Below are 121896 nucleotides of genomic sequence, written 5' to 3'. Positions count from 1 at the left end.
ACAAATGTGTTGTTCTGCCCCTGAACAAGGCAGTTAACCCACTGTTCCTAGGCCATCATTGAAAATAAGAATCTGTTCTTAACTGACTTGCGTAGTTAAATAAAGGTTAAAAAAAAGTTGAAAGATCTATGACAGTTTATTACAGTTCTCAGATGAATGTGTGGCTGATCATTTTGTGAAGTCATGCATTTAATGACATCACTCTGTGTTCCACATTTGTTCGATGATGGCTCCTGATTTAGAGCAATTTACAGCCAATCAGTACAATGCCATTCAAAGTGAAAAGCTTTGCAGGTTCATTTCTCCTGAACATAGTCCAGTCAAACCATTTCCATTTCACATTCTCTACACACAATTGCTCCACAGTGACAGTAAGCAGTGAGGTGAAGTGTATATGATAGTTCAATAACAACAGACTTTTCTACAGTACAAATGATCTTGTCACACCAGAATTACACCACATCTCAACTGCAAACGAGAATGATTTTGGAACTGGGCACTGAACTTGTTTTCATGATAGTATGGCGCCCTCTACTGTTATATGTGATATAACAAAAGCGCATTGAATTAAAAAAAAAAAAATTGGACATCCTTTGTGTTTTGTGATCTTTTATTATTCCCATTTAATGCTTCTTGTTTGCTTTTACTTCTTTTCATTTTACAATTTTACTGTAAATGATTTTAAATGCACTTTAAAGTTTGATTTCACTTTTAATTTGACCATCTTTCTGTACTAACTACAGGTGAAAGATCTGATTTGGAATGCAAATAGAGCATTTATCACCACAAAAATGACCAGCCTTTTGTCATGACGTGGCCCTTTCTGGGTATAGATCGTGGCATCCCCCTCTCTATCTCCTACACCCAGGTTCTGTTATCTCAGGTCGTGCATTTCTGGAGGAGACTCTCTTCCTTTGGGAATGCAGAAAGAGAGCCACATAGAGAGTGTCGTGGAAATTTCCTCTATTTACCAAATCATGAGAGCAAACCACACACAAGTCAGAGTTAGTTATCAAAGTCCATCTTTAATTACATGAGCTCTATTACAACCCTGTGACTCTCAGATTAATTCAGTGTCTAAAAAGGAATTCTCTGAGAGTCCCTTCCACATTGCAACTGAGATCCTTTAATAGCAAAAAACACATAGTCAGACAGCATAGACATAATAAATCGTTCAGCTTTGTCTCCTAAACTATGTTATTTTCTCAAACTCAGAACCATAAACCAATCCTCCATGTCAACAGGCATATGTCAAATCCATCCTATCTTGACAAGATCACAGAGACACACTGACTGGCACACAGACATTGTGGAGCCAAGAGATACACGCTTGACCTCTCCCCTCTCTCCGGCCCAAGCAACTTAGTCTTGACATAGAACAGATACTGCAACCCCGCCACAGTATTATACAAACCCATTCTGATGAGAAGTAACTTACAAACATATGATGAACACTAAAACATCTTACCTATGTTACCAACCAATTCTGATTATTCCCCAACAAGAGAACAAAGGATTTCAACATGGCGAACTCCTAAATTCCCAAAATGGGAATTTGATACAAAAGGTCCACTTGTGAGAAGGTGGGAATGGTTCGTGGACACTTAAGGGACGAGTGTGTTTCATTTGGTGACCTCAGAGAGGACAGGAAACACACATAACTATATCTCTGAATGTGTACATTTCTCAATTATGGGGTTTGCATCTAATTCTTGTATAAAATGAATGAGTAAAGATTAAACTATTTGTGAAATGATATAAGGTTTCCTTTAAAGTTTAACTAAGTCATTGGCCCTCCCCCATGAGCACAGACATGATCTGGCGTCGTGGAACAGTCCTTTTCTACTGTTACGAATAAAACCACCTCCTGAGGAAATCCTCTTCAGACCACAAAAACAGTACAAGCTAAGGTTGTAATGGTTGTTGAATGCCTAACCATACCACATGGAGCATTGGCTACACGGCTGGAAATGGTTAAACCATGAGACTATCGATTCCTACAGAATAAGGACAAATCTTAGATAATAATTACTAGTCTGCAGCTAGAAATTATGTCAACCTGGGATGCGAAGATAGACAACCACCGAAACACCTATTCTATGAGAACATTTCTAAATGGTACTTTGAAGTAACCATTCTAACCAGGAAATACTTTGATCTTCAGGGAAGCAGAGAGAGCGACGATGATGAACTGACTCCAACAGACGGACCAACAGAAATCACGACGACACACTGGGCGTAAATATAAATTGATTGCAATTATTCCCGAATGAGTGAGCGTTCATGTGCAAAGGATTAGCATTTCAATTAATATAATTATCAACTGTGTAGTGATTCCTTTTTGTCTTTCCGGCCTGTTCTCAGTCCACACCCACTTCCCTTTGTCCACCAAGCCGTCATATCAGCTAGCCCACTAGGGAGCCTCCCCTATCATTTCCTTGTAACCATAACTGTTGTTTGTTTATGCGTTTCTGTGATTATTTAGTTGGTAAATAAATTATTAAGACAATTGGTGTATGGATGATTCATAGTAAAGGTTGGGTTCGTGCAGATAACCAACAGTTTGGAATGAGACTAACGTGAGTTAAAGAATAATTCATTAATTAGAAGACTAATTGATCAGATATTAAAATATCTGAAGAGTTATATTAGGAAAATTATAACTTGGTAACCTGAAGATATTCCTTGGTGCCCCGACTTCCTAGTTAATTACATTTACATGATTAGTTTAATCATGTAATAATAATTACAGAGAATTGATTTGATAAAATAAGTCTTCACTTTAATGGATGCCAAAGACAAAACACTTTCTTTGAAGGAAAGAAGTTCCAGTAAGGGACGGTAAAACAATAAGGATCTGTTGGTAATGACATAAAATGGAAAATCAATCAATGAATCGTATTGACAGCAATCACTTTTTTTCCCTCTCCACTACATTTTGAGAGTAACAGAATGTTCAGTTCACTTAATTGGCCTTTGTGGGTGTTTGACTCACATTTCTTAGAAATGAAATCAACTGTTGTCAACTATGTGTCCTAAAGACTAGTCTCTCATGACAGACGTTAACGTAGGTGTAACTCAAATATAAAGTTGAATAAAAACACATGGCTGACTGTTTGCTATGATGCTGCAATCAAGAGACAGTTCAGACCTCTTGAGATGGCTCACCTCGTGATTGACAGGAGGACTATCCTTCAACCACTCCCCTGTCAGGAGGGCAGAAAAAGGAACACAGACACCTTACTGTTATAGGATCTGGCCTGCACATGATGCACAGCACTCTGGGCCAGGCCGGGACGCTGCAAGACATGCGGTTCAGCTCGGGATCCGACACAACCTTCTGAGATGAGCCTGGACAGTCAACCTCCCTCAGGATCATCAGAGGGGTTTCTGGGGTCGACACACAGCATGGACTCCCAGAGGAATTTAGCCTTGCACCGGTCAGCAGTTCCTGCACGGTGAGTGACTTTGAATTCGGAACCAAGAGATGGAGCTGTAGCCGGGTTGTTACCATTGGAGACTTGAGCAGTATGCTACTGTTACTAGAGACTGAGTTGCATCCGGTGGTAACCTCAGATCCAAGAAAATGCATTGTCTGTCACAAGAGACTATTCCTATGGATTCCTGAAAAGTGAGGAGAGTATTTGGAGATTACAAACTAGGCCTAGTTGAATTTACACTACTTCTAAATAAACGGACATCTTGAATTGAAAGGCTGTGAGAAATCTTTTTTTTTACATTTTCGAACTGCTTTTAGGCATAAGCGACAGAAGCTGTAAGTTCAACACTTGGTTGTGCAGCAGCAGTTTTTCCTGTTTTGTCAGTCACTGACAGTCACGCAACAGTGCTTTCAGAAAGTATTCACACCACATGTTGTTGCGGTGTGAACAAACTACTGTACAATTCCTAAGCTATCATTCATTACATTAACACGTAGACCTAGTTCCATCTCAGTGATGCTTTGACCTGCTTGCTTTGACTCTTAAAAGGATCACTTTCCCCCAAAAAATCATGGTTTTTGAGTATAAGTCCGCTGTTGATATGGTCCCAAAAATGTAACATGTCAGCAGGAAGGTTTTTATGATAGAGCTTTTTTGAGTAAAAAAAAAGTAAAAAAGCAACCAACAAATTGAGTAAAAAGCAAAAAATTGGAGATGCAACATTCACCATATTATTGTCCATGGAAGAATGGGCCACAGAGGTCATCCTCAGTGTGGAACCCTTACAGTCACTACACTGACATAGGGAGAATTTGAATTGCATTTCCTTGATTCCTTGCATCCTCTTGTTGCCTCCTTAAAAACCATTGGATGAGATCAGAAAGGAGGGACCTCCCTTCTGATCTTTCAAACCCCAAAAGGAGGCCGAAGGACACAAGGAAAGGCAATTGAGATTCTCATTGTGTGACATTTAGTAAATTGGTCTCCTTCAGAGTGGCAGGTGCATGCAACCCTGGAGGTCAGGTGCTTGAAATGGGTCATCAATATGTCAGCAGCACCCCCTGCTGGCATAGATATGTGGCTGTGTCACTTCATTGTCGGTTCTCTCCGAGAAGCTTTCAGTCTAAAACTGGCTGGCATCTGAAATTCTTTCACAGATAATGAAAGCATTGCATAATTCATCTTATTCTTAAGATGAAAAGGGGTTAGGCTATTTGTGACAGCCTTCCAGAATAGAGAGACACAACTGTCCAATATGACAGTGCTTCTACACCTGCATTGGTTGCTGTTTGGGGTTTTAGGCTGGGTTTCTGTACAGCACTTTGAGATATCAGCTGATGTACGAAGGGCTATATAAATAAATTTGATTTGATAGGTCTCCCAAGAGGGCGATATTCAAAAAAACATTTTAGACTAGTACGTCGACCTTTGTCTTCTGTCAGATTTAACAGTATTATGATACAACCAATGTAGAAATGATATACAAACAAGTGATTTCACTTCCTTTTTAAGACACATCTTTACATTTCAAACATACAGTCACATAACTCCTTCCATGCCCAGAATCTCTGTTAAGGCATTACTCTTTTTTGGTGGATGTAATGAATGGCAAACATAACTTTAAAAAAATAACAATAAAAAGTGTCTGTCACATAGCAATATGGTGAACACTGGGGGCGTGCCAAATTTGAAATATTGGGCAAGTTTGTTTTGCATCTCCCAGTGACTTGGGAGGGTGGAGATTTCACTGTAGGACCAATGGAATCGTCTAAAATAGACAAAACTTTGCCCATCCGGGGTACCAGGAGATGCATGTGAACTCAGCCCATTGATGAAAATGTACCCACATCCACACATTCTGAATTGGTCCTTGGCACAGTTAGCAACCCTAACGTTTAAGGGTTTTGGTTAAAGGCTAATATGTCCCTCCTCTGTGTTTCAAGGACAATTTTTCACTCCATAGTGAATGAACAGTAATGTTGCATATCAAACATTTTATTCTGCAATAATAACATAAAACTTCCTGGAATAGTACAAACATTCAAAAAGGACTTTGTTTTGATCCATAATTCTTAAAGTGCAAAGCAATGCTTCCACAGGAAAAAATACAATACTTTTTGAAAATACCATTAACGCATTGCCAAGCAGTGACTGCATTGCAGTATGTGAGCAATAAAAGCTGGGGAGTGTTCATTAGGCACTGAAGGGAAGAAAATGACAGGGAAGGACAACTAGAGTTGTTCAATAAGAAACACTCATTTTTTTTTTTTTGTTTTAAAACTTTTTTCCATTGCGTGCCCTAATGAACACAACCTTAGTAACACCTCACATTACAGTAGCCTCAGATCAGTCTAACTTCAGTAGAGTAACTGAAGTACCTGATACATTCAGCTATTCACGCTTTAGCCAAGTTATTATTCAGAAAAGATAGACAGTACTATGCCTACAAGTTTGCACAGGCCTACTGACCAGACGGACCAGTCACTTGACAGCAGACGACCAATCTCAACTCCAGGACCTGGATTCACAAAACACTTCTAAAGTCTCTTTATCTGAAGATACTGCAATGTATTTGGTGAGTGACAGGACAGGTCAGATGGACAGGTCAGTATCTGGAGTGTCTGACATAGCTCGGGGACTGGTAGGACTGATGGCACCACACTCCTCAGGGATACTGTGGGAGGAGTCCCCGTTCACACTGGCATTGAGACACAGCACAGCAGTGCCTGTATGGATGAGACAAAATGGAGACCAGGCTCATTTTCAGCAGGAGAATACAGGAGAAAGTATTTTGAAATGGAGGTGCCTCATCATACATGAACTTGTCCAATTAGAACCCAAAGTGTTTAGGTGCGTTGTGCCCTCCCCTACCACACACGATGAATGCGCAAGTACAGATACTGGGGTGCAAAGGAGCAAAAAGAAATAGCAGTATGGGGAAGCGGTAGTTGGATGGGCTATTTACAGATGGGCTATGTACAAGTGCAGTGATCTGTGAGCTGTGAGCTGCTCTGACAGCTGGTGCTTAAAGTTCGTGAGGGAGATATGAGTCTCCATCTTCAGTGATTTTTGCAATTCATTCCAGTCATTGGCAGCAGAGAACTGGAAGGAAAGGGGGCCAAAAGAGGAATTGGCTTTGGGGGTGACCAGTGAAATATATCTGCTGGGGCGCTTGCTACTGGTGGGTGCTGTATGGTGATCAGTGAGCTGAGATAAGGCGGGGCTTTACCTAGCAAAGACTTGTTGATGACCTGGAGCCAGTGGGTTTGGTGACAAATATGAACCGAGGGCCAGCCAACGATAGCATACAGGTCGGTAATATATGGGGCTTTGGTGACAAAACGGATGGCACTGTGATAGACTGCATCCAATTTCCTGAGTAGAGTGTTGGAGGCTATTTTATAAATGACATCTCCGAAGTCAAGGATCGGCAGGATAGTCAGTTTTACGAGGGTATGTTTGGCAGCATGAGTGAAGGATGCTTTGTTGCGAAATAGGAAGCCGATTCTAGATTTAATTTTGGATTGGAGATGCTTAATGTGAGTCTAGAAGGAGAGTTTACAGTCTAACCAGACACCTAGGTATTTGTATTTGTCCACATATTCTAAGTCAGAACCGTCCAGAGTAGTGATGCTGGACGGGCGGGCAAGTGCGGGCAGCGATCGGTTGAAGAGCATGCATTTAGTTTTACTTGTATTTAGGAGCAGTTGGAGGCCACGGAAGGAGAGTTGGATGGCATTGAAGCTCGTCTGGAGGTTAGTTAACACAGTGTCCAAAGAAGGGTCAGAAGTATACAGAATGGTGTCGTAAAGCGTAGAGGTGGATCAAGGAATCCCCTGCAGCAAGAGCGACATCATTGATATATACAGAAAAAAGGGTCAGCCTGAGAATTGAACCATGTGATACCCCCATAGACACTACCACACCGTGCTTCTACAACTGCATTTCTTTCTGTTTGGAGTTTTAGGCTGGGTTTCTGTACAGCACTTTGATATATCAGCTGATGTAAGAAGGGCTATATAAATAAATTTGATACCAGAGGTCTGGACAACAGGTCCTCTGATTTGACATGTTGAACTCTATCTGAGAAGTAGTTGGTGAACTAGGCGAGGCAGTCATTTGAGAAACCAAGGCTGTTGAGTCTGCCGATAAGAATGTGGTGATTGACAGAGTCGAATGCCTTGGCCAGGTCGATGAATACAGCTGCACAGTATTGTCTCTTATCGATGGCGGATTTGATATCGTTTAGGACCTTGAGCGAGGCTGAGGTGCACCCATGACCAGCTCGGAAACCAGATTGCATAGCAGAGAAGGTACGGTGGGATTCGAAATGGTCGGTGATCTGTTTGTTAACTTGGCTTTCGAAGACCTTAGAAAGGCAGGGTAGGAATATGAATAAATAAAATGAAAACACATGGAAGATGTCTTGTATGTGAATTCACAAACGTAGAGTCTGAGAAGTGACATAATTTGGTAATTACTGTAATGTTTGAGGGGAGCAGTGTGCGTGTATGTGTTTGTTCGTTCATTCCTCTTACGGTCCATCTCGTAAACACAGCTGTCACTGTGAGCCTCTGTGTCCGAACAAGTCCGTGTCCTCCTCTGGGTTGACCTTTGACCTGATAACACACCCTCCTTTGGCGGGAGACCAGACCTGGAAATGACAACGGCTTCACTTAGAAACACAGCTCCAGGGTGAATTATCCCCTAGATACAGATCTAGGATCAGCTTCCCCAACCCTAACCATTAGTGGGGGAAATATAAAACTGTCCCAAGATCAGCGTCTAAGGGCAAATTCACTCTACACCTAGAAGCACACTGGTAATGACAAGGACCTTTGTAGTAGAACCAGTGGAATGTTTTCTGTACGCAATAATACCTGTCGAAGTTGTACGTGCCCGGGTAACTTATGGACCGCTTCATCTGCAAATGAAAAAAGGAAATGGACACCGTTAGTGCCTGTGCCTATCACTGAATATCAAGGACTTTAAAACGACAAAATATGATTCCTATATTGAGCCTATTCACAGCAGCATAAAAGCGAACATCCGTAATTGTGGTATATTCCAAAACAGGTGTATAAAAAGTAAGTAGCATAGGAAACTAAAACACAGTCTCTGTTCAAGTCTACAGAAGCCAGAGGCAAAAAATTAAATAAAATGTACACTCTTGGAATTCTCACTAGAACGACTTAGTATCTTGTTCAAACAAATTTTAGTATCTTTTTCAAACAATTGACATTCAACATTTGTCATTCAAACGGTAGTACCTATTTAAAAACAAATTAGTATAAGTAGTTTCATCCACTTATCTTGTTTGAATGGCAATTGTTATTTTGTCTAACTAGACCTCATTTGTTATGTAGCTTGTCAGACCATGTAATGGTTGTTGCAGCCATTCCATCCATTGATATGATTATTAATTGACAGTTCTTTGATCGTGCAGGGCTGCTTTTGAATGCCAGAGCATGTAAGTAGGCCGCAGAGCGAAATTTGAGCAGATTTTTAAAAAATTGTCGGCCTTCTCTCCCACTCCAATGTCACTCTGGTACTGCTCAGCCACAAGCTCTGGGCATGCCCCGCCAAGCATGTTTTGTTTCCTTTATCACTATTTAGGCCTATTCGGTTGTAATCATTTAGCCTACTCCACGCACCTTAGTCTATATCTAGTTTATATTCTACTTTCTAACTGTAGGAAATGTAATTTCAATTTTGAAGGACTTCAAATGTATTAACATATGTTTTAGGTAGGCAATACAGACTACTGTCAAATGTTTTTCTTGGAATAGAAACACCATAACATAAATCCATTTAATTAAGCTAAAATATCAGAAATAAATAGTAAATAAAAGGCCACTATGAGCTTCTTTTCATAAATAATCATCTCAAACTGCCACTGTCAATTGATTTGCGCGCAGCAACAAGCACCAACAAGCTTCACATGTGCAATGAGTGTGGGAAATGTGCACGACAAATATATTATAATTATTATAAAAGACAGAAAAATACACATGTAAAAGCTTAATTACATAAAGGAATATTAGTGAGAATATAGACAAGAGAAAGTAATATATTTGAAAAGCCTCAAATTGAAAAAAAATGCATTGATAAAGCCGCCACCGTGTGTGGATGCTGTTTTATTATATTTAAGTAGGGACCGGCACAGAGTTCAGCAGGACCGTGTCAAAAGGCTGCATCGTCGTAGGCCTACACTTCACCATTGCTAGAGGGAATACAGAGCCGTCCTTGACTGTGAGCTAGGATTAAATGTTGAATTAAATGTGTGCGACACTACACGTAAACAACGGTTTTCCAGCAATAGAATCAATGTAGGGAGGTAACGTGATAAGGAAATTGCTTAGACTGCATTTACCGGTAGGACTAGTTATCTTACGCGCTCTGGCAGAGAAATAGCCTGTGAGTTCTTTAACAGTAGCCTAAAGTAAAGTATCCATCACCAACAAATTCATGAATTCCCGAGATAATAGGCTGGTTTATGCTGCGAACAACATGCTTTAAATCAGCCTACCAGAATCACCTACAAAAACAGGTTTGTGATAGGCCTTTAATTGAATTGTTCTAGCCCACAGTTTATAATAACAGGAAAAAAAATCACTGGACTAAAATGAAGCAAAAGTAAACTTATGACATTTAATTTAATCTTTAAAGTGTTGGCTAATGGTTTACTGAAACATAAGGAAGCTATCTGATTTTCAATAGCACCGATGACAATAACCTATTAACTTGATGGAAAGGCAAAAAATATATATTGATTTGAAAGCATCCTTGAGAAGGAGCACTTGAGAGGGAGAACCATGTGTAATGGATGGAGTGTTGCTAAATAAATCCTTGCATTGCAGGGATCCACTTGATTTTTGAATGACTACCTCATCTATGTACCTCACACATACAGATAATTGTCCCACAGTCGAGCAGTGAATTTCAAACACAGTTTCAACCACAAAGACCAGGGAGGTTTTCCTATGCCTCGCAAAGAAGTGTACCTATTGGTAGATGGATTAAAAAAATAACAAAAAAACAGACATTGAATATCCCTTTGAGCATGGTGAAGTTATTAATTACACTTTGGATGGTGCATCAACACACACAGTCACTACAAACATACAGGCGTCCTTCCTGACTTAGTTGTCAGGGATTTCAGCACAAGGCCAATGGGGACTTTAAGACAGTTACAGAGTTTAATGGCTGTGATAGGAGAAAACTGAGGATCAATCAACAACATTGTAGTTACTCCACAATACTAACCTAATTGACAAAGTGAAAAGGAAGCCTGGACAGAATAAAAATATTCCAAAACATGCATCCTGTTTGCACTAAAGTAATAATGCAAAAAATGCAAAAAAGCAATTCCATTTTTTTCTGATTACAAAGTGTTATTTTTGGGGCAAATCCAATTCAACACATTACTGAGTACCGCTCTCCATATGTGCAAGCATAGTGGTGGCTGCATCATGTTATGGGTATGCTTGTAATCATTAAGGACTGGGGATTTTTTCAGGATAAAAATAAACAGAATGGAGCTAAGCACAGGCAAAATCCTAGAGGAAAACCTGGTTCAGTCTGCTTTCCACTAGACACTGGGAGATTAATTCAACTTTCAGCAGGACAATAACCTAAAACACAAGACCAAATCTACACTGGAGTTGTTAACCATGTTCATGAGTGGCCGAGTTACAGTTTTAACTTAAATCTGCTTGAAAATCTATTGGCAAGACCTCAAAATGGTTGTCTAGCAATGATCAACAACCAATTTGACAGCATTTGAAGAATTTAGAAAAGAATAACGAGCAAATATTGCACAATCCAGGTGAGGAAAGCTCTTCGAGACTTACCCAAAAAGACTCACATCTGTAATTGCTCCCAAAGGTGATTCTAACATGTATTAAGTCAGGAGGTTGAATACTTATCTAATCAAGATATTCGTGTTTCAATTATGAATCATTTTTTACAAATGTTATAATTTTTCTTCCACTTTGACTTTACAAAGTATTTTGTGTAGACCGTTCCCATTTTAATCCCACTTTGTAACACAACAAAATGTTGAAAAAGTCAAGGGGTGTAAATACTGTATTGTAATTAACAGTATTTTAGGGAGTGACAGTAACAGTATTTTAGGGAGTGCAGATTACCAGCGTAGAGCTGTTTTTACACAATAATCTGTGTTCTCTTTTGGTGATATCCCATTGCGCATGCCCTTGGTGAGTGTGTTAGATTACAGCCAAACTTTGTTTTGTCGAGTTAGTAGTGAGTCTCTTATAGAACTTGGATAATTAAGTTGCCTGAGTAATTCAGTTTTATAGACAGGATATTCTTGTACTGTAAAAGCACCTCCCTTGTCCACTGGGTGGAAGATTATAGAGGTGTCATTCGGCGGGTAAAGTGGGGAATATGAAATGCAAATCTTTGAAATTGTTGCATGTTGAGTTTATATTCTTGTTTAGCATACATAGGGGACTGTATAGCTGTGCTTTGGATCAAGTCAAGCAAGGATGCAGCAGATAAGAAGAGATAAGAGACAAAAAGAGATAAGACATCTGGGTAGTGTTCATTAGGCACCAAATGGGAGAAAACGGATTGAAACGGAGTGACAACCTGTAATTTTCCAATACGGAATCCTCATTTTGCAATATGTTTTAAAACGTTGTCTGTTGCATGCCCTAATGAACACCCCTGTGATGAAGCTGTACAGAGTATGGTGAAGTTGCCCCTAGACATTGATCATGGGTGAAGTTTTGCATTTGCCCCACCAATTGGATTGGGGAGGGAAATCTGATCCAAGATCTGTACCTAGGGGAAACTTCACTCCGGAGCGAGACAGTACATTGAATACCATCCTACCCGGGCCATCTGTATTGGGGACGGAGAAACAGGGGACATCATCATGTCATCTGGAGGGTTCAACAGCACCATGTCTGTCTTGAACTTGGAGTTGGCCATCTTCATACATTCTTCCAGTGTTTTGATGAAGGTGTTACACGTGGCACTCAGTAAAGAGGAGGCCTCATTCAGAGTCTGGAGCAACAAAGAAAAGACAAGGAGAGGCGAATCAGTCAACTACAATTGGAGATAGGGCACGGACGAAAATACAATTCATAAATATACACAATATTAAGCCTAATATATTACTACATGTGCCTCAGGCTTTCTTTAGGTGGTGTGAAGAAACTACTCCTTAAATTGGCAACACAATTTGTTACTAAAAAGTGCTTGAAGAGTTTACAATGCTCCAAACTACAACCATTTAGTCACATTTCAAGACCCTTTGACTTGGTTGTGAAGGTTACATTTTTAAAATTGGACATACCGGTGAGAGTTGCACATTTTACCTGGTCACCTCAATCAAAACTTCACGATGTTTTGGGTGGATAAACCCATGCTTTTGTCAAACAGTAAAGTGCATTATCCTCATGATTCCTGTAATGAAATTGTCTGGCCTGCCACTGTGCCTGTTTTGACAGGGCCGGCTGATGCAATGAGTCTCTCACACCCTCTTCTCCCCCCCTCGTGCACCCCGAAAAATGCATTATGATTGTATAACATTTAAAAAATGCAATAGCGGGGGTAAAACAACTTTGGAAGCAAGCCGCTGTCCATGCAAAAAAGAGAGGAGGAACTCGGCTTTCTGAAGGTATACTTTTTATTTCTCAACTCTCAAAATTTAACTCAAAGCACACAGTTTTACAATCAAGATGTCTGATATGGCTTTGAAATACGGAGCACGCGAACTGCATATCGGCCATCACAAGTGCACTAGGCCTCATTGGCAACATTTAATATACTGTTAGATTAATACATGGCAACACTAGCAGTAGGTGTTATATTTTTAGTCAGCAACCTAGCTAATGTGTTTGAAATGTTCACTTCCTTAGGTGGTGAATTAGTACCAATTGAATTCTGGAGTCCTATTTTGACATTAAAACATAACAATAATAATTATCAACCCCAAATTCATGACAATCGCTGGATTATGTTACATATGAAAAATATATTGAATTACGCATTCCTGCTTGGACATGTTATATGTAACAACGTATTTATTGAATACTATAACAGTGCATTACACTAGCATTGTACATCTAAATTACTTTCTATTGCGTGACCCCGCAAAAATGTTGTGGTGCGACCAAATTGCTGCTAGTGCCACCAACTGAAAAAGTTACTGGCTCCAGTGCCACCAGGGGGAAATGTTAGTCCGGAGCTCTGGTTTAACATAATTAACTTAATTTCTGTACTCATCAAAACAAATATATATTTTTGTTGACTGTTTTTAATTCCTAACCCTGGGCTTCCAGACACACCACACCAAACACACACGATGAGTGCCTTGCTCAAGGGCACAACTGCAGTACCAGCTTGCAACAAATATTTTCTTGCCAGCCCAGGGATTCACACCGGCAACCGTCCAGATCTTGGCCTGTCGCTCTGATCTTGAGTACAGTGGCACTACCATGACTTAATTTGGCGTAGATGAAGAGTAAAAGAGCAAATAGGGAAAGGTGGATACCTAGTCAGTTGTACAGGGAGGGGAAAAAAATGTATTTGATCTGCTGCTGATTTTGTACGTTTGCCCACTGACAAAGAAATGATCAGTCTATAATTTTAATGGTAGGTTTATTTGAACAGTGAGAGACAGAATAACATGAAAAAAACACATGTCAAAAATTGTATAAATGGATTTGCATTTTAATGAGGAAAATAAGTATTTGACCCCCTCTCAATCAGAAAAACTTCTGCCTCCCAGGTGTCTTTTATACAGGTAACGAGCTGAGATTAGGAGCACACTCTTAAAGGGAGTGCTCCTAATCGCAGCTTGTTACCTGTATAAAAGACAGCTGTCCACAGAAGCAATCAATCAATCAGATTCCAAACTCTCCACCATGGCCAAGACCAAAGAGCTCTCCAAGGATGTCAGGGACAAGATTGTAGACCTACACCTGGCTGGAATGGGCTACAAGTCCATCGCCAAGCAGCTTGGTGAGAAGGAGACAACAGTTGGTGCGATTATTCGCAAATGGAAGAAACACAAAAGAACTGTCAATTTCCCTCGGCCTGGGGCTCCATGCAAGATCTCACCTCGTGGAGTTGCAATGATCATGAGAATGGTGAGGAATCAGCCCAGAACTACACGGGAGGATATTGTCAATGATCTCAAGACAGCTGGGACCATAGTCACCAAGAAAACAATTGGTAACACACTACGCCGTGAAGGACTGAAATCCTGCAGCGCCCGCAAGGTCCCCCTGCTCAAGAAAGCACATATACATGCCCATCTGAAGTTAGCCAATAAACATCTGAATGACTCAGAGGACAACTGGGTGAAAGTGTTGTGGTCAGATGAGACCAAAATGGAGCTCTTTGGCATCAACTCAACTCGCCGTGTTTGGAGGAGGAGGAATGCTGCCTATGACCCCAAGAACACCATCTCCACCGTCAAACATGGAGGTGTAAACATTATGCTTTGTGGGTGTTTTTCTGCTAAGGGGACAGGACAACTTCACCACATCAAAGGGACGATGGACGGGGCCATGTACCGTTGGGTGAGAATCTCCTTCCCTCAGCCAGGGCATTGAAAATGGGTCGTGGATGGGTATTCCAGCATGACAATGACCCAAAACACACGCCCAGGGCAACAAAGGAGTGGCTCAAGAAGAAGCACATTAAGGTCCTGGAGTGGCCTAGCCAGTCTCCAGAACTTAATCCCATAGAAAATCTGTGGGGGAGCTGAAGGTTCCAGTCGCCAAACGTCAGCCTTGAAACCTTAATGACTTGGAGAAGATCTGCAAAGAGGAGTGTGACAAAATCCCTCCTGAGATGTGTGCAAACCTGGTGGCCAACTACAAGAAACGTCTGACCTCTGTGATTGCCAACAAGGGTTTTGCCACCAAGGACTAAGTCATGTTTTGCATAGGGATCAAATACTTATTTCCCTCATTAAAATGCAAATGAATTTCTAACATTTTTGACATGCGTTTTTCTGGATTTTTTTTGTTGTTATTCTGTCTCTCACTGTTCAAATAAACCTACCATTAAAGTTATAGACTGATCATTTCTTTGTTAGTGGGCAAACGTACAACATCAGCAGGGGATCAAATACTTTTTTCCTTCACTGTATAACTGAATGCATTCAACTGAGATGTGTCTTTCACATTTAACCCAACCCCTCTGAATCAGAGAGGTGTGGGGGGGCTGCCATAATCAACATCCACGTCTTCGGCGCCTGGGGAACGGTGGGTTAACTGCCTTGTTCAGGGGCAGAAAGACAGATTTTTTACCTCGTCAGCTCAGGGATTCGATCTAACAACCTTTCAGTTACTGGCCCAATACTCTAACCACTAGGCTACCTGCCGCCACGCTGGCGATTCCTGACAGCCAACACTTGGGCTGCATCCCTATGTCACCCTATTCCATACAGTGCAATACTTTTGACCGGGGTCCATGGGTCTCCGGGCAAATGAAGTGCAGTATGTAGGGAAAAGGGTGCCATTTGGGACACAGCCTAGCTAAAACCTTGCAGGTATAGTTACCTCCGAGCTGGAATTGGAGTGGTCTCTTTCCTGGTCCTCCTGGCCCACAGACTCCTGTATCGTGTGGACCTGCTGCATTAGCAAGTCACAGTAGAGACGCAGCTCGGACATCTTTGTTTTCAGAGATTCTGTCGTCTCTGTTATTTCTTCCAATAAAAAAAACAGAACACTTATGTTAGTGAGAGGACCTTTAAAGGTAAGGTACTGTAACTCTAGCCTGGTCAGTGGTCCTAGATCTGTTGGTGCTCTTCAGTTTCCCCCTAGGGTTTTTTTCCAGCAGCGTCAGAGTTAGCGGTGAGGGGGTCTCCCTTCAGGGGAGATGGGGTCTTTCTTGGGCATACATCTATACATCTCCATATGTTTTTTTACCATTGCAGCCACGATTGCGATATGCTTGAAGGGGAAACACTGCTATTTCCAAATTAATTTCCGTCATTTGGCATCACAATTCCATAAGGAGTAGTCAGCAAGAGAGCATAAATAGACTGGCATCCAGGCAAAGGTAACACATGATCACTCATCTAAGGGTGTTTTTAGTTCGGTTCCCTTTTTAAGGGCATTGTGAACATAAAGCTCCCCAGGTTCGCTTGTCATTATTCGCTTGTCATTATTCCCGCACCACACAGACTACTGCAACACTGTTTCCCCTGCCCCTCACATTGGTGCCACAAAACAGAGATGATGATGTGAAAGTTCGTGGGTAAAACGTGTGCCGTTATTGGATATTGATTAGCGATTTTCAAGGATGGAGAGAAATTCCCAAATATGTGTAGAGATTTGTACTGGCACGATAATATGTTATTTGTTTGCAATATGTGATATACTCCAATGTAGATTTGGCCATGTGTTTTAGGTTATTGTTCTGCTGAAAGTAAAATTAATTTAAGCAATTATTTTACTAATGAACTTATTTAGGCTTGCCATACCAAAGGGGTTGAATACTTACTGACTCAAGACATTTCATTTTTAATTCATTTGTAAACATTTCAGAAAAACATAATTCCACTTAGACATTATTGGGTATTGTTTGTAGGCCAGCGAGAGAGAAATTCAGGTTTACCCTGGGAGCTTGAGTGTGCGGCTCTCTTTATCGATTTTTATAGCCTACAAATTAAGGATGTAATACAACAAAACATGTAAAAAGTCAAGGGGTGTGAATACTTTCTGAAGGCACTGTACATGAATGATCCCAATTCAAGTTCAAAGACGGCGGCAATTAGAAAAAAAATGAAAAAGTAGATTGTGCTGATTTATAGGTACATTGATTGAACCGTATCACGTCATAGATTAAAACGTCTGTGGATAGTGCCCAAACAAACACGTCATATCTGAATTCCTCCATCTTTATGCACCTTCGCCATTACAGCATTATTTAATCTGCAGTATTCTTCTGCTATTTATTCTGTTACCAATAATATTTACATGCTAATATGTTCTGATTAGAATTGTCTCGTCTTTTAACTAAATGCAATCTATTAGCTTCCAAAATCTTAGTTTGAAGTTTTATTAGTTATATTTATGGGATACACACGATATACATCGTCCAACAAAATGCTTACTTGCAGGTTCCTTCTCGACAATGCAACAATAAGAAAAGTAAATGGCTCAGTAGAATAGAATAAACATTTTAGCATAGGTATAATTCAGGAAGGGACAATTTATAGTCTAATATTTACACGTGTATTGTGGAAGGGGGGGGGGGCAGTGTATAATCTGATCAGTATAATAAGAGCCTGGTAGCAGCAGTTGTGAAGTGTGTGTAGCATGAAAGTAAACTTAGCAAAAAAAAAGAAACGTCCTCTCACTGTCAACTGCGTTCATTTTCAGCAAACTTACCATGTGTAAATATTCGTACGAACATAAGATTCAACAACTGACATAAACAGATCAAGTTCCACAGACATGTGACAAACAGAAATAGAATAGTGTCACTGAACAAAAGGGGGCTCAAAATCAAAAGTAACAGTCAGTATCTTGTGTGGCCACCAGCTGCATTGGGTACTGCAGTGCATCTCCTCCTCATGGACTGCACCAGATTTGCCAGTTCTTGCTGTGAGATTTTACCCCACTCTTCCACCACGGCACCTGCAAGCTCCCTGACATTTCTGGGGGGAATGGCCCAAGCCCTCACCCTCCGATCCAACAGGTCCTGTTGAGATTGCCTGCAATGACAACAAGCTCTGTCCATTGATGCTGTGACACACTGCCCCAGACACCCTCCACCTCCAAATCGATCCCGCTCCAGTGTACAGGCCTCGGTGTAACGCTCATTCTTTTGACGATAAACGCAAATCCAACCATTACCCCCTGGTGAGACAAAACGACGACTCTTCAGTGAAGAGCAGTTTTTGCCAGTCCTGTCTGGTCCAGCGACGGTGGGTTTGTGTCCATAGGTGACATTGTTGCCGGTGATACCTGGTGAGGACCTGCCTTACAACAGGCCTACAAGCCCTCAGTCCAGCTTCTCTCTATTGCGTACAGTCTGAGCACTGATGGAGAGATTGTGCGTTCCTGGTGTAACTCGGGCAGTTGTTGTTGTTGCCATCCTGTAAGTGTCCCGCAGGTGTGATGTTCAGATGTACCAATCCTGTGCAGGTGTTGTTACATGTGGTCTGCCACTACGAGGACGATCAGATGTCCGTCCTGTCTCCCTGTAGCGCTGTCTTAGGCCTCTCACAGTACAGACATTGCAATTTATTGCCCTGGCCACATCTGCAGTGCTAATGCCTCCTTGCAGCATGCCTAAGGCACGTTCACGCAGATGAGCAGGCACCCTGGGCATCTTTCTTTTGGTGTTTTTCAGAGTCAGTAGAAAGGCCTCTTTAGTGTCCTAAGTTTTCATAACTGTAACCTTAATTGCCTACCGTCTGTAAGCTGTTAGTGTTTTAACGACCGTTCCACAGGTGCATATGTTCATTAATTGTTTATGGTGCATTGAACAAGCATGGGAAACAGTGTCTAAACCCTTTACAATGAAGATCTGTGAAGTTATTTGGATTTTTACAAATTATCTTTGAAAGACAGGATCCTGAAAAAGGGACATTTATTTTTTTTAGCTGAGTTTATATGCATAAGTGAGTTTGTGTGTGCTAAGGTGCAGAGAATCAGAGCAGGTGGTCTGTCCAGTTCAAGTGTTCAGCAGTCTGATGGCTTGTAGTCAGAAATTGTCTGTTGAGCCTGTTGGTATCCGACTTCATGCTCCATTCCCTCCCTTACCGTAGGGCAGACGGTAACAGCTTGTGGCTGGGGTGTGTGGGGTCCTTGACTATGGGGTCCTTCCTCAGGCAACATTTTGAGTAGATGTCCAGGATGGGTGGGAGTACGGTCACAGTGATGTATTGGGCCATCTTCACCACCTGCTAGAGGGCATTGTGGTCGTGGGCGGAGCAATTAACGTACCAGGCCGTGATGCAACTGGTCAGGACACTCTCGAAACGGTAAAAGCCCTGACCTCAATCCCATAAAAAATGTGTGGGAAGATCTGAAAAAGCATGTGCGAGCAAGGAGGCCTACAAACCTGAATCAGTTACATCTGCTCTGTCAGGAGGAATGGGCCAAAATTCACCCAATTTATTATGGGAAGCTAGTGGAAGGCTACACAAAACGTTTGACCCAAATTAAACAATTTAAAGGCAATGCTACCAAATACTAATTGAGTGTTGGTAAACTTCTGACCGACTGGGAATGTGTTGAAAGAAATAAAAGCTGAAATAAATCACTCTACTATTATTCTGACATTTAACATTCTTAAAATAAAGTGGTGATCCTAACTGATCTAAGACAGGCCATTTTTACTAGGATTAAATGTCAGGAATTGTGAAAAACTGAGTTTAAATGTATTTGGCTAAGGTGTATGTAAACTTCCGACATCAACTCTACCTCCTTCCTATAGGCTGACTCGTCGTTGTTGGTTAAAAGGCCTACAACCTTGGTGTCGTCAGCAAACTTGATCATGCAGTTGGTGTTGTGCAAAGCCACACAGTCGTGGGTGAATGGGAAGTACAGCAGAGGACTGAAGAGGGGCACCTGTTTTAAGAGTCAGTGTAGGGTAGGTGTTGTTGCCAATCCTCACAGCCTGTGGTCTGGCCATCAGGACGTCTAGGATCCAGTTGCAGAGAGTGGTGTTCAGACCCAGGGCTCTAAGTTTGGTGTTGAGCTTGGAGGAAACAATATTGTTGAATGCTGAACTGTAGTCAATGAAGAGCATTCTCACATAGGTTTTTCTCGTCTTGCCGTGTGAACAGCGATGGAAATAGCATTTTCCGTGGATCTGTTGGAGTGGGTCCAGTGTGCCTGGCATGATGGCCTTGATGTGGGCCATGAACAGCCTCTCAAAGAACTTCATGATGACAGAGGTTAGCGTGACGATAGTCATTTGGGCACGTCACCTTGTTTTTTTAGGGCACTGGGACCATGGTGAGCTCCTTAAAGCAGGAGGGGACTACATTCTGGGACAGGTTAAAGATGTCAGACAAGATGCCCGCCTGCGGGTCAGCACACACTCAGAGAACAGGACCAGAGATACCATCTGCGCTGACAGCTTTGTGAGTATTCACTATTTTGAGAGTTTTCTTCACATCAGCCTTGGATTGCGAAAGCACCTGGTCGTCCGGAGCAGCGAGAGTCTTCCTGGATTGCGGTCTCGAAGCGAGCAGAGAATGTGTTCAGCTCATCTGGGAGGGAGGCTTTAGTGGGCACTGTACAGCTGGATTTGCTGCAGTCGTCTGTGATAGTCTGTAATGCGTCGCGAGTCTGAGTTGTCGAAAATGAATTCATGTTCGAGTCTGTATTGTCTTTTTGCATCCCTCGTACCTGTAAGTATGTATATCACACTATCCGATAACCCGATCTGATGGAACTGCTTGTCCTGCACTTTGTAAAAACCCAAAATGCTATGAGTGAATGTTTGAAAAATATCCTGGTTCCTTTCTTAACATAGGAATGGAATGCAAAGAGGACTCGGACCATAAAATAGATGAACTGGAGTTGAGTCCTCAATCAAAGGCAAGGGCAGTGTGAATACAAAGAGAACGGAGTTATTTAGCTTCTTTTTTCTTTTCTTTTTTACCCCAAAGTTCACTTTAAAGAGGACTGGTTATTTTAAAGAGGACAATGTGTGAAAACACCCTAAAGGATAGGCCTATACAGTACATGTTCAATTAGGACACTGAATGACAACGCAATGAGGGTCAATGTGAGAGGGAGACAAGCACAAGGGAGATTAATGACGAACAAAGAAAACACTGCTGGGTCAGTACCTTTTTCTTTATTGGCCCTCGTGTCAGCAAGGCCAGCTTTGGAACTTCCAAGTGCCACAAGCCACTTCTGTCGTTCAGCAGCATTGACAGCTTTGACGTAAAAATGCTGCTCTCCTGGTATGATCAGTTCCAGTCTGTTATTGTCGGTGGGGTGAACTAATGAAAAATATGTCAACACAACACAACCCTTCAGCACAAGAATCAACCATAAATTGAGATTTCAATAGCAAATACTTCCTGTACTGAGATTAGAGGGGTTTGACTGTCAATCTGGGATTTAAAACAACAATGAAGCAGAAACCCTGCCAATGTTTGGGAAAACAGCTGAGGGATGGGAGTTGAGAAATGTAACCACTATCAAATTCATAGGGTGAGTGGCACAATATAGGCCTTTCAGAAACAAATCATACCTTTGATTTCACAGACGGACATCTTAATACTTCCTTTGCTCCCTTTGCAGACATCATCTTGAGAATCATAGTAGGAAATGATTCCATCGTCTAAAACAAACCAGCGTGGCTGCCACCCTGTAATCATTTCAGATAAGCTAGGTTAGTTCTTCTTGCACTGACAACTTCTGTTTTTACAGGTTGGTTCTTCCTGTGCAGACAATTGATGAATCAAGCTAGCTAGATATCAACACAACCAACCAGTATTACCAAGAACACATAGCGAAACACTCTCTTCCAGGTAGCCTAAACTCAACTCCACAATTTACGATGGAGTTGAGCGGTGACTAGTGTGAGAAGGGGGCAATTGCTACCTGCAATTTGGGGCAGAATTGCACGTGGGCATTCTTGCATAAGCAGGAATCCCTCATTATACTTATATTGGTCCATTTTAAGCTAGAATTCCAGTACACAAGCGGGAGGTGGGGGCGCTCCAGTACAGTAGGTGGCAATAATGCACCATAACGATGGATGCCAACTGACGATAAACTCCACAGAAGAAAAGACGGGGTGACAACGGTCGCTAGCTATGGTAAATAGTGTCCTTCACTCCCGCCTGTCGTGCAATGTTTTCCTGCAGTTCTGTTAACAAGGGCAGTTCTTCGGCAGGCATTTAGGACAATAGGTGCTAGCTAGCTAGCTAGTTAGCAAGCTAGGACTCCAGTACATAGCAAGCAGCAGGCGGGATAGGTAGCTAGCTAGCACACCGGTAGACAGTATCCCTCACCCCTGCCTGTCAGGCACTGCTTTTCCGCAGTTCTGTTAACGATGGTGAGGCCAGGTGTTTGGCAAGAGGGAGCAAAAGACACTGTGTGCTAGCTAGTTAACTGGGTCATTCCTACATTGCGGTGCCTGTTCTGTCGCCAGGAAATATCAGTTCTTATTTAGTTTAAAATGTGAATCCAAAAAACTTTGAATATGAGATCAGGTGTCCTTTACCTTAAAAACACCAAAATATGGCTATTGAAAGGGCATTTTATGCATTTTGAATATTTTTTCTGTGGATTTGGGTGTTTTTGCCATGTACCCAGGTGTTATTCATCAACTTCTAATAGAACTATAAGCCATAACCCCCCCCCCCTCCAAAGAAAATGTGTTCATTATTTTATAGTCCTAGTTAATAAAATCTCTCATGTTTTTTTCATGATTATTGTATTTATTTTTTATTGCATTTAAAATGTTCTGTGTCCTTGATATCACTTTCCACCTTGTTAGAGTGTCGTAATTCTCCTTTAAAGCTGTAATATGTAACTGTTTGGGTGACCTGACCAAATTCACATAGAAATATGAGTTATAGAGATGTAATTGTCATAGAAAGCAAGTCTATGTGCACTATTTCTATTCTTCCCATTCTTAAATTTAGTTTTACCCTCGGTTTTGTACACCAGCTTCAAACAGCTGAAAATACAATGTTTTTGGTTGTGGAAAATATTTTCGCAACAGTTTAGATGGTACAATGATTCTCTACAACAACCTTGCTTATTTTGTCACTTGAACTGAAAATAGCCCATTCTATTAGAATTTTAGCAACCAGAAAATGACAGAGCGATTTCTGCATAGCACATCTTTAGACTTGCTTTCAATGACAATGTCATATCCATAACACCTATTTCTATGTTCATGTTGTTGTTTGGTGGGAAAACAATGGTGCGAAGCTAAATAAATATAAAACACTCGGTTTGATTTATTTTCCTATGTTTCATGACACTTGTCTGTCTCACACATGCATTTCCACCCTATTAGGCATAATTAGAGAAGATTTAACACATTTTCTAAATGTTAAAATACATTTCATATAGAAGTTCAAAACCTGTTAAAATGTTTACCATTATGCTAGTTTAATCTCAATCACCCACAGAGTTACGGCGAATTAAGGCTACACATTTCCACCCTGTTAGGTTCTACCTTGCCTAAATATCACTGTTTCCATGGTTAATTACAAATATCAGTCTGAAAGCCGCTGTAAAAAAAGAGGCAATGGTCTCTACAAGGCAGAATGTTAAATAAAATGACATTTACCCTTACTTTACTGGTTGTATTGGTTCTTTTGGCGGTAGGAGGTGGAGATGGGGTATCCACAGGAAAGTGTTGTTTACCCCACTTTTTGTGGCGCCGGTGGGTTCTGTCGCTTGTGTTTTTAATCTGTTGACGCATTGCACGTGATGCTCAATATGTAAAAAATAGCCGAACATAACCGAATGTAGTAGACCGAAGCCCATTTCCTCACAATCAGCTGGAAGTGTTTGCCGTTCGGTTAGGCTCGGACATATTGTGTAAGTGTTTGTCACATGCGAATTGCATCAGTATTGAAAATAAAAAACAGAAATACAAACGATAAACATACCAGCATAGGCCTACTTAATGTCTGGTTGATAACACTACTCTGTGAATTTTTTGTCTCACATTCCTATCTGCAAAAGGACTAACCACACGGACAACCGGTGAAGTATTTTATTCAGTCTCAGAGGTCGTGAAAGGAAACCTTCCTGGTCCAAACGCTAATTTCTGTCTAGGGTCTTTAGGCTAGGTTCCACCCTGTTATTATTATGCAATAACTATGGGATTATGCACCTAAAATAGATCAAGTGCCTTAGTTTGACCAATATGTCTTTCTGAAAGTCAAAGATGTCCTTTTTCTGAATAAAAATATTTGTTTTGTATTCTAAAGTTATGAGGTCCAAAAGGTACTGTAATGTAGGAATGACCCAGCTAGGAGGACTCCGATACACAGCAGGCCGGAGGTAGGGTGACACCGATAGATATCTAGAACACTGGGACAGTGTTCTTCACCCCAAAACACTTTGATAATACTTGTATTTCCCTTTTGACAACATTTTAATCGCATAGACAATCAGGGGAAATCCAGAATATCAAAAGTGTCACAGAAGCATGAAGATGGCGTGCTCGGGGGGCCGTTCATGCAGGAACCAATGGACGCTCAAGGGGGGGAGGAGGTGGGTTAACGCCCACATGCAGGGATGCCCCGAATGGCAGGTCGCAATCATACACAATTGACTAGTGTGGGCAGACTGGAACATCAACGTCACATAAAAAAACGACTGATTTCAGCACCCAAAGAACAGCCCGCAATTACACCCGACATTGGTAATTGTATTTGACAGCTCCAGTCCGCCCACAAGCACAGGTCCTTCGTAAATCGTTGAGTTTAGTCGGTTAGTGCAGAGTTAGCTAACTTACATAAGTGTAGGTTGTAAGTTAGTAAGCATCTTATAAGTTAGTTACCTTACACATATATCAAATGACACAGCAAGGGCTGTGAAGGGCAGACAAGCAGGGGTAGGTTGTGTATCTAAGCTAACGTTAGCTTAGCTAAATGTAATGTCAATGTGACAGCTATGCTAACGAGATAGTCAAGCTAGCTAGCTAAACTATGGACCAAACACATTAAATGCATAACGTTACCTGTCATATAATTTGTCCACTTATAGAGAACTCCTTCCATAATGAGCTTGCAGAAATACCACACGATCCACGTCCCCAAAAATCTCGTCACTAGTTAATACTGATATCGTACCAAAGCTAGTAAGCAATTTAGCTTGTCAACTTCATGATGCTAGCTAGCTAAAACCAAACTAAAGATGTATGTTAACCTCAAAGTATATAGTGCCATGTGAATGACTATGCGTCAGCCAACAACACAGTGTGAATTCCGTTCATGTTGTTATCTTGTTGTAATTGAACTGGCGTTGAATAAACAATTGCCAGCGGATTGCTTCTTAGGTAGCTAGCTAGCTATATTTGTAAACAAAAATAACGTCACGTCCGTTTTGAGACTTCAAAATACAAGCTCCCGTTTTATTTAGATGCTTTCTTTACAAGCACAACGTTACACCTCATAATTATCCTACATGGAAGAGAGAAATAGTAATAGCGTCTTTTTGTATGTTTTTTTAATGAACTACGAAAATAAGTTATGTTCTAAACACACGTTTAGATCTTATACGTTTTCTTCTATGCGTTCATTTTCACTTTTTGTGAATTTTGATGAATTTATGTAATAAAAAAAAGCACAAAGGCTTATTCATAAAGGTAATGTTAACTGACTAATATTATCTCATACAACAAAAAGTATAACATCTCATAAACTTGTGTCAAACTCAGACCTAATTTTCGGCATTTATTCCAAAGGGATGGTTGAACAAACCAGAGGTAACTCATTTCCGGGTTCTAGGACTACAAACTGGCGAGCTCTATAATCGCTGTGATTTCATGCCCCCTGCTTTTGGTGAGATGGGGTAACTGGCAGTTAATCCAAGAAAGAAGACAAGTAGGCTACCAGTCCATTGCAATAAAAACGATTTATTTTAGCTTCCCCTGTAAACTAAAGTGCACTTTAAAATGCTCAATAATATTTATCCATCCAGTTAATTTCTAAGGCTTCGTTTCAACCTTGGCCAAAACTGCGGACCATGCATATTCTTCTCCTGTACCTTCACCCAAACATGCTGGACTGCTCTTCAAGACTGGTTTGCGCTTTATTTTTCAAGATATTATATCATATACTGTATATGGTGCTATTATAAAATATTCAAATTCGGAATTTCTAACCAATATAATAAATATTGGCGATTTTTATCGACAAAGTGACATTTACGAAGACTAACCCCAACTCTGTTTTCCAACATGAATTCCACATTTATACGGAATCCCTTAAATTGCTGAAGAACAAAAAAGTATGTAAACTTCAGACAACTGTTATGGATGCAAATCCGATTTTATGAGAACCCCTGCTACAGTATGTATTGTTGTCGTACTCTTTAATTTTTTATTTAATTTTATGTATCCTATTATTTTCATTGTAAATCCTGCGCAGGCCTTTGTTCGTATGATATTGTGAAACTATTGTGCCTATTGTTGTAAATGTAATTATTGTGAATATTTTTTTCTTCTTCTTAAAACTTCTCATTTGATTAGAAGACATTACAATTTTACATAAAATAATAATGTTCACAGTTATTGTTTAAATCATCAAATGTAATTATGATTCATAAAAATGAAATATAATAATAACATTTTTTTTGACATAATAAATTACCAGACAGTTATTTGGACTGATTGAAACTAACATCAAAATGTTAATTTCAAGGTCCCTAAAGAAATAAAATAACTTACTACAACAAATTTGAACAGAAAGTTAGCAAAAATAGATACTATTTTGCTACTAAATTCCTGACATTTAATCGTAGTAAAAATGTATCGTCTTAGGTCAGTTAGGATCACCACTTTATTTTAAGAATGTAAAATGCCAGAATAATAGTAGAGAGTGATTTATTTAAGCTTGTATTTCTTTCATCACACTCCCAGTGGGTCAGAATTTGACATACACTCAATTAGTATTTGGTAGCATTGCCTTTAAATTGTTTAACTTGGGTCAAATGTTTCAGGTAGCCTTCTACAAGCTTCCCACAATAAGTTGTGTGAATATTGGCCCATTCCTCCTGACAGAGCTGGTGTAACTGAGTCAGGTTTTTAGGCCTCCTTGCTCGCACACGCTTTTTCAGTTCTGCCCACACATTTTCTATGGAATTGAGGTCAGGGCTTTGTGATGGCCACTCCAATACCTTGACTTTGTTGTCCTTAAGCCATTTTTCCACAACTTTGGAAGTATGCTTGGGGTCATTGTCCATTTGGAAGACCCACTTGCAACCAAGCTTTAACTGATGTCTTGAGATGTTGCTTCAATATTTCCACATCATTTTCTATCCTCGTGATGCCATCTATTTTGTGAAGTGCACCAGTCCCTCCTGCAGCAAAGCACCCCCACAACATTATGCTGCCACCCCCGTGCTTCACTGTTGGGAGGGTGTTCTTCTGCTTGCAAGCATCCCCCTTTTTCCTCCAAACATAACAATGGTCATTATGGCCAAACAATTATATTTTTGTTTCATCAGACCAGAGGATATTTCTCCAAAAAGTATGATCTTTGTCCCCATGTGTAGTTGCAAACCGTAGTCTGGCTTTTTAATGGTGGTTTAGGAGCAGTGGCTTCTTCCTTGCTGAGTGGCCTTTCAGGTTATGTCGATATAGGACTCGTTTTACTGTGGATATAGACACTTTTGTACCTGTTTCCTCCAGCATCTTCACAAGGTCCTTTGCTGTTGTTCTGGGATTGATTTGCACTTTTCTCACCAAAGTACGTTCATCTCTAGGAGACAGAAGACGTCTCCTTCCTGAGCGGTATGACGGCTGCGTGGTCGCATGGTGTTTATACTTGCGTACTATTGTTTGTACAGATGAACTTGGTACCTTCAGGCATTTGGAAATTGCTCCCAAGGATGAACCAGACTTGTGGAGGTCTACAATTTATGTTTTGAGGTCTTGGCTGATTTCTTTTTCCCATGATGTCAAGCACAGAGGCACTGAGTTTAAAGGTAGGCCTTGAAAGACATCCACAGGTACACCTCCAATTGTCTCGAATGACGTCAATTAGCCTATCAGAAGCTTCTAAAGCCATGACATCGTTTTCTGGAATTTTCAAAGCTGTTTAATTGCACAGTCAACTTAGTGTATGTAAACTTCTGACCCACTGGAATTGTGATACAGTGAATAATATGTGAAATGATCTGTCTGTAAACAATTGTTGGAAAAATTACATGTGTCATGCACAAAGTATATGTACTAACCGACTTGCCAAAGCTATAGTTTGTTAACATGAAATTAGTTGAAAAACGAGTTTTAATGACTCCAGCCTAAGTGTATGTAAACTTCAGACTTCAACTGTTGTAAACAGTGAGTAGCAGCAGGGTAAAAACAAACGGGGGGTGTCAATGCAAATATTTGATTAATTGTTCAGCAGTCTTATGGCTTGGGGGTAGAAGATGTTAAAGAGGCTTTTGGACCTAGACTTGGCGCTCCGGTACCGCTTGCCGTGCGGTAGCAGAGTGAACAGTCTATGACTTGGATGATTGGAGTCTGATATTTTTGGGTCTTCCTCTTACACCACCTAGGATGTAGGTCCTGGATGGCAGGAAGCTTGGCCCCAGTGATGTACTGGGATATTTTTTATTTTATTTTTTTATTTCACCTTTATTTAACCAGGTAGGCTAGTTGAGAACAAGTTCTCATTTGCAACTGCGACCTGGCCAAGATAAAGCGTAGCAATTCGACACATACAACAACACAGAGTTACACATGGAATAAACAAAACATACAGTCAATAATACAGTAGAACAAAAGAAAACAAAAAGTCTATATATAGTGAGTGCAAATGAGGTAAGTTGAGGAAATAAATAGGCCATGGTGGCGAAGTAATTACTATATAGCAAATAAACACTGGAATGGTAGATCGGCAGAAGATGAATGTGCAAGTAGAGATACTGGGGTGCAAAGGAGCAAAATAAATAAATACCAGTATGGAGATGAGGTAGGTAGATAGATGGGCTGTTTACAGATGGGCTATGTACAGGTGCAGTGATCTCTAAGCTGCTCTGACAGCTGGTGCTTAAAGCTAGTGAGGGAGATGTGAGTCTCCAGCTTCGAAGATTTTTGCAATTCGTTCCAGTCATGGGCAGCAGAGAACTGGAAGGAAAGACGACCAAAGGAGGAATTGGCTTTGGGGGTGACCCGTGAGATATACCTGCTGGAGCGCGTGCTATGAGTGGGTGCTGCTATGGTGACCAGTGAGCTGAGATAAGGCGGGGCTTTACCTAGCAGAGACTTGTAGATAACCTGTAGCCAGTGGGTTTGGCGACGAGTATGAAGCGAGGGCCAACCAACGAGAGCGTACAGGTCGCAATGGTGGGTAGTATGTGGGGCTTTGGTGACAAAACGGATGGCAATGTGATAGACTGCATCCAGTTTGTTGAGTAGCGTGTTGGAGGCTATTTTATAGATGACATCACCGAAGTCGAGGATCAGTAGGATGGTCAGTTTTACAAGGGTATGTTTGGCAGCATGAGTGAAGGATGCTTTGTTGCGATATAGGAGGCCGATTCTAGATTTAATATTGGATTTGAGATATTTAATGTGAGTCTGGAAGTAGAGTTTACAGTCTAACCAGACACCCAGGTATTTGTAGTTGTCCACGTATTCTAAGTCAGAGCCGTCCAGAGTAGTGATGATGGACGGGCGAGCAGGTGCGGGCAGTGATCGATTGAATAGCATACATTTAGTTTTACTTGCGTTTAAGAGCAGTTTGAGACCATGGAAGGAGAGTTGTATGGCATTGAAGCTCGTCTGGAGGTTAGTTAACACAGTGTCCAAGGAGGGGCCAGATGTATACAGAATGGTGTCGTCTGCGTAGAGGTGGATCAGAGAATCACCAGCAGCAAGAGCAACATAATTGATATATACAGAAAAGAGAGTCGGCCCGAGAATTGAACCCTTGTGGCACACCCATAGAGACTGTCAGAGGTCCGGACAACGGGTCCTCCGATTTGACACACTGAACTCTATCAGAGAAGTAGTTGGTAAACCAGTGTCGTGGTAACATTTAGGTAACATTTATAAATAAGATGTTTTATTCATTTTATAGCATGCTTATGTGGAAAAAGTTACTTGGGCCCAGAGAGGGGAGAGGTCTGGTTAGTCTTATCTGTGAATGAGTCATATGTAAACGTATCTTTTAAATCATGTGAAGGGATGATTGAGGGGGAACCAATTATCTCTTGGCTCCACAATGTCTGTGTGCCAGTCACTGTCTCTCTGTGATCTTGTCCAGGAGGGGGTGTATTTAATATATGCCATTGGAAGAGGTAGTGTTTTTGGTTCTGATTGGTACCAAGAGCGAGATAAGAACATAGTTTAGGAGACCAAAGCTGAACGATAATTTATAGCCAATGCTGTCTGGCTATGTGTGTCTTTGCTATAAAGGATCTCAGTTGCAATGTGTAAGCACTCTCAGAGAATTCATTTATAGACACTGAATTGATCTGAGAGTCACAGGGTTGTGATGGAGCTCATATAATTAAATATGGACTTTATGATAACTCTGTCTTGTGTGTGGTTTGCTTTCTTGTGATTTGGTAATACAGGAAATTTCCACTACACCAGGCGAGGCAATCATTTGAGAAACCAAGGCTGTCGAGTCTGCCAATAAGAATGTTGTGATTGACAGAGTCGAAAGCCTTGGCCAGGTCGATGAATACGGCTGCACAGTAATGTCTCTTATCGATGGTGGTTATGATGTCGTTTAGAACCTTGAGTGTGGCTGAGGTGCACCCATGACCAGCTCTGAAACCAGATTGCATAGCGGAGAAGGTATGGTGGGATTCGAAATGGTCAGTAATCTGTTTGTTAACTTGGCTTTCGAAGACCTTAGAAAGACAGGGTAAGATATATGTCTGTAGCAGTTTGGGTCTAGAGTGTCACCCCCTTTGAAGAGGGGGATTACCGCGGCAGCTTTCCAATCTTTGGGAATCTCAGACGATACGAAAGAGAGGTTGAACAGGCTAGTAATAGGGGTTGCAACAATTTTGGCAGATCATTTTAGAAAGAGAGGGGCCAGATTGTCTAGCCCGGTTGATTTGTAGGGGTCCAGATTTTGCAGCTCTTTCAGAACATCAGCTATCTGGATTTGGGTAAAGGAGAAATGGTGGGGGCTTTGGCGGGTTGCTGTGGAGGGTGCCGGGCAGTTGACCGGGGTAGGGGTAGCCATGTGGAAAGCATGGCCAGCCGTAGAGAAATGCTTATTGAAATTCTCAATTATAGTGGATTTATCGGTGTTGACAGTGTTTCCTAGCCTCAGAGCAGTGGGCAGCTGGGAGGAGGTGCTCTTATTCTCCATGAACTTTACAGTGTCCCCAAACCTTTTTGAGTTAGGACTACAGGATGCAAATTTCTGTTTGAAAAAGCTTGCCTTAGCTTTTCTAACTGCCTGTGTATATTTGTTCCCAACTTCCCTGAAAAGTTGCATATCACGGGGGCTATTCGATGCTAATGCAGAACCCCACAGGATGTTTTTGTGCTGGTCAAGGGTGGAGTGAACCAAGGACTGTATCTATTCCTAGTTCTATTTTTTTGAGAGGGGCATGCTTATTTAAGTTTGTGAGGAAGGCACTTTTAAAGAATAGCCAGGCATCATCTACTGACGGGATGAGGTCAATATCATTCCAGGATACCTGGGCCAGGTCAATTAGAAAGGCCTGCTCGCAGAAGTGTTTCAGGGAGCGTTTGACAGTGATGAGGGGTGGCCGTTTGGTCGCAGACCCATTACGGATGCAGGCAATGAGGCAGTGATCCCTGAGATCTTGATTGAAAACAGCATTTGGAGGTGCATTTGGAGGGCGTGTTAGTTAGGATGACATCTATGAGGGTGCCCGTGTTTACTGATTTGGGGTTGTACCTGGTAGGTTCATTGATAATTTGTGTGAGATTGAGGGCATCAAGCTTGGATTGTAGGTTGGCTGGGGTGTTAAGCATGTCCCAGTTTAGGTCACCTAGTAGCACGAGCTCAGAGGATAGATGGGGGGCAATCAATTCACATATGGTATCGAGGGCACAGCTGGGGCAGAGGGAGGTCTATAGCAAGCGGCAACAGTGAGAGACTTGCTTCTGGAAAGGTGAATTTTTAGAAGTAGAAGCTCAAATTGTTTGGGTACAGACTTAGATAGTAATACAGAACTCTGCAGGCTATCTTTGCAGTAGATTGCAACACCTCCCTCTTTGGCAGTTCTATCTTGGCGGAAAACGTTATAGTTAGCGATGGAGATTTCAGGGTTTTTGGTGGTTTTCCTAAGCCAGGATTCAGACACGGCTAAGACATCTGGGTTGGCAGAGTGTGCTAAAGCAGTGAGTAAAACAAACTTAGCAAGCAGTTAGCAGACCGGGCAGGCAAGCTAGCAGTTAGCAGACCGGGTTAGCAAGCAGATAGCAGGGACTAGCAAGTTAGCCTTTGGGGGACGTCGCAATGGGGGTAAGTCTGTTTTTGCCTCTTCGTGCTGTGACGTCGATAGACAAGTCGTGGAATTAGTAGGGTTCCAAGTAGCTCTAGGTATCTAGCAGGCCTAGCTGGTTAGCAGAATGGGTCTTCAGCTGGCGTCGCGCCTGAGGGGCCTGTTGGAGTCCTTGGGCAGATTATGTCGGTATTCCAGTCGTAGGGGATCTGCCAGGTTCCGTGCCCCATACCAGCTATAGAAGGGTTCCGGATATTGTAGCCCAGTAATATGCTTCGGTGGTATTACAGGAGCCCTGGCTGAGCTAGCTTCAAGCTAATCGGTGCTTGCTCTGGGATGGAAACGCTAGCCAGGAGTAGTCATCCGGGATTGCGGTTAGCTAGTTGTGAAGATCCAGATGAAAATGTTCAGTTTGCGGTAGGAATCCGGGCATAAAAATAATAGGTCCGTTATGCTCTGGTTAGAGTCACGTTGTTCGAACTGGCGAGAGCTTTCCGAGCTGAAGGTTAGCTGATGACCGCTGGCAATGGTTTGCTGACTGATAGCTGGTAGTTAGCTGGCTAGCTTCAGTTGAGGGATTCCAGATCCGAAGTAAATATAAATACTTTTGGGAAAAAAGCAGATCCACGCCACATTGGCTGAGGCGGGTTGCAGGAGAGTATTTAGAAGTTGAGGTTTAGCAAAATATTTTAAAAGATGTGCGAAGAAAAAGATGTAAAACGATATATACAAGGGACGACAGGACAAAGATGTCTGACTGCTACGCCATCTTGGATCAATACGCACTACCCTTTGTAGCGTCTAACGGTCGGATGACCAGCTGGTGCCATACTAGGTGGTAATGCAACATGTCAGGATGCTCTCGATGGTGCAGCTGATGAACTTTTAAAAAAAATGTACATTTTACCCCGTTTTCTCCCCAATTTTGTGGTATCCAATTGTTTAGTAGCGACTATCTTGTCTCATCGCTACAACTCCCGTACGTGCTCGGGAGAGATAAAGGTTGAAAGTAATGCGTCCTCCGACACACAACCCAACCAAGCCGCACTGCTTCTTAACACAGGGCGCATCCAACCCGGAAGCAAGCCGCATCAATGTGTCGGAGGAAACACTGTGCACCTGGCAACCTTGGTTAGCGTGCACTGCGCCCTGCCCGCCACAGGAGTCGCTGGTGCGCGATGAGACAAGGATATCCCTACCGGCCATCCCCTCCCTAACCCAGGCAACGCTAGGCCAATTGTGCGTCGCCCCACGGAACTCCTGGTCGCGGCCGGTTACGACAGAGCCTGGGTGCAAACCCAGAGTCTCTGGTGGCACAGCTGGCGCTGCAGTACAGCGCCCTTAACCACTGCGCCACCTGGGAGGCCGCTGATGAACTTTTTGAGGATCTGGGGACCCATGCCAAATCTTTTTAGTCTCCTGAGGGAGAAAAGGTGTTGTCGTACCATCTTCACAACATTCTTGGTGAGTTTGGACCATGATAGTTTGTTGATGATGTCGACATTAAGGAACTTGAAACTCTCGACCGCTCCACTACAGCCCTGTCGATGTGAATGAAGGGCATGTTCGGCCTTCCTTTTCCTGTAGTCCATGATCATCTCCTTTGTCTTACTCACGTTGAGGGAGAGGTTGTTGTCCTGGCACCACACAGCCAGGTCTCTGATCTCCTCCCTATAGGCTGTCTCATCATTGTTGTAGGCCTGAGGAGGCACCCCCGTGTTGAGGATCAGCGTGGCAGATGTGTTGTTGCCTACCCTTACCACCTGGGGGGAGTCCCGTAAGGAAGTCCAGGATTCAGTTGCAGAGGGAGGTGTTTAGTCCCAGGGTCCTTAGCTTAGTGATGAGCTTTGTGGGCACTATGGTGTTGAACGCTGAGCTGTAGTCAAAGAACAGCATTGTCACATAGGTGTTCCTTTTGTCCAGGTGGGAAAGAACAGTGTAGAGTGCGATTGAGATTGTGCCATCTGTGGATCTATTGGTGCGGTATACAAATTGGAGTAGTTCTAGGGTTTCCGGGATGATGGTGTTGATGTGAGCCTTGTCTAGCCTTTCAAAACACTTCATGCCTACGGGGCGGTAGTTATTTAGGCAGGTTACATTCGCTTTCTTGGGCACAGGGACTATGGTGGTCTGCTTGAAACAGGTAGGTATTACAGACTCGGTCAGGGATTGAAAATGTCAGTGAAGACACTTGCCAGTTGGTCCGCCATGCTCTGAGTACACATACTGATAATCCTTCTGGCCCCGCGGCCTTGTGAATGTTGACCTGTTTAATGGTCTTGCTCACATCGGCTACGGAGAGCGTGATTACATAGTCATCTGGCACAGTTGGTGCTGTCATGCATGCTTCAGTGTTGCTTGCCTCGAAGCAAGCATAAAAGTAGCTCGCAGATGGGTTTTCCTTTGTAGTCTGTAATAGTTTTCATAGCGGGATTTCTTATAAGTGTCCGGATTAGTGTCCCTCTCCTTGAAAGCAGCAGCTCTAGCCTTTAGCTTGGTGCGATTTTGCCTGTAATTCATTGCTTCTGGTTGGGATATGTACGTGCGGTCACTGTGGGGACGACGTCGTCGATGCACTTATTGATGTAGCCGGTGACTGAGTTGGTATACTCCTCAATGCCATTGGATGAATCCCGGAACTTATTCCAGTCTGTGCTAGCAAAGCAGTACTGTAGCGTAGCATCTGTGTCATCTGACCACTTCCATATTGAGCGAGTCACTCGTACTTCCTGCTTTAGTTTTTGCTTGTAAGCAGGAATCAGGAGGATTCGGCGTGCAAGGCAGAGCTTTGTATGCGTCTCTGTGTGTGGAGTAAAGGTGGTCAACTTTGTTCCCCTCTGGTTGCTCATGACATGCTAGTAGAAATTTGGTAAAACAGATTTAATGATGCAGTCAACTCCATGCTTGAAAATATGAAGAGTGGTACTCAGTGATGTGTTGTGTTTACACATTTTTTTGCAGTTTTACTTTTAGTGTCTTACTGCAAACAGGATGTATATTTTGGAATATTTTAATTCTGCACAGACTTCAGTCTTTTCATTCTGTCATTTAGGTTAGAATTGTGGAGGGACTACAATGTTGTTGATTCATTCTCAGTTTTCTCCTATCACAGCCATTGAACTATTTTAAAGTCACCATTGGCCACATGGATTCCCTGAGCTGTTTCCTTCCTCTCTGGCGACTGAGTAAGTAAGGATGCCTGTATCTTTGTAGTGACTGGGTGTATGGATACACCATCCAAAGTGTAATTATTAATTTCATTTTTACACATCTACCAATAGGTGCTATTCTTTGCAAGGCACTGGAAAGCCTCCCTGGTCTTTCTGTTTTTATTTTATTTTTTACCCATCTACCAATAGGTGCCCTTCTTTGCGAGGCCTTGACAAAACTTCTTCTTGGTGTTTGTGGTTCAATCTGTGTTTGAAATTCACTGCTCGACTGAGGGACATTACAGATGTGTGGGATACAGAGATAAGGTAGTCGTTCAAAAATCATGTTAACCACTATTATTGCACACAGAGTGAGTCCATGCAACTTATTATATGACTCGTTAAGCATATTTTTTACTCCTGAAGTTATTTAGGCTTTCCATAAGAATGGGTTGAATACTTATTGATTCAAGACATTTCAGCTTCTCATTTTTTATTAATTTGTAAAAAATCTTTTTACAAAAACATAAATCCACGTTGATATTATGAGCTATTGTGTAGCCCAAAATCTAACCCTAATTCTCAATTTGATCAAATTTAAAATTCAGGCTTCAACACAACTAAATGTGGAAAAAGTCAAGGGTTGTGGATACTCTCTAAAGACACTGCATAGCCTGATTCAACAAAGGGACAGAAGAAGCAGTAGCAATGAAGTAGAAAATGGAGGGAGGAGGCTCGCGGACTGGTCATACCTCAGGAAGTGTCTGTGGATGGTGGTTGGAAGAGTGCGCTTGTTTGAAATGGAAAAGCTTCTCGGTAGCTATTGACAAAGAAGAACATCAAGACAAAGTAGCTGCTTTAGAAGTGGGAAGCACTGTTGAGCGTTACATCCTGAGGGGTTTGTGCTGATTGAGATTGTGACAGCCGGTTAAATGATGTCCCTTGAGCGGGCAAGAACAAGATGTCAGGAGAAGTGCAGTATTATCATAAGTAGATGTATACTTGGAATACGGAGGAGGAATGGAGGGAAAAAGAGGCAAAGGAGTTCGAAGAGAGAGAGGGAGGAAGAGGTTGAGCCTGAGTAGGTTAAACATGGTGGGGAAAAGGAGATTATTTGTTAAAGAAGAATGATAGAAAGTGTAAGCAGAGTCGGCTGTACGTCAGATCGAAGACAGGAGGAGAAATGGAAGTGAACGAGGGAAAAGTATTGGGAGGTGGTAGGTCTGGTGAAGTTCTCAGAGCCCAGGATAAAGTTGAGTCTTTGACAGTAGGAGTGAAAAGTGGACCCTTGCCTTTTGGCTGATCCATTTGTGGTTTCAGGGTGGGTGAAAACAGAGGTGGGTGCTGTGGAATCGGTGAAGGTAACCAGAAGTGGCCTTGTGATAATTGCTTGGGTTTCTGCTTGTCAGAGGAAGCAGGTGCTCCGTGTTAAACGAATGGGGACAAGAGATGTGAATTATTTTGCTCTCAAGGAAATGGTGCCATTGAGAGGAGTCTTTACTGGGGTAGCGGTAAATGTGAAAGTTGACCAACGGAAGGGGAAGATTAATGGTGTTTGTGATGCTCGTCCTTTGGTGCGATGCAGACAGGGTGGCGTGAGTGGTGAAACGGAAGAGTTGTTGTCTGTCCTTTTGCGTTTTGATGTTGACACTGCCTAACAAAGTGCTGTTAGGATAATAAATTATCCCGTATGAGCTTTGTGCCAAATACATTAAGTTGTTATAGGTGTCAAGCTTATGGGCATGTTGCAGCGGTGTGTAGGAGGGAGGTTCCTAGGTGTGAGAAATGTGCAGAAGGGCATGAGAGAAAGGAATGTGTAGCATTGGGGAAAATAGTGGTATGTGTTAATTGTAGGGGTGCCCATGGGGCTGTGGATCAGAAATGTCCGATGAAAGAGCGGCAGATTGAGGTTTCCAGGGTTAGAGTAGTGCAGAAGTTGTTGTATGCTGAAGCAATGAAGAAAGTATAGGAAGATGGATCAAGGAGGAGGGATCCTGAGAGGAGTGGTGTGAATAGTACATCTGTACAAGGATAGGCCAACAAGTGATATGTTTCAGTAAGATTGGATTTTTAGCATTTATAGCAATGGTTATCAACTGTACTGCAGGGATAGAATGTAAGTCGCAGAAAATTGAGGTTGTGGTGGCAGCTGCAGAGAGGTATTTGGATGTGCAAGACTGGACTTCAGAAGAGTTACAGGGTATGTTAAGTGGTGGTATCCCATCCTTTCAGGCTGTTGGCCTGAGGTAGGACTAAATTGATTTAAACAGTTGAGTAGGATGGCGAGTTTTTAGTGAGTGTAGGGTTAGATGGTAGGGTATTTATTTATTTATTCTTATTTATTTATTTTTTAATTCTCAAGCAAAGTCTAAGGGAGTTATATTCCAGTCTAGTAGGTGGCGGTAATGCAACATTTATTGGATGCCAACCGCCGTTAAACCTCATCGACAAAGAAGAAGATTTAACAAAGGACTCCATGACGGGTTTTGATAGAACCAAGCAGCCAAGAAAAAAAAAACAGTCCGTGTTTTGCGATTCGCGCCAAGTTGAAAGCGCGAGCTCTCATCTCTTCCTTTCCTTTGTGTATGTTCCTGTAGGGGCGTGCGAAGCGGGTTAAATTCTTGGCGACTAAGGCAACTTGATACGGCTACTTTTCTCCCAAACATCTGTACACACCGTATCGCAACCATGTCCGTCAGCGTAGAGTCTGGATTTTCAAACGACGAGGTACTGAACATTCGTTACCCTCTCCACCGGGCGTGCAGGGATGGAGACGTTGTTGCTTTGTGTTCGCTTCTTCAGTGCACCACAAACCAAGCAGACCTCATCACGGAAGACTCCGTCTATGGCTGGAGTCCCATTCATTGGGCAGCACATTTTGGAAAGGTAGCTTGCAAACATTCTAAAACCAATAGAGAGATTATTCATATTGTCACATTGTTAGCAGGCGTAAATCTAGCAAGAAATGCTATTATCATTTTCGAAAGAACTGACATAGTTAGATTTTCCGATTTGTGATACTAATCCGATACAAATATACGTACCATTTATTTAAGTATCAATGTATCTAAAACGTTACAATGTAGCAAGCTGTCTAGCTGAACAGCGATTTACGTCATTTGTCTCAACACTCATAAGAATGTTTAAAAATATTTTCTAATTGTTAGGTGTTTGTTCATCTCCATAATGTGAAATCAAATGTTATCACCTAATGTCGTGAAACGTGCGTGCGTTCACAACTGAAAGCAAAGATTGTGTGAATGTACAGCTATGTAATATCGACATTGATTGTCCTAATAGTGCATTCGGGATGCTGTTGAAGCCTAGTTGTCAGTATTTCAGTTGGGCCATAGCGCTAACGTTAGTCTTCCCGAGAAAGTAGCTAGTCTTCCCTTCCTGTCATTTTATTTCAGGAAATGTCCAATATTTTATAAAGCACTGCATCGTTTTCTATTGGCTGTGCATGGGCCAATGGCAAACAACCCGCCAACAATATCTACAGTTGAAACAACTTGCACGTACCTGCTCTGCATACTGTGCTGTGCTCATGGAACAAACCATTTTCTCAAAAGTCTTGCATGACTGTGGCATTGCTTTATTCAAACTTTGTTTTACGTAACCCCCCCCCCCCCCAAAAAAAAATATATATATTTCAAACTTTTGACTTGTTTAATTGAAATGTACTGACAGGCTCCCAACTGAGAGCACTGGTACTCACAACTTTAAGAAGTTAAGAACGCAACATTACATTTAGGAGCACCAGAATTGTTTTATTTGTATCGGTTGAGATATAGCCTATATGAATTCTAGCTACTTCTGAAGCACATGCTGTGCCCAAGAAAAACAATATTTAACTGTGTAAAAGCTACAATTTTTAAAAATTAAACAGTAATGTGTAAAATGAGGTTTCAACATGTAAAATCAAAATTTTTCTATTGCAATACATTCTAGAACATTTACACGGTGTCTTTAAGAAGTCAAGTTTCTGATGACAACATGCTAGAGAACTGTCATTCATATATTGCTATGATCATAGATCTCCTGAAGAAGCTTTTCCTTTCTTTTTGTGCCCCCAAATGTAGGGATATACTGGTAATGTTACCAGGTTGTTAACTAGCTAATGAGGTCACAAACATGACTGAACAATGTGTAAAACAAATGGTTAAACTTGCCCGCAATTAGCTTTAGAACAACCTGTGACATGGTTTATGAATAAAGGGGTTTGTTTTTCTGGCCGGGTTACCCCAGTGGGAAGAATTTGAGCCGGGTGTAATGTGATTGCATTTGTTTTAGAACCGGGCTGCCTCCTGGGGGTGAGCCAGGTGCCACGCTCTGGCCTATGGTGTCTGCTCAAAACTCTGCTCAAAACAAAAGGGAATAATTACAGTGGTTTAAAAATACTTAAATTATACTTAAGTAGTTTTTTTGGGTATTTGTACTCTACTATTTATATTTGACAACTTACTTCTACATTCCTAAAGAAAATAATGTGTTTTACTCCATACATTTTCCCTGACACCCAAAAGTACTCATTACATTTTGAATGCTTAGCAGGACATGAATGTTCTTATTTGTTAAACTTATCTATAGATCATCCCTGGTCTAACCTACTGAATCTGATCTGGCGGACTCACTAAACACACATGCTTAGTTTGTAAATTATGTTGGCGTGTGCCCCTGGCTATCGGCAAAAAAATCTAATTAAGGTGCCGTCTGGATTGCTTAATATGAGGAACTTTAAATGTTATACTTTTACTTCTGACAAAGTATATTTTCACAATTACATTTAGACTTTTACTCAAGTAGTATTTTACTGGGTGACATAATTGAGCAATTTTCTAATTAAGTTCTCTTTACTTTTACTCAACTATGACGATTGGGTGCTTTTTCCACCACTGCATAATTAAGTGATGAGTAGGATTCTGTTTTCAAATGGAAAAGTGATTAATTTTGAAAAAAACGCTTTTTCGGCCATGCCAATGATAACTAGTTTTGAAGTTTCAAACATTTATTTAATGGACAATAGATGCATGTTTGTGGACGATGCACCATGCTGCCTTGTTGACAACATGACCGAGCGGTGCAGATTTCTGTTTGATTTGTGAATGGCGCTCCTCCCTCCCTGCTTTCGCTCAGTGGCGTGACGGGCCATTGCTTGGTTTAACCTGGGCCAGTGTAATAGAGCTCCCTCTATAAAATACATGCCCACAATCCTCGACAGGAAGAAAAAAACATTGCGCTAGTGATATGGGTCAGATCTTTTTAAAGAGATGGTTCGGGATTTTGGCAAGGAGGGCCTTTATCTACTTTCCCAGAGTCAGATGAACTTGTGGCTACCATTTTTATGTCTGTTTCCAGTATGAAGGAAGGTAGAGGTCGTTTTGTGAGCATTGGCTAGCGTTAGCATTGGCTAGTGCAATGACTGGAAGTCTATCTGCTAGCATGCAAAACTACCTCTAACTTCCTTCATACTGGACATAGAGACAAAAATGGTATCCACAAGGTCATCGGACTCTAAGGAAGTAAAGGGCCTAATTGCCAAAATCCTCGAAGTACAGTGCCTTGGGAAAGTATTCAGACCCCTTGACTTTTTCCACATTTTATTATGTTAGCCTTATTCTAAAATTGATTAAATTGAGTTTTTCATTCTACACAATGCCCCATAATGACAAAGCGAAAACAGATAAAAAAATACGTTTTCCCAATCTATTAAACATAAACATAAATACCTTACATAACTATTCCGACCCTTTGCTAGGACACTCGAAATTGAGCTCAGGTGCATACTGTTTCCCCTGATCATCCTTGATTTTTCTACAACTTGATTGGAGTCCACCTGTGCTAAATTCAATTAATTGGACATGATTTGGACAGGCACACACCTGTCTATATAAGGTCCCACAGTTGACAGTGCACGTCAGAGCAAAAACCAAGCCATAAGGTCGAAGGAATTGTCTGTTGAGCTCAGAGACAGGATTGTGTCAAGGCACAGATCTGGGGAAGGGTACCAAAACTTTTCTGCAGCATTGAAGGTCTCCAAGAATACAGTGGCCTCCATCATTCTTAAATGGAAGAAGTTTGGAAACACCAAGACTCTTCCTAGAGAAGGCCGCCCGGCCAAACTGAGCAATCGGAGGAGGGCTTTGCTCAGGGAGGTGACTAAGAACCCGATGGTCACTGACAGAGCTCCAGAGTTCTTCTGTGGAGATGGTTGTCCTTCTGGAAGGTTCTCATCTCTGCAGCACTCCACCAATCAGGCCTTTATGGTAGAGTGGCCAGAAGGAAGCCACTCCTCAGTAAAAGGCACATGACAGCCCGCTTGGAGTTTGCCAAAAGGAACCTAAAGACACTCAGACCATGAGAAACATGATTATCTGGTGTGATGAAACCAAGATTGATCTCTTTGGCCTGAATGCCAAGTGTCACAGCTGGAGGAAACCTGGCACAATCCCTACAGTGAAGCATGGTCGTGGCAGCATCATGCTGTCGTGTTGTTTTTTACCGGCAGGGAATGGGAGACTAGTCAGGATCAAGTGAAAGCTGAACAGAGCAATGTACAGAGAGATCCTTGATGAAAACCTGCTCCAGAGTGAAGGTTCATCTTCCAACAGAACTACGACCCTAAGCACACAGCCAAGACAACGCAGGAGTGGCTTTGGGACACGTCTCTGAATGTCCTTGAGTGCCCCAGCCGGAGCCCGGACTTGAATCCAATTGAACATCTCTGGAGAGACTTGAAAATAGCTGTGCAGCGACGCTTCCCATCCAAACTGACAGAGTTTGAGAGGATCTGCAGAGAAGAATGGGAGAAACTCTCCAAATACAGGTGTGCCAAGCTTGTGGCGTCATACCCAAGAAGACTCGAGGCTGTAATTGCTGCCAAAGGTGCTTCAAAGTACTGAACACTTACATAAATGTGAGGTTTCGGTTTTTTATTTTAATAAATTAGCAAACATTTCGAAAAACTGGTTTTACCTCGTCATTATGGGGTGTTGTGTGTCGATTGATAGAACAATTTAATACATTTTAGAATAAGGCTGTAACAGAATGTGGAAAAAGTCAAGGGATCTGAATTCTTTCCGAATACATTATGTGCATTTTGTCGCATATGCGACCAAATTGGTCACACTAGAGCTCTGTGTGTGTCACTGGCAAGGTTACCCTGAGTGAGGTGGTTTGGAGAAAGTTCCACAGATGTTGGAGAAGGAACAGGAGGAAAGGAATGAGGCAGTTATTAGTTACTATTGTGCCCAAACCCGAAACAACAACATTAAACAGCAGCGTTCTTTGCCCCATGTCCACAGCATGGCCATCCGGACTATCATATCTGCATTCTATCTTAATCATATTGTCACTTCTCAATCTAGAGATGCACATTTGACAGGAGGGAGAGAGATTGTTTAGTTAAGCCAATCAGGCATACACATTTTGAACAGCTGCTTGGATCATGTTTTTAAACTACATGAACTGTATTTACTAAGCCCTGTCTTGAAGTGGGACTTCAGTACAATATCAACTATGACTCATGGCCTGGTCTTTGTTGCAGAGCTATTAGGCTACAGGTCCTCCCAGACAACATTATTTGATATGGTGGGGTTAAAGTGTCTTTGTTTGCCAGGAAAACTGCAGTGTGTCCCGCCAAAACTGCTTAGGCTGGGTGTGCCCACTCTTCCCACGCAGAGGCTGGCCTGAACATAAGTCAGTGGGAGTGACTGCAGTTGAAGCCCCTATACTGTGACCATATATGGGCTTAGGTGTCCTCTTCTGTACAGGAAGCTCAATACAGGGGGAAAAAAGGACACCAACCAGATTAGGGTTGGGATAATGCCAGTATCGCGATACTCATTACTATCGCGGCAAGGAAACAAAACACGTAGTGTATTGAACTGCTTTAGGAAAACAGCACCAATGTTGGAAACAAACAATTTATGTTGTCATCCAGAGTCACATTTTCTAAGCTATAGCACACTATTTGACACAGCAGTTTTTTAAAGGACTGAATCAATCAAATGTATTTATAAAGCCCTTCTTACATCAGCTGATGTCACAAAGTGCTGTACAGAAACCCAGCCTAAAACCCCAAACAGCAAGCAATGCAGGTGTAAAAGCATGGAAGAGTTTGCTCTTCGTGTTTTCATTTTTTGGCATGAAAACAATATTGCGATACTGGTATTGTCCAGGCCCTAATAAAGATGCCACTGGTTGGTTAGTGTGCCTTTGGGGTTTACCTCAAACAAACACACTTTCCTTGCTGTGGTTTGGTTTCTGTAATGACATAGAGCTTTGAATACAACAGTCTGTAGTGATAATCTCACTGTGATTTGCGTAATGGCTGTGTGTCTTGTCAATCATTAACTCTGCTCTCAACAGAAAAGCTTTTGTGATTGGTTGTTGACTCACTCTCACTTTCTTTACAGTTGGAGTGTGTAATGTGCCTGGTGCAGGTGGGCTGCAAGGTGAACGCCATGACGACGAGGTTTGCCCAGACGCCCGCACACATTGCTGCTTTTGGAGGCCACCCAGAGTGTGTGCTGTGGCTGTTGCAGGCAGGGGCCGACATCAACAGACAGGTGGGTCTCAGTCTTACAGGTTACAAGACAATGGCACTTATGACTGGATAGACCAAATAACAAGACAGACTACAAGTACTTTCCCTGTTTGCAAAAGTGAGTCAAACCTATGTTGTCTATCTTTTCCATGCGGCCCACGTAGGCCAGAATTATCCTACTATCTAGGGATCAGGCTTTCTGGGAGACAGAGCTATAGTTCATGCTGTGTGTCGGTTTATCTGAGACTGTCTCTTCACGTCACACCAGACTGTTTGACTAGAGACTATGTATGGCCTCTGAGTCACAGCATAGAGCCAACAGGCAGGCAGCCGTGTCATGACCACAGCTTAAATAGGGTCTGCCCCGGCCTGCCAGTGCTACTGTTTGTCTGTGACTACCTTTTTTTTAAAAGCACCTAAAGGAAGCAGCCAGGGAAGCTCTGCTCGGGAATTCAGATTAGGAGGTCATGATTGCATAACACTCTACTGCTTCATCCTTTCCACCTGGCTCTCTCCACTGTGACATTTAGAGGTTTTATGGGTCAAGTTCAGCAGTCTGATCCAATGTAATGGGGGTAAGTAGGAGAAGATTGTGATGCCTCAGAGCTATGGGGGAGCATCGCTACACTGGCCTGCAACAAACATACACACAAATAAATAGTAGGGATGTACATCGTTCCCTTTTAAGACTATTTGATACGCTTCTGGATACATGGCTCCGAAACAATTCAGGAACGGTAAGTTTTAGTTTGAAACGATTCGGTACGATTCCGTTTACTGCGATATGATTCGATGCACTAATATTTGTTACATAAACGCATTCATTTTCCATTCGATGTATACTGAATATACCAAACATTAGGAAAACCTTCCTACTATTGAGTTGTGCACCCTCCCCCCTCTCTTTGCCCTCAGAACAGCCTCAACACGTCAGGGCATCGACTCTACAGGGTGTCGAAAGCTGGCCCATGTTGTCTCCAAAGCTTCCCACAGTTGTGTCAAGTTGGCTGGATGTCCTTTGGGAGGTGGACCATTTTTGATACACACAGGAACCTGTTGAGTGTGAAAAACCCAGCAAGTGAATCCTGTCCTAGTTATGAAATGATCAACTTTACCCTGTGTATCTAAAAATGACCATGGCAACACAACCCAGCACAGAAGTGGCACAAAGACAATCATTGAGCAATACGGGGTGCCAAATTCATGCAGCTAAATACACCCTGATTGTTTAAAGCAAAACTACCAGAACTATTGGTGAACCTATAAAACAATATAACAATGAAAATAAAATAAAAACTATTGTAAGCCCCCCTGTTCAGCAGGTATAGCCAGCTGAGAGTTGTCTCCAGTAGCTTACTTTTATTATGCTAAAACAATTTCACAGCGCATAGACAACAACCACCTAGCAAATTACATAGGGTGTCACTCAACTAATAAAGCCTAATATCTAGCCATTTTTGTGTTTGAATGTTGAAGGTGCCACCCAGATGTGCAAGATCAGGAACAGGCCATGTACTTCACATTGGTTAGCTCGCTAAGCTGGGCACAGTTTGACTAGGCTAATGATATTCCCTGGGGTTGTTCGGTATGCAAAATGACTTGTAGATCAATGACTGTTAACACAGTAACATGCTTAGTTTGGCACTGAAGGTGGAAAACGCATCAGTTGTCACAAAAGATTAGGTATTTACGGAAGGTAGAAAAAGTAATGAGCAACAGTTGTTGATTTTTGGACCACCGCAAGCTTAATTTGGATCAGTTTGGGGTCCGCCCGAACCATGCAATCATATCTTAAACATTTGAATCGGGGACAGATGCATATCAGTGAATGTTACATCCCTAATACATTCACACAGTGCCCCTTATCCCTTCACCACCCTTAACTGTTCACTAACAGTGAAATTGTGCAGCCTGACTTACATTCAGGCTGCTTGGAGCAGAACGGGATGGTAGCTGGAGGGCGGATTTGCTGGCTAGAGTGCAATGTGTCAGTTCTCCTTGGCTCGAGGGGGTGCCGGAGAGCTGGGTGAGGAGTTCAGCGGCTGTCTCCAGTGCCCACTGTCTCTGTTGGCAGCAGACACCTTTTCACAGCCTCTCTCTGTGATTAGTCTCTCTGGAGGACTGTTGCTGCTGTGCTCAACTGTTGGAGCATGCCACACAGATAATGGCCCCTTTCAGCAGACACTTAGAGCCTTATTTATGAGTGGCCAATATCAACATAAGCGGCAGGTGGTTAATAGCCTAGTGGTTAAGAGCGTTGGTCGCTGGTTTGAATCCCTGAGCCGACGAGGTGAAAAATCTGTGAATGTGCCCTTGAACAAGGTACTTAATCCTAATTCCCTCCTGTAAGTCGTCTGCTAAATTACTAAAATGTAATAACAATGCCTTGTATATTGATATTGCAAGCAATAATGTTTTTCCATTCTCCCCATTATACTGGTTGAGCATGATTATGATCCTCTATCACTTTGTATAGTGATATGTTTTTGCCTTGTCTTGTTCCAGGACTATGTAGGTGAGACCCCTATCCACAAGGCAGCCCGGGCTGGTAGTATGGAGTGTGTCAACGCCCTCTTGATACAGGGTGCTAAACCGGAGTAAGTCCCCCACTTCACTGTGCCCGTTTACACCAAACTGTACCACACAATACTTTGTTACCACAGCAACAACATTATTGTTGAAAGGGGAACTCCACCAGATGGCCTCCATTCTGCCCCCCCCCCCCCCCCCCCCCCAATTTAGCTGCGTGAATTTGGCACCCCATATTGCTCAATGATTGTCTTTGTGCCACTTCTGTGCTGGGTTGTGTTGTAGAAAATGTTTGTGCCAGTAGGGTGTCTTTACAAGCATGCTTGCTCAAACAAATTATTTTCTGAACCAAATCAGTACAAACATGGCAGAAACTAATGATAAATCTGGTCATTTCTGAGTGACCTACTTCTCTTTTTGAATGTAATCACTAATTGACACAATTGTCACAGCGCAGGTGCCAGATGGCTCTGTAATGAAAGGCCTGAACAGGCTGATGATTCGTTCGGGGTGCTTCTGCAGCAAATGGAGCTTTGTAAGGATTTGGCTGTTAGGCTGCTCCATAAGCTCATTTGCATTTCGGTGGGTGACATCCAAATCCTCTGTGTCCATAAGGTGACTCATGATAAAGCCCCTTTCCCGAGGGGTTGATGAGGAAGTTGTTTCTGTGTGATTTATTGAAAAACAGCTTAGTTGGTGATGGCAGTGCCAATTAGTCAGTTCCCAACCTTCTCAGGAATACTCTCCCTCGCTGCACTGTATCATTACCATGTGCCATCCACTTCAACCACTCCAAATTATGGTCTTGAATTAAAATCTGCCACCACAACCACACTCATACTTATTGTAGTTGACTTTTTGTCCCAGTTGTCTACTGCCGTTTGTGCGATACAAATGGCATTTGGAGAATGTTTGTTGGTGGCGTTCCTCATCAATAAGTATGCTGCTGTAGTGGTTATTTCAATGTTTTCGTTTCATTGTCTTTTATAACTCGGTAATGTTAAATAATGTAAGGTTATGCTAACTGAATGCCTTTAAAATGTCTGATGTAAATATATACTAGAAATATACTATTTAGAGTTAATGTACTTCTCTTAGCAGGGCATAGGGCAAATGCACATTTCCTTCTGGCTTATACGGAGTCTGGATTTCTCTCTCTCCTTGCTAGTGCCATCTAATAATTATCTCACCATGTGAGGGATGTGACAACAGAACTATAGCATATACAGTGCCTTGCGAAAGTATTCGGCCCCCTTGAACTTTGCGACCTTTTGCCACATTTCAGGCTTCAAACATAAAGATATAAAACTGTATTTTTTTGTGAAGAATCAACAACAAGTGGGACACAATCATGAAGTGGAACGACATTTATTGGATATTTCAAAAATTTTTAACAAATCAACAACTGAAAAATTGGGCGTGCAAAATAATTCAGCCCCTTTACTTTCAATGCAGCAAACTCTCTCCAGAAGTTCAGTGAGGATCTCTGAAGGATCCAATGTTGACCTAAATGACTAATGATGATAAATACGATCCACCTGTGTGTAATCAAGTCTCCGTATAAATGCACCTGCACTGTAATAGTCTCAGAGGTCCGTTAAAAGCGCAGAGAGCTTGATGAAGAACAAGGAACACACCAGGCAGGTCCGAGATACTGTTGTGAAGAAGTTTAAAGCCGCATTTGGATACAAAAAGATTTCCCAAGCTTTAAACATCTCAAGGAGCACTGTGCAAGCGATAATATTGAAATGGAAGGAGTATCAGACCACTGCAAATCTACCAAGACCTGGCCGTCCCTCAACTTTCAGCCCATACAAGGAGAAGACTGATCAGAGATGCAGCCAAGAGGCCCATGATCACTCTGGATGAACTGCAGAGATCTACAGCTGAGGTGGGAGACTCTGTCCATAGGACAACAATCAGTCGTATATTGCACAAATCTGGCCTTTATGGAAGAGTGGCAAGAAGAAAGCCATTTCTTAAAGATATCCATAAAAAGTGTTGTTTAAAGTTTGCCACAAGCCACCTGGGAGACACACCAAACATGTGGAAGAAGGTGCTCTGGTCAGATGAAACCAAAATTGAACTTTTTGGCAACAATGCAAAACGTTATGTTTGGCGTAAAAGCAACACAGCTCATCACCCTGAACACACCATCCCCACTGTTAAACATGGTGGTGGCAGCATCATGGTTTGGGCCTGCTTTTCTTCATCAGGGGCAGGGAAGATGGTTAAAATTGATGGGAAGATGGATGGAGCCAAATACAGGACCATTCTGGAAGAAAACCTGATGGAGTCTGCAAAAGACCTGAGACTGGGACGGAGATTTGTCTTCCAACAAGACAATGATCCAAAACATAAAGCAAAATCTACAATGGAATGGTTCAAAAATAAACATATCCAGGTGTTAGAATGGCCAAGTCAAAGTCCAGACCTGAATCCAATCGAGAATCTGTGGAAAGAACTGAAAACTGCTGTTCACAAATGCTCTCTATCCAACCTCACTGAGCTCGAGCTGTTTTGCATGGAGGAATGGGAAAAAATTTCAGTCTCTCGATGTGCAAAACTGATGGAGACATACCCCAAGCGACTTACAGCTGTAATCGCAGCAAAAGGTGGCGCTACAAAGTATTAACTTAAGGGGGCTGAATAATTTTGCACGCCCAATTTTTCAGTTTTTGATTTGTTAAAAAAGTTTGAAATATCCAATAAATGTCGTTCGACTTCATGATTGTGTCCCACTTGTTGTTGATTCTTCACAAAAAAATACAGTTTTATATCTTTATGTTTCAAGCCTGAAATGTGGCAAAAGGTCGCAAAGTTCAAGGGGGCCGAATACTTTCGCATGGCACTGTATGTAGTGTTACGGAACTACAGTGGTATGTGATATCTTAACTTAACCTCGGCCTAACGCCTCGATCACACCAATCGCGTCAGTGCATTTTGGTACACCAGAAGTACATGAATTTCCAATGGAACGCTGCGTTTGCCTTGCAGCGTTGCAGTGCGTTCTGTATGGTTCCAATGTATGTGTCAAACTGTATCCGGAGACGGCTTGACAGAAATGGTAGTAGAAGGTGAATGTTGAAATGTACATGTTTACTTTGGCGTCTTTTGAATATATTCAGTTGTCATGTTGAGTTTTTTTAATCTGCTTTAAACTGCATCTTATCGGATACTTTTCATTAGTGTAGACGCACAAACTTGTAGCTGGCGCACACAGTTAGGCCCTGTACTAATTTAGTATGTTTGCTGGTATTAAGGAATGCAGTGTTAAGACGGGCATACCCCACCTTAAGTGTTGAGTATTCTGTAAGCTTGATAACAAGCATTGTACCTGGACACCTCGCCTAATTGATTTGACCACATTTACTGTCAAGTTTCACAGTCAAGCCCGTTAGTCACAATGACGATTTCACTTCCTTGTCATGTTTTTGTCACAATTTCATAAATCTCCACAAGGATTATTTAATCATGAAAGAATTGAAAATGAGGAAATGTGCATTTGGTCCATGTTTCCTTCCAAAACTATCAATAAAAAATGATTTGTAAGAAATGTGGTACAAGTCATAATATAACTCTTAGTAGTCTGCATCTGTGTATATTTATAGCATTATGTATTGCCCATGCTTTTTCATGCCTTTGACAGCTACCTACTAAGATCTAGTATATTAGTCCTTATGTTAGTGAAAAGTTTAGGTAAAATGTATAGTGACTAGTAAAGTGAAGGAAGCTCATGTTGTAGACTATTTTAATTCGCAGTCACTCAAGAAGATGACATCTGAGACTGACATTATCATTAGTTTGAGATATTTTCAACCATTTTGAAAATTAAACATCCATGGTAATTCATTTAAAGTAACTTGAATTGGCACAATACGAGAACCTTAAATCCAATATTTATTCTACATCCACCAATTTAGAATATAAGATAAGAACTCACCATTTCTATGGCTTTCAAAAGCCTGGCAAACCTAAATTTAATTTCTGTAGCAGGGATTGGTTCTAATTTTAATGGCCAATGCTTCTGTATTGACTTCCCCAAGCCAATTGAGTCAAAATACTGGATTAGCGGCTTCCATGAAAAACAGACTATTCAACTGTTTATACCTCAGAGTTGATATTGCCTCCTACTTTGGCACAATAAGAGTTGAGGTTTTAAATAATGTCTCTCAAAAGTGTGTCCTTCCTCACCACACTCAATCAGGACTGTAGTGTCTTACGAAAGATGGAAGCTTTTGATTTCTCTTGAATCCCTTATCATGACTTCAAAAATAACACGTACCAACCAAAGCCTGGAGATTAAGGCAGATTTTTACTTGTTCACAATTCATTCCACGTTGTGTCCATGGAGAGACCGTTTATATTGATCTTATTGGACATCTTTCCAAATCGTGGGTTTAATGTTGAACTTTATAAGGAGCTTTTTTGTGGTAGGATGACTCTGTCCTAGACCACATGATTACTCAGTTTTTCTCTTAAAATAAATTCGTAATTCCAAATAGAACATTCTGAGCAGAACAAACCTTTACATTCCTTACCCAAATTACGCCATTACATTTTTTTATAACACCCTCCTCAACCATACCTGAAAACAACATTGCTTGAACAACTATACATCTTGAAGATATCATTATCAATAAAACATCACATTAAGGTGCAGAGGATTAGATTTGCCTGCTGGCGGGAAAGGAGACTCCAAGCTCTGCCAAAACCATTGACAGCTGTGTGACGTTTTCAAGGGATTGTTAAATAAATGTGAACTATTTGGTTGTAATATCATCACCTCTTGATGAACATAGTCAGATCTACAAATTTCTGATTATTCCGTGCAAAACAATTGCTCACATTTAGCTACATCATAGTTGTACAGAAAGTAATGGCATGCTTTAAAAGATCAGTAAACATCAATTTATCATGTCCAAATATTGTTTGATTTGCTTGCAATCTATAGTGATGATGACAGTCGTCCGACTGACAACTTCACTAAGATGAGGACTTGCCAATGTCAAGCTCTTTGCAAAGCCTAATCTTTGTTAAAGCAAGCTAAATGACAGGTTGCTTAGCTAGCTACATGCCAAATGGATAGGCTACCCTTGCGAATCTGAAAATACATCATCAATTGATGTTTACTGATCATGAAAAGCATGCAGTTACTTGCTGTATAACTCTGATGGAGCTAAATGTGAGCAATTGTTTTGCATGGAATAATCAAAGGCCTCTACATTGTTCCAAATTCTTGCATGTACTTTTCCGAAATCAAGTTATCTACATGCCAGTGCCTTGATCACCGGGCTGTAGGTAGCCTAGCTGTTAGAGCGTTGGGCCAGTAACCGAAAAGGTTGCTAGTTCAATTCCCGAGCCGACAAGGTGAAACATATCGACGTGTCCTTGAGCAAGACACTCAGCCCTAATTGCTCCAGGGTTACAGTTGATAATGGCTGACTCTGGCTGTGACGTTATTCTCCAAGGTTGGACATGGAGCAGTAGTTTTTTTGGTCATTTCTTATCAACTTATTAACAATCCTCCAAGTGCCATAGTTACTAGATTTTGACCAGACTTTTTAACTTCCATGTCTTTGCAAAAATGACTCATTAATTTAAAGATACATTTTCAAGAGAAACCAAATGCATAGTCCCGAAAATGTATACATATACAATTAAGTGACTGCTATATTATTATATTTTTCTACATCATGAGCTTTCAGGTTCCTGAATTTAGTGGGAAAGTCAGTGAAGGGGTGAAAATATAGAGAGTTTGTTAGGACAGCAGTTCCGGCGTGGGTTTAGGATGCCTACTTATTACAGCATAACTGATTCATTAATGTTTCCATGTTTTATGTAGGATTGTTTCACTGTTTTGAATGTTAATATATTTGATTTAGATCTTTTTGAAATCATTTGCTAAATGGCCATCTAAGAATTGATTGCCAAAAAATTGTACTGTCACTAAAAAACAAATCCCCTGCACGTTTCGATGTTTTGCAGCTATTGAATTTGAACTTGAATTTCTCAACTAATCCCAGAAAGGGGGAGCATTCCAAATAGGCACTGCAGAATCTGCCACAAGTGCTACAGCGAACATCTTACAGTTGTGGCATTGAGTGTTCTCACTATCGCTTGGTTTCTACACACTGGCAAACTGTCAAGGTATTTCTTGCAGTGATTGGTTTTAATGCTAGGATAGCAGTCATGATAGCCATGTCTAGACCTGCATGTTTAGTTTACCTAATTGTTAATCTAATTTTTTTCAGATACTTGCTAACTAACCATAGGATTATTGGTCAAGCTCAGGATTTACAAATCAGAAATAGTGCAGAATGCAGTCCAATTGAGTCATTAGTATGCATTTAGCAACTTTTGTTACAGGTCTTACTCTCAATGCCAGACAAGAGAAGTAAGCCTAATTTAATACCCAATCTTGAAAGGGTATAAATCCCATAGAGCCAATCAATGTCATTAGAAAAAGATCAATCTTTGTTTATAAGAAGCCTGATAAGCATCTTGTTCATTTTATAATCAGACTAAATGACAACAGTAGCCACTGGCATACATACAATGTGTACCAGGCCCAAGTCCATCATAGGATATTGCATATACAGACTTCTCTATTAATAGCAAACACTGTTGCTATAATGGTCTGTTTTCATGGACCCCTGGTATCCGGATGTTAGTGGTGCAAGGCAAAACAGTAGTCCTATTCTTTCCGCGCTGAAAGAAAGTCCAAACAAACATGATTACTGAGGGGGTTTTTTTTTTGTTTTTTTTTGACAAAGACAAAATGGTGCTTTCCTAACTGATTTTTATTAGGATCTATGGATTTGGTTACAACCCACCTCCATTCAACTGAACGCAAATAGGTGAACTGATTGGAAAATAGATGAGCAGACCATTCAAAGGTGATGGGTTAGGGTTCTTCCTTGCAGGTTGCCTGGCATTGAGAGCGACTCTCCAGGTGACTCCCCAATACTAAGTCATGTCTGTTATTAGACAGTTAAAAAAAGAAAATCTGATCATGTTTGGAAACATTTTATTTGTCTATAGTGGATAGCTGGGGTATACTGGGGAAATAGCTGTATGCAAATCTGTTCGTTTAATTTGTAATGTGATATGATTGTGCACTTGAAATTCTAACTTACAACTAATTGCATTTTGCTGTTTATATTACTACATTATTTGAGCTTGTTATACAAGTGATGAGGAATAAAGTAGAGCTTAGGCCTATGTTGCATTTGTCTGAATTCATAAATGATCAATCTCCATAAGTAGTAGTAATGATCAAATTAATGTCAAAGGACCTGTAGGGCCTATTTCAACGAACATTGGTCAGCGCACTAATACAAGATTATCTCCTGCACAGCTGATCTCAATTACAACCAACATTGGCCACCGATTTTACTACTCCCTAAGGTTTCCGATGCTCCTGATAGGTCATTATTTCGTTGATGGGTGGGAATAGAGAACCTGGACAACAAAGGAGCAGCTAAATCACTAGTTTATTCTTGTTGGTTTTTCGTTGCAATCAAGCTCATTTTTGCACGCATGTGCAGTGTGCTTGTAATCGTCCTGTAGTATAGTTTTGAGAAGAGAGAAAAACACGCTAACACAGGGCTCAATGTAAAGTCCCTCGTCTTTGTTGCAATGCACCCAAAATTCTGTTTCGACATTAATATAGGCTGCCATAATGAGCAACCCTGTACAATTGACTGGTGCTGCAGTGTTGGGAGACCGTTTTATTAACATTCCCTAATTTCAATGTAATTTCAGAAGCTATCGCCAGCAGGAGAATTTCCCTGACAGAACCAATGTTCTGCCCACAGCCCTCTGAGTGTCAAACCTTCTGATGCCAAACAAGTTTGATATTTACCACCTGTGGAAAATACAGTGCATTCTGAAAGTATTCAGACCCCTTGACTTTCCCCGCATTTTGTTATGTTACATCCTTATTCTAAAATGGATGAAAATATATCAATCTACACACAGTACACCATAATGACAAAGCAAAAATAGGTTTATAGACATTTTTGCAAATGTATTAAAAATAAACTGATTACATTTACATAAGAATTCTGACCCTTTACACAGTACTTTGTTGAAGCACCTTTTGCAGCGATTACAGCCTCGAGTCATCTTGGGTATGATGCTGCAAGCTTGGCACAACTGTATTTGGGGAGTTTCTCCCATTCTTCTCTGCAGATTCTCTCAAGCTCTGTCCGGTTGGATGGGGAGCGTCGCTGCACATCTATTTTCAGGTCTCTCCAGAGATGATAGATCGAGTTCAAGTTTGGGCTCTGGCTGGGCCACTCTAGGACATTCAGAGACTTGTCACGAACCCACTGCTGCATTCTCTTGGCTGTCTGCTTAAGGTCGTTGTCCTGTTGGAAGGTGCACCTTCGCCCCAGTCTGAGGTACTGAGCACTCTAGAGCAGTTTTTCATCAAGGATCTCTGTATATTGCACCATTCATCTTTCCCTTGATCCTGACTAGCTTCTCAGTCCCTGCCGTTGAAAAAAAATCCCCACAGCTTGATTCTGCCACCACGCTTCACCGTAGGGATGGTGCCAGGTTTCCTCCAGACATGATGCTTGGTATTCAGGCCAAATAATTCCATCTTGATTTCATCAGACCAGAGAATCTTGTTTCTTATGGTCGGAGAGTCTTTTAGGTGCCTTTTGGCAAACTCCCAAGGGGGCTGTATTGTGCCTTTTACTGAGGAGTGGCTTCTGTCTTGCCACTCTACCATAAAGGCCTGATTGGTGGAGTGCTTCAGAGATGGTTGCCCTTCTGGAAGGTTCTCCCATCTCCATAGAGGAACTCTGGAGCTCTGTCAGTGACCATCAGGTTCTTGGTCACCTCCCTGACCAAGACCCTTCTTCCCAGATTGCTCAGTTTGGCTGGGCAGACAGCTCTGGGAGAGTCTTTGTGGTTCCAAACATCTTCCATGTAAGAATGATGGAGGGCACTGTGTTCATGGACCTTCAATGCTGCAGAAATGTGCTCTGACATGCACTGTTCACTGTGTGACCTTATATAGACAGGTGTGCTTTTCCAAATCGTGTCAAATCAATTGAATTTACCACATGTGGACTCCAATCAAGTTGTAGAAACATCAAGTACAATCAATGGAAACAGGATGCACCTGAGCGCAATTTTCTAGTATCATAGCAAAGGGTCTGAATACTTAAGTAAATAAGGTATTTGTTTTATTTGTAATTCATTTAAACAAATTCTGAAACAGCTTTTGCTTTGTTATTATAGGTTTAGAATACGGCTGTGACGTAACAAAATGTGGAATAAGTCAAGGGGTCTGAATATTTTCCAGAATGCACTGTATATTGTAATGTTTTTGGCTACCCCTCTTTTAAATATGAGGTAAACGGGGCCAAAGGAACTGATAGTTTAGGTCAGATGGAAAATGTTCTCTAAACATTTTGTTTACACTGAAACCAAGTAGGGCTGGGAATTGCCAGGGATCTCATAAGACGATATCATCACGATACTTAGGTGCCGATACGATATGTATTGTAATTCTCATGATTCTGTATGTATTGCAATTTGATACTGTGATTTTAAAAAATATATATATTTATTGCGATTCCAAACGTATTGCTCACCATATGTCTGCTGCAGAGGAACGGGAGAGCTTTGAATTTATTTTGATCAGTCCTACAAATAAACGTGCTGATAATAAATTGTCTCCCCTTTCAAAAAAGAACAAGCTATGCAGAGTTTTGGCGCAGGTACAGCCAATTAGCGCACAAATAATATTGCAATATTGTCAAATTGATACCATACGAAATATCGTCAAAAAGAATTTCCCATCACTAAAACCAAGGGTATTTTAGTCAGTTTCTTCTCAGAACATATTTTCTTAAGTGGCAAGATAAAGATCAAGTAATATCTTCTACTTTTCGAACCAGTCATATTAAAAATATATAAGTATTTAATTAGATTTCTGAACATCTTGATGTACTGTGGTACAGACAAACCCATACTAGTGACATGCACTTTATGACATGATTTCTTCAATGAATAGTATTGGGAGGCCCATCATACAAGTGAGTTACGAGACTAATTAAAGGGTTTTGTTCATTCATGAATTCAGACCAGGATTAGCTCACACTGCAGTGGGAGATGGTCAGGTCTAAGGTGAGGATGCTACAATCCATGTTGATGCTGTGTCCATTCCAAACGGTCACTTGACCAACATGCCTTTCCTGTGTGTCTCAGGCTGTGTTTACACAGGCATCTCAATTATGGGAATAAAATCTGTATTGGGCTGCTTGTGTTAACACAGCCTTACTACTTTCACATTATTCATTTAGGGTGAAGGAATACAGTTCCTTAACTTCAATTAAACGTTATTTTGGTCTCTTCTCTGTTCCTGCTTAGACATTCTGAATATCTAACCTTCTTGTTAGCAATGAATATGGACTGAACTTCTAGGCCTATTCAATGCCTGAAATACCATCTGGGATCATGGCTTTGACGCAGATCTACATTCCGGCAGGGCCTTTCACTTGAACATTCTCCTGTCCATATCCAGAAAGCTTGACGATCTTGGCTTCTCTAATGTCTATAATGAAGGGACACCACACCGGGTCTTCACTTTATTGATGGATCCCACTCTTACTTCCTCTGCAAATTATCATATTTTTCCGTCATCAACCACATCATGAAGATCTGGACTTCGTGGAGCTTGTTGACATGGCATCCTCTTGGAAAGACTATTTGAACATAAGTTATTGGTAGGGCCCAGAGAAATGTTGACTTCTATTTTAACTGGTAGTTTAGTCAACCAGCACCAATAGGTTGTTGCAGTAGCCTACATTCTCAAGTCTGTTCTTAAAAGGATAGTTTTCTTACGTGTGTTAACTCTTCTTACCATGGAGTCAATGAATGAATAATTGCAACCAACTGGGTATTGTAGTGAGTTTCAAAGCAGAGAAATGCTACATCTTTGAATCCTTATAAACAACTAAGATGCTCTGTCTACATGGTGTGACATTTTATGCAGTCTACCTTGCTGTAGACGGAACACTTTTTCTACCAATTGGTTTCAGCACCAAGTTTTTTCACAATTATATCTTTTTGGGACTGCATTCTCTAAAACCTCACTTTTGGGTTACTTTTTAGTTGAAGCTCTGGTCCTCTTCTGTCTAGCTGGACCTACTCTATCCACTGAACTACTACGAAAAGTCAAATTATTTCCTGGATTGTCACGTTTAATGCTACCCATAGATGGACATTAATCATCTCTTACTGCAGTGTTGGTTTCTACCATCCTTCGTCTATTTTTGTTTTGTTATTTCAGGATAAGATTTGGGTCAGTTTCAGTGTAACTGAATTCAGTGCAATAAAATGTAGAATGATCGCAGAAGTAGAGCAGACAGTGTTGTATATAGAGGTGGGGCTGTGTGACTTGTCTTGTATGTGCTTGCTTTAGCTTGGGGAAGTTCCTAACTTTGGTCCCATCTCACCGGGCAGCTTAAGGAACGCTAATGGCTTGACGGCGGCAGACCTGGCCCACGCCCAGGGCTTCTGGGAGTGCGCCCAGCTGCTCTCCAACGCTCAAAACCACCTCAACCAGCTCAATGGTTTCCACTCCAACGGGGCGCTAAATGGCCACCGCTCTCTCAGCCAAAGCCAGGGTCTCCTCAATGGGCTGGCCAATAGAAAGAGGCTTCTGGACTGTGTGGAGCCCAATCACATCAAGAAGGCCAGAACAGACGGTAGGGGCCTATCTAGTCTGTTGCAGGGCCTGAGAAATGTTCAAATGTGTGTATTTATCTTTGCCAATGTGCTGATTCGATATGAATCAGTTGGACTATCTTTCTAGCTATTACAAAAATGTAATTGCCTGGCAAGTCAGTGGGCATTAAAGTCTGAACGGCAACTCTTATAGATACCATATGAGAACAAAATTTGATCTGTAGACATTCTTATAGTAGGTCCTTAACTATGTCTAATTCAGCTCTGTCTGTCCGTCGTCCCTCAGGTGTGGACCTGCCCAAGTGGATGCAGCATGGCTGCGGGGAGGAGCTGGAGACCATGTATATGGAGTCTGCAGACCCTGTCTCAGGTGGGACTGGCCCTTCCACAGCCCTGAAAGAGCTGGATATCTCTACTGTGGTCTCCATGCAGATCCTATGCCACTGCACTAACTCCTGCGCCTATTTGTAGTGGCCTTTCTTAAGCCAGTTTCACACTCTGAATCATGTTTATGTATAAGCTAGGTTGTTATCGTCTTGACTTTAATATCTTGTCAAGATCAAGGCATCTGAAAATGTTCAATGGTTCAGAAATGTATTAAGCTTCTAGTAATGTTAACTTTCATTATCCCTGAGCAGCTCATCCTACACCTTCTGCATTTCTGGCACATTCATGTTCAAGATGTAGGAATGCACACAAATCCAGACATGCATATTTTATGCATGGAATCCATTAATGCATTTTCCCATTCCGTGTGTACCCAAATGTCCTTTCCTTACTGTTCAGTTTGAAATATTTCCCTTGTTCTTGATAGGCCTCCACAATATGGTAGTTGTGTGAATGAACCTCAACAAATTACATTTGTTTTTCACAACCGTCTGTCATCCGCAATTTGGTTATGCCCTAGTCGAATCCTGTGTAGAAAATATGACTATCCACATCCCTGTGTACCATTTATACTTTGGCAACAACCAAATGGCAGAATCGCTACCAGGACTGAAACTATAAGGCTTTAATGAATGTATTTGTAGATTTAAGGTTTTCTTGAAAGATGGTGTTTATGAAGTACATTTTGACTGATTACATGGTATAAGTGTTATTCCAAGTTCGCCCCCTCCATATTCCCTTCTGTCAATACTGAGGTTATTATAGTAAACAAAACAAAATTGTTTTTCCAATTTTTGTTAAAATAATGAACATTTAGTTTCAGTATTTTTCTATCATTTACTTGGATAACAAATTAAAATAACCATTGCTGCGCCACTTGGAGGACAGTCTAAAGCACTGCTGCGGTGCACAATTAGGCCTAGCGCTGTCTGGGTTAGGGAAGGGTTTGGCTGGGGGGGGCTTTACTTGGCTCATTGCACTCTATCGACTCCTTGTGCAGGCTTGACTTCAGTCGTCAGTTGAATGGTGATTTTTCTGACTCATTGGTGCAGCTGGCTTCCGGGTTAAGAAGCACAGTTCGGCAAATCATGTTTCAGAGCGCGCATGACTTGGTTTTCTGAATCTGGTGGAGAAATGCTGCCAGTAGATGGCAATGTTTCAAATAGGTCTAGCTTGTGCATCACTATCACAACCTAACGGGGAAGAAATCTGAGGGTGAGCAATGGTGGCAGCAAAAGGTAAAGCGCTGTTTGGGATTGTTTTGAGTACATTGCTGGAAAGGACCATGTATTATAGTGTGAGCAGTGTGTATGGAACAGAGGTAAAAGGGAAGTCCAAACCAATCTCAAAGTTAATGTGAACAGTGCCCACAAAGAATCATACAAACAATTTCAGGCTAAAGACCAGATGAGACAGCCAGAAGCTGCACGGCCTCTAATTTTCATCATAGGTACACTTCAACTATGACAGACAAAATGAGAGAAAAAATCCAGAAAATCACATTGTTTTTATGAATTTATTTGCAAATTATGGTGGAAAATAAGTATTTGGTCACCTACAAACAAGCAAGATTTCTGGGTCTCACAGACCTGTAACTTCTTCTTTAAGAGGCTCCTCTGTCCTCCACTCGTTATCTGTATTAATGGCACCTGTTTGAACTTGTTATCAGTATAAAAGACACCTGTCCACAACCTCAAACAGTCACACTCCAAACTCCACTATGGCCAAGACCCAAGAGTTGTCAAAGGACACCAGAAACAAAGTTGTAGACCTGCACCAGGCTGGGAAGACTGAATCTGCAATAGGTAAGCAGCTTGGTTTGAAGAAATCAACTGTGGGAGCAATTATTAGGAAATGGAAGACATACAAGACCACTGATAATCTCCCTCGATCTGGTGCTCCACGCAAGATCTCACCCCGTGGGGTCAAAATGATCACAAGAACGGTGAGCAAAAATCCCAGAACCACACGGGGGGACCTAGTGAATGACCTGCAGAGAGCTGGGACCAAAGTAACAAAGCCTACCATCAGCAAGGGCATTGAAGATGAAACGTGGCTGGGTCTTTCAGCATGACAATGATCCCAAACACACCACCCGGGCAATGAAGGAGTGGCTTCGTAAGAAGAAAATCTTTGGAGGGAGTTGAAAGTCCGTGTTGCCCAGCAACAGCCCCAAAACATCACTGCTCTAGAGGAGATCTGCATGGAGGAGTGGGCCAAAATTCCAGCAACCGTGTGTGGAAACCTTGTGAAGACTTACAGAAAATGTTTGACCTCTGTCATTGTCAACAAAGGGTATATAACAAAGTATTGAGAAACTTTTGTTATTGACCAAATACTTATTTTCCACCATAATTTGCAAATAAATTCATTAAAAATCCTACAATGTGATTTTCTGAATTCTCATTTTGTCTGTCATAGTTGAAGTGTACCTATGATAAATTACAGGCCTCTCTCATCTTTTTAAGTGGGAGAACTTGCACAATTGGTGGCTGACTAAATATTTTTTTGCCCCACTGTAAATTACTCCTAGCTTCCCACACATGGGCTACTTTCTGTCTGTAACACAAACTAAATAATACAAAAAAAAATAGGTTTTAGACTTAGTTTTATAAAATCATAACTGAATTTCAAATAAAATTTGAAGAACTAATACAAAATCACAACTACACTGCTCAAAAAAATAAAGGGAACACTAAAATAACACATCCTAGATCTGAATGAATGAAATATTCTTATTAAATACTTTTTTATTTTACATAGTTGAATGTGCTGACAACAAAATCACACAAATTATCAATGGAAATCAAATTTATCAACCCATGGCTCACTACAGGCTCATCCAACTCATCCAACTTGATGTAATGTCCTTAAAACAAGTCAAAATGAGGCTCAGTAGTGTGTGTGGCCTCCACGTGCCTGTATGACCTCCCTACAACGCCTGGGCATGCTCCTGATGAGGTGGCGGATGGTCTCCTGAGGGATCTCCTCCCAGACCTGGAATAAAGCATCCGCCAACTCCTGGACAGTCTGTGGTGCAACGTGGTGTTGGTGGATGGAGCGAGACATGATGTCCCAGATGTGCTCAATCGGATTCAGGTCTGGGGAACGGGCGGGCCAGTCCATAGCATCAATGCCTTCCTCTGGCAGGAACTGCTGACACTCCAGCCACATGAGGTCTAGCATTGTCTTGCATTAGGAGGAACCCAGGGCCAACCACACCAGCATATGGTCTCACAAGGGGTCTGAGGAACTCATCTCGGTACCTAATGGCAGTCAGGCTACCTCTGGCGAGCACATGGAGGGCTGTGCGGCGCCCCCCCCCCCCCCCCCCAAAGAAATGCCACCCCACACCATGACTGACCCACCGCCAAACCGGTCATGCTGGAGGATGTTGCAGGCAGCAGAATGTTCTCCACGGCGTCTCCAGACTCTGTCACGTGCTCAGTGTGAACCTGCTTTCATCTGTGAAGAGCACAGGGCGCCAGTGGCGAATTTGCCAATCTTGGTGTTCTCTGGCAAATGCCAAACGTCCTGCACGGTGTTGGGCTGTAAGCACAACCCCCACCTGTGGACGTCGGGCCCTCATACCACCCTCATGGAGTCTGTTTCTGACCGTTTGAGCAGACACATGCACATTTGTGGCCTGTTGGAGGTCATTTTGCAGGGCTCTGGCAGTGCTCCTCCTGCTCCTCCTTGCACAAAGGCGGAGGTAGCGGTCCTGCTGCTGGGTTGTTGCCCTCCTTCAGCCTCCTCCACGTCTCCTGATGTACTGGCCTGTCACCTGGTAGCGCCTCCATGCTCTGGACACTACGCTGACAGACACAGCAAACCTTCTTGCCACAGCTCGCTTTGATGTGCCATCCTGGATGAGCTGCACTACCTGAGCCACTTGTGTGGGTTGTAGACTCTGTCTCATGCTACCACTAGAGTGAAAGCACCGCCAGCATTCAAAAGTGACCAAAACATCAGCCAGGAAGCATAGGAACTGAGAAGTGGTCTGTGGTTGCCACCTGCAGAACCACTCCTTTATTGGGGGTGTCTTGCTAATTGCCTATTTCCACCTGTTGTCTATTCCATTTGCACAACAGCATGTGAAATTTTTTGTCAGTGTTGCTTCCTAAGTGGACAGTTTGATTTCACAGAAGTGTGATTGACTTGGAGTTACATTGTGTTGTTTAAGTGTTCCATTTATTATTTTGAGCAGTCTATAATAAATAGCATTGTCCCATACCCTGTTTGATCTAAAGAAAATTAAGAGAATAAGATCCAAGCTGGTGCTTTGGTTTAACTCCTTGTAAATCCTTTGTTTAATAGCCAAAGGGTAGACTTCTTACTCCCCTGACTGATTCTAAATTTCAAAGGGAAGCGATGAGAAATGTACTTGTTTGTACTATAAAATTGGCCAGTTGTGGTTTAATCAGTTCAATTAAACATAATATATTTGTGCTGTGCGACTGTATTTGATAAACCTCAGAAAATAATACATTTTCAATTTTATTTGCATGGTATGGTAGTGATTAATCTGACAGCATCTTTCAACTGTACGTTATAGAAATAATTACCAATGTTTAATGTACACCTAGATTTTTTTCTGATTCTGACAGTTGTATTAATGTTTTGTTAGTGTAAGTACAAATCTAGTTTGGCCAGGGGTATGTACAGTGCCTTGCGAAAGTATTCGGCCCCCTTGAACTTTGTGACCTTTTGCCACATTTCAGGCTTCAAACATAAAGATATAAAACTGTATTTTTTTGTGAAGAATCAACAACAAGTGGGACACAATCATGAAGTGGAACAACATTTATTGGATATTTCAAACTTTTTTTAACAAATCAAAAACTGAAAAATTGGGCGTGCAAAATTATTCAGCCCCCTTAAGTTAATACTTTGTAGCGCCACCTTTTGCTGCGACTACAGCTGTAAGTCGCTTGGGGTATGTCTCTATCAGTTTTGCACATCGAGAGACTGAAATTTTTTCCCATTCTTCCTTGCAAAACAGCTCGAGCTCAGTGAGGTTGGATGGAGAGCATTTGTGAACAGCAGTTTTCAGTTCTTTCCACAGATTCTCGATTGGATTCAGGTCTGGACTTTGACTTGGCCATTCTAACACCTGGATATGTTTATTTTTGAACCATTCCATTGTAGATTTTGCGATATGTTTTGGATCATTGTCTTGTTGGAAGACAAATCTCCGTCCCAGTCTCAGGTCTTTTGCAGACTCCATCAGGTTTTCTTCCAGAATGGTCCTGTATTTGGCTCCATCCATCTTCCCATCAATTTTAACCATCTTCCCTGTCCCTGCTGAAGAAAAGCAGGCCCAAACCATGATGCTGCCACCACCATGTTTGACAGTGGGGATGGTGTGTTCAGCTGTGTTGCTTTTACGCCAAACATAACGTTTTGCATTGTTGGCAAAAAGTTACATTTTGGTTTCATCTGACCAGAGCACCTTCTTCCACATGTTTGGTGTGTCTCCCAGGTGGCTTGTGGCAAACTTTAAACAACACTTTTTATGGATATCTTTAAGAAATGGCTTTCTTCTTGCCACTCTTCCATAAAGGCCAGATTTGTGCAATATACGACTGATTGTTGTCCTATGGACAGAGTCTCCCACCTCAGCTGTAGATCTCTGCAGTTCATCCAGAGTGATCATGGGCCTCTTGGCTGCATCTCTGATCAGTTTCTCCTTGTATGAGCTGAAAGTTTAGAGGGACGGCCAGTTCTTAGTAGATTTGCAGTGGTCTGATCTTCCATTTCAATATTATCGCTTGCACAGTGCTCCTTGGGATGTTTAAAGCTTGGGAAATCTTTTTGTATCCAAATGCGGCTTTAAACTTCTTCACAACAGTATCTCGGACCTGCCTGGTGTGTTCCTTGTTCTTCATGATGCTCTCTGCGCTTTTAACGGACCTCTGAGACTATCACGGTGCAGTGCATTTATACGGAGACTTGATTACACACAGGTGGATTGTATTTATCATCATTAGTCATTTAGGTCAACATTGGATCATTCAGAGATCCTCACTGAACTTCTGGAGAGAGTTTGCTGCACTGAAAGTAAAGGGGCTGAATAATTTTGCACGCCCAATTTTTCAGTTTTTGATTTGTTAAAAAAGTTTGAAATATCCAATAAATGTCGTTCCACTTCATGATTGTGTCCCACTTGTTGTTGATTCTTCACAAAAAAATACAGTTTTATATCTTTATGTTTGAAGCCTGAAATGTGGCAAAAGGTCGCAAAGTTCAAGGGGGCCGAATTCTTTCGCAAGGCACTGTATTTCTGGTACATTGTCATGTGTTTGAAAGGCACATCAATAGAGAATGTATACTCGAAAGTAATATTTTTATTAACCTTTTTGATGACCTTGACGTGATGAAATTTCATAGGCATTTATTTACATTGAAATCATCTGTCTAGGGTAAAGTAATTGTCTGGGTCATATTCAATGGTTTATTTTTTGTAAAAGTATCATGAGAATCGGACAAGGATGTGTTTGCAAAACAAAATCAAGTTGCTTACATCATATTTATGTGTTTGGAGAGTTGCTACCAAATCCTGTTCATTAACCTGCCAAGTGTGTTCTTTCTATGTGCCATCCAACATTTGAATATGACTAGTCATGTCTTTTTTTCAACAGCAGATGACCCCAAAGCCACCACGGGTCAGACGAACAGCAACAATGGGCCACAGAACGGTGCCATCTCCACCAATGGCCACATGCCAAAACACCTAAGTGGGGACAACCCTGCTGTGCTGTCATCCGGCTTCTCCACGCCATGGGGACTGCCGGCCTTGGCTACTTCCACTGAAAACGGTCTGTCGTCATCACGGCTAGCTAATCAGGAGGCGGAGGAGACCCGGCGGCATTCAGCCCACGAGATGTGCGGTTCGCTACACCTGACAGGAAGCCCCAGCAGCTGCGTGTCCCACCGACCCTCCTGGGAGGCCATGGCCAGCGACCTGGGAGACACCCTGCACTACGGACACTACCATGGCTTTGGGGACACGGCAGAGGACCTGGCTGAAGAGCACAGCAACTCGGTGTGCGTGGAGCAGTGTTACGACCAGGCTGTGCTCAGTGACATGCACCTCTACCACGGATCCTAAATTGGGGGAGGCTGGCCCTTCCCAAGTAAGTAGTCAGTCTATCTACCTACCCCAGCGGTGACACAACTTTGCATAGAGCCGCTAGCCTGCCTTAAAATCCAATGGTTACCATAACATCATTGTTGCACTGGGGATGGAGTGGAGAGAGACACTTTGGCCCATCTACCAAAGGGAACAAGTACAGTTGAAGTCGGAAGTTTACATACACCTTAGCCAAATACATTTAAACTCAGTTTTTCACAATTCCTGACATTTAATCCTAGTAAAAATGCCCTGTCTTTGGTCAGTTAGGATCACTTTATTTTAAGAATGTGATGTCAGAATAATAGTAGAGAGAATTATTTCAACTTTTATTTCTTTCATCACATTCCCAGTGGGTCAGAAGTTTACATACACTCAATTAGTATTTGGTAGCATTGCCTTTAAATTGTTTACCTTGGGTCAAACTTTTCAGGTAGCCTTCCACACGCTTCCCATAAAAAGTTGGGTGAATTTTGTCCCCAGTTTTCTATGGGATTGAGGTCAGGGCTTTGTGATGGCCACTCCAATACCTTGACTTTGTTGTCCTTAAACAATTTTGCCACAACTTTGGAAGTATGCTTGGGGTCATTGTCCATTTGGAAGGCCTATTTGCGACCAAGCTTTAACTTCATGACTGATGTCTTGAGATGTTCAATATATCCACACAATTTTCCATCCTCATGATGCCATCTATTTTGTCAAGTGCACCAGTCCCTCCTGCAGAAAAGCACCCCCACATCATGATGCTGCCACCCACGTGCTCCACATTTGGGATGGTGTTCTTCAGCTTGCAAGCCTCCCCCTTTTTCCTCCAAACATAACAGTGGTCATTATGGTCAAACTGTTCTATTTTTGTTTCATCAGACCAGAGTACATTTCTCCAAAAAGTACAATCTTTGTCCCCATGTGCAGTTGCAAACTGTGTCTGGCTTTTTTAATGGCGGTTGTGGAGCAGTGGCTTTTTCCTTGCTGAGTGGCCTTTCAGGTTCTGTCGATTATATAGGACTTGTTTTACTGTGGATATACAGTCATGGCCAAAAGTTTTGAGAATGACACAAATATTAATTTCCACAAAGTTTGCTGCTTCAGTGTCTTTAGAAGTGTCTATTACAAGCATGTTGTAAGTGTCAAAGACTTATATTGACAATTACATGAAGTTGATGCAAAGAATCAATATTTGCATTGTTGACCCTTCTTTTTCAAGACCTCTGCAATCCACCCTGGCATGCTGTCAATTAACTTCTGAGCCACATCCTGACTGATGGCAGTCCATTCTTGCATAATCAATGTTTGTCAGAATTTGTGGGTTTGTTTGTCCACCTGCCTCTTGAGGATTGACCACAAGTTCTCAATGGGATTAAGGTCTGGGGAGTTTCCTGGCGATGGTCCCAAAATATTGATGTTTTGTTCCCCAAGCCACTTAGTTATCAGTTTTGCCTTATGGCAAGGTTTGCCATCATGCTGGAAAAGGCATTGTTTGTCACCAAACTGTTCCTGGATGGTTGGGAGAAGTTGCCCTCTGAGGATGTGTTCGGAGGATGTGTTGGTACCATTCTTTATTCATGGCTGTGTTCTGAGGCAAAATTGTGTGTGAGCCCACTCCCTTGGCTTAGAAGCAACCCTACACATGAATGGTCTCAAGATACTTTGCTGTTCACATGACTGATGGTAGCGCTCACCTTGTCTTCTCCGGACAAGCTTTTTTCCGGATGCCCCAAACAATCAGAAAGGGGATTCGTCAGAGAAAATTACTTTACCCCAGTCCTCAGCAGTTCAATCCCTGTACCTTTTGCAGTATGTCCCTGATGTTTTTCCTGGAGAGACGTGGCTTCATCCTCCAAAAGTCTTCGCCTCACTGTGCGTGTAGATGCACTCACACCTGCCTGCTGCCATTCCTGAGCAAGTTCTGTACTGGTGGTGCCCAGATCCCGCAGCTAAATCAACTTTAGGAGACGGTCCTGGCGCTTGCTGGACTTTCTTGGGCGCCCTGAAGCCTTCTTCACAACAGTTGAACCACTCTCCTTGAAGTTCTTGATGATCCGATACATGTTGATTTAGGTGCAATTTTACTGGCAGCAATATCCTTGACTGTGAAGCCCTTTTTGTGCAAAGCAATGATGACGGCATGTGTTTCCTTGCAAGTAACCATGTTTGACAGAGGAAGATCAATGATTCCAAGCACCACCCTCCTTTTGAAGCTTCCAGTCTGTTATTCAAACTCAATCAGCATGACAGAGTGATCTCCAGCCTTGTCCTCGTCAACACTCACACCTGTGTTAATGAGAGAATCACTGACATGATGTCAGCTGGTCCTTTTGTGACAGGGCTGAAATGCAGTGGAAATGTTTTTGGGGGATTCAGTTCATTTGAATGGCAAAGAGGGACTTTGCAATTAATTGCAATTCATCTGATCACTCTTCATAACATTCTGGAGTATATGCAAATTGACATCATACAAACTGAGGCAGCAGACTTTGTGAAAATATATATTTGTGTCGTTCTCAAAACTTTTGGCCACAACTAGATAATTTTGTACCTGTTTCCTCCAGCATCTTCACAAGGTGCTTTGCTGTTCTGAGATTGATTTGCACTTTTTGCACCAAAGTACGTTCATCTCTAGGAGACAGAATGCGTCTCCTTCCTGAACGGTATGACGGCTGTGTGGTCCCATGGTGTTTAAACTTGCGTACTATTGTTTGTACAGATGAAAGTGGTACCTCCAGGCGTTTGGAAATTGCTCCCATGGATAAACCAGACTTGTGGATTTCTACTATTTATTTTCTGAGGTCTTGGCTGATTTCTTTTGATATTCCCACGATGTCAAGCAAGAGGCACGAAGTTCAAAGGTAGGCCTTGAAATAGATCCACAGGTACACCCCCAATTAACTCAAATGATCAGAAGCTTCTAAAGCCATGACATCATTTTCTGGAATATTCCAAGCTGTTTAATGGCACAGTCAACTTAGTGTATGTAAACTTCTGACCCACTGGAATTGTGATACAGTGAATTATAAGTGAAATAATCTTGTCTGTAAACAATTGTTAGAAAAATTACTTGTCATGCACAAAGTAGATGTCCTAACCGACTTGCCAAATCTATAGTTTGTTAACAAGAAGTTTGTGGAGTGGTTGAAAAACAAGTTTTAATGACTTGTTTGTGTATGTAAACTTCTGTCTTCAACTGTAGCATTGTCGTTTTTGTATATGATATTTGAAATTCTTATTTTATTACTGTCTGTTGTAGCGCAAGAGATGTGATTGTGGTAAGCTGATCCTAGTTTGTCTGGTGATGGTATTGCATAAAATGCAGGTTATTAGAATTATGAGTTATGATAAGTCGGCGATGCCTGTTTTTGTTTTTTTTAGACCAAAAGGGTAAATTACTTGTGTTTGGCATGTAGGTTCTGTGCCAACACTTATGTTAAATCTATTATGGCACAAAAAAAGTGTTTTTACTGAGTTTGTTTTACCTTGTTCATTGTCTGTACTTGGAGCACTGCAAACAGTATTTATCATGTAGACAATCTTTAAACTGACTTATGACAGTCCTTTTAAGATTCATTTTTTTTGGGTCTTCTGAAATAAATGTGTTACCAAATTGCATACTTGACCATGTCTTCCCTTTTGCTTCTATGACATTGCTAAAATGTTTGAATAATTTTTTTTGAATGACCTTGTCTTATCTTGCTTGTGCAACTAGCATTTATTTTAAATGGGAATTATAGGGTTGTGTTGGACTTAATAACACAAACTCAATCATGTCTGAAGATGCTTTCATGGGATACTACTGTAATCAAATCAAATTTTACCACATGCGACGAATAAAACTGGAGTACACTTTACAGTGAAATGCTTGCTTACGAACCTTTCCCAATGATCCAGAGTTTAAAAAAGAAAATAGTAACTAACACATGAGGAATAAAATAACATACACAAGAATGGAGCTATATACAGGGAGTACCAGGTCAATGTGCAGATGCACTTGAGGTAGATATGTACATGAAGGCAGGGTGAAGGGACTAGGCATCCGGATAGATAAAGAGTAAAATAAGAACCGTAGAAGCAGCAAATGAGTGTGTGTATATGTTTGAAGTCAGTATGTGTGGTGTGTGTGTGTGCATATATAGTCTCAATGTGTGAGGTATATGTTTGGGAGTGACAGTGTAGTGTGTGTGTGTAGAGTCAGTGCAGATATTTTGGGTACCCATTAATTGACTATTTAGTGGTCTGGCTATACCTTCCTCTGACACCACCAGATGTAGAAGTCCTGGATGGACAAGGTGTGACCACAAAATGCATTTGTCAAATCTATTTCAAGTTGTTCTTCCCATGCATACTAATTGTAGTCCTAAAAGTACATGCCATCCCTTGAGAGCAATCTCGAACTCACATGGCTATGCATTTGTGTGCAGTCTGACTGACTGCAACAAGATCCGCTTGAGTCAGTGTCGCTCCATCTGAGAACAACATCATGGTGTGGAATGCTGTCATATTTGGGTATGAAAATGTGCCTATATTTGCATGTCAAATCAAAGTATATTGGTCACGTACACAGTTTAGCAGGTGTTGCAGTGGTGCAGCAAAATGTTTGAATGTTAAATGACGAGACAGGCATTGATGCGAGTAACCAGTCTTGTTCAGTACATCACAACACATCCGGGTATCTCAAGCACCCCGGTAAAACACAAGAGTTGCAGTAATGAACATTTACCAACAGATGGCATCACTGTGCCATCTTACACCCATAACATCTTCCATTTAATAAAATAGGACAGGTGTCAATTCACTAACAAAACAAACCTATTAACAATCTCCAACATGAACAGTTTAGTATTTTTATTTATTTATTCTCAGGTAACAACAACAAATTTTTATATTCTCTTCAATTTTATCTCTGTCTGTCAACAATCCCTGATGGGAAACCTACAGATGAAGTCTTTTTGGTGGCTGGGACAGACGCCCGCAGCGTGAAAAGACTTGTCTGCGAGGACTGCGGGTTCCCGCACAGGCGTGTCACCTGACTGTCTAAGGGGAGAATTGATGGGCGAGGGAGCGGCCGACCTGTGATCCCCTGGCTCTTCGCCCAGTGCCTCAGGCCCCATGTGACTTGCTGGGGTTCTGTCTTTTGTCATGCGACCCCTTTGGCCATCAGGGTTCGGAGTAGGTGCTGGCTCAGCAATCCGAAGGTCAACCCTGTTACGACGGTACGACGGTACAGTGATTCACTTCGACCAAGTAGGAGCGTGGTGCCACTTTCTGTACACAGGATCCGAGTCTCCAGAGGCCTGTCCGGTCCCCTGGTAGTGGCTTCATTCGCACCGTTTCACCCACCCTGAGCTCAGGTAAGTCTTTTGCTGATTTGTCGTAGATGAACTTGGAGACCTGTCTTCTGTGACGTAGCTTCACCCGCACATCTGTCACCACACATGGCTCCAGGAGAGTGCTGGCTACTGGCAGAGCTGCTTTTAAGCGCCGTGCCATGAGGCGCTGTGCCGGGCTGCTTATCCATGCCTTCTGTCGGGGTATTGCGCCACTGCAGGATTGCTTTCCAGGCATCTTTGCCCTCTCACAGAGCCTTTTTGCAGAGGTTCTTTGTGATTTTTACTGCGGACTCCGCCTTCCCATTTAGCTTTTGGGTGTCGTGGTGATGAAGTGACGTGCTCAAATTCCCATCCTGCAGCAAATTTTCGGAACTCAACTCTGGAGAATTGGGGTCCATTGTCTGAAATTACCCTATCTGGCTGGCCATAGGGGGCAAACTGAGCCTTGCAGCGTTTGATCGTTGTCTCTGCTGAGAGGTCGGGGAGGAGGTCAATCTCCCAAAAGTCTGAGTAATGATCGACTACCAGCAGAAAGTCTTTGCCACTGTGCTGGAAGAGATCTAGACTTACTATCTGCCAGGGGCGCATCGGTAGCTCGTTGGACATCGTCTCGCTCTGTTGCTCAATGGCATATTCATTGCAGATTGTGCATTTACTGACAGTCTTTGATTTCACTCTGCATTCCTGGCCAATACAGTGTGTCACGTGCTTGTCTGTAACAGGCCTCACCTACTATGTGACTTGACTGCACGCACGCCAACATCTCAGGGCGCATAGACCGGGGAATAACGACTCTCTGACACTTGAATATTACTCAGTTTTGAACACTGAGCTCCTCTTTGACTGGCCAATATTCTCTGACGGCTAAAGCAATTTCTTCCTTGCAGTCGGGCCAGCCCATCAGAATCACAGACCTCAATGCCTGGAGTTGCTCGTCCCTGTCTGTGTGATGTCTGATTTGTATAAGGCGCTGGTCCGTAACATTGAGGTAGTCAGCCTGGTTGATGTGTTCAACATCCACTTGCTCTGTTTGTAAGCTGCACACTGCGTGTTGTTCATGCATGGAGCTTGTGCGAGTGCCTGATGCAGTAGCCCTGCTGAGCGTGTCACTCACATACATCTCTGGCCCTGGCTTATACACCACCTTGAGGTTGTAGTTTTGTAGGGCCAGTAGCATGCTCTGCAGTCGTTTTGGGGCATTCAGAAGAGGCTTGCTGAATATGGCAATAAGGGGCTTGTGATCTGTCTCTGCGGTAATATTGTCGCGCCCGTACAGGTAGTGGTGGAAGCGTTGGCATGCAAACACAATGCTGAGGCACCACTCCTCTATCTGGGCATAGTTCTGCTCTGTTGGCGTGAGTGCCCTAGAGGCGAATGCCACAGGCTGGCCCTCCTGCATGAGGCAACAGCCAAGTCCATACAGGCTTGAGTCACTCTGAATCGTGACAGGTTTTGACACATTGTAGTATCGCAGTACAGGTGTCTGGGTGACAAGTTGTTTTATTTCCCTCACCGCTGCGTCATGTTTTGGGAGCCAATGCCAGATGGTGTCCTTGTCCATGAGCCTCCTTAGTGGCTCATACACTTCAGAGAGCCGCGGTAGGAATTTGGCCAGGTAGGTGACGAATCCGACGAAGCGCTGCACTCCCTTCACGTCAGATGGGTAGGGCATTTCCAAGACAGCCTTCACTTTTTCAGGATCCGCCTTCAATCCGGTGGAGGACAAGATGTGCCCATGAAAGCGGACCTCTGGCACTTTAAACTGAAGCTTTTTTATGCTTCGCCTTAGCTTGACCTGTCTGCATCTGACCATCAGGGCCAGCAGCTTATCGTCATGGTCACATTCTGCCTCCTCATCACTGTCCCCACAGCCTACTACGAGGATGTCATCTGCTATGGGTTCCACGCCACTGAGTCCCATCAACAGCTCATGCTGTTTCCGCTGATACACCTCTGGAGCCACAGAGACACCAAACGGAAGCTTCAACCACCTCTTCCTGCCCCAGGGTGTCCAAAAGGTGGTCATGTAGCTGCTGGGCTCGTCGAGCTTGCACTGCAGGAAGGCATCTCTGGCATCCACGAGCGTGAAGACTCTGGCCTTTGGGAGCTTGTAAAGAACATCCTCCAACGTGGGCATAATGTAACGTGAACGTCGCAGAGCCCGGTTGAGGTGTTTAGGATCAATGCATATCCGTAGCTTGTCTGGTTTATTGACGATAACCATATTACTTATCCAGTCTGTAGGCTCGTGACGAATATGATGTGGCCATCTGCTTCGTATTTGTCAAGCTGAGCCTTCGTAGCTGCTTTCATGGCCACTGGTACATTGCGGGGTGCACACTGGACAGGCTGGATTGCTGCGTCCAACTCAAAGTAGACTTCCCCGGGAACTGACTCGACCGGTGCGTTGAAGACATCATGGCACTTGCTTAGGAGTGTCTCCTTGCTCAGGGGCCCAGCCTGGACTTTGTCTATAATGTTAAGATCAGCTGGGATGGTGAAGTTAATAAGCCCAAGGCGCTTGCATGTAGAACCTGACAGCAATGGCTGTTGACTAGCCTCAACTATTTCAAACTCAAGGGTGTGTTTCTGGCCACGTAAAACACACTCTGTCACAAACAGGCCAAAAGAGGTCATGAACTGGCCTGAATACAGTTTCAGCTTGGTGCTACTCTGTGTGAGTTTGTCTCTGGGCGCGAGCCACCTTTTGTCTTTAAGGCTCATAACGTTGCACGTGGCCCCTGAATCTAGCTGGCATTGCTATTAAGTAGCAGAGTGACAAACCACTTTTGTCCTTTTGCCCTCACTGCCCCTATGCACTCGCTAGCATATACATCCTCTGTGCTGTCATTCCCTTCATCTGTGTTTGTTTCCATGGAGTGCACTTTACCCTCCTTTCTCTTGGTTTTCATGCAGACCCTTGCGAAGTGATTAGCTGTACCACAGGATTTGCATATTTTTCCATAGGCTGGGCAGTGTTCTTTTCCTCGTCCATGAGAAATGCCACAATATCGGCATGTATTGGGGTTGTCCACTGCAGAATTGGCTGTAGTATTAGCATTAGTTGTGGCAAAGGGGAATTTCTTTACTGGCTGCCTGAATGTAGCATTGACATTGTCCATATGTTGCCTTTCTAGCTCCATGGACCTTATCCGTCTACAGTGCCTTGCGAAAGTATTCGGCCCCCTTGAACTTTGTGACCTTTTGCCACATTTCAGGCTTCAAACATAAAGATATAAAACTGTAAAAAACAGAATAGCAGTTTGGCTTAGAATACAGACACAACTGCGAACAGGACAAAACAATGGTACAAAGTAGTAGGTCTATTAAACAAAATATCAGTTCGATAAAGTTAGTTCACAGTAAACTAAAGGTGAATGGAGATCCAAAACGCAGCCTACTAGGGTGAGATGCATTCATGCACAGCTGTCTTCCCAAATAAATACACCTATACAGGCCCGCTTCAAACATGGAAAATCATGCCCCTAGCTCATGAGTTCAACATAAACACTTTTCCAATACGTAAAGTAACATCTACAGCAACGAAAACCAATAGTAGAATGTATATATGTCTATGATGAAACATCCTGATATGGGGTTCCTCCTTTAAAAGTTGTCATACTGCGGTACACTTTGCGTGCTGCTCCGGTATTCTGTGGCACGTCATTCAATTCTCAGCCATTCTTTCTGTTACTGCACGTTATTGCTAGTTTGACCACCAGAGGGCATATTTGAGAAGCATTTGATAGTATTCCGTATTGGCATTACCAGAGAATTTCAAACCTTTCTTGTAATAACATAGTATATGGGATTGATTTTAAGAAATTTGGCCAAATTAATTTGATTTATATTATGGTGTTTCCATTCAGAGAAAGAAGAAAAACGAAACCCTAGGGGTTTCTGTTAGGATGGAATGGAAAATACGGCGCTGTCGGGAGTAGGCTACAGGATTGGAGGATTCTAAATTGTTTGCCTTCATTAGACAACTTTGTTCCAATATTTATGTAAATCAGTGATATTTATTCCCATGGTAATTCGTTATGGATCCATAACTAAATCAACATCTTGCATTTTGAAAGAGTATTTTTTTAAATCTTTATTTTAACGAAATGTGTTTATTTGTTTATTAGGATACTGTGCAGTCCACAATACATACTGTAGTAAACATGGGAAAGTGCCTAATTCCTTACATATGGGAGAGCAGGCCATGTCTGTAAAACAGAATGTGGGAGGCCAGTGTTATTTCATAGTCTTGATGTCTTCACTATTTTTCTAAAATGTAGAAAATAAATAAATATCCTGGAATGAGTAGGTGTGTCCAAACTTTTGACTGGTACTTGCTTTTAATTTAATTAATATTATGGTGTTTCTACTCCATGAAAAATCCTGTTTTTCCGTTAGGGTAGAACAGAAAATATAGCGCTGTACAACGTGACGCTCATAAATTCAGAGCATTGTCAGTTTGTAAATTCAGACCGTTTTGCTCTCGGAGCGCAAACTGGACGTTAGGGTTGATTTGAGCGTTCTGGCCTTACGACGGCCATAACGCTGGATAGCTACTTCCAGACACAAATGAGACCACTCTGACCATTTTACTCGCCCTAGCAGAGCTGGTAAGGCAGTGTTTGTGTTAACCAGAGCGTTGGTGACTGTAAATGTGCTGCTGGAAACAATTTAATTACCCGTTTTTTCCAACATTTACTGACACCAGCCATATTCAACGGGTGTTGAGCGCTCGTAAAGTAATTATTCTGCACTCTGGTACACTGACCAGAGTGCTCTGAAATCCGTGTAGATAATAGGCTGGACACATGACATTTTTAACAACGTTATTTTCTGATAAAAAAAAACTAGTTAATTGCATCCGCCATGGAGCCCAGTTTCATAATATGACCATATTTCCCAGCTGCTTGCTGTCGTTTTGAAGTAATCGCAAAAAAAAACAGACTTTAGTGCATTTTTCAACCTGTCGGCTCCTATTAGTTCTATTGAGCACCGTGGCACCAACTCGCCTTCCGAACGTCCTATTTCCAGTTTATTGTTGAACGTCACAATGCCTGCTTCGCTATTGTTGACAACGAGACCTGCTCACATTGTTTTATAGTTCAAATGTAAACAACAAAAATATAATATTGGAACTCTGCAGTCTTCCCATTGTTTCCTATGGGGGAAATATAGGCATGTCTGTCTATTTCACAAAATATCTCGCAATGTGTATATTTAGATTTTTTTTCAAGTCGGACGCCATTTTAATCATGAGGATCTCCTTTTTCTAATTATGTAAGCCTGGGCAGCTAGCTCGGTTGTCATCATGCTAGCCCCAAAATACTTTTTGCCCTTGGAATGCTGAGCTCCCCCCATTGTTTTTTTTCAGGAGTTTTTATTTTTTTCCCTACTTTGTCATTACGGAGTCATAAGCACAGTTGACACCATCGAGGTGCGGATGATACTTTCTACACAAGTAGTTTTTTTCCAGTTTTGACTCGTTCTATTGTCCAGCCTATAGATAGCCAGAGCGAATTTACAAAAGCACCCACATGCCCATTGAGAAAGCATAACGACTATACCATTTAGCTAAGCTAAGAATGACGATTATAATCAAGTCAGGAAACGTTGGGCAGTTAGCCGAAAGTTAATATACTTGCACGTTTGATGTATAACTACTAATGTTAGGTAGCTAGCTGACTGTGACGACCCTCCAACTCTGTCTGACGAATTCTTTCTCTTGGCTCTTGTTTTCCTTAATAGGATGTCGGTGGGCGGAGCCGGGAGGGTCGTCAGTGAAATGGGACAAACCTGGGCTCGGGGGTGTCCCAGGATAAATGCACCTCTTCCCCATTCATTGAGGAGACCCTCTCCATGCAGACACACACAGATTTTGGGTGTGGCTATTTGGTTTGTTTGCATTGGCACCATTCAACACCCCTCATTATCATATGTATACACGCGACCACTCATTTACACTACTGACTACTGACTAAACACACACCATTGTTAATTGTATTTACTTTACTTCAGTTAATAAATATGTTTTGTTATTCTTTATCTCCACGCTGTCTCCCTTTTTGTAATGGGCTTCGAGCCGGTTCGTGACACTGACATACCAGTACATACTGCTGTAATGATATGCTATGTGGTTCATAAGGGCAGCGTAGCTAACATTGTCAGCCAACATAACGTGTGGGGGGGGGGGGGGGGGTTAGTAAAGGTTTTATAGTCTGTTGTTCAGCTAAGAGCCCCCCTCCCCAACTTGCAACAAATTGTTGTTCCCATCTCATTCCTTTCCCTCTTCCATGCATCATCATTCTGCTCCTGAGTGTCTCGCTTGTGGGCGTGCTGGCAGGAAATGGCAGCATCTTCGGTTGTGTGTCAAGAATTCTGCATAAAGTAGCACGTTAGTTTGAAAGTGTGGTTATTCACAGGCAAATTGTTATATGCTATGGAGGTACATTTTGTGTCTTTTTGTCGAGAGCAAAGCCTTTTTTATTTTCAATCAAAAATAATTGTTCTGAAAGCAACTTTTTTCCGACACAAAGGAAGTCAAAGCGCACACCTACGAAGACGTCATCTCAGGTCAGCAGCACTGGGCTGTATTGACGTATCCCAAAAAGGACATCTGCTGCTTTAAATTGAATGGTAATATCTCAGTTATTGTTTTCATATCTAAACAAAATAAGCTGTTTTCTTTACTTTCAGAGAGCGAGCTGATCAAGGGGTCGAAAATGTTGATATTGCCAGATGTTCACTGTCCGAGGAACAGGCCGTGGAAGCTTTATTGCTGGCAAAAGTGGCCATAATGAATTAAACTGTACTGTGTTCTTTTCTCCATCTCTATCTGTCTTGTTGTACATGGAACCTGTCTCACATGCATTAATTTAAAAAACCTTAAGATGTCAGCTGCTAATTTTCAGATTTACATCACATAAACACAGCCATTTTCACTGGACTATCTGTTGCTCTGTTGCTGCCAAGTCATGATTTCCATGGTGGTGAGACACATAGCCCTCTATATTTAAATGCTTCAGGTACACTCCGATAGGAGTCTGCGTCACATACAGTATCTTCTATTGACATTATCTTCTATTGTTTGTCCTCATGTGTCTGTTTTTCAGTATAAAGTACTCTGTAGCCACTAATGTGGACACCAGGTGAGACCACACACACACACAATAAGTCTCTCTTCTTCACTTCATCCCTCTCCCCCTTCTCCCTAAATCCTCTAGGTTATATCAGCTGTTTTGGTGAACCCCTCCCGCATCTGAACTGGCTGACACTGAGGGCACAGCATTATCATATGTGAGATGTCACTTGGTCGGGTCAACAGGAACTATTATTAAAGAGATGTTTTACATTGAAATACAGACAGAGATGTAGTAGTCCCAGAGTTAATGATCCAAGGTCAGTTTTGCATTTCACCTCCTGATTATGATGACTGACTGTTAGAATGGGAAAAAAAACAAGGCTTAATCATGCTCTCTCTCTATACATATGTCACTCGTCTGCAGGTATGTTTGGATGTGAGAGAGGAAAGCCAGTCCTGTCATCGCCACCTCACCCGCTCTTATGATAACCATCGGGCCAACAGGGGGCCCAAGGCTGGTTAGGAGACATCGCAATTGTGATGAACTGAGAGAATATTAGGGTAGCACTGTAATTCATGAATCATATGCTGTCTGCCACTGTTCTTACCTCCTTTCACTTTCTGTCTTCTACACCTCTCTCCCCACCTCAGAGCATGAGTGGTAAACACTGTTGAAGTGTATAATTGTAATACATACATGCAAACTTGCAGATATGCAAGCAGACAGTATTTAAACCACATACAATATGCCCTCAAGTTTAACTGAAGTATTATCAGAAACCTGTTTCATCGTTTTCTCAGCTTCTCATTTAGTTGAAACCGGACAAACTGAAGACCTTTGGACATTTCGCACAGGAACAATCTTCCAGCTGTTTTGGAGTTGCATTTATTCGGTCCGTAAACGAAATACAACTTCATCAGTGTTAACTAGAATACTAATGCATTAATTCTATTGATGTAAGACATTATTCTGGGGAGCACTACTTTATTTAGTCTTCTGGAGCAACAAGTTATGACAGAAGAGAACCTGCATGTATCTAACTACAGTTGACAAATAAATGGCCTACCAAATGTCAGAAATTATAAGCAGAAATGTATCTAAATTAGGGATAAAAGTAGCCTAAGCCAGTAGAGTACAAGGTCCAGTACAGAGCATCGGTAAAATAAATTATTATGGGGGATAGAACTGCTCAGCTAGCCTACATTCTGAAGTGATTTGTTTGACAATTAGATGAAAACATCAACACCCATGATTTCCGAAACTAAGCCTACTCAGACCGTGAAAAACAACTGTAAACGGATAAGATGTTTACATGCCACAGTATCCTGTCTAAAAATCAGCATATCCCAGGCATTTTATTCGGGTTTCTCATAACCGGGATTCAAGGTTTTTCGGGGTATTGTAAACGGGATATGATGTTTATATGTGTCAAAACAGAATACTTGAGTATCCAGAATAACAATGGGATATTGGAGTGTATGTAAACGTGGTCAGTGATATGCATGGGCATATTTTGGGGAGGTTGAGATGCAGCTCTTCCTCAGAGTAGAATCAACTGGACTTGTACTGTTACTGTCGTGACCCCATACACTTGATTGCAATCCACAATCCGCCACACCATATGCATGAATGCCTCCGGCAGTGTATGTCTGTCTCAAACATGTATATAGCGAGAACACATCTGACTTCATGTACAGTATCAGCACAGGTTTTTAAAATGACATTTTTTTTGTTGCACTTGTAATAAAAAGGGCAACCTTCATAAAAAATATATATATCATTTTTAAACAAGCATTTTGTTTTCTTTGTTTTCAACGAGAAATACCAGGATGTAATGCAGAGATGGAGAAATTAAGCGACGTCGCCGTGATATTTTAACAACCATCTAATTTTGCCATTGATCTTAAATATTCTATGGAATATTAATTGTGTAGCTCCACTGTGTAACCCACAGTAGATCAGGTGAAACGAGCAATGTTAACTTTGCTGCACATTATGCACATGACAAAAGGCTACATACAACCACATGACATGCTAATAATATCCGAAATAGCTCATTATAAAACACAGCAAAACAATTGGGCCCTTATTTGGGGATGAACATCTGTTGAAACAACACAGGAAACCATTTCAGGTTGTTTATTAGTAAAGGAGTCATTAACTGGTACATCTTTTACATATGACTCAACACTATACACACTATACACAGCCAGCTACGACAGCAACTGAAATGACTGCAACACTTAACAAAGAGCTGCAGTTAGTTTTGGAATGGGTAGCAAGGAATAAGTTAGTACTAAATATTACTAAAACTATTGTATTTGGGACAAATCATTCACTAAACCCTAAACCTCAACTACGTCTCGTAATGAATAATGTGGAAATTGAGCAAGTTGAGGTGACTAAACTGCTTGGAATAACCCTGGTTGGTAAACTGTCATGGTCAAAACATCTAGATATAACAGTAGCTAAGATGGGGAGAAGTCTGTCCATAATAATGTGCTTATCTGCCTTAACAACACTATCAACAAGGCAAGTCCTACAGGCCCTGGTATTGTTGCACCTAGACTACTGTTCAGTAGTGTGGTCAGGTGATATATGTGGTGCTGTAGGGATGTTATGTGATGTACTGTTTTGTCTTTAGCTCATTCATTACAAACAGTTCACTGTTGTATCTTTTGTTTTATATGTAATATGGGTGCTTTGGTGTGTTTGGACCCCAGGAAGAGTAGCTGCTGCCTTGGGTTAGGTTGAAAACCTGTGAGGTTGAGCATCCCACTGCTACACGTTTAGATGACTGTTGGGAATATACTAGTAGACAGGCAGTGGTTTTGGTTGGACATTTGGAAGCTTGCGGATGAGAGTGGTTTGAAGGAGTTGGAGGTTGGCCCTTCTGTGGTGATAGGGGATGATCCTCCATGGTTACTCCCAGATCCGGTTGTTGATCTAACCTTGGTAGAGAAAAGGGACGTTTGGTCACAAGTCAGTGATAGAGGGAAACTGGTTAACAGTTACATTGTCAGAAGTTTTTCACAGATGGATTCAAGTGCTCAGAATGTGGGCGCACAGTAGCAGGCATTTATGTTCCTGAATTTGATGTGCAGATATTTAGAAGACTAACAGATGAACTGTCAGTATACTCAGTTGAACTATTGGTGATAATAGTTGCCTTCCAGTGGGTGGAGGAAGTGCAACCTGTTAGAATTATAGTATGCTCAGATTTGCTGTATGTATTGAATAGTTTATCATCTGGTAAATCGAATAGGAGTGACCTGCTATTGGAGGTATTCATGTTATTATGGAGAATTGAGAGAATTGGTGTAGTAGTGAGATTCTGCTGGGACCCAGCACATTTGGGTGTGGAAGGAATGAAATTGTAGACCAGTTAGCCAAAAGAGCTTTAAAACGAGATATAATTGATATTAATGTTCTACTGGGTAGAGGTGAGGCCAAACATAAGATGTGTGGCAGAAGAGATGGGACTCTGAGAATAAGTATTTGCAGTGCATTCAGAAAGTATTCAGACCCCTTCCCTTTTTCCAAATTTTTTTTTACGTTATTGCCTTACTATAAAATGTATTAAATAAAAAAATGTCCTCATCAATTGACACAATACCCCATAATGACAAAGCGAAAACAGGTTTTTAGAAATGTTTGCTAATTTGTTCAAAATAAAAACCAGATACCTTACACCCTCTAGTGGTGTGGGGGCTGTGCTTTGGCAAAGTGGGTGGGTTATATCCTGCCTGTTTGGCCCTGTCCAGGGGTATCATCAGATGGAGCCACAGTGTCTCCTGACCCCTCCTGTCTCAGGCTCCAGTATTTATGCTAAAGTAGTTTATGTGCCGGGAGGCTAGGGTCAGTCTGTTATACCTGGAGTATTTCTCCTGTCTTATCTGGTGTCCTGTGTGAATTTAAGTATGCTCTCTCTAATTCTGTCTTTCTTTCTCTCTCTCGGAGGAGCTGAGGCCTAGGACCATGCCTCAGGACTACCGGACGTGCCACCTGTCCCAGACCTGCTGTTTTCAACTCTCTGGAGACAGCAGGAGCGGTAGAGATACCTTCAATGATCGGCTATGAAAAGCCAACTGACATTTACTCCTGATGTGCTGACCTGTTGCACCTTCGACAACTACTGTGATTATTATTATTATTTGACCATGCTGGTCCTTTATGAACATTTGAACATCTTGCCCATGTTCTGTTATAATCTCCACCCGGCACAGCCAGAAGAGGACTGGCCACCCCTCCTAGCCTGGTTTCTTCCTAGGTTTTGGCCTTTCTAGGGAGTTTTTCATATCCACCGTGCTTCTACACCTGCATTGCTTGCTGTTTGGGGTTTTAGGCTGGATTTCTGTTCAGCACTTTGAGATATCAGCTGATGTAAGAAGGGCTATATAAATACATTTGATTTGATTATTTACAAGTATTCAGACACTTTGCTATGAGACTCGAAATTGAGCTCAGGTGCATACTGTTTCTATTGATCATCCTTGAGATGTTTCTACATCTTGATTTGTGTCCACCTATGGTAAATTCAATTGATTTGACATAGGCTCCGGAGTGGCACAGCGGTCTAAGTTACTGCATTTCAGTGCTAGAGGCATCACAACAGACACCCTGGTTTGAATCCAGGCTGTATCACAACCGGCGGTGATTGGGAGTCCCATAGGGCGGTGCACAATTGGCCCAGTGTCGTCTGGGTTTGGACGGTGTGTAGGCCGTCATTTGACCTTAATTGACTTGCCTAGTTAAATAAAGGTTAAACATTTTTTTTTTTAAATGGAAAGGCACACACCTACCTATATAAGGTCCCACTGTTGACAGTGCATGTCAGAGCAAAAACCAAGCCATAAGGTCAAAGGAATTGTCTGTAGAGCTCCGAGACAGGTTGTGTTGAGGCACAGATCTGGGGAAGTGTATAAAATAAATTCTGCAGCATTAAAGATACCCAAGAACACAGTAGCCTCCGTAATTCTTAAATGGAAGAAGTTTGGAACCACCAAGACTCTTGGTGACTCCTTGCTGTCCCCAGTCCACAGCAAGTGTGTTGTTATATTTTTGTATGTTGAAGAGAGGGTTGGTATGAAGTGTAGGGTCATTCAGGTTGGACAGGTTGGGAAAGGATTTTGTGGATGGGGGAAGGGTCTATTAGAAGTTAGTAGTGCTCTTTTTTTATCTTCTCAGAAGTTCTGCGTTAGGTACGAGGATTTAGAAACGTTATAAACCGTGAATGACCACACACTCCAGCACAGTAGGTGGCGGCATGCACCTTTAACGTTGGTTTGCGGACCACCATTATATCATAGAAGAAGAAGAACTCGCGAGATCTGGACGTGTGGAACAAGGCTAGTTGTGAACGGGATGCAACTTTGTTACGCCGAGTAGCAGCTTTCAAGATTCGGTTTATGCACGTGCACTTTACAATCAAATATTGAAGCATGTCGAGGTAGCGATCAGGCACAACGGACGACTTAACGACACATTTGGAAGTGGCAGTTGAGTTGCCTGCTAATCTACATTACTTAGATTTATTGAGAACTGTCAAGCTAGGTAGCTACTTGTCTGTCATACTTGACACGAGAGACTGGAAGAGTGGCTCCGTCGCCAGGTACATCCTATTATTTTGCACTCAGTTGTAGCCATGTGGCCCTGCATAACAATATGTAGGCCGCTTCTATTGAAATTAAGAAGCAGGTATGCTTTCTCAAAGGACACTCGGCAAACGTTAGTGTCACCAAGCAAACTGATCTTCAGACCCAGTGCATCATGTACAGGGGTGGGGAAGAAATGGACTCGACCAACAGGATACGACACGGGGCTGAAGACCTACAACAGCCTCACCAAACAGAAAGAACCACTGGTATTGGCGCAGGAAGGAATTGCTACTTGGTATGGAAAACATGGGATTTCATATAGCTACTGCTGCTGACCGGGTATTGACGGTAGTAACTATTTGTACTGTTACTGCAGGTACAGCTGTGGACCCACTGTTTACGACCATGCTCACCTGGGGCATGCATGGTAACCCACTCTCAAAATATATTTTCAATGATACAAAATTAAATGTCATAAGTTGATTTTGCTGTACTGAAACGGCTGAACTTTAATCTCTCTCATAGTTCCTATGTCAGATTTGACATCATCCAGAGGGTTCTATCCAGGGTCTTTGGCATCAATGTCATTCATGTCATGGTCATCACTGACATCGATGATAAAATCATTAGAAGAGCTTTGGAGGTAGGCTTATTATCCAATGCAGCCCCTATAATTGAGATGCTGCTGTGCTGATGATATTGATGTAATTTTCGTACTTTGATTATATTTTTGATGTCATTGCAGAAAAGCATATCTCCAACAGTCCTGGCCAGAATGTACGAGGAGGAATTTAAAAATGACATGTTAGCCCTGAAGGTGTGTGAGTATGTACTGTTTGCTGGGTGGAAAAAATGTGAGCTTTTGTTAGCTGTGTATTATATAGTACTTACCCTGCATACATTAATTACTGCACATATATTTGATATGTTGTCAAAGATATGCATGTTTATTTATATTTTTCAAGGTTCTTCCTCCTGCTGTGTACTTGAGGGTCACTGAGAATATACCTCAAATCGTGGCTTTCATTGAGGGCATCATCAGAAATGAACACGCCTATGCCACAAAACAAGGTATGTCTATATGTAAAAGTCGTAGTTGATACATTCTCGTTGTTACTTTCTCAAGCCAAGATCAGTTTGCAAATAGTTGCAGGATCTGAATTCCGGGTGTTCATTCTGCTGCAGGGGACGTGTATTTCGATATCGGGTCCATCGGGGACCGTTACGGCAAGCTTATGGGTGCTGGAGATGCAACTGGTGAGCCTGGTACGTGTTTACATCACTTCATTGTGACATGTTTTTGTCATACTTTAAAAAAATATATTTCACCTTTATTGAACCAGGTAGGCCAGTTGAGAACAAGCTCTCATTTACAACTGCAACCTGGCCAAGATAAAGCAAAGCAGTTCGACAAAAAATAACAGAGTTACACATGGGATAAACAAAAGTACATTCAAAAGTACATTCAACTATAGAAAAAGCTATATACAGTGTGTGCAAATGGAGTAAGGAGGTAAGGCAATAAATAGGCCATAGTAGCGAAAGTAATTACAATTTAGCAAATTATCACTGGAGTGATAGATGTGCAGATGATGATATGCAAGTAGAAATGGATGGGCTATTTACAGATGGGCTGTGTACAGCTGCAGCGATCTGTGAGCTGCTCAGATAGCTGATGCTTAAAGTTAGTGAGGGAGATATGTCTCCAACTTTTTTTGTGTTTTTTTTGCAATTCGTTCCAGTCATTGGCAGCAGAGAACTGGAAGGAAAGGCAGCCAAAGAGGCATTGAGTCTGGAAGGAGAGTTTACAGTCTAGCCAGACACCTAGGTATTTGTATTTGTCCACATATTCTAAGTCAGAACTGTCCAGAGTAGTGATGCTAGTCGGGCAGGCAGGTGCGGGCAGCGAACGGTTGAATAGCATGCATGTAGTTTTACTAGCGTTTAAGAGCAGTTGGAGGCCACGGAAGGAGTGTTGTTTGGCATTGAAGCTCGGAGGTTTGTTAACACGGTGTCCAAAGAAGGGCCAGATGTATACAGAATGTTGTCTTCTGCGTAAAGGTGGATCAAGGAATCACCCGCAGCAAGAGCGATATCATTGATATATACAGAAAAAAGGGTCAGCCGGAGAATTGTACCATGTGGTACCCCCATAGAGACTGCCAGAGGTCCGGACAACAGGCCCTCCGATTTGACACACTGAACTCTGTCAGAGAAGTAGTTGGTGAACTAGGCGAAGCACTCATTTGAGAAACCAAGGCTGTTGAGTTTGCCGATAAGAATATGGTGATTGACAGAGTCGAAAGCCTTGGCCGGGTCGATGAAGATGGCTGCACAGTACTATCTTTTATCGATGGCGGTTATGATATTGTTTAGTACCTTGAACGTGGCAGAGGTGCACCTGTGACCAGCTCGGAAACTGGATTGCACAGCGTAAAAGGTACGGTGGGATTCGAAATGGTCAGTGATCTGATTGTTCACTTGCCTTTTCAAAGACTTTGGAAAGGCAGGGCAGGATGGATATAGGTCTGTAACAGTTTGAGTCTAGAGTAGAGGTCGACCGATTAATCGGAATGGACGATTAATTAGGGCCGATTTCAAGTTTTCATAACAATCGGTAATTGGTATTTTTGGGCGCCGATTTTTGTAATTTTTATACCTTTTATTTAACTAGGCAAGTTAGTTAAGAACACATTCTTATTTTCAATGATGGCCTAGGAACGGTGGGTTAACTGCCTCGTTCAGGGGCAGAACGACAGATTTCCACCTTGTCAGCTCGGGGGATCCAATCTTGCAACCTTACAGTTAACTAGTCCAACGCAATAACGACCTGCCTCTCTCTCGTTGCACACCACAGGGAGACTGCCTGTTACGCGAATGCAGTACGCCAAGGTACGTTGCTAGTTGGCATTAAACTTATCTTATAAAAAACAATCAATCATAATCCCTAGTTAACTACACATGGTTGATGATATTACTAGATATTATCTAGTGTGTCCTGCATTGCATATAATCTGACTGAGCATACAAGTATCTAAGTATCTGACTGAGCGGTGGTAGGCAGAAGCAGGCGCGTAAACATTCATTCAAACAGCACTTTCGTGCGTTTTTCCAGCAGCTCTTTGTTGTGCGTCAAGCATTGTGCTGTTTATGACTTCAAGCCTATCAACTCCCGAGATGAGGCTGGTGTAACCAAAGTGAAATGGCTAGCTAGTTAGCGCGCGCTAATAGCGTTTCAAACGTCACTCGCTCTGAGCCTTATAGTAGTTGTTCCCCTTGCTCTGCATGGGTAACGCTGCTTCGATGGTGGCTGTTGGCGTTGTGTTGCTGGTACGAGCCCAGGGAGGAGCGAGGAGAGGGACGGAAGCTATACTGTTACACTGGCAATACTAAAGTGCCTATAAGAACATCTAATAGTCAAAGGTTAATGAAATACAAATGGTATAGAGGGAAATAGTCCTATAATTCCTATAATAACTACAACCTAAAAGTTCTTACCTGGGAATATTGAAGAGGAACCACCAGCTTTCATATGTTCTCATGTTCTGAGCAAGGAACTGAAACGTTAGCTTTCTTACATAGCACATATTGCACTTTTACTTTCTTCTCCAACACTTTGTTTTAGCATTATTTAAACCAAATTGAACATGTTTAATTATTTACTTGAGGCTAAATAGATTGTATTGATGTATTATATTAAGTTAAAATAAGTGTTCATTCAGTATTGTTGTAATTGTCATTATTACAAATAAATAAATAAAAACCGTCCGATTAATCGGTATCAGCTTTTTTGGTCCCCCAATAATCGGTATCGCTGTTGAAAAATCATAATCGGTGACCTCTAGTCTAGAGTTTCTCCCCCTTTTTAAAGAGGGGGATGACCGCGGCAGCTTCCCAATCTTTAGGAACCTCGGGCGATACGAAAGAGAGGTTGAACAGACCAGTAATAGGGGTTGCAACAATGGCGGTGGATAATTTTTAGAAAGAGAGGGTCCAGATTGTCTAGCCCAGCTAATATGTACGGGTCCAGGTTTTGAAGCACTTTCAGAACATCTGCTATCTGGATTTGGGTGAAGGAGAAGCTGGGGAGGCTTGGGCAAGTTGCTGCAGGGGGTACGGAACTGTTGGCTGCGGTTCGGTGAGCCAGAAGGAAAGCATGGCCAGCCGCAGAGAGATGATTATAATGGATTTGTCGGTGGTGACAGTGTTTGCTAGCCTTCTTGATAATTTGAGTGAGTTTGAGGGCATCTATCTTAGATTGTACTTCCTTTGTGTTTGGAAGACTACAGTATGCTTTTTCAAAACCATAGGCAAGGAAATGATTGACTAACTGATACATGTTTAGGGTAGGAACTAAGCTTTAACATACTGTTTCCTAGGGGACAGAGAGAAACGGGACAGCCGAGATTTTGCCCTGTGGAAGGCTTCCAAGCCGCAGGAGCCCTCCTGGGAGTCTCCCTGGGGCAAGGGAAGACCCGGCTGGCACATCGAATGCTCCACCATTGCCAGGTGCCAACCTCATTTTTTACTAACCCTTGGTTATTGAAGAATAACCCTATATTCATAATTTAGGATTAACATAGTACCAGATCTGCTTGTGCTGTCTTGCCAATGAAAATGACCTCTGGAGTTGGCAAGACAACACAAACAGATGTGGAATCAGGCTATTTTAGGTCATCATCATGTATTTGCTTTTGTTTTCAACTTATTCTCTGTCACATCAAGAAATATTTGCCTACCTACCATGGCTTCTGTTAATCCGATAAAATATGCATTTTATTATCACCATGTAATTTATATGTTGGGCGTTCACTGTATGGAGTTAAATGATCCCCCTGATGTCTGTATCTTTGGGCCGAAAGTATATGGGAATGCATATAGATCAGTTTCTGAAGATTTACTTTCACCTCTCTGGTCTCCAGCTCTGTGTTTGGAAGTCAGCTGGACTTTCACTCTGGGGGCATCGATTTGGCCTTCCCTCACCATGAGAATGAGATCGCCCAGTGTGAGGCCTACCACCAGTGTGGCCAGTGGGGGAACTACTTCCTGCACTCAGGTAGGACTCCACAGTCTTGTGACACGTAGGTCATATTCAGTAGGGCACACCGTAGCAAACGAAAAGGATTGTTTCTTATTGTACATGTCCAAGTCGGTATTATTTAGTATGAAAGATAATAAACATGACTGTGATGTCCACTTACATGGATTATGCTTTACTTACGTCCTCCATGGCTAATGTTGGAGAATGGCAAAAGGAGATGATTCATATCTGCATTTCTACTTTGACTTTATTTTCTTATGCAGGACATTTACATCTTAAAGGAAGTGCTGAGAAAATGTCAAAGTCCTTGAATAATTATATAACGATAAAGGTAAAGTGTTGATCTACATTACTACTTTTAAATAAATACACATTATTAAATGGTGTCGGGCTTGCACTATAGAAAAGGTCATTTGTTTTATAACAAGTCTTCGTTCTTCCTAATTGAGGTAATATGTACTTCATGTGTATTCGTCTCTCTCACTTGTAGGATTTCCTGGAATCTTACTCCGCCAATGAATTCCGAATGTTCTGTCTTCTGACCAAATACAGATCAGGTGTGAACCCTTTTTGGTTGTTTTTATGATGGTAAACTGGTTTTCATTTTACTCAAGTGATGTTGAGCTCTGAGGTCATTTTTTTTTTTTTTTTCACAGCAATCGACTACAGTGACGCCAGCTTAAACGAAGCTCGGAGCTCCCTGGCAACCATTACTGCCTTCACCCATGATGCCCAGGCCTACATGAGGGGCCAGTTGCAGTGCCCGGCTGTGGAGGAGGGGGCATTATGGGAAAGGTAGGGCCTACATCTCCTTTCTGCTATTGTTCTTTATATGTAGTGTAGTACAGCATTGAATACACACACACAAATTAATTATAGTGCAGGAACATCACATCAGGGGAGTCACATGCATTCTCAGTTCATTGAGACATTACTGCCATTTTCGTTTCTGATGACGCATTTGTCAGGGAGATACATTTACTGGCATATTTTACACAAGGTGGGTCACTTATTTAACTGTCATAGGTCAGGTTGAACAGTTAATTTTCCTACCACATTCCATGTCCTTCAGAAGGTAAGCAGATAAACCTTCACCAATTCCTTGGCGTCTGTGTTTTCAAGGTTAGCTGAAACCAAAGCAAACGTTGTCAGAGCACTGGCAGATGACTTTGATACGCCAAGGGTTGTTAATGCCATCATGAGCCTTGTTTACCATGGGAACCGCCAACTTCAGCCCATCACTAAGGTAACCTGTCAAGATGAGAACCATGACAAATGTGGCGTACCACTCTGAGGAACAGTTTCAGGCAAAGAAAATCAACGTCTCAGCATGTCAACACACAACTAACCTGAATAAGATGTAACATAATCGCAAGTCATACCTTCACACATTGCATTGAATTGTTGCAAAGATGACACAATTTCTCATGTAGATTTTCCTGTGTTTCATAAGGGGATAGCTTGTAATATATGGTGAATGGTTCACTGTTACTTGTTGTGCCTTGTCTGAGTAGCCTGACAGATCACCAAGGAGCCCAGCTGTGTTTGGGGCCTTCCTCGCCTACATCAGGGAAGTCTTTGAGGTCCTGGGGGTCGACCTGCTGGACAGAAAGGTCAGAGATTAAAGTTCATAATAACACATAGTTGACTGACATTATGACAGCACAATAGGAGTGTATCTCCTCAAATACTCAGTGCACCACTAAGACCGGGGTTCAATCCGATCGGGCTTGGCACCTTTTAAAGCAATGTTCGCGAAGACCGTATTCACAGTAAATGCAGCATGTCGGCTCAATCAGAAATATAATTTAAATATCAAGAAGCTCTATTATACGGATCTACCACTGATTGGATTGAATCCCGGCCTTATTCCAGTGCATTTTAATGGTAAATGTCCATAAACGATTGCCAACATCTCTTTGATATAAATGCCAGCAGTATTGGTAGTATGGGGTAGTATGTTGTCTTTTTGTTGCGATTTACTTTTTTCTGTGGTTAAAATGGCACCTATTATGGGCCTAAAATCAGGTTAATTATAACCATTTTACGTAACATGTGACATTTTAGTAATTTAGCAGACACTTACGTAAGTGCATTTTTGTACTGGTCCGCCGTGGGAATCGAATCCACAAACCTGAGCCACACAGGACCATAAGGGACCATAACCCTAACTGGTTTACTTGTTCCATATCTCACCTCTCTTCATCTTCAGGAGGCTCATTCTGTTGATTCTTCGGGGACCCTAGAGAACGTGGTGGAGCAGTTGGCTCGTTTCCGTAGCGATGTGCGGGCCTTCGCTTTGTCTGTGCAAGAAACGCCCCCTGGAGAGCCCGCCCATGCCAGTCCAAGTCCATGCTCAGAAAAGTTACCCCTCCTCAAGGCCTGCGACACCCTGCGGAAAGACCTTGCATCTATGGGAGTGCACATAAGGGTTAGTGCGTGTGTATGTCAGTGGAGGCTCCTCAAAGGAGGAAGGGGAAGATGATCCTACTCAGTGAGTTTCATAAAAATAGTGAAACATTAAGAAAGTTATCCTTTTTAGATAAATCTATACTAAATATTTTCACACCAAATAACTGATTAAAACACTTTTTTTTTATGAAGGTCTACAGTAGCCTCAACAGCACTTTCTCAGGTAGTGTAGCCAGAGAACAGCTAGTTTCCGTTCTCTGGGTTTATTGACTTCAATACAAAACCTAGGAGGCTCATGGTTCTCACCCCTTTCCATATAACGACTTCCAGAGGACGTCCTCCAACATATCAGAGCTCTTGCAACATTAACTGACACGTTATCCTACCAATCAAAAGTGTGGACATTTACAAGCTAAAATGAACGAGAGAAACTGTGCAAATTACTTGTGCTAATTTTGTTAGCATTTAATAGACGCCCAATGGACTTTTTGCATTTTTAGCGCCCCCTTGTATGCTAAACTGGTAATAGCGTAAATCCCGGAATGGCAGAATAGCAGTATAAAAATCTGGAGAACACCCAAGCTTATTGTAGCGTGTTTACTAACTCGTTACTTCTAGTAGCTATGTTGACTGAAATGAGCTAATATGGTGATAATTGTAGGCTGTGTGTAGTGGTTAGCGGGTATGTTATGAAAGTTTATCTTGGAGAGTTTTTTTTCACTGGGTCACAGACAGCTGTTGTGCACCAAGGTTCCACAAGCGAAGAGAAACGGTGAGATGCGAGAAGGAATTATACATAGAGCAAGGTGATGATGCTGTTTGTATATGGCTGCTATGAAAGTGAACTGTGTGTGCGGGTGATCAGGGGTGTATTCCTTCTGCCAATTCTGTTGCAAAACTTTTCTTAAACGTAAGTAAACGGGATGGACCGACCTGCAATAGAAACTCTTGTTTTGGTTGTAAAACGGAACAAATGTTTGGACTAATGATCACACCCTAGATCCACTAGATGCAGGCAGGAGTGTGCAAGGCGGTATTGAATGTCACTGCCACCTTTCTCTCAACCGCCTGTGCACCTATGTTAATACGTTATAAACTTACATATTTTGGTTAGGTTGTTGCAACCTCATGATGTAGTAGCCTAAACCTAGCGATGTTACATTGAGCTGGGTGAATGGAATATGAATGACATGAGTAAAGAAAGTTTTGGAAGCACTGGATGACCTCTCATTCAGCATTTCATTGTCAGATTTCCTTTAAGCAAGTAATATTTGAATGGGGGAAAAAAATCACATTTAACACATGAAATATTTTTCCTCAAAAGTAAAACCATAGGCTAAAACTAATCCAAGAAGTTGAACACTTTATGCCATCTAGTGTCTAAAAATACATCCTGCATAGCTATGTACTGATATTGAAAAATAAACCATACTGTTATAACTTGCTTGAAAGACTTGAGTGTTTGTAGTATGAAGAGGTTTAACTGGGTGACATTCCTTCATTATGATTCAAGTTGTTCTTTTTTTTTTCTGGATTCAGGACAGAGGCCCCAACTCCACGTGGGAGATTTCGCAGAAGAGGCCAGCTGGCCAGGACAAGAAATAATAGAACAGAATTGCAAATAGAATGAGCTTAGATTGAGTTTTGTATGTCCTGGTTTGGATGAAGATTGAGGACTACCACAAAGACTGGGAGACATGGAATTGTGGGTTAGAGCTGCTATGATGTTGACTGTTTCCTCAGGACTTCGGAAGGATTGGTATAAAGGAATTTGTCATAGGGCAGGTTGGACTATATCACCGGCATTGGAAATTATACTATCGCATAGTTATAATTTTGTCATAAAATTATACTTAGGTCTGCAATAAAGTGTTGATAGAATTGTATATAAAATATTGTTAATGTAAAATATTTTTCACCATAAGCTACTTGATTCAAAGTAAAATGTATTTCAGGGGAATGACTCAAATGTGTAAATCTTTTGAAATCAGAATTGTCCAATTATTCCTGTGCAAAATGCCATTTAAATTAATACACACTAAAACAAAATATAAATACAACATGTAAAGTCTTGGTCCCATGTTTCATGAGCTGAAATAGAAAATGAAAGACATTTTTTCATATGCACAGAAAGCTTATTTTCTCATGTTGTGCACACATTTATTTTACATCCCTGTTAGTGAGCATTTCACCTTTGCCAAGATAATCCATCCACCAGACAGGTGTGACATTTCAAGAAGTTGATTAAACCGCATGGTCATTACACAGGTGCACCTTGTGCTGGGGACAAAAGGCCACTTTAAAAGGTGCTGTTTTGTCACCCAAAACAATGCCACAGACGTCTCAAGTTTTGAGGGAGCATGTTATTGCCATGCTGACTGCAGGAATATCCACCAGAGCTGTTGCCAGATAATTTAATGTTCAATTTTCTACCATAAGCAGCCTCCAACGTTGTCCAGTGAATTTTGCCTGCTATTTTTTGTTCAGTGTTTGTCTCTGTTACATTATACTAATTGCTACTGATTTCATCAACACACACACATTAGAGGGGGTGGAAATATAGAAGTAAAAAGATGCCAACCTTTGTGATTTCTCAGTTTTTTAATTGTTATCAAATAAAGGTCACAAGACAAATATAGCACAACAAATACAATAGCTACACCCATGCGAATATAAAGGGAAAACCCTCTTTGGGCTGGTGGAGTACATTTACATTTTCCAATCAAATCTCAGTTATTTGATTGATGTTCCTGCATGCTCGTTGGCCAGATACTGCTTTAAAACGTCCAGCAGTCGTTCGCACAAGTTTCCCCTGTTGTCATTTTCTGAGTGAACTCTGATCATTGAGCAAGCTGTTTCACAATTTCATTGATATATCCGTTCATGTAGAAACGAGTCGTATGCCTTTTATTCTGCGGTGGATGCTAAATGGGTAGAAGTTGACGCACGGTTGGTGTGGTAAATCCTATGCATTCTTTCGCTTTAGACCTACACATGTTCTATGCATGTCAAAACCGAAGGCCACCTGACAGACTGGAACAGTAGGGAATCTTAATTGCTTTGACAATTTTATCAAATACGTTTTTAATGAAAGTCAATTGCACTTTTGAGATAGTGTCGCCTGTTCGGGTGTCTAGGCGGAGAATGAAAAGAACCATGCCTGAAATGAAAAGGGCGAGGAGGCCCGACGTGAAACTGGTTATATTGGGGGACATGAACGTTGGTAAGACCTCTCTGTTACACAGGTACATGGATAAAAAGTTCAATGATACCATTAGTACCGTCGGCGGTGCGTTCTACTTAAAGCAGTGGGGACCCTACAACATATCGCTTTGGGACACCGCAGGTAGGTATTTTATATGATAAAATGTTTTATTTTCAGTACTAGTATAGCACATGGGGAAAGTGCAGTGTCAATTTCTACTTTTATTTTGCATGTTTAAGTGCACAGAGACGAATTGCAACTAATTAGGCTATACCCATCAAGCGTCATTTGTTGACAGACGCAAGCATCAATATTTATTTTCCAAATTCACAGTAGGGTTTCAAGATTTTTTTTTATTGAATTGGTATTTTATGGCTAATTTTGGGATGGATTTGTTTACAGTGATGAAATAATGGGTGGAGGTAGTGCTTGTCACAGTAGTTAGGCCTACTTTACATACAGAGCTAAACTGAAGATAACCTCTTATCTTGAGTGACTGGATTTTTCCATTCAATACAGCAACCAGTAGCTTTTGTGTGTGTGGAATACCCACAGCATAATAAAAATGGGTATATGTGGTAAAAGTTTCTGTCTGCTCATGTATTGTGGAGCGACCGTGCATTCATAAACGCATATAAGGGAAAGGGGGATACCTAGTCAGTTGTACAACTGGATGCCTTCAACTGAAATGTGTCTAACGCATTTAACTCAACCCCTCTGAATCAGAAAGGTGCGGCGGGTTGCCTTAATCGACATCCACGTCTTCGGCGCCCGGGAACAGTGGTTTAACTACCTTGCTCAGTGGCAGATTTAACAATACTTCATATTGAATCCCGCAAGAGAGATGGGTTTCTTGGCGCAGTTGTTAGCGTGCAAGTCTTTTACCCAGAAGGTTGAGGTTTCGCAGACTACCTTACCTCACTCTCCCTTCTTGATTCATTACACTCTGTAACCATCTAAACATGCTTAATGTTTCACTACTAGGTCGGGAGCAGTTCCACGGGCTCGGCTCCATGTACTGTCGGGGTGCGTCCGCTGTCATCCTTACCTACGACGTGACCAACTGGCAGAGCCTGGCCGAGCTGGAGGAGCGCTTCCTGTCTCTCACCGACACAGCCAATCACGACTGCATCTACGCTGTGGTGGGCAACAAGGCTGACATTACTGACCCCCCCAATGTGGAAGAAGACTATGAGGGGGGTTTCCCCGTTCACACACCGCCCTATGCCTGCCACCTCATCCCTCCAGCCTCCCCTACTACGGTCTCCCCCGTGGCCAACCGAGAGGTTCGAAAGGAGGACGCCGTGGCGCTCTACCAGCGTATCCTCAGGTACAAGGCGCTGGATGAGCGTTTGAGCCCGCCTGCAGAGAGGATGTGCTTTGAGACGAGCGCCAAGACAGGTGCCAACGTGGACGAGTTGTTTGAGACGCTGTTCGAAATGGTGCTGCCGTCCATCCTGAGGATGAGGTCGGAGAGCGAGGCCTCACCCACCATAGACCTGGAGGACTATGGGCCAGTGTCCAGCAAGCAAACCAAGTGGGGCTGCTGCTGAACGGAGTTGGGTGAAGTAGCCCCAAGGTGCTGATCTTGGGTCTATTTTGCTTTTTTCCCACAAATGGGTAAGGTTAGGATTGTGGGAGGGGAAGCTGATCCTAGATCTGTACATTGGGGAACCTTTACACCAGAGCCTGCTGAAGGCGACAAGGAAGAAGTCTTGGGGAGAATCTCAATTGTATACTCCTCGCCTCTTCTCGCCTAGTATTCTTCTCATAACCCATTGAATGAGAAAGCTAGAGGTCCCTTCCCTCTGACCAGCTCCTCCAATAGGTTTTGAGATGGAGAGAGGATGCGAGGAGTATGCAATTGAGAATCTTCCCTGGTTTTAGGGGTTGGTTTTCACAGACGTACACCCACGTTGTTTCTACTTTAATACAGAGGGATTACTCATCAAGTGAGCTCAACTGAGCTGGGCCGGATTACCGAACAGGCACTGGGCATGTGCCCCGTGCCCCTAACCCATGTTTTTGTTGCATATGATACCAAAATGTGTAGAATTGTAGGAAATTAGGCTTAAAACTGCAAAATTATCTTAACCTCATGGCAAAATGTGAACAAAATGAGATGCGCTATAAAATACCAACAAAACAAAAAATCTGCCCAATGGCGAAAGTGTAGAATTGTAGGAAATTGGCTTTAAAACTATTTGTCAAAATTTGCTCTTAGCCTCATGACAAAATGCGTAGAAGAGCATTAGAAAACTTCACGTTTTTCTCTCTGCACCATGGCAAAATGTGCTAATTCTGTAATTAAGTCCAGTATTCTGTCACTGCTGTTCAGATTTCATTTTATGGTTTCACACTAAAAAGGAAATGTCACTTTTTTTTTAATGGTTTTTTAGTCAATTCTGATCTTGGGGAATTTTTGGACTGAGTTGCACAAAAAATGTCACTTGTCTGAGCTGTTTGTCCTTGATAGAAAAATGCAGTTTCACTTGATTTTTGTGGCATTTGCCATTTTCAGACACCTTTTTATTTCTTTATCTTTGTTTACCATCTGCCTAAATTAAAGCCATTCTACCTCCAATAATAGTTATTGAATTTCAGCTTTCTGTGAATAACATGTTTTTTAAATTTTTGAAGTCACCATGTTGTTATTGAACATATGGTGTAAAGATGCTACCACAAGGGTGTAGTGTAGGGACTGTTTTTAGAGAGCTCCCATTGAATATGGAGGACTAAGAATATGGCCAAAGAACCAAAATGTCCTCTTTACCCCAAAGACATTATGTTGCCACATTGACTAAGAAATCGAACAGAATTGATGTACTGGCGAGTCCCTGATGAGATTTCAAACAACTGTGCTTCATTTTAAACAACATTGTCACACATCCACTACTAAATGTTCTTTGAACATTTTGATTATCTGGGAATTTAGAACATAAACATCTCAATATGTTCAGAATCCCAACTAGGGCTGAGTGACTTGTTATTGTGGCCACTTTACTCCCCTGTCACCTTTGCCTTTGGAACAAGTGTTCTAGTAAGAGGTTTACATGCCCGAGTGTCTGTCTAGAACTGTGCCGTGCATATGATGGTGTTTGTTTCAGTGTCTTGAGCTGATTAAAATAAGCTCCCTACCTGACAATCTGGGATGGACTGGGACCAGAAATGTTCTATATATGAACTCAGCAAAAAAAGAGTCCCGAAAAAGGGACATTTCTGTCTTTAAAAGTTTGTTTGTTAAAATCCAAATACCTTCACATATCTTCATTGTAAAGGGTTTAACCACTGTTTCCCATTGTTCAATGAACCATAAACAATTAATGAACATACGCACATGTGGAACGTTCGTTAAAACACAAACGGCTTACAGATGGTAGGCAATTAACGTCACAGTTATGAAAACTTAGGTCACTAAAGAGGCCTTTCTACTGACTCTGAAAAACACGTTGCGTTTATCGTCGAAGGAATGAGCGTTACACCGAGGCCTGTACTCTGGAGCGGGATTGAGGTGGAGGGCCCGTCGTTGTCTGGGGCGGTGTGTCACAGCATCATCGGACTGAGCTTGTCATTGCAGGCAATCTCAACGCTGTGCATTACAGGGAAGACTTCCTCCTCCCTCATGTGGTACCCTTACTGCAGACTCATCCTGACATGACCCTCCAGCATGACAATGCCATTCTGCTCGTTCTGTGGGTGATTTCCTGATTGGAATGTCAGTGTTCTGCCATGGCCAGCGAAGAGCCCGGATCTCAATCCCATTGGATCGGCGGGTGAGGGATTGGGCCATTCCCCCCAGAAATGTCCAGGAACTTGCAGGTGCCTTGGTGGAAGAGTGGGGTAACATCGCACAGCAAGAAAAGTTTGAAATATCCAATAAATGTCGTTCCACTTCATGATTGTGTCCCACTTGTTGTTGATTCTTCACAAAAAAATACAGTTTTATATCTTTATGTTTGAAGCCTGAAATGTGGCAAAAGGTCGCAAAGTTCAAGGGGGCCGAATACTTTCGCAAGGCACTGTATATACATACATACATACATACAGTGGGGAGAACAAGTGTTTGATTATCTGCCGATTTCAGGTTTTCCTATTTACAAAGCATGTCTGTAATTTTTATCATAGGTACACAGAATCGAAAACAAAAATCCAGAAAATCACGTATGATTTTTAAGTAATTAATTAGCATTTGTTTATATCCACTGTAAGTAAAGCAGGCTGATCTTGACTTAAATATTGACTTACTGTATGACTCACATGCTTCTGTTCTCTTACCATGTATTGTATTCATAAAGGCTGTGTGTTTTCTACAATAAGTTTCTCTTCACCCACACATGCTAAAGAAGTTTGTATTGTGTTTGTCAGTGTAAATTGATTGGAAAGGGGTATAGATAGCACTGTAGTGGAATTTTTTTCTGTTTGTACTTCTCACTGTCTTTGCATTTGCACAGCAGCTGAATACGTCTAGATGTAATATGTTAACATTTGCGCTACACTAGTAAGCATTCATGTTTGCCAATCCGTATAGTAGGGCTGCACGATTAATCGAATTCAGATCGAAATTGCAAGAGGCTGCGATTCTCCTTTGACACTCCATTAATATAACAATAACTATACTATGGCACCTCTTCCAATGAGCAGCGCTAGCGTTTCCCCAACTTGGTCCTTGGGATTCCAAGGGATCATTTTAATTTTTGCACTAACACTACACATCTGATTTAAAATGATCAAAGCTTGATGATTAGTTGATTATTTGAATCAACTGTGTAGTGCTAGGGCAAAAACAAAAATGTCTACCCCTTGTTGTCCCGGAGGAGGGAGTTTGGGATACCCTGATTGCTGACCAAGTGGGCTCTCTCAGTTTTTGCATGGCATGCACATGCTGGCCAATCACAAGTGTCCAAAGCGCAGTTAGATGCTAGAGAGGAGAGCGAGAGCTTTACCTCAATAAACCTCGGGAAAAATGTGTGCTGCGACTGCTAATCGAGTTTGATTTGGAGCCAAAGCATTTTCAGTGGTATGGCAGTATTTCGGCTATAGGCAAACGGATATTAACCATATGCAAGTGTTGTATAAAAAGTGCTTCATAGTTGTGACGACAACAAATGTATTCAATAACCTGAAGAAGAACAATCCCCTTACGACGACAATCCCCCTCAGCCACAGCCAGCCACCTACATTAAACAGGCATTGATTGACGATTAGTTTTCAAAACATCCCACAGACACAAATCACAGAGGCTATCACCTCCACTGAGTATACAAAACATTAAGAAAAATCTGCTCTTTACATGTAATAGACTGACCAGGTGAATCCGGGTGAAAGCTATGATTCCTTATTGATGTCACTTGTTAAATCCACTTCAGTCAGTGTGGATGAAGGGGAGGAGACATGTTAAAGAAGTATTTTTAAGCCTTGAGACATGGATTTTGTATGTGTGACATTGAGGGGGAATGGGCAAGACAAAGGATTTAAGTGCCTTTGAACGGGGTATAGTAGGTGCCAGGCGCACCGGTTTGTGTCATGAACTGCAACTCTGCTGGGGTTTTTCAGCCTCAACAGTGGTCCACCACCAATGGACATCCAGCTAACTTGACACAACTGTGGGGCGCATTGGCGTCAACATGGGCATCACACAGCCCAAAAAATGGTTCTTATTTACACAGTCAGCAAAGACAGCTTCAAGAGGATGATAAACAAGCTGGACAGCACCGATACAAGATTCCATCTCCCAAGTCACCATCCCAATACTGTAAAACAAAATTAAGGGAGAAGTTGAAACAGAGCTCACACATGTTGATTATTAGGTCCCTTTATTTGTATTTATTTAATTTTTTATTTAACCTGTGTTTAACTAGGAAAGTCTTTATTCCTGGCTCCCGATTGGTTCCCGATTGGCGCAGCAGTCTAAGGCACTGCATCTCAGTGTAAGAGGTGTCACTATAGTCCCTGGTTCGATCCCAGGATGTATCACAATCGGCTGTGATTGTGCGCCGCCCTATGGGACTCCCAATTGGCCCGGATTTGGCTGGGGTAGGCCATCATTGTAAATAAGAATTTGTTCTTAACTGACTTGCCTAGTTAAGAACAAAATCAGTTAAGAACACATTTTTATTTGTAGGCTGTCATTTACAATGGCGGCTTACTACGAGACTACAACAGATCTTTGGTCTAGTAAAACAACCCAGTCCTACTGTACATTAGTTTGACAGTAGACTTCATTGCTGAGGAGTTTCAACTGAACGGTCGGTGCTTGCAAACATAATTGGCTACTTCTCCAGAGATCACATGGGAGAAAACATTGCTCTTGGGTTGAGAGAATGACTGAGGCCTGATTCAGGAGGAGCAAGTGTACATCAGGATAGCGGAGCAAATGTTTTAAAGACCATCGCATTAAATGGACCAGACTCCATTGTTTTGGACACAGGCTGCACCTTGCAATCGTTAGGCTACGTGCTTCAGGTTTTAAAGGCACTTAGACTCATATTTTCAATTATAATAATGATTGGTAAATAGGAAATATGAATTCAATGTTTGTTAATTAATGAACAAGGGCTGCGCTTATTGCACATTATATTTGAATGATCCTGTTAAAAATCTATGTTTGTTAATATTTATATATGGGTTCAATAATCTTATCTATTATCATATGTGTAACAGTGTTGGAAAATGTTGTTTTTTTTCATTTAGTTTTGTATTCAGTTAGCACAGTATGTATTAATTCATACGAACTCATTTGAGAAGTGATGCTCTCTACCCTGACACTTGTTTTAACCATGTCGGATGGAATTAGGTTTTCACCTAGGTGTTTTGAAAATCACAATTCAGAATCGCAATTGCAATATCTGCCCACAAAAATCGCAATTAGATAGTTTGTCAAAATCGTGCAGCCCTATCATATACTGTACCTTCCATCCATAGGACAAGATCTGGAGGACCTCCTCAGCTCTCCTTACCTGAACAGTGGGCTTCCTCCCTGAGGATATTAACCAGGTGACCCACCCCTACTTCTGGAGCGGGCTTATGCCAGTAAAGCTAAATCACCCTTGTGCTAAGTTAATTCCCCATAGACCAATCCCAGAGGTGTAAAATGGCTCACAGCAAGAGGAAGTCGTTGTCAAGTGTCTAGCACTATCCTCAGTAGGATTATACAGTGAACGAAAGGGCCCAAGAGTAGCATGGTCCCAGATATGTTTGGTGTAACAATGACCATAGGAGTTGGCAAGGCAACACAAACAGATCTGGGAATACGCAGGCTCAAGGGTCCCCTTAAAACAAAATTATGTCATAGGGTCCCCATGGACTCAAATGGCCACCCCCCCTTGATGCCCTCTCTGGCGCTCTCTCTGGGTGAAGTCTCTTGGTCTGACCCCAGTGTGGGTTTAAGCCCACCCCACACTGGCACAATGTTTGGGACCCATATGGATGACTGAGGGGGTCAGTATCCTCAGATCGTATGATTAAAGCACAAGTAGTTCAACTTTAAACTCTCCTAACCTTACCCTCAACAACAACCTGCCATGGGCCACAAGGGAATTTGGGAATTATGTTATGGGACAGCAGGATTAAAGAATGTGCTTACTTCACACTCTAGATGCTGGCTTGATACTATTCCAGCTCCCGCCTGTATTTTAACGATTTAAGGGAAACAACTGAATGCTGAGAGGGAAATGTCACCAACAGCCTTTCTCATCTTTTACAATCAGGCCAGTCATCTGTATTTTTCTACCACAGCCGAAGTTGTAAATAATTTCATAACACAGCAACAGAGAATGTGATATTAAGATAATTAACTTTTTTTGCAACAGTATTTGTATCTTTGGGCATTCATCAAATGTTGGTTTGGATATTGTGTGTTTGTGTGTGCCTGTGTGTTTCTGTGTGTGCGTGCCCCTGCAAGTGCATGCATGTGGACGGGGGGTGTTGGCAGAAAGTATCAGAATATTTTTAGATCAGTGGGACAAGGTTACACCCACTGCCTGAAAATAACTGCTATATAACTTGATAGCATGTAAACAAATGGGTTATTCCTAAATACTCTGCTGCCCTTGCTAACACAATCAGTCACCACCAGAACAGCTGGCTAGCCTCTCAATCACTGACCAATCAATGAGCTGTCCTTCATCTGACATAGCCATTTAACAGCCTCTCTGTCTTTCCTTAATGTGACCACAGGAGTGAATGATAAGGGCCTATAGATAGAGATACAACCCATAACAGAGACCCACAGCAGCAGGGACATGGATGATTGACAGTTAAGGGGATGGTGGACCATTCTTGATACACATGGGAAACTTTTGAGCATGAAAAACCCAGCAGCATTGCAGTTCTTGACACACTCAAACTGGTGCACCTGGCACCTATTACCATACCCTGTTTAAAGGCCCCTAAATCTTTTGTCTTGCCCATTCACCCTCTGCAACAACTAACAAGGAACTTTGTTCCGGTAAGCTGTCTTTTACTCACCGATCATTTGGACAAATCACGATTTTGCAGATGCTCGCATCTTTAGAATTTCGGAAGGGGAGGGGGCATTTGGCCTGTACACTGCCTCTGAGTTTCTGTTCAGAGGGTTGGAGACTGCTAGTCCTGTTAGTACATTTTCTAATACATCTCCCCCAGAACTTAATCGATCATCTGATGCAATTACGCAAAATGTTAGTTCTGGGTGTTCATTGGAAGCTGATAATGAGTATGGAGTGATTCTCATTCAAATCAATCCCTTTAGAAGTCCATCACTGAGGACCTATACTCCCTCTGCTACCCTGAGCATGGCCTACCCAACCCAGACACAGTGCATGTATGGCTGGGGTAGCTACCTAGGGATGACATGGGTTTCCAATGTGAGGCAGTGTGTGCCCCACATAACCTTTTAAAGAGTAATAGTAGGTGGGCATCACTCACTTACTCACCCAACCATGCCTCTCGGAACACAAGGCCTTGACACAAGATGACCAATGCTTTGTGGACTGCTGGTGTCTCCAGCCTTCCTCCACCTATCCTTCACCACGTCTCACTTTTCCCTTCAGTGCCTCTCTTTTCCCTTCAGAGGCGAGGAGAAAGGAAGCGAGGACTCAAGGAAAGGCCAATGAGATTGACCCAGAAAAGGCTGCAGACACTGCATACGGCTGCCGTACGCACTTTAATCCACCTTCCAGTCACGTCCCAGTCTGGCTAGCTGTATACCTGACATCAGTAAACGCTAATCAGACATGAAAGGAAATATGTAAATGACCCAACCACTTGAAGAGGGGCTGCAGACTAATTGGCACTGATGTATCCATGTGTCAGTCATGTCTTACAGTGATTAACTGTTAATAATTCAGTAATTATGGTGCTGTGATTAAATGTTTGCGGTGACCCTGTCGTCATGCTGTGCCCGAAACATGAATCTCTCATTTGCGTCACAAGTCTCTTATGATTTCACTGTTCTTTTAAAAGCTTCATAATCCTTTAAGAAACATTAGGTGGACAGTTTAAGTGTTTCTCAGCAGAAGTTCTAACTTGCGGCACCATCTTGCCTATGCTGGTTGGTCCTTGGCTAAAGTAGGATGCTGTTTCAATGTCATTGTGGCTGCAGTAACTGACCTTTATGCCCCCAAATACTGCGTCTCTTACGGCTCCACACCAGATGGTTGCAACACTGTGAGGAAAGGGGGGCCACTGATTTGAATATCAGATGGGCTTGCCTGGCATAAACAGACTACTTGTTTTGAAATATCATCTGGGCTTAATGGTTATTGAATGTAGGGCATTGGTTTAAATGACAACTCATAACCTGAATATGTATAGAATACATTAGTGAGTGTACATTAGTATATTAGATATAGTTAGATGGGTACATTAGATGGGATTCTCGGAAAGAAGAAGTCTCAGGACTATTCAATGTTCACCATCCCCTTTTGAGGAAAACAGCACTTAGCCTTTTTCTATACATATATTTTATGAGATTGGAGAACACATTGGAAGGGATCTTAGAGGGAGGGATCTTCCTCCTTACAGAATCTTTCCAGATCCTTGATATTTTTCGGTTTGGGCTTATGGACTGCCCTCTTCTATTCAAACCACAGGTGTTCAATGGGGGCAAGTCGGAGGACTGAGATGGCCATTGCAAAACATTGATTTTGTGGTCAATTAACCATTTCTTTGTGGATTTTGATGTGTGCTTGGGGTCATTGTCTTGCTGGAAGATCCACTTGCAGCTAAGTTTCAGTCTCCTGGAAGAGAAACCAGGTTTAGGTCTAAAATGTCCTGGTACTTGTTCAACTTATCGTAGACATTAACAAGGGACCCAGGACCAGTGGAAGCAAAACAGCTCCATAACATCAAAGATACACCACCCGTACTTTACAGTAGGCATGAAGTTATTTTTTTTACATATGCATCCTTCTTTTTCAAGGCACAACCAACCACTGATGTGCATGGCCAAAGAGCTCTATTTTGGTTTCATCTGACCAAAGAACCCAGTTCCAATCCAAGTGCCAATGCCGTTTAACAAATTCCAGGCATTTACAATTTTTGGTTGCTCTCAATAAAGTTGTTTTTTTTTTATGGCAACCATTCCAAATAGCCTATTAACATAGAGGTGGTGTCTAATTATAGGTTTGGAGACTTGGTGACCCCAAGATATGACCAAGTTCTGTAATTCTCCAACTATGGCCCTTGGACTTTTCTTTAACTTCCAAACCATCCTCACTGTATGTATGCGTCCTTTACCAGGCAAGTTTTACCACTGTTCCAGTGGTTTTAAACGTCTTAATTGTCGCTCTAATAGTGGTAAGTGGTATATTAGATTTTTCAGTTGTTATTATTGCCTGATTTATAAAAGTCACAAACCATTCTTCTCTTTTTTCATTGAGTTCTTTGCCTTTCCCAATGGTGATGGAAGACAAATGTTACCTCATTTTTATACTTTCAAAATAAATAGAGTCGCACACGCCATATAAACTCCCAGTAATTTATTGGGTGACCCTGAAGAAGGCACAGTGATGGTGACCCTGAAGAAGGCGTAGTGATGCCGAAACATTGGTAAATACCCAATAAATTACTGGGAGTTTATATATGGAGTGTGCAACTCTCTTTCTTTTGATAGTTTATAGGTTATTCGCCGTTAGCACCTCCACACAAAATAATCTTTCTGGGTCTGCGCCAGCTCATGTTTTTTATTTTACATAATTTCTATACCCCAGTGAAACTGGAAGCCATGGAAGGTCACATAACATTTCCTTAAAATGAGATTAACCTAAAAAAAAATTGAATGTTAATTCAGATTTAATGTTGTTTATTTTATTTATAAAAATCTTTAGAAGCTCCAATAATACGCTCACATATGCTCTGTGTAATTAACGTACACACACATACACACACACACACACGCGCACACACACACAGTGCCACTAATCCAGTTTGCCAGTTTTGATTGGAGACCAATCGACTTCCTGAAACTGGGGGCGATCATTTGGTTATAAGGGAGGCCCGGTAAACTAATCCTATGCATCGAATGAAAACAAACAAGCAGCATCTGAAATGGCACCCTTTTTCCCATGTAGTGCTCTACTTTTGAGCAGGGTCCATATAGGTCAAAAGGCTACGTCTGAAATGGTCGTATTCCCTGTTTGCAGTTTTTAATATGATCAATGGGCCCCACCCCCGGTCGGTATTTCGACCAGGCTTAGCACAAGTTTAGATAGCTGGCCCCCATCTAAAATGTTTTAGCTGACATGGGCTAATTGAATGACTGCTGATGCACAACCACATTTAGAAATTGTACATTGTGTATTCCATTATTCTAACTCTCAACAGTAAGTTGAGACCCACCCCCCCCAAAAAAAAAAACTACAAAAGGGGGACCGCAGGCCGCCGCCAGTTGCTCACTCCTGCACTATATAGTGCACTACTTTTGAGCAGAGCCCATATAGATCCCTTGTCAAAAGTAGTGTATTATATAGGGGATATGGTGACATTTCAGACACAGCCAAAGACAGGGCTCAGCACACGGACACAATTCAAATGCTTAAATTAGTCCTAAATTAGTCCATATTCTTGTTTCACCCTGGAGCTGCAATACTCTGAAATGTTAACCACATAGTTACTTCAGCATATTACTACCAATCTTTGGCTGGCTATAGCTAAAGCCCCACGAAGGGATGCTCATCTAAACAGCCAGACCCTGCTGCTTCCCCTGGCAGAGGGACTTTGCTAACCGTGCTGGCAGACTGTTAATAGGTGCCTTTTGATCTCATTGACGGCGGGGGGTCAGACACGCTAGTGTCAGGATTTATTACCAGTCTGTATTGAGTGTTCCCTAGTTCCCCTTATAGCTTTCCTCCCATTCTGTGATGGTGGAGATGACCAGTGATTAGGCCGTTGGCTGCTATGGACGGCCGCCACTGGGGTGAGGTTATTTCAGGGTTGTTGTTGTTGTTGTTGCTAGTTGTTGTTGTGTAAGGGGATAGATCTCTCGATGTCCTGTCTGTTTGTCCGTCTGACTTCCGAGCACCTACATGTGCGCACATGCACAGACACACATAAACACACACCTCACACCGCACACACACACTGCACACACACACACTGCACGCACGCGCACACACACACACAAATGGAAAAGGAGAAATAATGTGCTTTTGCCCTCTTATTATTTGTATTATTTATTTGTTATCATGATCTTTGAACTCTGAGCTTTCTATTTTAGTTTTTCATTCAAGTTATTTCCATTCCATTGGATGGCCCTTTTCCATCTTACAACAAAATGTAATCCAACTCCTTATGATCTTCCAATGCAATGTCATGATACAAAAACAACTTATTATATAATAAGTTATGATATTTCTACACTGATTTATGTTTCTCTCTCTCTCTCTCTGCATCCTCTCCTATGTTTATTTACACTACACAGCTCTATTAGTTTCCACACTCCACTTATGTCAATATCCCAAACACATAACATGATATTTAATTGAAGAAATTAGGATTATGGCAGGCTAGCCCTATCAGGCCCTGCTCTCTAATTTCATGTGAAATTCTGCACCGCTGAAAAACATTGACAAAAACAGCCTGTCTAGTGGAATGTAAAAGGGCTTAAAATGATCCTATCTAATCATACTCAAATAGAAATACCACCGAGCCAAAACAGGCGGTTTATACACAACCGAACGTTGACATAATCCACATTTCCTGATATACTACATTAGCTAGTGGGAACATGATTCTATGGCCATTTTAAGCTCAATCGGATAGGGAAAACACTTTTTGTATGAACTATGATAATTGTTTCCCAAATAGGAGAAAAGCATGATCTTATTGTAGTCTAATAACCAGAGAGGAAAAACAGACTCATGTATATACCATATCATAGGATTGGTATGTATATGCAGTTACTTTTACTTGATTGGTACCACTTTTACATCTAATTTTCTTTTTCCCATTTTGATAGGAACATAGCTGTGATTCAGAACACAGATAGGGGTAACATCTTGATAGTGTACTGGGCAGGAACTTAGATTATAGGCTTCGCATACACAGTAAGGTAGAATATCAATGAACCTCATTTGGGATCTCTTTTGTTTCCCAAGGGGTTTGCTTAGTCAATCACAAAGGGTTGGGGATTTGCAATTGGCCACAGACTGCATGCAATGCAAACAAAAATGAGTCACGAAATGGTCACCTAAAGTGTCATGGTCCCCTGGAGGTTTTGTATAGTTCCCGGTTGGTCACGGGGATGTCCCCGAAAACATTGTTTAGGTCGTTCTTGGGACATTGTGTCATGGTCCCCTGGTGGTTTTGTCTAGTTCCTGGTTTTTCCCGGGGACGTCACCTAATGGTTGCAAAGAAACGTCCCCCCCCCCCCAGGGCACGCACACCATAGTTTCATTACACATCATCCCTTTTTACTGTTGCCAAGCCCATCAAGACCCTGATTGGTGAACCACTGATCCAATCACAGCTCTTTGTCTTTTGGCAAAATGCTAGGGACACCCCCCACACACACACAAACAGTGCTTTTAACATACAGTGTTTATATTGTGTATATTTATTCATACAGTGTTTATTATTTAATGTGTCCGGGATTGGAACTCAGAACCTCTTGGTTCACCGCATCGCCGTGGTTCATGGCATCGCACCGTGAACCTCTTGGTTCATTGCGCCGAAACCCTTAAGGGACCTAATGGGAACGTCGCCCAATATTCTCAGGACTTCTCCTGTATGCTGGGTAATCATGTGGATTTATGTATTGTGACAGGTGGTGGGGAGGCAGAGCAGAGCAGCTGCATCTCTTAGGCAGATGGCACACTATTCCCTAGTGTAGAACTTTTGACCAGAGCCCTGTACTATATAGGGAATAGGGTGCCATTTGGAACGCAGGCTTATACAGGCCCCTCTCTGCCCTACTCAGCTCTGTGATGATTACATGTATTGGGTTAGCAACATCGTGGATGATCATCATGACAAGACATTCCTCTGTGCTCCCTCTTCTATGGCTTTGCCTGGCAATCACCCAGAGAGGATAATATTAAAATCATAAAAATGTTACCAGAAAAAGGACCAGTCAAAAATGTGGACACAATTACTCATTCAAGGTGTATTTTTTACTATTTTCTACATTGTAGAATAATAGTGAAGACATCAAACTATGAATAATAAATGGAATCATGTAGTAACCAAAAAGGGCATAAAAAAGGGCACCCTAGTGGCACAGCGGTCTAAGGCACTGCATCTCAGTGCTAGAGGCATCACTACAGACCCTGTTTCAATTCCAGTCTGTATCACAACCGGCTGTGATTGGGAGTCCCGTAGGGCGGTGCAAAATTGGCCCAGTGTTGCACGGTTTCGCGTTTGGCCGGTGTATGCTGTCATTGTTAATAAGAATTTGTTCTTAACTGACTTGTCTAGTAAAATAAAAGACACGGTCTGTGATTCAGTTAGAATTCAAGGCACACTTAACCAGCATGGCTACCACAGCATTCTGCATCGATACGCCATTCCATCTGGTTTGCGCTTAGTGGGGCTATCATTTGTTTTTCAACAGGACAATGACCCAACACACCTCCAGGCTGTGTAAGGGCTATTTGACCAACAAGGAGAGTGAGAGTTGGCTCATGAGTGACACAGCGGTCTAAGGCACTGCATCTCAGTGCTGGAAGCACCACAACAGACCCTGGTTTGATCCCGGGCTGTATCACAACCAGCCATGATCTGGAGTCCCATAGTGCGGCACACAATTGGCCTAGTGTTGCCCGGGTTAGGGGAGGATTTAGCTGGGGTTGTAAAATAAGAATTTGTTCTTAACTGACTTGCCTAGTTAAATAAAATAAAAAATCAGATGACCTGGCATCCACAATCACCCTGCCTCAATCCAATTGAGATGGTTTGGGATGAGTTGGACTACAGAGTGAAGGAAACACAGCCAAGTGCTCAGCATATGTAGGAACTCCTTCAAGACGTTTGGAAAAGCATTCCAGGTGAAGCTGGTTGAGAGAATGCCAGGAGTGTGCAAAGCTGTCATCAAGGCAAACGGTGCTGACTTTGAAGAATATATTTTGATTTGTTTAACACTTTTTTGGTTACTATATGATTCCATATGTATTATTTCATAGTTTTGATGTTTTCTACAATGTAGAATAAAAAATAAATAAAGATAAACCCTTGAATGAGTAGGTGTGTCCAAACTTTTGACTTGTACTGTATATGGAGAGAACACGTGAATAAAGAGGGTGAGGTGGTTGAAAGAAGGAGAAAAACAAAGAAACAGAAATATATTTGCTAGACAAAAATATATATTTGAATAATAAAACATAAAAGTTTTATGGGGGGGGGTTGTATGTATATATTTTTTTCATTACGATTTTTCAAGGGGTGCACCCCTATTTCCCACAGCTATGGAAAGAAATATATTTGAATCATAAAACATAAATATGTTAACACATATATGGAGAGAAAACATGACTATAGGCTAGATAGTGAGGGGGTTGAAGGATTGACATAAAAAACAGCAACTGAGAAAAACATGACCATTCAAGAGAGCGAAACAGGGTAAGAGAGCATTGAGAGAGAGTGCGTACATTCTGTTTCTTCTGGAACACTGTACTATACAGTGAGCGACGTGCATTCTCTGTAAACATGTATGTATTTACAGCTTGCTGTGAGTCAGCATTTACTTTTTTTTTTACCCCTTTTTCTCACCAATTGGTAATTACAGTCTTGTCCCATCGCTGCAACTCCCGTACGGACTCGGGAGAGGCAAAGGTCGAGAGCCAAGCGTCCCCCGAAACACGACCCTGCTAAGCTGCACTGCTACTTGACACACTGCTCACGCAACCCGGAAGCCAGCTGCACCAATGTGTCAGAAGAAACACTGTACAACTGGCTACGTGCATGCACTGGCCCGCCACAGGAGTTGCTAGAGCACGATGGGACAAGGCCTCATAGGTCTCCCGGTTTAGGCCGGCTGCGACACAACCTGGGATCAAACCCGGATCTGTAGTGACGCATCAAGTTCAGAGAGCAGGACAAGATAAATCAAAGGTAGCTAGTATTTAGCATTGTGGCCCACAATTGGCAGGATGATCCAAGAGTTCGCAGATATTTGCTCCCTTACTTTTTGTAAAGACACATGCTGCTTTTTGACTGTAACACCAATGTTACTCTAATGTTTATACTCTTATGATATACTAGGAAACTGTGTTTTCATAGCTAAGACTGACAGTGTAGACTTGTGAAGAGAATAGCCCAAAAGCCGGCAGATGGCGATATTGAGTCATTTCATCTTACCATCCAAATGGAGTGCATGTAGCTGGCTATGCACTCATATCCCCCATGGACCGGTTCATATATAATGCATTCTCCATTCAGGCTGAAAAGACGGCGATTTCCTCCTTAACTCTATTTAATGGCGAGAAGGCAGACAAAAAAGGGGGAAATATGTGTACTTTCTTTTCTACCACCATGCTAGAGTGGCTAATGCTCCTTCCTGATGTTGCGCTCTGCGCTCAGCCAGGGGTAATCAACACACTGCCGTAACCTGATTGGCTGAACGTTATACGCAACATCCAAGACTAGCATTCCTAGCCATTAGCCACTCTAGCATGGTGGTAGAAAAGAAAGTACACATATTTCCCCCTTTTTTTGTCTGCCTTCTCGCCATTAAATAGAGTGGGTGTGGAAAATGTACATTTCCCCCTTTTTTTTCTTGCCTTCTTGTCAATAGAATTTAGTAAAGGAGGAAATCAACACCTTTGCAGCCTGAATTGAGAATGTTTTATGTACGAACCAGTCCACGTGGGTTACGAATGTATAGTCGGTTGCATGCACTCCCTTTGGTCGGTAAGAAGAAACGATTCAATATCGTCATCTGCCAGCCTTTGGGCTATGAGGAGCAGAATCAACAACTTCTGCATAATCAAAACAGTTGCTTTGTGAGAAGAGTTAGCCATTGTTATGTAAAGGACAACTGAAAAGTACCAGTGGCCCCAAGTGAGAGCAGGTCCCCCAGAGCCATGGCCCAGTGAGACATGGATGCCAGCCCGCATAGATGGAAACAGAAAAGTCTGAGCCTTTTGTGTAAAACACTGGGGTAAATTCTCTATGGAAATGCGCCATAAGACAAGTCAATAAAGCAGTAGCTTTACAAACAAAGGTGTTTTTCTAGGGACCACGAGCTTAGGTCAGCCTATATTAAGCACTTGTTTTTACAGCACAATGAATAACAAGTGTGTTGATGACGCATAGCTTACACACCGAATAGGAGTAGGGGGAATAATTTATCCATGACTGAGAATGTTGTGTTAGCTGAGAGGTTGGCTGTGCATGCAGATTTGTATTTGAGAGAAAACAGAATAGGGCTAAAGGGCCAATTAAGTCAATGAAATAAAATAAAAATAAATGGTATTAAATCTAGTCGAGTTGGCCTATATTCCCAGACTGGAAGTGTCTGGTGAGACTATTACTTATTTTTTTTCACGGGAGAAATAAAGTTATTCTAATTCAAAATTTACCAGATGGTGGCAGCATTTCAGGTTTTTACACGCAATAGAAGCTCCTGACGCACCAAGTAAAGAGAACCCAAAACAACACACATCTAATCCATGTCATCACTATCACGATTTAAATACATATACTCCAACCCAAACGTGATTCCCACACTATGACAAGCGATTTACATGATTTTGTTGAAAAACTATCTATATGCATTAGATATGTGTGCATTAAAACACAATTATCACAGGTCCATCTGCGAGATCAAATGGTGTAAATTGCAGGCTTGTTGATGAACCATAAGTAGAAAGTAGAACGCATATAGAGGTCGAATACGCAGCGCACTGCTGGACAGGGATACCCAAGCGCGCAAAATATATCACAGCGCACGGTTATTTATCAAGTGGGGCGCACCATGACATGAGGGTGTTTATAATTGTACAGCTTAATGTGCTCTGCACTACAGGCTCACAACAATACGAATGGTGCTCAGCTACATATTGTGCATTTGATTAAGAATAAACATCCACAGTTTCCCACAATATAAAGGGTAGGCTATTGCATTTCCACAGCAAAAAACGAAAACAAATGTAATATTTTATATTATGCGCCGATGCTGAAGGCTATGCGCGTCTCTGCCAAAAGAGGCAACACCTAGCCTATTTCTGCTATGTAGAATGCCTGCATTTGGACACTTGATCAGTTATTACATCGTTACAATGTAGCGGAAGGCGGCGTTAATTGGCTATTTTGATACATTTAGCCTACGCTAGTGATCTCTGCTGTACTGTATATGGAAATAAAAAACTGGCAATATAGGAGGCGGGCTTAAAAGAACGAGAGGGAGGGATAAGGCTGCTGTGCGTCGGGTCCCGTTTTCTAGCTGTTCGTTCGTTCCACCAATGAGTCCAATGAGCTGGGAAGAATTGGCTAGATTGACAGGCACGCCTCTTCAAGGTTGCGCCGCCTTTTATGACTGTAGTTTTCTTCTCTTTTTTTACTGCAAGCCAAAACTGGATGTAAGAACGTCACATGTTGTTTTCTCTCTCAGTCACTGTGGTGTTATTTGGTGCTTAACTGTTGCAGATAGCGGACGGGAATACCGGTGTCGGGTAATGGAATAAGTAAAGCGGATTTTTCGGTGCTTTGGAAAATAGCACAAAACAACTTATCTAAAAGTAAGTGAAGCGTGCGCATCAGAATGGCGAGTCCTCAAACGAATGGAGGACACTTGTTGTCTAATGTGACCAATAACATTAAGAAATGTGGATATCTAAAGAAACAGAAGCATGGACACAGACGTTTTTTCGTGTTGAGAGAACCCAGCGAGAGCTTTCCTGCCCGCCTGGAATACTACGAGAGCGAGAAGAAGTGGAAAAACAAGTCGGCTGCTAAAAGGGTGATACTGCTGGACTCCTGTCTTTGCATAAACAAGCGAGCGGACTCCAAGCACAAACACCTCATCGCCTTTTACACCAAGGACGAATACTTTGCAGTGGCAGCCGAAAACGAGCAGGAGCAGGAGAGCTGGTTTCGAGTGTTGTCGGATTTGGTCGAAGAGGGGAAAGTCTATGACAGCCCCGCGTCTAATTCCAACTCTCTTTTCTGTTTTGAGGAGGCGAATTACAGTATGATCACGCCGGCCACTGCCTTTTGCAAGGAGGTATGGCAAGTGAATTTGAAATCCAGAGGACTGGGTCAAACAAAACATTTGACAGGGGTGTTTAGGCTGTGTTTATCTAGTCGGACTATCAGCTTTGTGAAATTGAACTCGGAGGTTGCAGCTGTGAGTTTACAGCTCATGAATATCCGGAGATGTGGCCACTCCGACAGCTTTTTCTTCATCGAGGTTGGTAGGTCGGCTGTCACTGGCCCTGGTGAGCTCTGGATGCAGGCGGATGACTCGGTAGTTGCGCAAAACATCCACGAGACCATCCTGGAGGCGATGAAAGCCATGAAAGAGCTGTCAGAATCAAGACCGCGCAGCAAGAGTCAGTCGGCTAGCACCAACCCCATTTCCGTGCCCACAAGACGCAACTTGAACAATCTGCCTCCAAGTCAGACAGGGTTGGTGAGGAGGTCGAGAACAAACAGCATAGTGGCCACATCCCCATTGAGCAAGTTCACATCCTGTCGAATAAGGACAGCTAGTGAGGGGGATGACAGCATGGTCAGGCCAGTGTCTATGTCAATATCTATGAGCGGGAGACCCACCAGTCCCCTCTCCAACCGGAACCCTCTGAGCAGGTCCAATACGCTCTCCACTGGCCGCACCTGCCGGATACTGGAGTCCAGCCTCCAGCACAGCCGCTCCATGCCTGTCTCCAACTCCCCTCCCTCAGTCTGCAGTTCCATCTGCCTCTCCCCCATGAGTGGGACCCTCCCCACCCCTGATGCGGTCCACCGCCCCTTCAGCTGCAGCGCCTCTATCTCAGGCTCCCTCAGCGACGCAAGCTTCATGCTATGCAATGAGCACAGCTCCAGCCCAGGCGACACCTCCATTCTCCTGCCCATCACTAGGAGTGACACCCACAACTCCCTCTCCAGCACTCCTCCCTCCCGGGAGGCCAACGATCTGTGTGGCTACATGATTATGGACAGGACCAATTACCAACGGCAGGTGTGCCAGGAGGAGGACTTGACATCGGAGAAGGCGTACAGGAAGAGAACATACTCCCTCACCACACCACGCCATCAGCGGGTGCCCGCCCAGCTGTCCTCTGCCTCGTTGGATGAGTACACCCTAATGCGGGCTGCCCACCACACCAACAGCGGGCACCACTCCGGGCGCAGCTCCATCTCCGCCTCCCCAAAGGTGTCCTACCCCAAATCCAATGGTAACCAAGTAGGGGATGATGGCTATATGCCTATGATGGCGGGCGTGTCAGCACCGCCCAGGGGCAACAACAGCAAGGCAGATGCTTACATGCCCATGAGCCCCATGTGTGTCTCGGCTCCCAAGCAGATCATTAACCCCTTGGCCCAAAACCACCAGTACGAGGCCGGCGACCAGACCAACTCACCCAGCAGCGGAGGGTCCTTGGAGGACAGTGGCTACATGAGGATGTGGTGTGGCTCCAAGTCTTCCGTTGAAAGCCCAGACAGCCGCTCGACCTACATGAACATGTCCCCTCGCAACGCCGCTTACACCACCTCGCAGACCCCCCCGGACTACTTCCTAGACCAGCTTCCGGGTCGTGAGCCTTCCATCACACCTATCTACTCCACAGACTCCCTGCCACGCCCCATCAAACTCCACCAGGCTTCCAAGGAGGCGGGGGACACTGGTGACCAGTACGTCCTGATGAGCCCACAAGGCCATCAGTCGCTAGGTAGGGAGTCAGACGACTACTACTCAGTGATGACCAATCCGGCCCCGCCCAACTCCTCGGTGCCCTCGCCCATCAGACAGAGCCGGGGGACTGAGAGCCTGACATCCCACCGGGGGAGAATGGGGCGACCTAACCGGCTATCTCTGGACAGCTGTAGGATCCTACCCAGCATGAACGAGCACCTCTTGCCCGGGGAACCCAGGAGCCCGGGCGAGTATATCAACATAGACTTCAGTGAGGGCACCAAGTACTCCCCGCCGTCAGCATCCAATGAGAGCCAGGAGTCGTCTCTGGGCTCCAGCGGCGGCCAGCCGAGGTCCCCTCTCTCCGACTACATGAACCTGCACCACGTTGTCTCACACTCACCCAAGACCGGAGACACCCCTGCCGGACGGTTAGACACGGTCCCTGAGTCATCCCTGTGCCCTTGTCTGGATGGGGAGGGGGTGTACCGTCTTAGATCGAAGAGGGATTCCAAGTGCCCCCAGAGAGGCAAGGATGAGTACACCGAGATGACATTTGGACTTGGAATGACCAACATGCCTTCCCAGTTCGTCCCTCAGACCTCAGCAAGGTACAGTACACTCAGTACTCTAGCCATAATGTAAGTTGTAATAATGTTATTCAGCAACGTTATTTGGCTAGTTATAGATTAATAGATTCCCCTGGCACAGTAGGGACTTTGTGCTTTTTGTAGGTGGATTGAGTTCAAGTGGATTTGAGTTCATGATAAGGATAAAATATTTTCTGTATCACATCTATCTATGGATGTTTGGTAATATACCATGTATTGTAATACATATTAACTATGTTTATTATCTTCAGCCCCAGTGCCAGAGAGAAGAGGCTATCCCTGGGTGAGCAGGGCCTCCCGGGGGGCATGGGGGTGTTCCTCCTTGGCGCGGCCACACCCGTGGATCCTGACAGGGCCGCCAAGGTGATCCGGGCCAACCCCCATGGGCGCAGGCGGCACAGCTCTGAAACCTTCTCCTCTACGGCTACCGTCACCCCCGTGTTCCCCTCGTTCGCCCATGGGGACGCCAAACACCACAGCTCGGTGGAGAACCTGTCGGTGCGGAGCAGCGAGAGCTCCGACGAGGAGTGTGGCAGCCCCATGAGTAGAGAGATCTCTGGGGGCTTCCAGAATGGACTGAACTATATTGCCCTGAACCTGATGGAGGACAGGGACCTGGAGGGACCTTGTTGCGAAGACCTGACCACGGCCAGCTTTAAGCCGGCCAGCAGCTGCAAGGGAGCCCTCCATGGATTACGTGTCGCGCCATACGTCTGTTTGGGGTTCAAGGAGGCGGTCACCTCTGTTAAAGGTGAGTGGTGTGTGTGTGTGTGTGTGTGTGTGTTTAGTTGCTGGCTGGCTTTAGCTGCCCATTTCATGGCTGGCCAGAGTTTGTAAACGTAGGGTTAGAGGTCTGCAGTGGTCATATACTTATGGCAATGGTGCTGAAAACAACTTTGTCCAAACTTTATGAGAAGAAAACATGATACTTAAATCAACACATTTTTAGACCTGGGAGAACATTTATTTAAATGTTTGTTGACTGGCTGCCTTAGAGACTATACTTTGATTCTATGTTTGGGGTGAAAAATGTGTCCAGCTCTATGGTGATCGTGGACATTTTGTAGTTTATGGCTTCACTCATTTATACTGGAGGGTGCTGTCACTGTCAACAACGATAAGAGGAGAACTGGCATTTATATTGCATGAGAGGAAAACCTGAATGAAGGACTGGCAATGAGTTAAAAATGAATGTTATTTCAGTTCGTACAGCATATCCCCCCTCCTACTACTTTTCAGCTTGCTATTCTGCCATGTGTATTGCGATAGACGAGATAATGAAAAACACATGAGGGGAAAAACACATTTCGAAATGGACACGTTGAGATTATTTGCTGTGGCGCCCTTGGCTTTCGACTGCACACAATTAGATTGTTCTGTTTACCACCAAAGATGCGTAGGTGGTACATGAATTCAAAACGGACCTGCAGCGTGACGAATGTCTGACTTTTGAAACACTGAAGTAAACAAGTGGTGGGTGGGTACGTAGGCACCATGACACTGCAGGACATAATGTTGCATCGTTGGCGTTATGCACGTCCTTTTCCAAATATAAATTACAGCAAAATTGTTTTTGGGCACCAGCCATCTTATAAAACAAGTTTATTCTCCGTGTCATACTAATTATATTAGGGAAGGCACACGAACGAATATGGTTGATAGAATTACACACTGAAATTACACACAGTGTGCAGGCGGAGTGTATGCATGAACATGGACAGTGAAGAACGAAGGGTCGAAATAATGTCAATATAGATTAACGTTGATGTAATGGCTGAATCTTGGTTTGTTTACATTAAACTTACATTGGTCTCCTATTGACAAGCATGTTTATAGCAATTATCAATGCATTACATGTTTAACACATTGCACAATGGCATCACCTTTAGGCTTGGGCGGTATACCATATATGGGGTATTTGCAAATAGCCACAGGATTGTTTTTCAATACCATCAATACTGTTTAAAAGATTTCTTAGAATTTTTTTCATAAATTTGAATATTTGTAGATAATTATTATGTAAATACCTGCAGTCAACTTGTGCAATACGTTAGGAGATAAAGAACATTGCGTTCTTAATTTCATAAGCTACATATACTACATTATTATGAAGTTAATGGTAGTCCCCAGTCACGTGGTGCTTGTTTACAAGCACATAACAATGAGACTGGAGCCTTGTAAGTCACTCACTGTTGTGCCGCATGCGCCAGTTGATCTAGTTACAGTATGGAATTCACAACTAAATGTTTGCTATCTAGATATCTTAGAACTGTTGACTGTCTAAAATCTGCTAAATGCTCTGCAGTTGTGCATTTGGTTTGCTAATTTAGTAGCTAGTTAGCTATTTGGCTGAGTGGTTAGCTTCTTCCAAAATCAAGCATTTGCTTGGTAACGGCAGAGAATCCCCTCTTGGATCAAGAGCCTTGTTGGCTAATATTTGTTTTGTACGTGTAGCAAACTGAGTAGCATTTTTGAGTTGCTTTTATACTTGTTTAGGTAAAAAACTGTACAAAATGTTCGCGATGCGCTCGTTAGCATTCTCAATCGGATTTTACATGTACTTGTTAGCATTGCTAACCTAAGCATCAGAGTATAATAGGGTTTGAAAACAGTGCCCCTTGTGTTCAGTGCGATATTACCGGATGTCCTTGTATGGCACAAGGTCAGTATGATACCACCCAAGACAAATCACCTTATTTGTTTTTAAAGTGTTTGCTAAAAAACATCTACTATACATAAGCAATAAGGCCCGGGGTGGGTGTAGTACATGGCCAAAATATCACGGCTAAGGGCTGTTCTTATGCACAAAGCAGCCGTAGTGCCAGGATACAGCCCTTAGTCGTGGTATATTGGCCATACACCACAAACCCCTGAGGTGCCTTATTGCTAGTATAAACTGGTTACCAACGTAATTAGAGCAGTAAAAGTGTATGTTTTGTCATACCTGTGGTATATCACGGCTGTCAGCCAATCATCATTCAGGGATCGAACAACCCAGTTTTTAATGTCTGATATACAACGGCTTTCAGCCAATTAGCATCCCAAACTGCACGGTTTATAATGACTGTTAATATACAGAACCAGTCAAAAGTTTGGACACACCTACTCATTCATTTTTTTAAAACTATTTTCTACATTGTAGAATAATAGTGAAGACAGCAAAACTATGGAAAAAAAAACACACAGAATCCTATAGTAACCAGATTCTTTCGATTCTTCAAAGTAGCCACTCTTTGCCTTGAGACCTTTGCACAATCTTGGCATTCTCTCAACCAGCTTCACCTGGAATGCTTTGCCTACAGTCTTCAAGTAATTTGCACATATGCTGAGCACTTGTTGGCTGCTTTTCCTTCACTCTGCAGTCCAACTCATCCCAAACGATCTCAATTGGGTTCAGGTCGGGTGATCGTGGAGGCCAAGTCATCTTATGCAGCACTCCGTCACTCTCCTTATTGGTCATATAACACTTACACAGCCTGGATGTATGTTGGGTCATTGTCCTGTTGAAAAACAAATGATAGTCCCACTAAGTGCAAACCAGATGGGATGGTGTATCGCTGCAGAATGTTGTGGTAGCCATGTTGGTTAAGTGTGCCTTGAATTCTAAATAAATCACAGACCGTGTCACCAGCAAAGTACCCCCACACCATCAATCCACCTCCTCCATGCTCCATGGTAGGAACCACACATGCGGAGATCATCCGTTGACCTACTCTGCGTCTCACAAAGACACTGCGGTTGGCCCCAAAAATCTAAAATTTGAACTCATCAGACCAAATGACAGACTTCCACCGGTCTAATGTCCATTGCTCGTGTTTCTTGACCCAAATAAGTCTCTTATTCTTACTGGTGTCCTTTAGTAGTGGTTTATTTGCAGCAATTTGACCATGAAGGCCTGATTCACAGTCTCCTTTGAGTAGTTGATGTTGAGATGTGTCTGTTACTTGAACCTTGTGAAGCATTTATTTTGGGATGCAATCTGCGGTGCAGTTAACTCTAATAAACGTATCCTCTGCTGTAGAGGTAACTATGGGTCGTCCTTTCCTGTAGCGGTCCTCATGAGAGACCGTTTCATCATAGCGCTTGATGTTTTTTGCGACTGCACTTGAAGAAACTTTCAACGTTCTTGAAATGTTCCATATTGACTGACCTTCATGTCTTAACGTAATGATGGACTGTCATTTCTCTTTGCTTATTTGAGCTGTTCTTGCCATAATATGGACTTGGTCTTTTACCAAGTAGGGTTATCTTCTGTATCCCACCCCTACCTTGTCAAAACACAACGGATTGGCTCAAACGTGTTAAGAAGGAAAGAAATTCCACAAATGAACTTTTAACAAAACTGGTTGAGAGAATGCCAAGAGTGTGCAAAGCTGTCATCAAGGCCAAGGGTGGCTATTTTGAAGAATCTCAAATATCTAAAATATATTTTGATTTGTTTTACACTTTTTTTTGGTTACTACATCATTCCGTGTGTTATTTTATAGTTTTGATGTCTTCACTAATATTCCACAATGTAGAAAATAGTACAAATAAAGGCAAACCCTTGAATGAGTAGGTGTCCAAACTTTTTGACTGGTACTGTACTACTATAATAACACTTTTCACGTTATTCATTCATAAATACTTATCTGCAGAGCTCGAATGCAAATCCTTCAGAGATCTGTTTAGGAAAGTGCTGTGAGAATGCTGTACTCAAAGTAGGGATCCGTTCTAACCAAGCTAGATCATCTTGTCAGTGTTTTTATGACATGTCAGCCCTTGGCAGCTCCTTATACACTGCCTGTTCCTTCCATGCCTCAGTCAGAAAGGCAGGCCAGCAATAAAAAAAATTGCAGCCCCAAGCAACCATCACTAAATCATCCAAGGCATATCACAAGTCCATCTCACAGTCCTGGTGTCATTGGGGTCAGTATTCTGGCTCAGAATAGTCCCTGTGGCAGCTATAAACAAACCAATGTTCCAGTCTCAGGGGAGAGGCACAAAGAGTCAGTGTTTTGGCAGTCATTCACTCATTGTACCTTGTAAACATTGAGGTGCAGGAGACTTGTTGACAGGTGAGGGTTTTTTTAGTTGCCCTCTCCTTGTACTTTTGTCAAACACAATTAGTGTGTGTACTTTTCTCAAACACAATGTGTGTGTGAGTGAGAGAGACTGTTTCTCTGTGTGTGAGGCCTCATCCATGTTACGCGTCCCTTGGATGTGGCGTCCGTGCCAATGTCTTTCATGAGTTTGGCTAGTCGCTCCGCAGGTCAGAAAAACAAGTGAGCTCGTTGTTTACTAGACTCCAGGTAATGACAAAGTGTCACGCTCAGAGTTCCTGTCTGTTTTGCAAAGGCTGCTGGGAGGGATGGGTC

The 121896-nt window shown here is 42.3% G+C and overlaps 5 protein-coding genes across 9 annotated transcripts in view; 4 read left to right on the top strand and 1 right to left on the bottom strand.

The window, feature by feature from the left end:
• Nucleotides 1–4931: 4931 nt before the first annotated feature.
• plekha3 (pleckstrin homology domain containing, family A (phosphoinositide binding specific) member 3) lies at nucleotides 4932–25155 on the bottom strand. Its single transcript, XM_021608988.2, has 8 exons — nucleotides 25116–25155; nucleotides 21654–21770; nucleotides 21244–21399; nucleotides 15986–16131; nucleotides 12300–12473; nucleotides 8321–8364; nucleotides 7979–8094; nucleotides 4932–6166 (listed from the first exon to the last, which is right to left on the bottom strand). Exons 1-8 carry the CDS (start codon nucleotides 25153–25155, stop codon nucleotides 6033–6035), a joined length of 927 nt encoding a protein of 308 aa, XP_021464663.1. The 3' UTR covers nucleotides 4932–6032.
• A 778-nt stretch (nucleotides 25156–25933) lies between these two features.
• ankrd10a (ankyrin repeat domain 10a) lies at nucleotides 25934–77376 on the top strand. Of its 4 annotated transcripts, XM_021608986.2 has the most exons (7): nucleotides 38164–38580; nucleotides 44112–44264; nucleotides 46748–46839; nucleotides 58259–58503; nucleotides 58770–58853; nucleotides 65512–66006; nucleotides 77072–77376. In XM_021608986.2, exons 1-6 carry the CDS (start codon nucleotides 38383–38385, stop codon nucleotides 65979–65981), a joined length of 1242 nt encoding a protein of 413 aa, XP_021464661.1. In that variant the 5' UTR covers nucleotides 38164–38382; the 3' UTR covers nucleotides 65982–66006; nucleotides 77072–77376. The 4 variants fall into 4 exon arrangements, with proteins under 4 accessions (XP_036838997.1, XP_021464661.1, XP_021464662.1 ...); XM_036983102.1 differs by lacking the exons at nucleotides 38164–38580; nucleotides 77072–77376 and adding an exon at nucleotides 25934–26179 and having other exon boundaries at nucleotides 65512–66282; XM_021608987.2 differs by lacking the exon at nucleotides 77072–77376 and having other exon boundaries at nucleotides 65515–66282.
• Nucleotides 77377–83728: 6352 nt separating this feature from the next.
• LOC110527596 (cysteinyl-tRNA synthetase 2, mitochondrial) lies at nucleotides 83729–93510 on the top strand. Of its 2 annotated transcripts, none has more exons than XM_021608982.2 (15): nucleotides 83729–84297; nucleotides 84379–84429; nucleotides 84528–84645; nucleotides 84748–84819; nucleotides 84968–85073; nucleotides 85188–85259; nucleotides 88382–88511; nucleotides 88925–89058; nucleotides 89307–89374; nucleotides 89534–89600; nucleotides 89700–89838; nucleotides 90166–90289; nucleotides 90558–90656; nucleotides 91256–91474; nucleotides 92995–93510. In XM_021608982.2, the coding sequence occupies exons 1-15, from the start codon at nucleotides 84050–84052 to the stop codon at nucleotides 93058–93060; spliced, it is 1713 nt and encodes a 570-aa protein (XP_021464657.2). In that variant the 5' UTR covers nucleotides 83729–84049; the 3' UTR covers nucleotides 93061–93510. The 2 variants fall into 2 exon arrangements, with proteins under 2 accessions (XP_021464657.2, XP_021464656.2); XM_021608981.2 differs by having other exon boundaries at nucleotides 83730–84297; nucleotides 85188–85268.
• A 727-nt stretch (nucleotides 93511–94237) lies between these two features.
• LOC110527597 (ras-related protein Rab-20) lies at nucleotides 94238–97516 on the top strand. The gene is made up of 2 exons (XM_021608983.2): nucleotides 94238–94801; nucleotides 95645–97516. Exons 1-2 carry the CDS (start codon nucleotides 94543–94545, stop codon nucleotides 96211–96213), a joined length of 828 nt encoding a protein of 275 aa, XP_021464658.2. The 5' UTR covers nucleotides 94238–94542; the 3' UTR covers nucleotides 96214–97516.
• Nucleotides 97517–113517: 16001 nt separating this feature from the next.
• Nucleotides 113518–121896, top strand: part of irs2a (insulin receptor substrate 2a) — a 21973-nt gene continuing 13594 nt past the window's right edge. Inside the window, exons 1-2 of the mRNA XM_036983101.1 lie at nucleotides 113518–116539; nucleotides 116791–117290. Of these exons, the coding sequence (XP_036838996.1) occupies nucleotides 113835–116539; nucleotides 116791–117290 (3205 nt within the window). The 5' untranslated portion in view covers nucleotides 113518–113834. The remainder of the gene's footprint in view (nucleotides 116540–116790; nucleotides 117291–121896) is intronic.

Source organism: Oncorhynchus mykiss, chromosome 7, assembly GCF_013265735.2.
Source record: "Oncorhynchus mykiss isolate Arlee chromosome 7, USDA_OmykA_1.1, whole genome shotgun sequence".
NCBI classification, from domain to species: Eukaryota; Metazoa; Chordata; class Actinopteri; order Salmoniformes; family Salmonidae; genus Oncorhynchus; species Oncorhynchus mykiss.
The sequence above is the reverse complement of the archived record's forward strand: the minus strand, read 5'-3'. Positions and strand labels throughout refer to the sequence as shown.

Bases quoted from the DNA above. Each gene is read 5' to 3' on its own strand.
- LOC110527596 (XM_021608981.2), top strand. From the start codon at position 84,050: ATGTGGCCCTGCATAACAATATGTAGGCCGCTTCTATTGAAATTAAGA. The intron at 84,820-84,967 runs GTGTGTGAGTAT...ATATTTTTCAAG, and splicing joins ATGACATGTTAGCCCTGAAG to GTTCTTCCTCCTGCTGTGTA. The intron at 88,512-88,924 runs GTGCCAACCTCA...TCTGGTCTCCAG, and splicing joins GAATGCTCCACCATTGCCAG to CTCTGTGTTTGGAAGTCAGC.
- ankrd10a (XM_021608986.2), top strand. From the start codon at position 38,383: ATGTCCGTCAGCGTAGAGTCTGGATTTTCAAACGACGAGGTACTGAAC. The intron at 38,581-44,111 runs GTAGCTTGCAAA...CTTTCTTTACAG, and splicing joins GGGCAGCACATTTTGGAAAG to TTGGAGTGTGTAATGTGCCT. The intron at 46,840-58,258 runs GTAAGTCCCCCA...CTCACCGGGCAG, and splicing joins ATACAGGGTGCTAAACCGGA to CTTAAGGAACGCTAATGGCT.
- plekha3 (XM_021608988.2), bottom strand. From the start codon at position 25,155: ATGGAAGGAGTTCTCTATAAGTGGACAAATTATATGACAG. The intron at 16,132-21,243 runs GTACTGACCCAG...TTTTATTGGAAG, and splicing joins GAGGGCCAATAAAGAAAAAG to AAATAACAGAGACGACAGAA. The intron at 12,474-15,985 runs GTAACTATACCT...TTGTTGCTCCAG, and splicing joins ACTCCAATTCCAGCTCGGAG to ACTCTGAATGAGGCCTCCTC.
- LOC110527597 (XM_021608983.2), top strand. From the start codon at position 94,543: ATGAAAGTCAATTGCACTTTTGAGATAGTGTCGCCTGTTCGGGTGTCT. The intron at 94,802-95,644 runs GTAGGTATTTTA...TTTCACTACTAG, and splicing joins ATCGCTTTGGGACACCGCAG to GTCGGGAGCAGTTCCACGGG.